We start from the raw sequence: 132,529 nt of genomic DNA, 5'->3' as shown, positions 1-132,529 counted from the left end.
CACAGTATTTCTGTGTGTTCATTTTCTATGACCTTTGCAGGTTTATGATCCCACCAGTTCTTTACTGCTGGCAGGTGGTACTTGTGACGTAAGTTCCAATGAATCATTTGGGCCACAGAGTTGTGCCTCTTGTTTGTATTATTATTATTATTATTATTTGAAACACAACAAGATTAGTATACAGAAAGATCACTATGTTGTCTTGTATTTGATCACACACCGGACTCTTCCCAAGTATCTAGGACTGTGTGATGTATTGGTGAATAATGCATGCAGATCCGGGTACGGTGGTCTTTTGCAGTTGACAGATGGGAATTTTGCCAGCGCCAATTGTGTTTAAGTGCAAGCCAAGGTCTTTAGGCACTGCACCCAGTTTGCCGATCACCACTGGGACCACCTTTACTGGCTTGTGCAAGAGTCTTTGCCGATTGATCTTTAAATCCTTGTATCGTGTCAGCTTTTCAAGTTGTTTCTCTTCAATCCTGCTGTCACCTGGGATTGCAACATCGTTCTCCCGGGCTTTCTGGGGTGGGTATGGACAGGCCTCCCAGAAACATCTGCGTTAAAAAAAGTGGGTGCTTCTGGGACAAGCGCCTGTCTGGATCCGGCCCTAGAAGCCAAAATGACTAAACTAAGGCGGTTGTACTTTGGCCATACCATGATGCACCCTAAGATTGTTGTACTTGGGACATATAAGAAGACATGGCTTGCTAGAAAAAAAAAAACATTTGACAAGGTAAAAGGAAGTAAGAAAAGAGGAAGACCACATTCCAGACTCAGTATTTATTTATTTATTTACAGCATTTATATGCCGCCCTTCTCACCCCGAAGGGGACTCAGAGCTGCTTAAAATATATTTTTTCATACAATATATTTTATTATTAGCATAGTACGATATCAGTATTACATATTACTATATTGCACTATACCATTATATTGTTAATATTATTAGTATAGGAAGCCAGACCTGTGCAGGGCTGTTGAGAACAGAGTGACTACAGTGGTCCCTCATTCATGGAGTCACAACAAGTTGAAGTCAACTTTAAGGCAGTTTAAAACAATATAAAATCCAGATTATCTTCTTTGAACTGGATTATATTGCAGTGTAGATTTATATAATCCAGTTCAAAGCAGATAATTTGGATTATATGGCAGCATAGAAGGGGCCTGATAGACAACTGTGTATCGTGTACTAAATATTACATATATTATGCATAAAATTATCTTCAGGCTATGTGTGTAAAAGGTATATATGAAACATAAATGAATTTCATCTTAAGATTTGGGTCTCATCCCCATTATGCATCTGCAAATACACCATAATCCAAAATATGGAACATTTCTGGTCAAGTATTTTGGATAAGGGACACTCAACTTGGATATGCTAAAACACTAGGAGAATAAGAGTTTGGGAATCACTGAGTGAACTTGATGAAAGTTACTTCTGTGTAAAGATGCACAAATACAGCGCATCCATATATGATTTAGCTGTAAACATGATAAAATTGTGTGTTTGTGTGTGTCTCTTTAAGAAGAGACAGAATGTTTATTTTCTTCTTAATTAAAATAGAAGAACAAATGACGCCATATAGAATAGATATTGTATACTCCCTCCTGGTCTGAAGTCTAGTCAATCATCTTAGAGATCCTATAATTGCATAGATACTGTAAACTGAGCATGAAGTCATCAAAATATTAACACCCCAGAGGTGTTAGGGGGGACTGTATATCATGTTTCCACACCAATCCAGATTATAATTATTGTGATGCAATTTTGCTTCTCCTTAGAGTGTTAAGGAAATATTATGAATACCCTGTCTCCACCAATTCAATCTAATTAGGGGGGAGGATACCAAAAATATGATAGCAGAATGTCTGTTTTGTGCCAGTAGCAGATGGGGACATATATCTGGCTTGGTGTCATGACAAGCAGTGGCATAAAGGTTGCCAACTCAAATAAGGAACAAGGTTCCTGTCCTTTTCAACAGTTGTGTAGGAGAGATTTCAGCACCAATTGCTCATTACACCTGCTGAAATCCCCTCTTGTACAAAACTATTTAATCTTGCAACCCTAAAAGAATCCTATGCACTTGTCCTCCACATTAATTACACTAGAAGATTTTACAGTTCTTGTTTCCATCCTCACAAGCTCCTTCTACACAGCCGTATAAAATCCAAAGTATTTGCTTTGAACTGTATTCTATGGCAGTGTGGACTCAGATAATCCAGTTCAAAGCAGATAATGTAGATTATCTACCTTGATATTCTGGGTTATATGGCAGTATAGAAGGGCCCACAGTTAAGAAAAAGTAATCAAATGTGTAACTTTCTCATAAATATAATTTTAAATACAAGACTGATTTTGCTTTCCATTCTGACACAGCAAGGCAAGAATTGCATCTATACCGGAAAAGCAATCCAGTTTGACACTGCTTTAACCACCATGGCTCAATGCTATGGAATCCTGGGAGCTGCAATTTTACAAGATCTTTAACCTTCTCTGCCAAAGAGTGCTGGTGCCTCACCAAACTACAACTCCCAGGATGCCATAGCATTGAGCACTGGCACTTAAAGTGATATTAAACTGTCTTAATCCCGCTTAATTCAATGAGAGATAGTGTGTGGTGAGATACCAACAGATAATCATTCCGTCATTTCCAGGCTCATATAGGGCCCTTCCACACAGCTGTATAAAATCCACATGAACTTGACTATATGGCAGTGTAGAGTCAGATAATTCAGAGTCCTTCCATACAGCCATATAACCAAGAATATCAAGGCAGAAATCCCTCAATATCTGTTTTGAACTGGGTTATCTGAGTCCACACTGCCATATATTCCAATTCAAAGCAGAAAATGTAGGATTTTATTCAGCTGTGTGGAAGGGGCCTCGTTCAAAGCAGATATTGTGGATTATCTGCCTTGATATTCTGGATTATATGGCTGTGTGGAAGGACCCTATGTGCTGTTGTGTGTGAGCCTGTGTGGTTTAATTATGTTAAAGATAAGACCAGCTTGTATTAACCAATCTTGAGTATATGTTCAAGAAACCTACCGTGGCGGAATGACAAAATATAAATAAATAACAAAATCACCTTAAGGAGAAATTGATGTTTTTCCTGTCTAGCTTTCTAAAGGACTTCAGATTTTTATTCAACGGTAAAATTGGGGGGGAGGGGGGTGTCAAAGTAGCAAGGCTTACAAAAAATAACCTATCTACTTTTCTCATATTTTAGTTTAGTTTGACAAATGTCAATTTGCTCTCAGTGCCCACTCTTTTCAATGCCTACTCTGTTTCATTAACTGAAAGCAGACAGAGGAATATTCAAGAACATCAGCAGTTAAGGTGATCTTGGGATGGAATACTGATTGTCTACCTGACCCATTTTACAAATACAGACTAAATTCCGCAGTGGATCAAATATGGGTTTGTACAGTTTACTGGATAAACTTCAACATACTTTACACACAGTTTCAATTTGCTACATCACATCAGTGCACAAAAACAACAGGAGGCCCAGATGCTATATCTTAATTATAGAAATGTTCACTTGAATTACTGTGGATTCAGCCCCATGCTCATGCCCAAGGCTTTGTTCACAATATTGTAACAGTCGTCAAACCAGATTCTGAAGTGGTTCCTCTACAGTAGTGTTTTCTGACTTTTGGTCATCCAGGTGTTTTGAACTTCAGCTCACAGATTCCTGACCATTGGACAAGCTGGCCGGGGCTTCTGGAAGTTGAAGTCCAAAAACCTAGAGGACCAAAGGTAGGAAACTACTGTGCTAGGATAAAGATGGGCAACCAAAGCCATACAACTCCCCCAACTTCTCATCATTGGCCACAGTCCAGTGGTTCTCAACCTGTGGGTTCCCAGGTGTTTTGGCCTACAATTTCTAGAAATCCCAGCCAATTTGCCAGCTGTTGGAATTTCTGGGAATTGAAGGTCAAAACATCTGGGGATCCACAGGTTGAGAACCACTGGGCTACACTACCTTGAGCTGATAGGAATTGTGGGCAAAGTATTTCTGTGTGTAGCCACAGTACCCCAAGCCTTCCTCTCTACTTAATTAGGCAGTGTTGAATTCTAATCAGATATCCCCCTAGTTAAGTGATTGCAGAGAAAGTTTTGTTTTCATCAGCTGACATTTGCTAACAGAATTTGTTAGAATTCGGCAATTCTGAAGTGTCATTTCACATTCATACTGGCAAGGTTTATTGTGTTGCAAATTTGTATGTTAAAATGTCAGTATGGTGGAATACCTCTTCTACCCCTGGGATACCAAATATTTCAAATTGCTTTTAAAAGTCAGAATTAGTGTAATGTCAGCATTATCCAGAAGGCTGCAGTGTTTTAAAATATGCACTTTAAAAATAGGCCAAAGATGCCTGTAAAAGTTTATTTATTAATTTTTACTTTGGTTATTTAAATGGACATAACAGGGTTACAATATCTGACTAGTACAGCAGTTCCAAGCCTTGGTTGGTAAATAAATAAATAAATAAATAAATAATAACATTAGTATTACTCAAAATATATTGTTTTTATGATTCTGAAAGCTGCAGAATGAAGAAATCTGATAGGAAAAAAAATTCTTCCTTCGAAATGTGGTGATGAAGAGTTCTACAGATACCATAGGCTGCTCCAAAAACAAATAAATAAGTGCTAGACCAACTTAAGCCTGAACTCTTCCTAAAAGCCAAGGTGACTAAATTGAAACGGTCATACTTTGGACATATCATGAGAAAAAATACTGGTAGTTCCTAGAAAAGACGATAATGCTTAATAAGGTAGATATAGGGCTGCTCTTCCACACAGCCCTATATCCCAGAATATCAAGGCAGAAAATCCCACAATATCTGCTTTGAACTGGGATATCTGAGTCCACACTGCCATATATTCCAGTTCAAAGCAGATATTGTGGGATTTTCTGCCTTGATATTCTGGATTATATGGCTGTGTGGAAGGGCCCTTAGAGTATTTGTGAAGGTGGTAGAACTTAGAAAACAGCCTCACCTGTGGAACTTAGGATCCAGGAATGCTCATAGTGATGTGGTCTGTCAGATATCCTCTAATCCTGTCACTATCCGGCAGTTTTAATATAAACATAAGATTGCAGTTGTGCAGATAATTAAGGAAACTGACTAACTATTCTGGAAAACAAATTTGAAATAGCCACATGAACATGGACACACATCTTTAACTCAGAAAATGTGTTTGACTGAATCGTTTTGCTTCTATCTGAAAAACATCTCCATACGCAAAATCAAAGCACCATCAGCATGGTGAAGATGAACAGCTGAGTCAGCTCAGCTGGGATTTTAGCATGTGGGTCAAGTGAGTTTAGGAATTTCAAGCATGAAGCTTACAGTTAAACATGAAAAAATATCACTGTGTTCAGAGGCAGATTGGAAACACTAACCGAAAGGATCCACCGACAATAAGGGAATCATTCTTGGAATAAGAATCTGAACGTAGTTAGATGTATTATGGAATATTTTTAAAGGAGGTGGTAATCATGAATTTATATTATTATATAACACAATGAGTATGAAATGCATTATGCTTTATAAAACTAATCAGGGATATAGGGTTTAAATTTACTATTTGGAACATCTCACAATCTGCATTTTTACAGAAGTATCAGAAAATGAGAAATGTGGTTTTTCTTATCAGAGATAAGAATCAGACTGTATAGGAAGAGCAGTTCTAAGGGAACAGTTTCTAATGTAACAAAAAAATCAGACAGTGCATGTTAGAAACGAAAATATTTTTAAAAAATTATATAAATCATATACACAAATAACAAAGCAATCCTATCCATGTCAAAGTAACCACAGAGAGTGTGGACTCTGAAAAGAAGAACTCTGAAAAGTTTCTGTTGCTAGATTGTTACAGGAGGAATAGACCTACTGTCATCCAGGAAGCAAGAATTTTAAAAAACCTACAACAATCTAAGGATTTAAAAACTTTGGCCCCTTCCGCACAGCTGAATAAAACGCCCCATTTTCTGCTTTGAACTAGAATATATGGCAGTGTGGACTCAGCCCATTTCAAAGCAGATATTGTGGGATTTTTTGCCTCAATATTCTGGGTTATATGGCTGTGTGGAAGACCCCTTTATTGCATGAAGTCAGGGGTTTTTTTTTTAATTATTATATTATCTGTTGAGACGACAAAGTTTTGAACTGAAACAGCCTAGAGAACTTTCTGGATGACAGGAATGCCCTGAGACTGATTCTTTGATTATGGGGATAAGAAGACATTGCAAGACCTCAACCAATTCCTGCACTGGCACCTTGTCACTGCGTTTAACTCAGAAGACCTATATAAACAGTATTATCCAAGTTGAGAAGATTATCACTGCATTTACAATATTCATTTTAAATCTAGTACCTAAGGGCTAACTATTCAACACATTTATATTGAGGTCAGTAGGACTTACTCCCAGGAAAGGAAAAACCTAAGTTTCAGACATACATACCGGTTTCAATTTGAACATAAAAACAAATAATCATAGTTGGAAGAGACCACATAAGGCATCCAGTCCAACCCCTTTCCATGCAGGAAAGGCACAATCAAAGTACCCCTGACAGATGCCCATTCAACCTCTGTTTAAAAGCCTCCAAAGAAAGAGATGCCACCACACTCTGAGGCAGTGAGTTCCACTGCGGAGCAGCTCTTACAATCAGGAAGTTCTTCCTAATGTTCAGGTGGAATCTCCTTTCCTGCAATTTGAATTCATTGTTTCAATTCCTTGTCTCCAGGGGCCCTTCCAGACAGGCCCTATATCCCAGGATGTGATCCCAGGTTTTCTACTTTAAATTGGATTATATGAGTCTGCACTGCCAGATAATCTAGGATAAACAGAAAACCTGGGATCAGATCCTGGGATACAGGGCCTGTCTGGAAGGGCCCCAGGGCAGCAGAAAACAAGTTTGCTCCTTCCTCCTTAATGACATTCTTTCATATTAATACTTGACTAGGCTGAAACCTTCTTATTCAGACAGACTTTAAAAGAAGAAGGTTTTAACGAACAAGTCAGGTGGTGCTGTGGTTTTTAGCTTTGAATATTTTTGTAATGGATGTTAACTGTGAATTTTTAATACTGGTCAATGCCTTATAAAGCCTACTGTAGTAGATTTCAGCATTCCTAAGCTTCCTGCTTTTCGTGTTCTGTCTTTTGCAATGTAATTTATTTCCATGATACCTTTTTATATATATTGAAAGACTGGTCCAAATACTTACGCCAATGGGGTACTATGAAATCGGAAGCAAAGGTTTCCATTTCACTTGGCTTGTTGGGTATTTAAGGTGGAGACATAATCTTATTTTAGGATTTATGAATGTTTATCTTGGATTAGACATTTATCAGCTAAGGATTTTGACCTGATTCTGTTGAACCAGACAGCATTATCCTATAACAGCAGATTAGAATGGTTTTCACTATATTGACATTTTCCCACAAACATCACATAGAACCCTTGTTCAATCCTTATAAATAGCTTCCACACATATACATCAAATAATTGCTTATTTTGTACCAAGTACAATCTGTCTTCAAGCATTCAGTGAAAGGACTAAATAGTATTTGATTAGGTAAAGCTTTAACTCTGGCTTCACAGCCTCAGAAAAGCTTTGAATGGTTTGGAATTATTCTGATCTCAGTAAAAAAAAACATCCTACTAAAAATAAAGGTTTTTTTGTTAGATGAATTAATACAGTTTTCTGTTTTCTATTGACCACGGATTTATACATCCTGTTTTAAAAGATACTAAAGGAGTTTTTTTCTTTAAAAAACTGAATTCATTAATTGATGGCCATTATGTCTAGAGTACCATAAGGACATTTATGATATCACCTATTTATAGACTTGCTTTTCATTTGGAAGATTGTATTATCTTGCATAAATGGAACAATTGCTGCTTGTATCTGAAATAAATGGATGTAAAATTACACAAAATAAAGTAAGTGGTATATTGTTTAATTTTTGTTTACTGTCACAACAGCCTGTTTTTTTTAAAGACTACAAGTTATCAGTACCTGCTAAGTAGGCCAACTGCAGCAATGGAATTAAATGTCTTTACTTACTAGTCAACAACTGATTTAGAATTATACTGTAGTTGAGAGGAACAATTAGACTTAAGACTAATCCTGAAAACATGCCTATCATATACATCTAACATTGCTACACATGTCTACTTAGACCAGTGGTTCTCAGCCAGTGGGTCCCCAGATATTTTGGCCTTCAACTCCCAGAAATCTTAACAGCTGGTAAACTGGCTGGGATTTCTGGGAGTTGTTGGCCAAAACACCTGGCGACCCACAGGTTGAGAACGACTGACTTAGGAGAATGTGCCATTGGGTTCAGTTGAAGTTCATGGTAACTGCATAAATGAAAGTTGTTGATAATGAAGAAACACTGAATATCAATTACAGAAATTTAAATAATGCATTAATTTGAATCCCCATCTGCAATAATTTGGGGGGGGGGGGGGGCTGCACTGGCTTTTTTACCATCTTTCCCCACTTCCATCCATATAGCATGATAGCTCCCCATACACTTGCATGAAACAGCCTCCCAGAAATACCAGGAATACTCATATTGAAATGAATTAAAGTCCTGAATGTTTACAGATGGATGCTGTCAACCCTTTCATTTAAGAATGACAACATAACTTATCAGTCTGCCACCCCCTATCTCATTCTTTTTGAACACATCTTTTAAAATATACAGAATATCATTTTCTCTTTTTAACCGGAGTACGACCACAGTTATTTTTAGACTGCATTGTCTATCTGCAATAAAAATTGTACCATGTCTAAATGACATAATGATTCCCAGTATAAATTCATGAAACTATAATTTTCTATTGTACTCTAATAGTGCTGTGAAATTTCAAACTAACTGTTTGAGTTTAAAAAAAAGTGATGCACTGTCAGAAGACAGTAGCAGCAAAATTCTGCATTTTGTATTAGGTTTGCTGTTACAAGTAAGATAATTTGTCTACTAACTTTAACCTGGATTCTTCATATTCATATCGATTTCCTTCAAAGGTTCCAATGTTGTTATTGTTGGATCAGCGGGACTAGACAAAGAAGCCCAGTGGTCTGTAGGGAGGAGTAACTCAAATTACATGATCAGGTGGAACAACAATATATAGACAAAGAAAAACAGGTGTCTTTTCAGTTCATACATATCCTCAAAATCTTTGCAATTGCTTACGAACATCATAGCCTTGATTTGAGTACCACGCATACAAGAGCTTTCCCTGTGAACAAATACTGTAAGTTTTTATTCTACTCCTAACTTTAAATTACCATTTTGTTTCTGGGGCAAAATATACAGGATTAAATTGTTTTATTAACTGAATTTTGAACTTTTCATTATATAGCAACATTATTTTAATACAAACTGCAACTACATTTGACTACTTGATGACTTTATATTATTTGAATAATAATGTGTTTTTTTAAAATCTGCAAGGAGGAATAGTAATAGGAACAGTGGCTGTTCCAGTGTGCCTTCCCAGAATAAGGAAAATTCCCAGCAATATGTCTTCAGAATGCACTTTACTACAGGTTTAGGATTGACTGCATTCCCTCATCTCTCTTTTTAAGTCCCTTCCACTGTGCTTTTCAATGTTTTTATGAGTGATGGTCACTTATTGGCCTGATAGATGTATTGTGTCCAAATTTGGTGTCAATTCGTCTAGTGGTTTTTGAGTTATATTAATCCCACAAACAAACATCACATTTTATTTATATAGATTGCTAGATTTCAGCAAGCAATCATTCCTCTATCTAGTTCCAGAGTATACTTTCAGCGTAATTTGTTTTAAATTGAAAATGTGGTAAACCTTGAGTAAAATTCTAATATTACAACCATAATATGGAGAGCTCTTATGGCGTAGGGTAGTAAGGAGATTAAGCTATGATTCTGGAGACCCTCACTTGGCCATGGAACCCACTGACTGGCTTTGGCAGGTCACCTTTTGCAAAGGCAAATCCCCCTAAACAAATAATGCCAAGGAAATCCCATGATAAGGTCGTCTTAAAGATGCTATGTGCCAGAAATGATTTGAAGGCATACAACAACATTCAATGGAGTAAAAACGCAGATTTTAAAAACAGGGGAATGTGCATGATAACTTTATACAGTATTTTAATCTCTATTATTAAAACTGTTATATTACAGCAAAATTCTGCACTTTGCTTCAGGATTTCTGTTATGAGTGCATTGAAATAGTTTGAAATAATATTTTCTCATTACTTGTTGGCTTTTCATTTTGAGGGAGAAACTGGAGACATATTTTAAGATGCTCAAAACACCTTGGGATGTCTCTCTGATTACTTCTGTGGGTTTCATGGGGTACTTCCCAGCTTCCTTTTCATTCTCAGGGCAAAACTAAGCTATTCCAGATATTATTTTTTTCAGATTACATATTGATGATGTTTAAGTTTGGGCTCCCCATCCTCCACGTTCCACCTTGTTTTCTATATGTTGTCACTTGTTTTTATCTTTCATTATTGCTTTTTAAACTTGTTCCATGGGGATTGTTCATATATCTGGGTGCCTCTTGAAAGCAAATTGTGAAATTTGATAATTTTTTTTTGGGGGGGGGGGATAATTTTAGGAGCCCCGGTGGTGCAGCGGGTTAAATCGCTGACTGAAAGGTTGGTGGTTTGAATCCAGGGAGCAGGGTGAGCTCCCACTATTAGCCTCAGCTTCTGCCAGCCCAGCCATTCAAAAACATGTGAATGTGAGTAGATCAACAGGTACCACTCTGGTGGGAAGGTAATGGCATTACATGCAGTGATGCTGGCCACATGACCTAGGAGCTGTCTACAGACAACGCTGGGACTTCAGCTTAGAAATGGAGATGAGCACCACCCCCCAGAGTTAGACGCGACTAGACATAACTTCAAGGGAAACTTTTACCTTTCTTTTCTTTTCTTTTCTTTACATTTTGAGAAAATGTGTACTAATGTAAGTTTTCATTCTACTATGAGAAAACTTAATTATTAGGGTGGGGGAGGGAAGTATACGTTATAAATGACTTGACATCTTTGTTTATGGTGTAAACTTCCACAATGCCTGTTTGTATTACTTTTAAGCTATCTGAACTGTATCTTGCACATTCTTATAAATTGTGCAGTTCATAATAGTAATTATGCATTTAGTATAATTACATATCTATAGTAATAAAATGCAAGCAAAATACCTCATGAATTAAAATGCTTTTCTGCTTTGCATCTTATAAGTAGTATTCATCAAGATTTTTTAAAAATGTTCTAAGTTTTTAAAACAAATTATACGAGGACTAAACAGATTTTGCCAAAGAGATTGACTGTCCATATGCTAATTTTAAGAACAGATGGGTTTAAATCCCATGCCCAGAATGAATGTAATTTAATGCTTATCTGATTGGAGCTATGCTTTTGTCCAAATACAGAATGTAGGGAATAACAATATGTAAGTGTTAAAGTAAATGAAAAGAGCCAAGTGTCACAATCTTATCCCATACAGTTGGATCTCAGGCCCCTTCTACGCTGCCACATGAAATCCTGATTATCTGCTTTGAACTGGATTATATGGCAGTACAGATTCATATAATCCCGTTCAAAGCAGATCATGTGGATTATCTGCTTTGATAATCTGGATTACATAGCAGTGTAGAAGGGGCTGTAGTTTAAATACAGAATGTTAGATGGAATTCCCCTTTGTCATAGAAATATAATTAAAATAAATGTAAGAGACATATAAAGTAAAAGCCTAATATTGCAAAATAAATAGTAAATTTGTATTTTATGTGTTGTTGGTATTCATTTTAATGGGATTTCTATCACAAAGTGAAATGATTTAAAATAAGTGATTAAACAAGTTATTATTTATTAGCCATCAAGCTACAAATAATTACACTTCTGAATCTAGAAAGCAGGATATAAATAAAAATAATCCCAGGGCCCTTCCACACACCAATATAATCCAGAATTATCAAGGCGGAATATCTGCTTTGAACTGTGTTATTTGAGTCCACACTGACATATATTCTAGTTCAAGGCAGATATAACCCTGATATTCTGGGTTATATGGCTGTGTGGAAGGGCCCCGAGATTAGCTTAAAAACTAACCTTCTTTTCAAAATTGCTAGAAAGGATATTCTAAGCTTTTGAAAGTTTGAGTGGCACGGATAAACTTGTTTAGGTGCCTGATTTGGGGCATCTCATAACTACCCCAAAGTTTAGTTTGTGCATCGCCTTAACTGAGTCCAGTTCAAAGCAGATATTGTGAGATTTCCTGCCTTGATATTCTGGGTTATATAGCTGTGTGGAAGGGTCCTGAGATTAGTTTAAAATCTAACCTTCTTTTCAAAATTGCTAGAAAGGATATCCTAAGGTTTGGCACGTTTGAGTGGCATAGATAAACTATTTAGGTGCCTGATTTGGGGCATCTCATAACTACCTCAAAGATTAGGTTCTTGTGGGTTTTTTCGGGCTATAGAGCCATGTTCTAGAGGCATTTCTCCTGACGTTTCGCATGCATCTATGGCAAGCATCCTCAGAGGTTGTGAGGTCTGTGGAAGTAGGAAAAATGGGTTTATATATCTGTGGAATGGCTGGAGTGGGGCAAGGAGCTCTTCCCTGCTGCAGTTAGGTGTGAATGTTTAGCTGATCACCTTCATTAGCATTTGAAGGCCTGCCTGAGCCTGGGAAAATCTGTTGCTGGGAGGTGTTCATCTGTGCCTGGTTTTTTCCTCTCTGTTGTTTAGCTGTTATAATTTTACCTCAAAGATTAGTTTGTGCATCGCCTTTGAAAGTCAAGGGATATCATGTCGACAAGCAGAAAATATTCCAGTTCAAAGCAGAAAATGACCTCAGGCAAAAGTTCATATTCCTTTAAGGTTTTAACACTGGAAAGAGACCCATGTCAGAAGGTTACTCCTAACAAAACTGGAATATGTGGCAGATATATTCAAAGCAGATATTGTGGGCTTTTCTGCCTTGATATTCTAGGATACAGGGCTGTGTGGAAGGGCCCTGGGTTATTTGAGTCCACACTGCCATATATTCCAGTTCAAAGCAGAAAATATGGGGTTTTATCCAGCTGTGTGGAAGGGGCCCTTGATCCTCCTATCTTCAGACATAAATGCTGGGTTTAGAGAGCGGCCGCTCCAGCATATGCATTGATTCAAACGGCTGTTTCCTCCAACCTGGCTGCAATAAAAATGCAAAGCACGTGTGACAGTTCTTCCATGGAAGAAAAGACCTGCATATTTAAAAAGAGAAGCACATTTTAAATTTTTTTTTCAGAAACCAGATTTTTTTCCACCGCTCCAAATTCACCCCTTGCATCATGCCCGCGCTTATGTTCAGAACACACCGAGGGACAGCACGAGCTCCCACCGCGTGAAGAGGAACATTGAAGGCTCCCACCAATGACGATTCTCGTTTTAATCTTTGTCCTCCCCGGCGGGGAAAGTTCTAAGGGTTCCTATTGGACGAGCCGGGCGTATTTAGAACGTTGAAGTTTGCCCGGCTGTCCGCCAAGCCTTCGGAAGGACGCGCGCCTCCGTCGCTCTGGCAGGAGCCGTTGCTGCTGCTGCTGCGGCGGCGTCCGCGTCGTGTGGCTTCTCTCTCCGGCGGGACTGAGCGGGACTGAGCAATGCGCTTCAAAGGCAAGCTCTCGCCCGCCCCTCCGCGCCGCCAGCCGGGCCGCTTCTGCCGGGACCAGACCGCAGCCAGGACCCCTCCCGCGCAGGTATTTGGCGGGTCGCAGGCCCAACTGGAAGCAGCGCCAGAGAGCCACCTGCGCCTGCCTTGCCAGGGGGAGAAACCTCCTGCCCCCCCAAAAGGACATAGAAAGAGATGTTTTGGACACAGGACCCAAACCTACACATGGATTTCATTTATGTTTCATATACACCTGTAGCCTGAAGTTCATTTTATACACACTATTTGAAATAATTTGCCCACAAACCAAAGTTTCGTCTATATTGAATCACTGGAAAGCAACAGTGTCAACATCTGGGGGCCCTTCCACACAGCCCCATAGCCCAGAATATCAAGGCAGGAAATCCCACATTATCAGAGTGTAGACTCAGATAACCCAATTCAAAGCAGATATGGTGGGATTTTCTGTCTTTTTTTTAATATATCTTTATTGAGATTTTCTTATTACATGTTATTTTCTGTCTTGATATTCTGAGATATAGGGCTGTGTGGAAGGGCCCTGGGTTATTTGAGTCCACACTGCCTTATATTCCAGTTCAAAGCAGATATTGTGGGATTTTCTACCTTGATATTCTTTGATATACCACTAAAGTGGAAGGCCCTTGGGTTATTTAAGTCCACACTGCCGTATATCCCAGTTCAAAGGAGATATTGTGGAGGTTTTCTGCCTTGATATTCAGGGATATAGGGCTGTGTGGAAGGGTCCCCTGACTTCCAGCATGTGTGCCTGTGTTGGAATCAAACACTAGCAGATATGGAGGGACCACTGTATAAATACCAATGTAAAGTATTTTGAGTTTGTGAATTGTCCTCACCAGAAGCTACAATAACTACCATGGGCCTTTCCACACAGTCCTATATCCCAGAATATCAAGGTAGAAAATCCCACAATATCTGCTTTGAACTGGGATATTGGAGTCCACACTCAGGGCCCTTCCACACAGCCCTATATTTAAATCCACACTCAGATAATGTGAGATTTCCTGCTTTGATATTCTGGGATATAGGGCTGTGTGGAAGGGCTCCAAGTCACAAAGTAGTTTATTCAGGATTGGGCATCAAATAATGTAGGGCCCTTCCACACAGCCCAATATTCCAGAATATCAAGGCAGAAAATCCCACATTAGTGTCCATGAGTGTGGACTTAGGGCCCATCCAGACAGGGCCTTTATTGTGGGAACCCCCGCAGTAAAGGAGGGGCTGTCCAGACAACATTATAGACCAATGCCTACAACTCCCAGAAATCCCAGCCTGTTTACCATCTGTTAGGATTTTTGGGAGATGAAGGCCAAAACATCTGGGGACCCACAGGTTGAGAACCACTGTTCTAGACAGGAAAACCCTGGTTTGTAGCTAATGAATTTGATAGTGGATTTATTCTGCGCCTTCTTGCAAGGTGCGAGTTAAATATACTATTTCCGGGTCTGGACTGCAGAATACTGTAGTCCAGACAGTATTCCCACAGTTTAGCAGGCTAAATAAGGCCCCAGACCCCTTAGAAAAGTAATAAAAACTTACTTGGCCTCCATTAGAAGCCTCAGAAATGATGCACCAGAAGAGCGGGGGGGGGGGGGGGGAGGGAGGAAAATCACTCCCCCCATTCTACTGGCACACAATTTCTATACGCCAGGAGAGCCAGTCGAGGCTTCTAATGAAGGCCACATAAGTTTTTATTACTTTCCTAAGGGGGGGGGGGGGGTTCCACACATTTTCTCGGGCTAGTCCCAAGAGAATATCTGGACACCAACCCCAGAAAGCGCACAGTTTCTGGGGTGGGTGTGGACAGGCCCCCAGAAACATCCACTTTTTTTAATGTTCTGTCTGGATCCGGCCTTGTATAACCCAGTTCAAAACAGATATTGTGGGGTTTCCTGACTTGATATTCTGGGAAGGGCCCTAAGGCCCATTCCACACAGCTGTATAAAATCCCACATCTAATTTGAACTGGATTATGTGGACCTTCCACACAGCCACTTAACCCAGAATATGAAGGCAGAAAATCGTACATTATCTGAGTGTGGACTGATATTCTGGGATATAGGGCTGTGCGGAAGGGCCCTGGGAGAATGGAGTTGGTTGCACCTGCCTTTTGTAGACTTAGGGCCCTTCCACACAGTCATATAACTGAAAATATCAAGGCAGAAAATCCAACAATATCTGCTTTCAACTTGGTTATCTGAGTCCACACTGCCATATATTCCAGTTTAAATCAGAAACGTGGTATTTTATACAGCTGTGTGGAAGGAACCTCAGGGCCCTTCCACACAGCCCTATATCCTAGAATATCATGGCAGTTGTTGTTCAGTTCTTGTGGGTTTTTTCGGGCTATATGGCCATGTTCTAGAGGCATTTCTCCTGACGTTTCGCCTGCATCTATGGCAAGCATCCTCAGAAGTGAGGTCTGCTGGAACTGGGAAAAAAGGGGTTTATATATCTGTGGAATGACCAGGGTGAGACAAAAGGCTTTTGAAAGTTGGGCTGGGTGTGAGTCTTTCAACTGACCACCTTGATTAGCATACAATGGGCTGACTGTGCCTGGAGCAAACTCTTCTTGAAGGGTGATTAAATGTCCCTGCCTGTTTTTCTCTCTGCTGTTTTTGCTGTTGCAATTTTAGACTTTTTTAATACTGGTAGCCAGATTTTGTTCATTTTCATGGTTTCTTCCTTTCTGTTGAAATTGTCCACATGTTTGTGGATTTCAATGGCTTCTCTGTGTAGTCTGACATGGTGGTTGTGAGAGTGGTCCAGCATTTTTGTGTTCTCAAATAAAATGCTGTGTCCAGGTTGGTTCATCAGGTGCTCTGCTATGGCTGATTTCTCTGGTTGGAGTAGTCTGCAGTGCCTTTCATGTTCCTGGATTCGTGTTTGGGCGCTGCGTTTGGTGGTCCCTATGTAGACTTGTCCACAGCTGCATGGTATACGGTAGACTCCTGCAGAAGTGAGAGGATCCCTCTTGTCCTTTGCTGAACGTAGCATTTGTTGGATTTTCTTGGTGGGTTTGTAGATTGTTTGTATGTTGTGTTTCCTCATCAGCTTCCCTTTGCGGTCAGTGGTTCCCTTGATGTATGGCAGGAACACTTTTCCTCTGGGTGGATCTCCATCTTGACTCTCGTGGCTTGTTCTTGGTCTTGAAGCTCTTCTGATGTCTGAGGTGGAGTATCCATTGGCCTGGAGAGCCCAGTTGAGATGGTTCAGTTCATCTTGGAGGAGGTGGGGTTCACAGATTTTTTTTGCAGTTGTTGTTCATTCGTTCAGTCGTCTCCGGCTCTTCGTGACCTCATGGACCAGCCCATGCCAGAGCTCCCTGTCGGCCGTCACCACCCCCAGCTCCTTCAAGGTCAGTCCAGTCACTTCAAGGATGCCATCCATCCATCTTGCCCTTGGTCGGCCCTTTTACCTTCCACTTTCCCCAGCATAATTTTCTTCTCTAGGCTTTGCTGTCTCCTCATGATGTGGCCAAAGTACTTCAACTTTGCCTCTATTATCCTTCCCTCCAATGAGCAGCCGGGCTTTATTTCCTGGGGGATGGACTGGTTGGATCTTCTCGCAATCCAAGGCACTCTCAGAACTTTCCTCCAACACCACAGCTCAAAAGCATCTATCTTCCTTCGCTCAGCCTTCCCTAAGGTCCAGCTCTCACATCCGTAGGTGACTATGGGGAATACCATGGCTTTGACTAGGCGGATCTTTGTTGCCAGTGTGATGTCTCTACTCTTTACTATTTTATCGAGATTGGACATTGCTCTCCTCCCAAGAAGTAAGCGTCTTCTGATTTCCTGGCCACAGTCTGCATCTGCAGTCATCTTTGCACCTAGAAATACAAAGTCTGTCACGGCCTCCACATTTTCTCCCTCTGTTTTCCAATTGTCAATCATTCTTGTTGCCATAATCTTGGGTTTTTTTGATGTTTAGCTGCAACCCGGCTTTTGCGCTTTCTTCTTTCACCTTGATTAGAAGGCTCCTCAGCTCCTCCTCGCCTTCGGCCATCAGAGTGGTGTCATCTGCATATCTGAGGTTGTTAATGTTTCTTCCAGCAATTTTCACCCCAGCTTTGCATTCATCAAGCCCCGCACATCGCATGATGTGTTCTGCATACAAGTTAAAAAGGTTGGGTGAGAGGATGCAGCCTTGCCGTACGCCTTTCCCAATCTTGAAGCAGTCTGTTGTTCCGTGGTCAGTTCTTACTGTTGCTACTTGGTCCTTGTACAGATTCCTCAGGAGAGAGACAATGTGGCTTGGGATGCCCATCCCACCAAGAACTTGCCACAATTTATTATGATCCACACAGTCAAAGGCTTTAGAATAGTCAATGAAGCAGAAATAGATGTTTTTCTGAAACTCCCTGCCTTTCTCCATTATCCAGCGGATCTTGGCAATCTGGTCTCTCGTTCCTCTGCCTTTTCTAAACCCAGCTTGAACATCTGGCAGCTCTCTCTCCATATATTGCTGGAGTCTTCCTTGCAGGATCTTGAGCATTACCTTACTGACATGAGAAATAAGGGCCACTGTATGGAAGTTTGAGCAGTCTTTCGCAATTCCCTTTTTTGGTATGGGGATATAAGTTGGTATGGGGATATAAGCAGAGAATCCCACAATATCTGCTCTGAACTGGGATATAGGGCAGTGTGGACTCAGACATTCCAGTTCAAAGCAGATATTGTGGGTTATCTGCCTTGATATTCTGGATTATAGGGCTGTGTGGAAGGGCCCTGAGTCTACACTGTCATATAATCCAGTTCAAAACAGATAATCTGGATTTTTTTTTTGGCAGTGTAGAAGGCGCCAGAGAAGGGCAGAGGCCCCTTCCAAAAAGTTGAATAAAATCCCACATTATCTGCTTTGAACTGGAATCTATGTCAGTGTGGACTCATATAACCCAGTTCAAAGCAGATATTGTGGGATTTTCTGCTTTGATATCCTGGGTTACATTGCTATGTGGAAGGGCCCTGAGAATCTGAAATCCTGAGAAGTTGCAGCAGGGTGTGCCTACACATCAACGCCGTGCTTGCCAAAATTTGCCATCTGAATTATCCCCCCCCCCAAATATTTTCTAGCCATGGTTAGTTGAATCTGTGGAAGTAGAACCTGTCAATACAGATTGTATCATCAGGTTTATTCTCGGCTTATTGGGATAGAATTGTGGCATTAAGAATGAAGAATAAATTGCAGAGACTTAGGAGATGATCTATTCACATTTGCATGTTTTCGAACTACTAGGTTGCCAGAAACTGGGATTAACAGGGGGAGCTCACCCCGCTCCCCGGATTCGAACCGCTGACCTTTCGGTCAGCAAGTTCAACAGCTTAGCAGTTTAATCCATGTAGGTACAAAGGAAATACGTTGGATCCTTCCCCAACGGCTCTCTTACATTCTGTAGGGTATAAATTCATACAGAATAAATGTTTATTGAATACTTGCCATTTATTCTAAAATTTGACACCAGTATCCCAAGAGATTACAGAAGCTGTGTTGCTGAAATACCCTTTTGTGTGTAGAGAAGTGGTCATTTATAATAACTCCTCAATTATAACCTCTGAAACAAGTTTGTGTAAGAATGGAATCCCTGCGAACAACAATTGTCAACTTTAGTGCCCTTGCTATTCATAGACAAGTTTGTAGTCTTCTCCATTGTTTACACCACAGAAAACTATGTGATATTTTTAAAAGTTTTTTTTAAAGGAGAAGCAAAGCAGAAGCAGAATTGCACATTGCTAGTTGTGTCATCTTTACTAGCATCTTCCTGAAGACTCTAGAAACTGCATCTGTAAAGCACGGCTAATTTTGTTAAAATCTTAATAATATCAGTAAGGCATAACAGAAGGTTGTATTCTTAATCAGGAATACTTAATGAATTTGAAAAGAAAGCTTTTTAAGAAATACAATGAAAAAACATGTTGATCATGCAAATTTAATCATGAATATAGCCTTTTTATTTCGAGACTACGTTTTCAATGTGTTCATTTTTTCAAGAAGTATACCCTGAAACTTCAAGGCTCTATATATGACAGAGTTCTTTCTGTTCTTTGAACTTATTTGCAAGTTTGAGTCATTCTTCTATTTAACACTTTCTTTCTTGTGTGCATTCATTCTTCCTTTTTGATTTTAACTCTGGTTTGCAAACAATGGTTTGCAGCAACTAAATTATAGGCAGAGTGGTAGGTGGAGTAAATGGTAGGTCTGAACACCCAGGAATGCTCTCTGGACCATAAAACAATATGAAAGCAATTCTCTGAACTCACATTTTTCTGACAAAACAGCAACGTCTGGTCCCCAAACTGCAATGCATCAAGTCCAATATCAAGAGTGTAAAACAAAGAAGCAACATGAAAGCACAGTCTTTGGTCTAGCAGTTTCCTTTTCCAACCATAATCTGTATTTGGGTGAATGTATACTTCATTTGGAAGGAAAAGCCAACCTGAGGTTAGTAAGTTTAACAAAACCCTTTGTGCAAAACTAAGGGTAGGGTAACAGCAGGGATAATTTAATTAGAAAAAGAATATAATAAAATATAGCAAAATATTAACGGAAATTACTCTATGTATATGCACGCTGTTGACTTTTGGTAACCCCATGGACTTCATAGGACTTTATTTTTTGATTGGTTGTCTCCTATCCATGTACTAACCAAGACTGACCCTGCTTAGCTTCTAAGATCAGAGGGGAAATGGTACCTTTACGGTGTCTGGGCCATTATTCTCTGGAGCATGAATTAAAAAAGTAAAAACTGGAGGAGATTGTGAAAGTTGAGCACTCATAGGTTACTTTTCCCTTACAGTTTCACACAAGTCTTGAAAAAAAAACATAACAAAGGGTAGTAAAATAATAATTGAAAGAAGAAGAAGAAAACGTGTTTAGCATCTTGGTACTTTTCCAAAACATTCAAGGATTATTCCCAGGACCCTAATGGGGACATTAAGTGAATAACAAGATATAGGCTTCTGAGACATTTCCCACAATTTAAATTTCTGATAAAAAAGGGGGTAATTTTTTTAAAAGAAATGAAAGTTTTAACAATTTTGGAAGGAGAATGGGATTTGAGAACAGACCCTATGACACAAACATACACAATTAGTAATAAAATTAAGCAAAGCAATTTGAGAAAAAAACTACTCTGTTCACTTCCTTTGAAATAATAGGCATGGGCCAGATAAATTCAGGAAGACTTAATTCATTTCTCAGTATTGCAACTATAAATGAAAATTTGGAAAATATGTAGGAAAGCTTTTAAAAACCCAATTGTCAAAGTACTGTAGTTGAAAAGAAACATTTGATTGTGGGGCGGGTGGAGGGTAGGGTCAGAATTTCCACTGTCTGGGGAAATGGAAGTTGGTCAATTGGATATTTTGGTTAGGTCACCCTTGTGTAATTGTTTTTTTCAGTTGCTAGAAGATAATCTTCATTAGTTGGCAATTATAGTTGTTGTTTTAGATACAATGACATAAATTCAAGAGGCCATACCACCAGTAAATCTAACTCTGAGTGATTAAGAGCACACACTGCTTATAGTGCAAAGCATTTGTCTAATTGGAAGTATTTTATAAAATATCTACTGGAATACTTTCTGTATAGAACGTATAAAACCTGCTTCCTCAAATATGCATATGGTATACAATACTATGTCATTAGACCATAGTTGTAAAGTGAATAATAGAGAGGAGATGGAGGTCATGTCTCGGCACCAACCAGAGCCATGGTAGATCCGAAAACCTTTCAAATGGAGTTTATTTATGTTGAATTTCAAAAGTAGAGTTGCAAAGGGGGATTGCTTGCATCTGCAAATATTCAGAGTCTGTCTCCTTGCTGCAGTCAATTATGATATGTTTTGGGTCAAATCCAAATACAATGAGCAAATGCTCAAAGAGGAACTACATAAAACAGTCAAAACATATCCAGGAGGGAAGTGTGGGAAAAAATCTCTGTCTGCTACACAAACCAATATGTTTTGCTATTAAAAGACTGAACAATGACAAAACAGTTCTTTTGTCCATGAAGATACCATTTAACTCAGGGGTCCTCAAACTTTTTAAACAGGGGGCCAGTTCACTGTCCCTCAGACTGCTGGAGGGCCGGACTATAGATTTTTTAAAAAAACAATCAATTAAAAAAATCCCATGCACACTGTACATATCTTATTTTGCTGTGTGGAAGGGCCCTTAGAAAGGGTTCTTTCTAGCCGTCTTTAGGCAGTAATTCCAGGAGCAGAGAATGGGATATCTTCCTATTTCTAGTCTGCTTTAGGCAGTAATTCCAGGAGCAGGGAATGGGAAATCCTGCAGTCTTATCACTAATATCATCTGCTGTAGGTGTGTAGTGAGGGGGTAGCTTCCGCGTCCCCTTCCTCGACCATTCCCTCTTCCTCGACCCCCCATATCCTTCTGGACTGGTCCCTCTACCTCCTGTCCCCTGCATTCTCCCTTCCAGTGCCCATATTTCTTACATTTGGCACACTGGTTCCAATCCAACCGTACTCTGCCTCTCCCACGCCCCCGTCCCCTGGGCGCCTCAGGCTTCTCCATCATATTAACCAAAACCTTGTACCCTTCTTTCCTGTCCTTCTTTCTTTTCTCCTCCTCGACTTGATCTCTGGCCATATAGACTTGGTCCGCTATGGCCAGGAGTTCTGTCATAGATTTACCTATGAACCCTGGCTGTTTCTGTATCTTCCTTCTAATGTCATCCGCTGCCTGAGTAATGAATGACTGTTGTATCGCGCGTTTCCCATTATCATCGTCCAGATTGTATGGACTGTATTTTCTATATGCTTCTTCTAACCTTTCAAGAAATGCTGTGGGCGATTCAGACTTCTCCTGGCGTATCCCCTGGATTTTTAAAATGTTGGACGGTCTCGGGGGCCCTCGCCTTACGGCCTTCACCAAAATCCCCTGGAAAACACTCAACCTCTGGCGATGGGCTACCTCCTGGTAGTTCCACTGCGGGTCTACCTCTTGGGGAAACTGCTGACGTCCCCATTCGGCCACGTCAGTAGCGGCCGGCCTCCCATCTACCTCTTGGGCAATTAGGCTTGCCTGATTTAAAATCTGCCTCCTTTCTTCGTTAGTGAAGAGGACCTGCAAAAGTTGTTTGCAGTCCTTCCAAGTGGGATTATGGGTGGACATTATTGTCTCTAGGAGATTTGCCATTGCCATCGGCTGTTCTGAGTAAGGAGGTGTGGAATTCTTCCAATTCAGGAGATCACTGCTAGTAAATGGGACCACCTGAAAGAGGGATTGGACTGCGTCATTTTGTCCTAAGGCGTAGACTTCCCTTATCGGGAATTCTCCCAATAAGTCCCCAGTAGGCATATCTGCGCCTATTCCTTTTTTCAAAGCCTCCCTTGCTCGTGTAAGAGCCGGGCTTGCATCACTGGGCAGTCTCCGATTCACATATTTCTGCAATTCTTTAGAGAGATCCCCATGAGGCCCAGATGGAGTAGGCCTCAAGGGAGTACTATCATAAGGTGGCAAAGGCGGCGGACCCATATTTGGCGGAGCAAGGGGGTCAAATTCTGCAACTACTGACTGTCCTGGGGACAGGTTGTGGGCCGCCGGAGGGGCCGTAGGTGGAGGTGGAGGACCTGGAAGTCCCGCCTGGGGCCATTCTTCTTCTGTATCTGCCTCCAAGATCTTGGCTGGTTTTCGGCCTCCCTTTTTGCGTATAGCCATACACCTAAGCTTCTTACACTGCTGCACCCAGTCCGGATTCTGAGTCACTACAGTATCCCACGCATCTATGTAGATGAGCTGATCCGGATGATGTTCAGCACAATAGGCCTCAACCTGCCTAATCTTCTTTATGTCCCAAGTTCCTTCTTCTGGCCACCCAAATGGAAAAGTCGGCCACTCATTATTGCATAAATTCCTCAACCTATAGTCCTTAAAATCCTCTGAATCGGCTTGACTTGAAGCCGCCACAAATTTGTCAAAATTCCTCAACATGCATCCTAATGGGGTGTCCTTTTTTGAACCTCCCCCACCCATGGTTCCTACGCGGACCTTCCACCCTGGCCTAGGCACCCGGACACTCAACGGTGTGCTTCAGGAACCGCAAGGTTTTCAGTCCTTCCTCCCTTTTCCCTCCCTCAGGGAAACTTAGTGATCACCCTTCCTTTCCCCTGGTACCAGCCCTATGTGTGTGTTCCCTAGTGTCTAACTTGACCACTATACTTGCCAGATTTCTGAAGACGTCGGAACAACCTCCGCCCCTGGACTTTCCACCTGGATCCTCCCCGGACTGGTTTCTTGCGAACTTCTCGACTGCGATTGTCCTGGTTCGGGCCCGGCCCAAAGAGGGAAGCACCGCAACCGGTTATGCGGCGATCGGGGGCCCCCTTCTTCTCGGCTCACGGTGGTTGCCTCCAGTCCCGGTCCCGGACCAGCAATCGACCTGCCAACAGGACCTGTCTGTTGTTATCGGCCCTTCAAAGTAATCATGTCGGGGTCACCAAAAATGAAGTGGATAATCCCTTTCCTAGGCTGCAAAATCGGCGGGCGCAGGAACAACAAGACAGGCAGTCAGTTTCTTTCAAGAAAGCAGCTTACTCAGAAGTCAAGCAGCTGCTTGGGTCGCCTCCTACGCAACATGGCGCCTCGTGGAAACGACACAGGCCTCAAGCCATGTGGCCTTTTTATACAGTCAAAGGGGTTCGGTTTAGGACCGCCCCGGAACAAAAATCATTGGTTCAAAGTTGTGGTGCAGTTTAATAAACATCCAATCATCCCCTGCCACCCAAACATCCAATCACCACCCGCCACCCTTGCCAAACCCCTCCCTAACCCCATACTGCCCCCTATCCCATGAGTACTGGTAACTTCCCCAAGTTCCATTTTGTAGTTCCGCCTTAATACTGTCTGTGTAGAAATGCCCCCAGGTTATTCAATAAATGTTCTCACACAGCTAAATAGCCCAAAATTTCCTCTTGAAAAAGCAAAATATAATTTTAGATTGATATTATAATTCTCTGATCTTTTGGTGAAGCAGTCCAAATAGTGCCACATAGTAATTAACAAGGTTTGGGGGTCAGGTGAAATGAGTGTTTTGCTCTTCAAAAAGTCCCACTCCGTAATAGAACAATACATTTCTTCAGACTGCTTATTTGATGGCCTACAGCATTTAAAAAAATAAATTGTTGTTTTGTTTTAAAAAGTACGACAGAAATTGAAAAAAGGAAGGATAGTAAAATAAAAAGTATAAATCAAAGAGAATCGGAAAAAGTGATGTCTGAAAACCAAAAGTTACGAGATCATTCCCTCCCCCCATCCCCCCCCCCAAAAAAATAACTGAAGACCTAGATATTTTGAGAAAGGATGCTTTCCAAACCATTTGCAAAACTACCACAGGTATCTATGAATAGACTTAGTGTAAACATTTTCTCTACAAAAAAGTTACATGTCTACAAAGGAGAAAAATTGAACTTGAAGCATATAGTTTTCATGTTACATGCATGGGTATTTTAAAACAGGATTACATTCAGTGAAGTGGGGCTGGAATTCAATTTTCTGCAATATGTGCTATCTGGTCAAAGATTCCCCTCCTATGTAAGCATCATATGACTACTAGAACACAATTTCCCCAGAAGTTATCCTCCACTAGTTATTTGGAGAATGTCAAGTGTTGTCTTAATATGGGGATCATTGTGTTTGACAATGTCAACAAGCTTGTAGAAGAAGCAAAATTCCCGAACAGCAAACCTATAAATTGCATAAAAGGTGCAGGGCAACAGCCACTCATGGTGCGCAACATCGCTTTTGTGATAATACCTGCTAGATAATCATTTCCACAAAAACTTTTAAAATGAAGCAATTTGCGTCTCTTGCCTAATTGGAGGAGAAATTTGCCAATTGGGTCAACAGGGATAGCCTGAGTTGAAATTTAGTTTGAGCCAATAACTAATTATACTGAATGTTCTGGTACAGCCGCACCAGGAGCTTCAGCTTATCTTGCTATTTGTTGATTACTGCATGTATTTTAAAGTTTTATGCCTTTGCAGTTAGATGGCTTTCCTTACTTTGTAGTTATTGGGTCAATTGCTTGTCAATTATCATTAGGTTCCCTGGTCCCGCCCCCCCTTTTGGGCTTTGGAGGGAAGGGAGCCATTTTTCAGTTAGTCTCAGCTAGGAAATCAATGTACAGGATGTGTACAGACTTTCTCCTGTACAAAGGCTTCAACCCTTAAGACCTCCCAGGGGAGAACAGTCTTAAGAGCGTCTAAAGATTCCCAAAGGTTCCGGGGAAACAGCCTTACAGCCCTAAGGAATTTCGGAGGGAATGATGGCTTTAAACATCAAGATCTCCAGCTAAGTGACTACAGGCCTACTGGTACGTCCATTCGGTTTTGAGACGCAGTTCAGCCCGGCAGTGGATTCACATCAGTCAGGTCTAGGTTCACAGTTAGCCTGGGAGGAGCTAGAAAGGGATTTTCCTTGGAAGTAAAGCAAAGAAACAGTTAAAAGCCACCAGTTGCTTGAAGCCTGGAAGCATTTGTTTAATCTTTGAAGACAAAAGAAGTTTCTGTTTAATTGTTCATCAATAAAAGACTTTGTTGTATTTAAGCTCAAGCCTTCTAAAGACCGTTTAATGGGGGGAAATTCTTCTCTTTGGGCCCCCTGGCTTCCCGTTGGGCTAAAGTTGCACGTCCTGTTTTAAAAGCACTTCGTTTCAAGCCCAGCGGTGACAGAACACTGAACCATCTTGGCTTCCATGCTGAGTAAGACATTGGCAATACAGTTTGCCTCACCAAAAGTATTTCTCAGGATTTAAGATTGCATCACTTGCAGGAGGCAAGTGCTTTGGTGATGAACAACTGTGAACCTTATATTTGAGGTAGCACCATATCTTGCAAAACTTATGTTACAGATGGTAAATGTGAATATCCTTGGGGGTAAAAAGGGTCTGATAAAAACAGTTAGGCAAGCTAAATACATGTAAATACTTGAGGAACACTACTTTTCTCCCATAACTTCTCCAGTCTCAGCAATGATGGCCAAGAAAAACTAATGCAAACCTTTTCAAGTCCATTTTTCCAAGTAGCAATCATTATACAGTCCGAATATTACCACATGCACATACAAGAGAAGTTATCAAGCTTGTGGAAAGTACTGTGGTTTATAGAAGTATGATTACCCTAGCCAACAAGCTAATTCTCATAATGTGCCCTTCTTTACGCCAGGTGGAAATCTTTCAGTGGGTTAATAAATTTTAGGATTGTATCGTTGAGGAAATAATTCATAGCTCATTTACACTCTGCAGTCATTAGGGTTATTGTTTAGTATATTTAGTTGTTTTATGTGATGTGTGAGGCTAGCTTAAATGAAATGTGTTATACCAGATTCAAAACAGAATTAGTTTGCATTTCATTGGGAACTAAAAAATAAATGGAGGAGTTATTCAAGGCCCCATCTACACTGCCATTATAGTGCAGGTTGAACTGAATTATATGCCAGTGTAGACTCATATAATCCAGTTCAATCCAGTTCAGTGCATTATATTAGTCTACACTGACTGTATAATGCAGTTCAATATAACAGTGTAGATGGGGCCCAAATTGATTTTTTTCTGCAATTTTGGAATCATTTTTAAAGGCCACTGGTTTGAAATTTTCCTTTGTTTCATTCAACTCTGAAACTTGATAAAATGTTACAAATCTACTTCAAAAATTATAATATATCACAGCAGTTCTAACATCTACTCAGGAGGAATTGCTATGATACCTGGTGGGTTTTCTTCCCATGAAGGTATATACAGAATTTCTTTGTCAGGAATAGTTTTATTTTACCAATATTGGCACTGTTATAAATGAGAAGGATATCCTTGAAAGATAAAATGGCTTTTTAACCTGATGCAGTGTCTGGTCTACTGACATTGTGTTTGTTTTGAAACAATGCTAAAAATAAAGCACTTGTAGTTTATTAGATGAGTTTAAAGGTCCCTTATTGTTCAGTGTCAGAAGAACAATTAAGTTTTATCTGAACACAGCATGATGTCTCTAGACACAGGTAACAAAGCATGCAGTGATACTATTAGGAGAGGGAGATTCTGGCTGCATTGATGAATCCTTATAAAACATGAGGAAAATTGGCCAAGAAAATCATAAATCTATTTCAACAATGGAAGCGTTCAAATATAATTTAGTGACATGTAGTCTAGATTTCTGTTCAGCTACTTAAAAATAGCTGCTAGTTCTTCTCCAGTTTAATATGTTGGTATAAATTTAAATACAAATTATGAAAATCAGATTGAGCAAGTCTTAAATTTTAAATTACTTTGGAGTAGAATAGAAAGAATGAAAGAAGAGTTGTGAAATGCTTTGCAATACCCCTTCGTTTCCCCACTTTTTGGTTATCATATGTAATTTTTATAATGACATGTTTCTTTTAAGTGTCCTTGATATTGTTTTAATTGTCACTTTTAATTACAGTTTTCATCTCAAGAGTGAAAGATACTTTGAATAAATTGTATTTTTCAAGAAATATTTATTTTAATAAGAAAAAAAATGACAAATCGAGTATTGTCTTCTGATAACATGGCATTTTTACATGGAACAAACATAAAGGCTGAGCCTTGTCAAGGATACATCAGTTGTCATATTTCCTATTAAATAATGTGAGTTCTGTTGATTATACAAGATGTGAAATGGCATTTTGGACATTCATAATGAGAGATACAACCCCCTGTTTTCAATATAACTTATTCCAGTATGAATTTGAATAGAACTGCATAATAGTAAAATTCTTTGCATTAATAATGTCTGACAAGAATCAGTCTTTGCATTCCTGTAAGAGAGTATGTTGTAGAGTTGGAACATTTAAAGTTAATGCGACTGTGATGATTCTGCCCATGTGACGAATCTAGTCTTATTGTCCCTTTATAATGCAACTGGAGAAAAAAGAGAAAAAAAGTCCAGGTCTATTGAAAATGAAAGCTTTGACATATAATAACTATTACAAATGGATTGCCATAAGTAATAATAAGCACAATAAATCTTTATTTTCCACTTTTCTCCCTCACAGGACCCAAAGTGGCTTATAACATATTAATGTCAACAAACAACAATCCAGATGCATAAATCCACACCAATAAAACAATAAATAAATCTTAAAATTAGCAATTTAAAAATAAGGACAATATACATTCGCATTCATGTGACATCATGTCAAGTTATATTGCACTCTGCTTCAGTCAATAACATTATGGCATTTTCTGGCACTTCAAATTAATTTTCTTTGTGAAACGCTTATCTAAACAGGAAAGCTTTTAATTGGTTCTTAAAAGAAGAAAGAGAGGGAGCTATTTTGATTTCTTTGGAAAGGGTATTCCCAAAGAAATGGCGGTCACCAAGAAGGCCCTTTCCCTCATCGTAATTAACCGCTTTGTGACGGTGGTGGAAACAAGACCAGGTCTTCCCCTGAAGATCTTAAGGAGCAGGCAGGTTGGCATGATGAGTTGCAGTCAGGTAGGTCAGTTGGACCTGAACCGTTTAGGGCTTTAAAAGTCAAAACCAGACTGGGAAACAAATTGGCAGCCAGTGAAGGTGCTGTAACAGAGGAGTTGTACACTCCCTGGGTCCAGCACCTGTAAGTAGCCTGGTTGCAGCTTTTTGGATGCTTCAGGGACAGCCCCATGTAGAGCCCATTACAGTAGTCTAAATGTGATGTAACCAAAGCATGGACCACCATAGCCATAGGTTTTTCAAGGTATGGGCGCAGCTGGCACACAAGTTTTAGTTGTACAAAGGCCATAAACAGAGCAAATTGTTTGCTTTGTGGTATAGCGCACTGCTTCTTAAACTATGGATCCAAACCACTTAGCTCAGTGAAAAGTTTGGCAACCGGAAAATTTACACAAATCTGTTTTTAATAATGTACAGCGTTTACAGTGAACTGTGCCCCCGGTGGCGCAGGTGGTTAAAGCACTGTGCCAGCAGGACTGAAGACCGACAGGTCACAGGTTCGAATCCGGGGAGAGGCGGATGAGCTCCCTCTATTAGCTCCAGCTCCTCATGCGGGGACATGAGAGAAGTCTCCCACAAGGATGATAAAACATCAAATATCATTCAGCCATCCCCTGGGCAACGTCCTTGCAGACGGCCAATTCTCTCACAACAGGAGCGGTTGCTCCTGACACGACAAAAAAAAAGTGAATTGTGCAAAAAATGCTTCAGCTGTACCTTTTGAAAATGCTAATGTATTATCAGTAAATGTTTGATTTTTATACCTATTTTATATACCCATAGGTGCATCATAATTTCTCAGGTAGAAAGGGGTCGCAAGTGGAAAAAAGTTTAAGAAGCCTTGATATAGAGATCACTTAAAATGAGAAGGAAGGGGGAATTGGAGTTTTCTATCACCTTTAAGACATTTCTGATTTGCTTCATCATAAGCTTTTCTGAATTACAGTCTGTTTCCTCAGAAGCTGGTTTCCTCAGATCATTTAATCATGAAATCACATGTTAAAATAAACCAGTGCCAGAAGACTCCTTCCCTCCCATACTTTCAACAGTGAAATAGATTTGCACTGTTATTGCTTTGAACATTTCTAAAATGTGTATCTCCCAGAACACCATCAGAGAGTACTGTTCTGTAATTGTGCTTTTTCCATATGTACGAAAAATTCATTTGTACCTAACTTTGAAAAGCTATCTAAAGTAAATCTTTAGAAAGGCATAGAACAGGAGAGAGAATGTGTTAAACAGATTAAAATTTCTCTGTTGGCTTGCAATAAATAGGATTTATTTGTGTGCCTCAATGCAATGCACTACTTGCAGTATTCCTTTGTTACATACTCATATAGTCTATGTGTGCTGTGTTTCCTATGGAAAAGTGAGTCTCTGTTTGGGGATTATTAGGGAAACAATAAATTTTTTGGCTTTATGCAGTGTATACTGTTATATCCAAGAGAGAAAAAACTTCAAGACGAAAGTGCAGATACTTCTGTTATTTGTCAAAAAATACATATATTTCCTGCATACCTGAATACGGGATAAATAATCTCACAATAATGTAGGTTACATATAGAAACATAAATGGTTAGGATTAGTATTTGTATTTCAGATGGGAAATAAAGAAAATATCTGTACTAGCCAAGTAAGAATGTGCTTTGCAAGCCAAACAACATTGTATTTTGGCCATTTAATAGATAGATCTTCCCATTATATTTGGATTTCAAAAAGTTTTTGAATGTAAATGTAAAGAATGGAAACAGATTAAGGGATAAACCTCACGTATCATTTTGTGACCTGTTCTTGTAGAGCAGTAAGCAGAAATAAATGAACCGTTTTTATAATGGAGCAAAAGTATGCAGTTGGCTTCATAACATATTAATAAGCTAATTTGCAGGTGGCACATAGTGATTCAAGAGAACAGCTATGAACATAATCATGTGATCCAAATGGACACCTCTACAAATATTTGTCATCTACTAGGCATAGAGCTTTCTCGATCATGGCCCCTTGTTTATGGAATGCCTTGCCGGTTGAAAACTCGAACCATCCGAGACCTACTTGCTTTTTGGAAAGCCTGTAAAACTTTTCTTTTCCGGCAAGCTTATGATGGGTGAACAACCTGGACTATGCCTGTTCTTGCTGCCTATTGTTTTGTTATTGTAATTTTTAAAGCTAATTGTATTGTTTTAATCTGCTTCTGTAAACCACTCTGAGCCAAATTGGGAGTAGCGGTATACAAGTTAATAAATAAATAAATAAAATATCATGGATAGGGAAGTTGGAAGTGGCAGTCCTTTTTGCCCAGCTTTGGCATTCACTGTGATTTGTGCAAGTTGTAAAGAAATTAATCATAAAAAGCCCAAAATCTGTTTACCAGTATGTTTTTTTGTAATAGGGGTAGGAGAATGTAGGAACTACTCCTTTTATTAATTCCATTTTAGATGGTTTCAGGAGTATCAGGTTTTTTTTTCAACTGTTTTCAATTGAAGGGAGAGTGGGGCCCACTACACCTGTAGAGTGGCCCTAAGGCTGCATGAGACCCGAGAGATGTGTAGTTCTCCTTCCCATCTTAAGCAAACTGACAAGACAATGAACCACACTTCAGAATACAGTAATGGAGATAGGGGCAGAAAAATCACATATGGACTGGATGGGGTAGTTTCAGCCACTAACCACACAAAAACTCCTTGGAGACATGGCTGGCACTGCAATAATAATCATAACATCTGTACCAAATTACACATTTGTCTAGTAAATGTCAATTTCATAAGATTCTGGACATATGTCTCTAACAGCATTACAGAGTTTTTAAAAAATCCTGATTCAGCATTAAAGCCAATCCAAAACACCACAGTAAAAGATAGAATATCTGATGATGGAAGTACTAAAAAGAATTTTATCCCAAAGAGTTTAAAATCTGGGCATGATGATAAGGGGGGTACAATATTTGAAATAGCCTGTTCCCAGGGTTTATGTGGTTTTATAAGTCACAACCTGTGCCCAGAAAGACTGGTAGACATTGAAGCAATCTTAAGAAGATGCTCACTTATTCTCTATAAGTGCCCTAGGTTAAAGTTTAGCTGCAGCATTCTGGCCAAACTAAAGTTTCTCAAGAATGTAATTAATTCATTTAAAAGCCTTTACATTCCACACTTCTGCCTGAGTGGCTTACAAAACAACCAATGTAATTGTCCCTGTCCTCAGGCTAAGGTGACAATCTTAATCAAACATCACACTTAGGAGAAAAGGTCTCAGGAGTAAGACACTGATAAGCATAGTCGAATTTATCAGCAAGTAACATTTCCTTCGATTATGCCCTCAGCTGTTGCCATAAAGAAGGCAATTGTCAAAGGGCATTAGTTTCTTGCTACAAGATGTGATGACAACCAAAGTGTTACGTGACTTTCAAATCGTTTTGGAAAGATGTATAAAGGACCAGTAATTTGTGGATTTTCAGTGGTTAAAGGTGGTACATAATTGACTGAAGGTCATAAGAACATTGACCTCAGTGGCTTCCTTGAGCATTCCGGGGATATGTCGTTTGCCACTATTGGAGATGAAAAATGGACTAGAGCCAGTGGTTCTCAACTGTGGGTCCCCAGATGTTTTGATCTTCAAACTCCCAGAAATCCTAACAGCTGGTAAACTGGCTGGGATTTCTGGGTATTGTAGGCCAAAACACCTGGGGACCCACAGGTTGAGAACCACTGGACTAGACAGTCTTTTTACTGTTTCAATTGATTATTTTAAGTTTTGTAATCTCGCTCCAAGCTATGACACACACACACACACACACACACACCTCCTTTTGAACCTAGTATACTACTTTAGATAAAGAATGTGTGGTGTATGTGGTGCACATTTATTTCACTTTTAGCTTCAGAGCACTGTGTTTCACATACTGGTATTAACTGATGTGATAGTGTGGGATGTTTGAATTATCTTAATTGGTCAGGGGAAATCACTACTCACAGTCTCTGCTGTGAGAGAAGAGAACATTTCGGCTTTAGTTACCTATTAAATTTTATGTAGTTGTGTGGACAGTGACAACATTGCTATTTGTGTGATAGTCTTTCAGTTCTCTTGGGAGAAGATTTGCATCTCCATTTTCCATAATTTTATGGGAGTCATAATGTCAGGGGACTACCTTTACCTTTAACATGAGTTTTATACTTTTCAAAAATCCCACCAGATAAATTTCAGCTGTTTAGTATGTTGCATGTACTCATGAATATATTTGCTCTCTTAAAGAGTAGGTATTTTCCAACTGGTCATTTGCTCACAGCTACTTAAGACTGAAATGCAAAGATTACAAAAGATTACAAAGATTATAAATGAGTGGATAGAAATTCTTTTATATTTCATTCTTAAATGCAGAAAAATTTAGCTGTTGACCTCATCTGTCAATTTAAATGTGAGAACTGGCAGGAAGCATTAAAAAACTTGGATATTCAAGTTTTGTGTAATCATTTTTTTCATCTCATTCATCCCAACATTAATTGTTACTGCTTGGGTTATATAGGGTTATTGTAGAACTATGCGGAGCCCCCGGTGGCAGGTTCGAATCCGGGGAGAGGCGGATGAGCTCCCTCTATCAGCTCCAGCTCCTCATGCGGGGACATGAGAGAAGCCTCCCACAAGGATGATAAAAACATCAAATCATCCAGGCGTCCCCTGGGCAACGTCCTTGCAGACGGCCAATTCTCTCATACCAGGAGCGACTTGCAGTCACTCCTGACACGACAAAAAAAAAAAATAGAACTATGCTGTTATGAAAAAGAGCAGAAGTCATATTCCAGTTTTACTAAATATTCAAAAATATAATTTTGGTATTGCCAGTTTATTGCATCTTGTTTCCTGTGAAGTGGGGGGCAGATGCATAAATGCACATTTTAATATTGATCTAGCAGCCTCTCTTTATTTTTGTTCCGACAAGACAGGAGTTAAAAATGCAAGCTACACCTTTGTCTCTTACGCCACTTTGGATTTTATGTGTATCAGGAATCACAGTGACAATCTATTCCACGGCGACCTCAAGATGTTCATTTCGAACCATTCCACGCTGCCCACCTGGCGGTTAGAGAGCGAACTGTGACTTTAAAGAATAGTTTAAGTAACAACCATGTTTGGGGCAGCAGGCTATTCTATCAAGGAGAGAGCAGTCCATGTTACAGGAGTGAGTCTACTGCGTACGCTAAGAGAGAAAATGCAGCTCACTGACTAGATGTTCTAATGTGTTAACTCCAGGGAGAAAACATTGTGGTGTGCAGGAAAATTGGCATCCCTTGTGCAGATAGAGGACTGGACTTGCAAAGGATTCTTTCTGTTCCTCTGAAACCAAAATCTGTGGCAAGATGTTTGAAATCACCAGGACGCTTAGTGCTGCTTTGTTAAATAATGAGGTAATACTTTGTCACATCTTCTGGGCAGTATTCGGGTTTTTTGTCTTCTTTTCTTCTTCCATATGCTTAGAAAAGATTCCATCAACGTGAGAGCTTTAAACAAAAAGGAGAAAATAGGAATCCTTCTTTGCTTTATTTTAACCCCCCCTTCCCTCAATCATTTTGGATAACAGGATTGTCTTTTATTTGTGGTTTTAATCAGCTGCTGTTGCTTAGGACATTATGCCACGTAAGGCTTCTTAACTGCACAGAGTAGGGTAGTTATTAACGCTGAATTGGCTTCAAGTATAGTCCATCTGGGCTCTGTATGAGAAAGCTTGCTGGCGGTTCCTGATGCTAAGATACCCGCAACCTTTGGGATGTATGCATGGTGGAGAGGGACACAGTGCTATGAGATCACTGCTTTTAAGGGAAGCTGTCATTAATGAGTCAAGAAACTGCTCATTTATGGTAAGGAAGGAGAGGGAGGGGGAAATCAGTCCTGTGGATGCATTTTGAGACTGGATTAGCTGTATTTTTGAGTCAAGTTTTGCAGGGGAGGGGTTGCATGGAAATAACACCTTTACTTGGAGGCTTCCAGGTTAAAAATTGAGAGACTTTATAGAAAATGGTGATGGTTTAGAAATTGTGGCACTGCTGGAGATGCCGTGGTCAGCGCCCAGCTTGATTAATGGTCCTACTGGAAATGTGATAATAAGTCCGATTCCCCCCATCTCTTTTGTAACAATAGGTTTCTGCCTTTGTCTTTGGAGAGAGGCCTCCGTATATTTGCCTTGTGGATTTCCTGTGCTTTATTTATTTATTTACGTATGCAATTTGTAAATGTTTCCCTTTGGATATTTTTCCACCCTGTGCAAAATGCATGAATGTTAAATTGGAAAAGTACCTAGTTTATAGTAGTATCTACAGTTGTTGTTTTTTTTAAGACAAAGAGCTGGAATTTTGTTGATGTTCAGAATAATTAAAACAGAACCCAGTGAAGTGTGCTCAGACAGGGAAAAGGATGGATAAAAGATTCCGTCCTACCGTATTTAATTTTTTAACCCTCAGTGAGACATTGAATCAGAATTAGCATTACAAATGAAACTTTTTCTGTGAGGATATTGTGCTGTAGTCGGGATGCGTCGTCACTTGGCATCCTTTTGCATTTACTTTTGTTTCATGCTTGCTGATGTTTTCTGCTTTGAAATAATATAGTTCAGTCCGTTAGCTTGTACTGAAGAACAGTCGAAACTGGATGCAAAAAGAGAGCTTCATTTTGCACTTCACAAGTTTGCATTACATTTTACAATTTTCAGTGGGTTTATATGATTTCTTTTAAAATTATGCTACACAATTTTCTTTGCGTGTTTTGCTTGTCCATTGTATGATAATATGACAGCTCCAGTGGGAGATACGTGTATATTCTGGCCCATCCAAATGTTTTACACTGTGTTAGAAGACAATGTAAATGTATAAATTTGTCAGTTCTTCCCAAATGTGTTAAATTTTAGATGGGATTAAAATAAATATTTAATAGCGAGAATAATTTTGTGTAAAATTCTTACATCCAGTCAGTATGAGAAGATAATAGTTTATTGGGTTGGTGACTTGCTTGAAACAAATTTGTCTATAATAAGTACTTTTATCGGGGAGACCTTTTATGACAAATAAAAATAATACAAATGAGTGAGAGTGAAAAGTTTAAAATTCAGTTTTAATTGGAGTTTTGTGATCTCATCAGGTAGAAGTAACAAAGCATTTTCCAATTTTAGCCAATTAGCCATTTTCCAATTTTATTCTCATGTATATTATACTAAGTCAGTATTTTTCTTTGTCTTAAAAGAACAGACCAATAGTATAATTCACTAAAAATAATATTTGTTGTATTCATAATTTTTGCTAAGTAGTTAGTTTGAAAAATGTGGGATGATGCTCAATCAAAATCCAGCTGAAAAATAGGAGTGCAGCCACAATTTTTATTTGTCCGCATTCTTTGTTAGGGACAATGGTCTGAGAATTGTGTAAAGATTAAAAGCTATGCTGTTTTTGAATAAATATAGTTAAAATGCACATTAAATTGTTTTTGCCATATCTTTTAAGCCTAGAGGCAGATCATTAAATATGCATTTCTCTGGAAAGCAACTGTCGAGAAAGATAAGGTGGCTAAAATACTCTAGACTTCAGAGCCCTACATGGATGAGTTGAGAGGATACAGTTGGTGAAGCATGAATGAGGTGTAATAGTTGTATGTCTGTGTTGGAAACTCTAGGTGTGGCCTTAAATGGCTGTGTGTGCGTGTATGTGTGAGTGTGAGTTAAGAGAGATGGGGAGGAAGGTGTGGATAAAATCCATGCATGTGTGATGTTCTTAAACTGGCCCTTAATTACTAGACATAAGCAGCAGTTCAGAAATCTGGTCCCTGTTGTTGTAGAGGTCACCAAATCATTAACATTGTCAATCTGGCAGGAGCTAATTTCAATAGCACCTGATGTTGCAACGCCTCCTTTAGTTTCCCTAGCCAATCGGATCTTGCTTTCAGCTGACAGATGGTCCCATAAATGGATGTAAAAAGGAGAAGCTGCTAGCCCATTTCATCAAGGCTCTATTCAGTTGTTATCTGCATTTTAAAATCAGGGGGCTTCAACACAGTGCTTGGGTTTTCTTTTCTTTTGTTTTTCTCTTCCTTTTGCTGCAGCAGACATCTGCACTGTGTATTTTGTGGATTTTTGAAAAAAAGATATATATAATAAAACACTTCCTTCCCTGAAAACCCTGTCAAACCTTAGAGGAATTGAAGCCTTGCAGGACCCATTATTTTCCATTAATAATGGTTATGGTAGGTATTAGTAGTTTTTAAAATCTGTTTCTTGCAGCAGTCTTTCATAGCCTTTGTATAGAACATACAGCTTTCCCCAAGTCTGCATTTTGATCAATCTGTGTTGTCACATGAGTTTAGTTTGCTCCTGCTGGCTCGCTTGTTAAATGTCATTCTTTCTTCTTTTCTTTTTCTTCCGTCTTTCTCTCTCCCCTCATCCCTCCTTTATATACTTGCCTATCTTTAATAAAAAGCTGCAGGCGTTTTCCTTGCCATTTTCAGGTCATGATCATTTCTCTTTCGGAATAAAAAGAAGGGTGACTTTTTATTGCAAGGCTGCATGTGGCCAACAGAGATGCTGAAAGGTGGGGTGGGATGCTTAAATTTCCCACCTTCACATGCAGGCAACACATATGCAAAATGGAATCGGGGGGGGGGGGGGAGGGAGGATAAAATAAGAAGGCAATGCCTTGGGACTGAGACTTTATGGTTTGGTGTATTGCGCAGTAGGCATGGTATTTTTTTAAGAGAGTGATTTATAGGAGCTTCAGTAAATGCTGCATATTGTATTTCAAAGAGTTTCCTGTCATGACCTCATAAAAAGAGGAGGCGGCTTGTATGTGTACCAGCGCCTAGTATATGCCGATTTGTTGCATCGTTGGGCAGCAGTTCTGTAAGAAGGAATGTCAGCTTTTACATAACGTTCTTTTTGCTTTTGACACTGTGAGGGGCTGTAAGGGTCCATCTTTGTGATCACAGATGGAGTGGAATGGCTTGAAAATGGTAAGTGAATGCTGGCAACAAACTGCTTATGAGCTTCATAGAGCTTGCATGTCTTGTGAATTATGCTTGTTTAGGATGGCAGATCGTGAGCTATAAATAAAATTCTAGGTCATTTTGCTTTTTTAAGGAGGGCACCTGTGTATGTGATGTGTATGTTCAACTATTATATAAATATAGAGAAGTGTCATGGCACTGAGCACTTCATCCAGCGGGCATGCATTTAGATGATCTCCGCTGACAGTCGTGGTGCCTTTGTACTGTGTGCTCTGTACATGATGCCTTTTAATCTTCATTTGTGTTTCACGGATGCCAAGTTGAATAGGAATCTAATGACTGCATATGCTGTTTCCTCCGAATCTTAATGCTAATCACAAAACAAGGCTGCTTTCTTTTTATGCAGAATGAAGTTGAATCAGTTGACGTGAAAGTAGTACTTCTATTTTTAGTGTCTTCTTCTGGCAGAAAAATCAGAAACTACACGACTTCTTCCCTCCCCCCACCCCCCTTTCTTGCTTTTTCCTTGCTTCCCATAAATATATAGATATATAGCTATAGATTGTGCAAAATGGCTAAATGAAATATGGACTTCTGAATCTCCAAGAAGGGAGCCTGTCATGGGGGTGGAGGGCAGCAGGAGGGGGGAAAAGAGACATTAACATTCACATCCTTCTTCCTACTTTTGTTTCAATTAAACATTTAGCGGGCACTCCCTCCTCTCCCTTTTTCTCCTCTCCCTTTCTCTCTGGATATTTATTATAAACTGGGAGACAAAGCAATGGTATTTTCCCTATTCTTATAGGATTTTCTTTGTCTAGCTGCTTGTTTTGATGGGTGTAAAACAAATAAGATTAGACTGAGCAGCCGAACTGAAAGCGATAGCTGGGAGGAAAAGCCAATGAAAGGTTGCCGGGGAAACGAGCATAGGGGAAGCGGAGTGGGGGAGCAGGTGGCAGTCATGTGGGAATACTGCAAACAGTGGAAAAATATATATATTCTGGGGCTACCTCAATTATCTTGGCCCCTCTTTGTGTCACAACTCTAATTATTCCATATAAATAAGTGTTAATTACATTTCTGGCTGAAGCTGGCTGTGATTTCAGGAATCTTTTCTGCCTCTTTCTTTCTTTCTTTCTTTTTTGCATCTGTTCCTTTTCTGTATAGGTTGGGTGGGGGTTCTTTAACTATTCTATTTCTGATGCAAAACTATAGTGCAAGAAAGTAGGAGGAATACATACAGTATAAAAGATTCCTGGCTTTGAACTGAGTGAGCCAATTTGCAGATTCCCTTATTTATCCAATTTAAGCATGGGAACTCTTTATAAACTTAACCAAAGTAAAGATTTTTCATGTGTTAATGCTATTAGTCATATATTTCATGAAATGCCAAGATTACCTATCAGAATCATCCAGTTTCAGCAAATACGCTTTATGTGCAGCATAGCATTTCCCCCAAAAGATTGTGGACATTGCTACCCAACTTAAATACTACAGAATCACCATTCTATACTGCAATACATTATTTCTATTTTGAGAAGCATTATGCTTTAAGATACAAGCTGTGTGCTAAGTACCAATTGAAGCGCTTATCACTAATTTTCATTGCATTGTATGTTCTTGGTCATGAAATAGTAGTATGCATCCAAAGATGGTGATGGGGTGTGTAAAGTGTTAGAAGGCACTAGTTGACAAGTGATGGAAAATATATTAATATAAAAAGGCCGAAGAAGCTCATTTTGTGTGTATAGCAAGAATACTAGAAGCATATTAGAGAAATAGCCTGCTAGAATTCACATTCCATTGATTTGACATTTGATTAATTTGCATGTTTGATTTAAAAAGAAGTGCATTTAGAAACACAAGAAAAGTGTGATTATAATTAGTTTAATTGATATTTCTTTGGGGAAGAATTACCCTATGTGTAGGAACAGAAAGTTGTGGAGGTTCATATGTATGTGATGTCTTTTTCAAGGAGAAGTACAGAAACATGGTATGTGTCCTTAATCATCATTCTGCGTTAAAACTACTAATACTTTCCTATATTCTCCCATGCTTTGAATAGTGTCATCTCTATTGTTTTCTCGTGTGTTTTTTTCCTTCAATTTACTTATTCTACATAATATTAGTTACTTAAAGAATACGTTGATCAGTTTCTCTTTGTATTTATAGATATCCTGATACTGACCTTGTCCATTTTTATTTTTCAGAAAGAGTTGCAAAACCTATAGCTTGTATGTGTGAATCCATATTTACTATAAGCTTGCTTACACGTGCAAGGTTTTATTGAGAGCATAATAGTTTATGAACCAGAATCTTAATGTGTAGAAGAGGAATTGTGTAAAACTGAGGAATTACATAAGATTACCACTACACTGGGTTATTTATTGGAGAGGTAAAGGAAGTGAGGAGTTGCTTTGATGTGTGTGTGTGTTAAATATTGACATCATTCTTAAATATAATTGTCCCAAATTCTTTGTGCTTAACTAATCATTTGACTAGTTGTATGGAGTGATGCCCTTCCAGCTGTGTGGACATCCTTTCTTTCATTTCTGTTTGTTCTTTTTCTTATTGTTTCTTTTTGAAAGAACTGGAACAAAAGATGTCCAGAAATTTACACCTTCACTGGATTGATGTCGTTATATACTATACTTAATAGTCATAGAATGGTTTTGAGCAACTAGCTTGAGTTTAAATGAAATATATTCGCTGTTCATGAACATTCGTATTGGATGGGTTTGGGCTTTAATTCTTAGCTTCCATTTTCTTGGCTACATTGAGTTAAATTTTCATACTATTTAATACTTAAATGCTCCTGAGAATACTTCTTTTCACATATGTAATCTTAAGTCGTATCTATACATATTCTTGCAGATTGATCATAGTTCTACTGTGCATGATTGTCCCATAAAGAAATGTGGGATGTTTTGATTATTCTTGATGTCTTAGGTATAACCCAGGAGTTAAGCAATATAATGGGAAGTTATGTTGAATACACTTCCAGTTGTGAACAACACACATGCATGGTACAGCACGTGCCCCTTTGCTTATTGTCTGATGTTTACTATATATAATGATACGCCTTTGAATTTCTTCTGTTTGACTTTGGGGTATCTGACAGAATACCCTCTGATACACTGGCAAATACTGCAATGCAGTATTTTTTTCAATGTCATTGAAATTTGGGGGAGAAAAGAGTTGTAAGAAATTTTATGCAGGGCTAAATCACTAAAGAGATCATAATTTTGTGGAATTGGCCAATGCCATTTGGAGACCCAATTATCCATCTCCTGCCACTTGTCTTCTTTTTTCCAGACATAGATGGAGAATGAGTACGGTGTATGTGTGAGCACGGGCACACTAATGTTTGTATCATTAGGTATCGTAAAGCCAGACATACTGGTTCTTTTGTGAAAACATACAAGGTTATATGTGTTCTGCATAATAATTTGCTCAAAAATATGAAATCATGTACAATCAATATGTTATTCACACTTTTTTTAAAAAAAGAGTGATGATATAATGTAACTGAATTAAAAGATGGTGATTGTAACCTAGTAGTGTATTTTTGGGTTGTCACAATCGACTAAAATTAATTAATGATGAAAACGTATGTGCTACATACTAGATGGCTATCAGTAGTGGTGGTTTATATGTTTGGCTTATATTTTTACAGTTTCATCTACATGCAAGAGACTTTAGAGGTTCTCTGGTACAAATTTTATATAGGTCACTAGCTATAGTGTAAATGTAAAGAAAATAGGGAAGGGAAAATGTAGAAACCATGGCACAAATTCAGTAAAATAGCCAACGAAGGGGTGAAAATGAGGGACTGTACCAATTTAGTTTCAGCAATATAGAGGTTGAATTTTGACTTGATATAGAAATATAAGGCCTTAGATTTTATAATAGAGGTACCAGATTGACTTAAATTGTCTTTTCCCTCCTTAAATTATTGCCATTTCCCTCCTACCTTTATGTTATAGTTTGAGACAGGCAAAAAAGAAAAGAAACATTAGGGATTTTAACAGTTTGGTCTAAAAAAAATCAGTGTTTTTTTTCAAAAGCAATATTGCTATATACTGCAAATATATTTAATGTTTATAATATTATATTATATTATATTATATTATATAAGGATCATGGGTAAATTCATTATGAATTACCTTCTTGGCTAGTGTTTTTTTTAAAAAAACCTTTCTAATCACTATTTCCCTTTACTTTAGCCATCACGTAGCTTTTATGTCTATGGGATCTTTTGGAAGTAAAGAGGAAATTCTGAGTAATTCTCATACTTTTTTTTTTTTTGCTTAACTGTACCATTTTAATAAGAAGTAGTAACCTAGAATAGCTGGGAAATAGTGAGAAGCAGCAAGAAACTCTTAATTACATTGGATAAAAAGAGAGTGAGAACATTGAAAAAATAAGGTCAGATAAAGGCTGAACATGCTTTTCAAAAATGCTCTATGCAAGACTTTGGCTATATTTGGGATTGGGAACATATATTAAAGGTTGAAGTGCTTTGTTGTTAAGAGAGTGAACACAATTGAGTTCAATATTCTACTCTGATGGACTAATGCAATGTCCTTGGCCTAGTCCCTTAAGAAGTACTTTGATTTGGAATGATACTGTATCACTGAAACCATCAGCAAGGATGCCAAGAGCAAATGTGATTATCCACCCATGCCGGGAACACTGGATTTAGTATTATTAACGTATTGCATTGGGTGGGCATTTCAGTGGTCCCAAATTGTGGTTATAAAGAGAAATTCTATTTTTCTTGTTTTGCTTTGAAGCTGATGGAAATGAATGTGGAAGTTGTATGGTGATTTGTAACACTTCAAGGAAAATCCATGCAAAGTGCTTCTGTGTGCACTTAAGTGTTTCTGAGTGTTGGCATTGGACTGTGATACCACTGGATCCTTTCCAGTGCTCCCAGAGTCTTTAAATTCCAATCATTTTTGCAGTGCCTTAGGCATATTTGTTTTATGATTGACATGATATGTAAAGCAATTTCTTATGTTTTACTCTCATTAGATCAGCATATAGACCCAAAGTACTCGAGTGTGGGTACCTACACATTTTACCCACAAAACTAGCAGATCAGTTGCCTTTCACACTGACTGAAGATGTAGTAGTATATTGTCCTATTTGATATTCACTCTGAAGATTCTTAGTCTGTTTATTTTCTAGTTTGCACCAGAGAAATAGCAGACTGGCTCCATCTGTACAAAGTGCCCTGTGTTCGCAGACTAAGCACTGGGAAGGAGCTGTGAAAAATCTACTATAGCAGTCAATCATCTTTAAAAGCTCCTCAAGCTGACTTACATTAGGAACACATGCATTTGGAATTATAAGTAATAAATACAACTGTCTTTCTTACCCAACCAAGATAGGCGAGTTGTGAAAGGGTAACCTTCTCCTCAATTTGTTCTAGATTTGGTTTCCTGTCACTAAGATACCAAGTGTACTTTCTTACAGGAGTTTCATAGGATGTACAGAATCTTAACAAAAGTCTTGCTTTTCTAACAGTTTCAAAATTGTGTTGTTTCTCTTAAGATAAACTGTTCTTAAAGCAGCATTTCCAGAAAGAAAATTACACCTGTGTTCCAGTATTCACAGAACAAAGGGGTATTCTTATTTTGTTCTGTTTGATATCATCACCAGGCACCACTGATAATTAAGATTAGATAGCTTTTTGTATAAGCACTGTGTTAAAATGCACTTGGCCTTGAAAGCTTCCTATCAATGAATATAAAAGTGGTAATCAGTTTGATATATAGCAGGTTCTTAGAAGACAGGCTGCAGATGTGTATAGAAGCTGCTTAAATCTCATTGACCTTGATGAAATTTAAGAAGCGTAACTACAGGATTCCATCCAAGGTTGAACCTAAAGACAATTTAATAACACTATTCTGCTCGCATACCAAAATAGAACCTGGAATGTAATTCCCTCTGAATGTATTGCTGGGGAGATAGTATTGCTCAGTATTAAATTAATTCTTGAACAAAATGTAATCATTGGTTCTCGTTTTGGTATTACCCTCACCTAGTTGTCACAGAAGCATTTGTTCAAAAACTTGTTTCTGTTTCTCAAATAACAGACCATCATTTGGGTTTCAGAGCACTTTGATTAGTTGTCTCTGAAAAGCTTATTCTTGGTTTCAACCAGTGCTCAACATGACATTTGCATAATCAACATGGCAATTGGTTCCTGTCTCTTTTTTTGATATATATCCCTGTGTGTTCTTGAGGAAGAAATAAATATACAGTCGTGCTTGACTTTTGATTATATAAATATGCAGAACTTACTAATATGCCAGCTGTGTAGCAAAATACTGCTTTTACAGCACAGTCCCTTACACATGCACTCAGAAATAAGTCCCATTGAGTACAAAGTAGGTGGGGGGGGGGGGTTACTCCTAGGTACATGAATGTAGCATTGTAGCATTATGTTTTCTTCCTGCAATAGCAGCTGTTCCAGGGAAATAACTAGCTAAAGACAGGAGCAGTTTCAGAACTAACACAGAATAGTAATTGAAGCATCTTTGAATGTGACCATTGAAGGAACTGATTCAGTAGTCCTACACAGTAGCATATGTTTCTGAAACACAAAAAAATGTCACTGCAAGTTTCTGCTCAGAATGAAAATCATAAATGTGGCTAATGAATTGACATGTTTTATCAGAAAGCATGCTATATATTTAATAATAGAATAGTTAGTCCTGGAAAGTGGGTGTATTTTTAGCATTTTATTCGTTCTTAGTACTATACTGATATGTGTACGTTATTAATGTGGTAAAGTAGAAAATAAAAGGAAAATGAACACTTTCTTTTGTGGAACTATTTTAAAGAGTTATTATGGAAATGAAAGGTATGAGATAGGAACAAACGGAATGCATTTTTGTGAACAAGTAGGAATTTTTTTTCATCACAGTTTACATAATTTCAGTATGGATTCTAGCACATTAAGACTCGTACACATATGCAGCAGAATGGGGAAGTGTCATCCTTGATGCAAGTACTACATCAAGGAGGAAAACCAAGTCAAGCCCCTTTTTGTGCTACAAATTTTCTGTGCTCAAGGAGTCACTATATTTTTGTCACCCATCTGCAGTCCAAAATGATACAGGTCACTGTGCCAGTTTAATCCCAGTCTCTGCCACCTCATTGGCATCCCTTTTTGCTGCATGGGCATACAAGGTTTGTTATCCCTGTTGAAATGGAGATGATAAATGCCATGGTAATGCTCCTATGTTGCCATCATTTCATTCAGATATTTTACATGGGTATAATGTATTGATAGATTGGTCACAATGTGTGACTTTTTAAGGTACTTCTGGGTATAGGTGCGTCCTCCATTTGCCAGTTCAGTCTGAGATTTCTGTGTTGGATTAGTTACACAACGTGGACAACTGAACCATACAGTTACATTAGATATGCTTGTAGTTGACTATATTAGTACATGAATCTTATCTGTTCAGATGTTACAGTGATGTTTGGAAATTGTATGCCAGCTTTAATAATTGTGGATACCATTCTCAGTGTGGTGTTTTTAAAAATGGCGTTTAGTATACAGATTTTTGACCTCTACGTGTAACATAAAATTGCATAGTGATGTGGTTTGTTCACCATTGTGAAACCTTGCATAACAAATATATGTTTTCCTCTGCCAAAAAAATTACTAAAAGACTTCATTGCTAATTTAAACATTTGTCTGACTGTGACTGAATGGTCATTTGAGCTTCCTGAAGTCTGTGACAGCAATGTGCTCTCCCTTGTTTGTTGTTGTTGTTGTTGTCTCTAGTAGTTCTCTCTATAATTAAAAATGCTTGTGTTTTACAGTAATTACATTTTTTACCTATGTGTAAACTTCTGAAACTTGTATTGGCAAAACCTGCTTAACAAGACACTTTTTCATTTTTATTTCAGAAACTTTAATAGCAAAATAACAGTGACATTTTTTATTATCTTTGGATCTTTTGCGTTCTTTATCCTTGGATTTGGACTTTTTGTATTTAAAGTTATACTGAAGTCATCGTTTAGACCATATTTGTCCCATGTTATAAGCCAATTTTGTTCCAGCTATAGAGATACGTTCTTCTTGCTGTGCTTTTGTAAAAACGCCGCTTTGTCCAGCAATGTAAAGTGACTGTTTGTTGCTGAGGACATCTCTCTCTCTCTCATTTTGTATCATATTCATTGATTTCTTGTCCATTTCCAGTCATAGTTCAAAATGCCCTTCCTTGTCTTTAGAGTCCCTGTTGCTTTGAGGCCATGTTACCTAAGCAATACAAACCATCCTGTCTGGTTACAAAAATATACTCTTTGGGTCCTGGAAGTGCTGAATTATATTGGGTTGGGACATGGAAGAGGAATTTCTGTACTTAGACCTAAATTGTGGAATTACTTACTTCAGGAGAGCCATATGGCTCCTTTTCCTTGGCCTTCCATCACCAGCAGAGAACACGTTTCTTCGTAAAGCATTTGCTCTTTTTGACTGATGAAACACTGAGCCATATTTTAAGTTACTTTCACTTTTTGATAATCTGTATTGAATTTGTCATACTTTTAGATTTATATGTGTGATTGCGTTTTAAAGTATGAACAGAAGAGACACAACATAACTTCATATAATATATACAGCTGCTGGTATTTAATACTTTACGCATATGACCTTGATTCAAGGTTAAAATGAGATGGGCAAGCTTGGAGATACGAGCCTGTTATTTGAAAGTCTAAAATCTTAAGCAAATTATTAAAGTCTTCAGTAGTCTCTGTACTAAACAGAGTAATTAGGCAAAGGATCAGAGAAAATCCCAGAGATTGGTATGTTCAAGTTCTTAAAACTAACAAAGATCATGCCACTCAGTGTTACTGTTCTTGTTTTGTTTTTAAAAACTCAAACACATTGTATATCAGCATAAGTATCATGTGATAGGTTTGTTAATTGATGAATTGAAAAACGTATTTCCAGAACTGACTGTGTGACATTAGAATATCTCATGTTTAAGAGATTTTTTTTGGGGGGGGGGGTTAAAAAAAAGGATTAAAACCTTAATTTGTTCTATGTATTTATTCAATACATGTGGGAATGGATCCCTCTACCCTACCTCGTCCGTTTTTGCATTGCTCAAGTAAGAGAGATCAATTGGGACTCTGGCTTGTGTGGATTGCCCACATGGATAGACAGATCTCTTCTATTCTAATTGTTGCTATTCACATGGGCACAGGAACAACAACAACAAAAAAGTGGAGCTTGAGTGTTTACCTTCTCATGTAATGAGAAAAGCACACAAATGCCTGATACTCTATATCAGAGATTTTTGAACTTGTTATGTTGGTGACACACTTGTTAGGCATGCATCCTTTTGTGACTTGGTAATTCAGTTTTACTAGCAGTTTTTCTCCCTCCCCCCCCCCTCTCTATATATATATCAAATGTGTATGTGCTGTTGTCAGACCCATAGCCGCAGGGGGGGGGGCTTGAGGAGCTTCAGCCCTCCCCCCCCCCCTGAAATTCTCAAGTTGGTCTGCGAGAAGACTTTACTGGTACATTATTTAAACTGTTATGTTTATTCATATCATGATCTGATCACCATGCTCAATATATCCCATATGCATGGGGGTATTGGGGTAATGATACAAAAGGTTTGCTAGGGTAGATCCTGAGCACCTTCCCTCAAATCAAACCCGCCCCCCCCCCCCCAAAATCAAAATCCTGGCAACGGGCCTGCCTCTGGCAATCAGTATTTTTTAGTGTTGTGCCTTTTTATTAAAAACAAAGATAAATCAATATCTATTTCTCAGAAGAAAGTAAACTGGTTAACTTTTACTTTAAACAAGGAGACATGGTCACCATGTATAAATATGTGAAAGGGTGTCTTAAGGAATAGGAAGCTTGTGCATGTTTCATATAATATTCACTTTTTTAATTAGGTTTGGAATTTTTCCCTTTACACTTCTTATGTCCTACAATGGATCCTTTTGTTGTTTTCCCTATAGCCACTCCATGTGGTTCATCACAGACATCAACATATTTTCTTTTCTTAATTAGAAATGTATCCATGTTAGTGGTAATTAATGCAAGTCAATCAACAAATAGTGCAAATTGTAAGCATTATAAGAGTACCTACACTTCAATAGCATCAGCACTCCACTTCTGTAGTAACTAAACCTCTCTGTAGGTTTTTTTTAACATAGGCTGGATAGCCAACCAGGGGTGCTTTGACTGTGTCTTCCTGCCTGACAGAATGGGGTTAGACTAGATGGCTCTTGAGGGTCTCTTCCAATGGAGTCTCCATCTCTAGAGGTTTTTCAATTGAGGCTGGATGGCTGTCTGTTGGGAGGGTTTTGACTGTCTTCTTGAAGATTGTTAAATTAAATGATCTTGGGGGGGGGTCCCTTTTTCTTCCCCTCTCTCTCTACAACACTGGCTTTGTTTCGGGGGGCAGTATGGGGAAGCATTTTTCAGGCAACACACTAGGGCGCCCTGATACATAGTTTGGAAAGCTCTGTGCTTCGAAAATCATACCATTTGTAAAACACCTTATTGACTTGTTATTCTTATTGGAATGTTTTATCTTTAATTTGTTGGTAAATGGTGAGTGGGGGGAAGCCTAAATCTAATTTATTCATACATTTACATCTAAAAATCAGCCCAAAAAACCTAAGTCGACTTACCCATCCATCAATATAAAGAATATCCTGTAACTTACTTTAAAAAGGAACCATCCTCTTTTCTGGCTAGAGTGACAAAGGGCAAGAGATTAGTTCATTCTGGGAGAATCTAAAAGAAGCACTAAACTCCTCTACTCTCTCCGTCAAGGTATCACATTTGTCCTTTATGAATAACTGGCTGGGGAAATGGTGGTGGCATTATCAAAATCAACCCCCCCCCCAAAAAAAAACATGCCCTCAACTTATACATGAGGTCAGTTTGTATATATGATATCTTAGATCTTAAAATGTATGTATATGTCTGTCTGTGTGTGTGTATGTGTATATATATATATATGTATATTCTTGTGCTATTGTTTCCATTCCATATGGTTTTAATCTATACCCCTTACGATGTACTGCAATAATTGCCCAGGTTTCTTTCCTCAAAGGATGATGATAGTTGCCAGGCCAGGTGGTCAGTATTTCTTTCCAATCTTTTAATATAATTTTTTTAAAAAGTGAATTAGCAAAAAGAAAAATTTCGAGAGTGACTGTGAGTACGTCTACTATTTAAATAAATTGATTGTTGTTAGATGAGGCATGGCCATGTTGTGGGCTGGTCCAGGAGAAAGTATGGGCTTGGCCAGAAGGGGGTGGTGCCAGGAAGGCTGGGCTTGGGAGAAGGTGGGTTGAGAGGAGGAAACACACATCACTGATGAGAGTGTTCTTGCCAGTGCCAGGTTTCTCCCTGGTTCTCCTCTGAGTCTGGGGAAGTTGGATCACCTTTCCAAGGCTCAGAGGACAAGAAACATGCTGCTGATGAGAGGGGACTCGCCAGTGGTGTGTATCTCTTCCCGGTTCTCCTCTGAGTGTAAGGAAAGCTGGTCACCTTCCCGTGGCTCGGAGGAGGAGGAGACACATGCCGCTGGCAAGTGGGCTCTTGACAGTGACATGTTTCTCCCCCTGAGTCTGCCACTTCCAAGCTTGGTTAGAAGACACACTGCTGGCCACTACTTCAGAAAGCACTCACAAGCGGCGTGTCTCTACTTTGGTGCTCCTCTCAGCCTGGGGACACAGCAGGCTGCTGGGTTGGCATGCTGAGTGGAGTGCCAAGGCAGATGGTGACCAAAGCGAAGAGGCCAGCCCATGGGCCTGGGTTTGCCCATGCCTATGTTAGATCATTAATTCATTCTCACTATTAAAGATGGGTGTGCCATCTTGTGATTTAAGCTGCTTTTCCTATACCCAGAATATGCATGCATAATATTTCCTGATATCACTTAATCCTCCTGGATATTTCAATTTTATTTATTGTGCTAATATACACATAATTGTTCTCTGCGTATAGCAGACCCAAGCTAATGAGTCATTTGTAAGTCGATTGTTTGTTACTTGGGGCCTGCCTGTACATAGGTTAGGACTTGTGATTAATTTTCCTTTATGATTTGGGACAACTATGGAATAATACAGTCCTAATTCATAATTAGTTCTAAACTATAATCAAAAGGAGATTCAAAATAGTTTGAAGGCTCGTGTGTCAGCTGAACTGTTTTATTGCCAGCATACCTGACTTTAGTTGACTAATCTTAGATATCAGTTGGCATGGTTATCTACTGCCACAACTGCTCTATCAGTTGGGATGGGTCAGCAAAAGTGTCAAAAGGGAGGAATAGGAGAGAGGAGCTATGTTATGCCACTGCTAAACCTGCCTAACTTTCAGCCAACTTTAAATTAAGCCTAGCTGGGTTTGGATTCAGTATCGATCCAGTTTGTATGCTGGCATCTTAGCCTTGGCCATGTTGGCTACTTTTGATTGCATGTTAAACCTGCAATGAATTAATAATATTAAACTTGACTTCTTCTAGATCAGTGGTTCTCAACCTGTGGGTCCCCAGGAGTTTTTGGCCTACAACTCCCAGAAATCCCAGCCAGTTTACCAGCTGTTAGGATTTCCGGGAGAAGGCCAAAACATCTGGGGAGCCACAGGTTGAGAACTACTATGTCATTGGAACGTTGGATAATTTCTAAGTCATTTGTATCATTTATTCAGTATGACTGAAATGTGAGTTAAATAAATTAAAATTTGTTTTAAAACCCATTGATAAATATTTTAGCCATAGGGTTGATATAACTCATATTTATTTCATAATAATTGCCAGATGTTATGAGTAAAATCATGCAGCATTTTTGACCACTGACAATAGAACCAATGGGAGCTTTAGTCACAAGTGAGAGCCTTTCCAGCCTATCAAAAGACTTTTAGTGTCTATATATATATATATATATATATATATATTTCCTGATTATTTTTAATTTTAGTATAATGGATAATTGATAATGCTTATTTTACCTTACGTTTTGTAACAGCACTCTTTTAAATAAAACATAACATGGGATTCTCCATCTATTTCTCAACTGTCCTGCTAATGTTTTTTGGAAGTATGCTTACATAAGCCATTTTTTAAAATGTTTCATTAGTAGCATTCACAGTATTTCAGCCAAGTTGCTGTATTGTCCCCTTTTGATCATAATCATACTTCTCTATATGATACTCCATTTAGGAACTGTGAAAATTCAATAGAAAATAGAGGGAAGCTCCCAAATGTCTGTAAATGTTTCCCCTGTGAATGCTTGTTTGTTTACTTGTTGAATTTATGCCCCTCCTTAATTCTTGTTTGGGAGCAAGGCAGGATTCAAACCAAGAGAACAAAATCTGAATTGATCAGTGTTCTTGATAATTTTATCTTAATGTTTCATGGAAGAATTTAATACTATTTAAAGAGAATTTTATGAGGGACAGTGGTATATTTTTCATTTCAGACTTTTGTATAACCTAATTAAGTTCCTACTTTGGGAGTGAGTCAGTTACAGCTAGAGGGGCTAGAGGAGAAAGAACATCTGTCTGTACTGTTTCTTGCGTATTTTTTCTAGCTACAATTTTCTTCCTAAAATGTGGTGCTAGTTTCTTTCTGTGTTATTTCTTCAAGGAAAATGCCATTGCTCCTGTAGAATGAACTCCCATTAATCATTCTTCTTTCAGTGGCATAGAATGAAAATCCGCTTCAGAATTGGCTGTAGTGCAGTGAAATAATAAGGGGAAAAACATTGCCTGTTTTACTGTGATTAGATGAAACTCAATTTTGAGTGTACTATCCAAGCATATTTGACTATGGTGATAGGAATCATATAAACGAGAATTCTAGATTAAAATATTGGTCAGTTGTATTGAGTGTTCTGTTTCTGATGTAATGTCAGTCAAGACAGAAGCTCAAAGCAAAGCACAGTGGTTATCCTCTTGTTTGTCCTCAGCACCTAATAATACAAACGAATCTTGCACATATCTTTGCCTATTACCCTATAATAGAAATGTTTCAAGCACTTGGAAATAATAATAATAATAATAATAATAATAATAATACAACTTTATTTTTAACCTGTCTTCTCTCCCCAAGGGGACTCAGGGTGGCTTCCAAAATAATATAGCAAACATTCAGTGCCGGTACAAACATAATAAACAAATTCACAAACAGTAAAAGTAAAAACAGTAACAAAATATCAAATAAAACATTACTGTTTGTATTTACTATTTTATACTATATAACATATCATATATGACAGAATTATGCAGATTGAAATAATATAAAATATCAAACTCCATAATTTAAATTATCTTTTATTAACATCGTCACAAGGTAGAGTCGATGGAAATCTACTTTCACCCCTCTCCATAGGCTAATTTAGACAGGTGAGTTTTTGAAAGAGGCGTGATGGGGCTGTTCTAATTTCTTTAAGGTGACACGTGAGTTTTTAAAAGAGAGGCGTGATGGGGCTGTTCTAATTTCTTTAGGGTGGGAGTTCTGGAGGGATGAGGCGACCACGGATAAGGCCCTCTCTCTCGTTCCCACCAGCTGTGCTTGAGACGGGGTTGGGACCGAGAGCAGGATCCCCTTAGTTGATCACAGCTTCCAGACAGGTTTATACATGGGGATACGGTTTGTCAAATAATCTGGGCCCAAACCGTTTTGGGCTTTATAGGTAATGAACAGCACTTAGTATTTAGCCTGGAAGCAGACTGGGAGCCAGTAGCATAGGAATTGTTCACTCCCTGTACCAGCACTCCAGTTAATAATATGGCTGCCAATCTCTGTACTAGTTGAAGCTCTGTACTAGTTGAACCCAAAGGCAGCCCTGCGTAGAGAGTGTTGCAGTAGTCCAAATGGATGTAACTAAAGCGTGGACGACCATGGCCAGATTTGGTGTCTCAAAGTGTGGGCATAGCTGCCGCACAAGTTTTAATTGTGCAAAGGTGTTCCTGGCCACCATTGACACCTGAGGTTCCAGGGTCAGTGACGAGTCCAGAGAAAATGCACTATTATTTCATAATAATTTTAAATGTAGTAAAATATGTCATTATTTTGTTCAAAGGAGTAGGTTTACATCAAATGCAAGGTAGATCCAAATGGAATAGCATATGATTAGCAAAGAGAGTTCACACAGAAATAACACTGCCATCCAAAATAATATTTCTTGGTCTCTTGGTTTTTAGGCCTGTTCATGGGGTGATTTGGGGCACTGATTCTGAAAATTGCATTGGATAGACCACAGATTTTTTTTTAGATATGGTTATTGTGATTTTAGTGGGCGAGGAGATGGCAACTAATAGATTGCATATATTCTGTATCTCAAAACCTAGAACTGATAGAGGGAAACTGGTGTCGTTTTTGGATTCAGCAGATCAAATATACCCCAAACAGGACTAAAATATAAGGTACTAAAATGTGTGCTGGCCAGTGTAATCTGTGGAAGAAGGCAAAGCAATCACATGGAGAAAATTGTGACAACAGAATTGTTGCAGCAATTCATGTTTGTAAATTTACTTCCCATTCCTATGCTGATACATCTGTATAGTTTTGCTGGGAAGCAGAGTTCTGCTCTACCCCTCTAGTTCTTTGTTATTCTGTGGGTCTTTCATGTCAGTGGTCCTCTAAGCGATGACCCATAGACTACCCCTGATCCCTGAGGCTGATATTTCCTTGCAAGTTTTAGAGCGAAACAGTTGTGACCAATGGACACAAATATAGAGCTTGTCCCTGGCATATTGGTAAAACATGGCCAGTCCCCTACATCAAAAGCTTGAGAGAGACTATTCTAGACCCATGCTAAAGTAGTATTGCTGATGGTAGGAAACAAACCTATGTGAGGAGACTGTATCCTTAACATCTGTGGGAACTTGCTTCAGGGGTTTCACTATTTAAAAGCTCTAGGCATTGGCTAATGCAGCAATAATTACAAAAATCAGGTTCTAACCTCTACTGAAGTTCATCAGGTGACTTCAGCCTGAGTAGCCTTACACATTGTTATGAGGATAAAACAGGGAAGAAGGGAATCTTGTATGTTGTCCTGAAGTGACTGGAAAATATTTGGGATCGAAACATAACAAGTAAATTCCTTACTTGTCAAGGCTAACAGGGTTGTACTAGGACATACTATTTTTTTTCTTTATGGCATTTTCTCATACTATACAACTCTCACCCAAAGTATTATTGGAAAGGAAAAAGCTGATGCAGGGCTGGAAATGTAGTTGGTCTACATTGTGAGTGCTTGTTCCTAGCATTGCTTCTGGATGTTTGATGCACTGTTATGTCTTGATGTGCCTTTCCACAAGTGCAGCTGTTTGCCAAGTTGCATCCTTTCCTGGAGACCTCTCCTGGTATATTCTGCACATCATCATCTCACTTTCCCCCCATTGCTGGGACTTAAAATTAGCTACTTAAATGTTAACAGCTTTGTCCTATGCCTGTCTGGTTAAAAATAAATTTCAGTGTGTACACTGGGACATAGAATTTTGCAGCTGTAATATTTTTCCTCACTTATATTGCAGTTATATGCTTGAATCAGCAGTTATGTTTGTGTAAAATTGACTGCAATATAGAAGGGCCCATTTTTAATTTCTTTATGTTATGGACTTAGTTTTAGGTTTTCATCACTCTTAAATCCAAATACGGACAAGTCTTTTAACGAATAGGTTATTTTGACAATTAAAGAACTGTAATCCAGAGCTTAGTTATTTGGGAAAATGCAGGAGACATCTTTGTACAAACAGTCATTTCTTTTTGCAGGTTGTTATGTCAAAATGCAGAGGGTTAAAGATTTATTTCGGGAATATTGGATTTGCCTGGAGGCAGAGTTGCTCTGAAACTTAGTTTTCTCATTTTATTTTGTGTTCATGATGTATTTATTAAATAAATAATAGCATTTCTGGTTGTTCAGTGCAGAAGCTTTAATAAAAAATAGTAATTGACACTGAAGCCTGGCAGTTATGTTATACTGAGAAGAAAATGTGCTTTCAGAAACCCCACAAAGAAGCTGTTTCCAACCCTTCTGGGTTATATTTTTCAAATGTCATCCTAATTCAGGAACAGGGTGTTTTTAGTTTATTCATTCAGTCACGTTTATACCCCACTGTACGACAGTCTGCTAGCAAATTAGGAGTGGTTTACACGAAAATATTTAGAATGATTAGGGTGAGAGACTATGAACACCTAACAGTGCAATTCTGTGCAAACCTACTCAGAAACAAGATACCTTGGGTTCAGTGGGCCTTGCGCTTCATATGTTATTATGGGATTGTGGATTCATTCTTTCAAATTGTTAGGATGCAGAAGTATGTAAATATGATTAACTCATGAACTAAACTCTTCTGTGGTGACAAGGGTTCTCTGCTGGTCAGATGTAGAGTGAGTGTCGGGCATGATTTGATTTCTGCTCTGCCATATTTGATTCTGCAATACTTCTTTGACTCTTTAGATTAGTGACTTTTTTGTGATATCCCAAGATTAAAGCTTTTAAGATTCTGGTTTGAAATCCTTCTTTCCGCAGGACTAACATTTTAAAATTAGTAAGAAAGGGGGAAAAAGAGAAATTGTTTAACTAATATCAAGCTGGGGTATCTGAATCCATTACTGATGAATTGCCATGTAGCTGGCAAATATTACATGACTGTTTAAAATTATACTAATAGTCAGACCTGGTGTTGTAGAAACACAAAGAGGGGGGAAATCAGGGCTCATGAACTCTAGGGAACTACTAATCATCAATTACATGTTCATTTAACTCATGGATGAAACATGGACTGAACAGAGAATATTGCCATATATACTCATGTATAAGTTGATCTCATGTATAAGTCAAGGGCAGGTTTGGGGACCAACAATATGGATTTTGATAAAATCTGTGAATAAATAGAGGGTCATTCTGCAGCGAGGTGGATGTACCAAATGTTGCCTCCAGGAGCCAGCCACCTTGGTTGCCACCACCTTTTCCTTACCAGGTGTTCAAAAAAGCCAGAAATAATGCCATATGGAGAGTAGAAGTAATGAATGCTTCTTTCAGGTTTTCCCAGGATGGGTTTTCCATGTGCTACATCCTGTTTGATCCCATTGTTTCTGTCTGTCCATCTTGAGAATGGTTTTACTACCAAAGTTTCACTTCTGTTTGCTTGCTTGTTTAGAATTTGCATGTCTGTAAATGGTGCTCAGACTTGCAATAATAATTGAAGTAGTTCCTTTATTTCCGTATATTTTGTCCATCAGAAATATATATCTGCGCATGCATATTCATATAAAATGAGAAATGTATTGATTTTTATTCTCTGTTCATTAACATTTGTATAATACAAGCTTAGGTTTTCTACCATTCAATACTCATATCTGAAAATAGACAGTACCATTTCCATTTTACATAACCTATGTGTATGAAGATTTTAAGTAATTTGCTTTCCCCCACAATATTAGATGAAACTGATATATTTATTATGGGAACAACAAAAGCATCTCATTAATGCTAATTTGATTTATTTAACCGCTGCTATTTTGATGCTTGCATACCTTACACTTTATTCTAAAAATGAATATTTTAGGGGGGGGGGGAAGCATTCATTATTTACAACTAGTTAAAACATTTAAGATAAGATGTTATTCTTTTTAAAACAAATAGAATGGTATCATGTCCTTTTCCTAAGGTTTCTGTGTGCCAATTTGTCCAATATGTGTTTTTTTGGGTGGGTAGAAAATATGGAATGTACCACCATTTATTTACTTGCCTTTTTTCAAAATTCTGACTCAATGTAAGCTTTTCTAGGATACCACTGAACATTTTTATCTCGTAAACATGGCAACATTAAGGGGGGATGACTGATTTGTTCTTCTACCCATACACTATGTGTGAAGGAAAGTATCTCGTATTCTCTGGATCTCTTTCTCCTCCATTATCAGCTGCTGTTAGTCTTGCATATAGAACAGTGTGCCAGCTATTACCAGAGAAGTATTAAGAATTTGATTTCAGTCCAAGATTTAATGAGCTTATCTCAGTCCACATTTCCAGTACTGTCTGCAAGCCAGATGTAGTTTGCCCGAAATCTCACCCTAATGGATGATATTGGAAGTATCTGGGAAAAGTGCAAATTTTTTTTAATAAAAAAAAAAGAGTACAGATCGGGTTTACTCTGTCTTCCACACTATCACATCACCAATCAATCTTCTCCAGATTAAATACAACAATTCCCTGAACCACTAGGTTCCTATTTATTGAATTTATAGTCTGCCTTTCTCCCAAATGTGGTATCGTTCTATGATTTTATTTCTTGACTTTTTACCATCTTGGCCCCCTCTCCTGGGCACATTTCAGCTTTCTGATATCTTCCTTAAACTTTTCTGTGCTGAAGTGGCAGCATTTGAATTGATACTGTATCTGGAACAGTCCTTTATGACAACGTAAGCAGAAACCACTGAAGAGCCAGATGGATGTAAATGGAGGTTGGTCTTTAATTGGGTTCCTAAAAGTCAGAGCTTAGACCACTTGGACACCATTCTCCTTTTTTAAAAATGGAAGTAATTCTTCTGTTTTATTTCAATAGTAGACACATTGTTGTATTAAGAGTTTTTTTTAAAAAAAACAAAAAACAAAAAACAAACTTCTGCTACCTGATCACATGTTCCACACTTCTTCTTATTCATAGACTGAAGCAGAAATAAAAAAAAGTTCTCTAAACCCATAGATATAGAACCTGTGGATATGGAGGGCCAAAATTGCACTACTTCTTTTGGAATATACATTTGTGTACCAATATGCATGTGTTTGTATGTGTGAATTAAAGGAGATTTTTTTTCCCAGAAGCTTCATTATGTTAACTGCAGAAGTACTGACAGGCCTCTGTGTTAGGCAAATAATTGAAAAACAAATAATATTACGATTCTGATTTTGCATGAAATATACTTTGTCTAACAAGAGTGTTGATTATCAAATTACAAAGAATTGAATACGTTATTATTTCTTTTGGGAGATAGTGTTTGCTCTAAGATCACATGTTCATTCAAGACATTTTCCACATGCAAGACATTTGTAGGAAATGATATTATCACCATAGTGATTCTACTGTTTAATCAACATGTTTTTCAAATTATGTTGAAAGAAATGTCTTGTAATTGAGAATTTTGAAGGTCATGATAAGAGTGGGTGGAATGAAGACAGAAGAAAATTTATTTAAGATAAAAACATATTCCACATGTATGTAAAGGGCTAAGGTTGAATGTCTGACCCTAGTTTAAGTTGGTTTTGCTGTTTCTAGGAGAGTGTCTAAAGATATTTTGAAAATCGATGCATATTTATGTTGCTACAGTTTTCATTTTGTGTGCTTTGTTTTCTTAGAGGCTACTAAGGTACATGAGTACATAGATGCATTTATTGAAATGTGTAGAAAAATGTTCTTGCATTTGTAGTCTTTCAGACAGACAACACAAAGACTCAATCTGCCTATGCTGCACTGTGGAACACATTTTAAGGAAAGAGGTAGCTCACAATTGGACTGCAGCTCCTAACTAATCCTGACTAATGGCCATGATGGCAGGGATTCATGGAAGTTACTAGTACTGCAATCCAATAAAATCTAGAAAGCCAACATTTAGCCATTTGCCAGCCACTCTCCCTCGATTGCTTAGCCACTGCCACTGACTTCTGCACTTCATAGTGTGGCCCAAATGTCAGAGCAAGGCTTCTGTTTTTCCCCTCAGGAGACCACGAAGTCACCTCCCCCTCCACGGTGGGCTTGCTGCTCTGGGGTATTGGGGCAGTGGGAGGCGGACACAGCAATAGGCAGCATGGCTAAAACTGGAAGGTGCTGGGAGGCCAGGTAGGGTGGATACTAGGTTTCATTGGGAGTGGGATTCATGTTGTAGTCTTGCATGCTTGCTCGCGGAGGGGCCAGGGAGGGCTTTGTTTATGGAACCATTGTACAAACAATAATGAAAGAGGAACCCACATGTCAAATACTGGTATGTGGCATATGGCTATAATTTAGAATGATCGAAAGAGCAGTTATTTATACAGTTGTGGGAATGGGATAGAATGTAATATGCTCCAAAAAGATGCCAATCATTTCCCTTGTCCTACATTCTCAAAGGTCTGGATGAAATGCAGCAGTTAAAAAAGCCAGTGGAGTTTTGGGCTGCATCGAAAGTATAGTGTACAGATCAAGGGAAATCATGGTGTCTTTGTATTCTGCTTTGGTTAGACCTCACCTGGAATACAGTGTCCAATTCTGGGCACCACCGTTCAAAAGAGATACTGACAAGCTGGAAGGTATCCAGAGGAGGGCGAATAAATTGATCAAAGGTCTAGAAATCATGCCCTATGCGGAGCATCTTAAAGAACTGGGTATGTTTACCTTGCAGAAGAGAAGGTTGAGAGGAAACTTGAGAGCCATATATAAATATGTGAAAGGATTATCTAAGGAAGAGGGAGCAGACTTGTTTTCTGCTGCCCATGAAAGTAGGACTCAGAGCTGGATGGCCATCTGTCTGGGGCTGGACTAGATAGCCCATGTGTTCTCTTCCAACTCTATCCTATGATTCTATGAAATTATACAGGTCTTTTGTTGCATTAGTGTTGTTATGTCCATTAGTGTTGATATGGAAGTTTCCTTTATTTCAAAATTATTTTGGAGAAGAAAAGTTATATAACTTGTGTATAAGTTAAAGACAGGTTTTGGAGCCAAAATTACAGATTTTGATATGGTTTGATCTAAGTTTTTCGGACTGTATGGCCATGTTCCAGAAGCATTCTCTCCTGACATTTCACCTGTATAGATTTTGATATGACCTGTGGATAAGTTACGGGTCATTCCATAAAGAGGGAATGATCACTTCATTGTCTCAAGCATTCAGCCACCCAGGGCCTATTCAGCCACTATGACCTTTTTTCTGCCCAGGCATTCACAAAGCCCTTTTGTCACTCTACTCAGCAAAGGAGATGGTTTCTTAAAAAAAATAAAAAATAAGGCACAATCAAAGGCTTAAATTTAATTACTAGTTTGAATTAGAGTAGACCCACTGAATCAGTAGAACTTCCATAAGTGTTGATGTACCACATTCACATTGATTCAATGGGTCTAGCAGTTAGATTTAAGCCGGAAATTCTATTACCTATTTTATATAAAGCTAAACTGTTAAACTTTTAGCAGAAATTTGGCTATTTACATGTGCAATGTTGGCTCATATAGAAGTATTTGCAGTTTCAGAGCTTTACTTAGTAAAAAAAAAAATCAAAAGAGGCCCTTAATGACAAATGTAACTGAAGAATACAGGTCTTTCAGTGATGCAAGTAAGTGCGTTTGCTGAGACTGAGAAGTTATTGCTTCAAGCGGATGACAGTCACAGCTTTCTATAGCATGACTGGCCTAGATAAGCCTGTCACAGTGCTGGGTGTTGCAGTAATTAAGTAGCTAATGTATTTTTACCTTTTAAAAAATGCTACCTCTATATGAGTTTTTTCCTCTTAAATTATAATTTTAATCTTAGTTATTATACTTTTGATCATAATTAAATTTGTGTGATGTAAATATACATTTATGAAAAATGATTGCATCATGGAAAAAAGAAATTATCTTTGCATTAACATTAAAAAGAAAAAAGGAGGTTTTATTTGCCTCTGCATTTTAGTATGTGCTCTCTGTCAAAGACTAGCATGACCTACTTTACAACAATAGGAAAAGAATGAAGCTGGTTAGGGTGGTTTTGGGTTTTTTTTGTTAACTGTCTTAAATTGGCCATGAATGCTACCTACGCATTCATTTGTAAGTGTCTTTAAAAATAGCAACTGTATCTGAGTTTTAAGATGGTGTATTTTTCCTTTCCCTCTCTGTTTAGATAATTAGCACCATGGAGCCTCAGGTGTCCAATGGCCCAACATCCAATACAACAAATGGACCTGCCAGCAACAGTCGGAACTGTCCTTCCCCTATGCAGACAGGAGCTGCTACAGACGACAGCAAAACCAACCTCATAGTCAACTACTTACCCCAGAACATGACGCAAGAAGAGTTCAGGAGCCTTTTTGGCAGCATTGGTGAAATAGAATCCTGCAAGCTTGTGAGAGACAAAATTACAGGTAAATGGCTTCATTGAAGTTTCCCCCCCTTCCCTTATTTCTTGAGATTGGGATTTGTGTGCTTTGAGCCTCCATTTCCATGTTCCCTTTACAACATTGATATAATTTGTCAAAAATTTAATACATCTGTTTATACAACAGTTTACAGTCGCAATTAATATAGAAATATGATAGCCACCTTTCTTGTTCATTCAAACACCAGTGATGTGAACTATATATTTATTTACTTACTATATTTGTATACTGCCCCTCTCAGCCCGAATGCGACTCGAGGCGGTTTACAGTCGACAATCATTTATCTTGAAAAAGAGCAAATAATGCATGTTTGTGTGGGATGATAGAGTGAGCTAAATGCATTTTCTTGGCTCAGTATGTGAACTATGGACTTGGCTGAACGTATATCATCCAGATGAGCTTGTAGGCAGTAACCATGCATGCAATGAGGTGTCATATACTTAAAGGTTAAGGAGACTACCATGTGGGTTGAATAACATTTTTTATCCCACAAAATTAAAATAGGGACTACAGTTAATTTGATACTTTGGGACTTTGATGATGAGCATAGTGGCAAAAAGCAAATGGCATGCCCAAGATCACAATTAGATATGTGATTTCACCTTACTTTCAAAATTAGCAGAATGTTGTCTTTAATAGGATGTATATTTCCTTCTAAGTCACTTGATATTCTGCCTGTTTCTCATGCTTTTGACCTCATAAAATCCTATAAATACAGAGCTAAATATAGTGATAATTCAGTTTTATTCATAACAATATCTTATTGTCCCTTCTTTGCCTTCTTAGTATCAAAAAAAGGTGCCTTGTTTGATGTCACCAGTAGTGCATTTGGTAATTCCAGTTGAATCAGGAAAGGGTTTGAAAAAAAATGGGTCATTGAGATAATGAAAGCAAAATCGATGTGGCTTGATAAAAATAGGGAAGGGACAGCTATTTTCAGCGTGAAAAAATTAATAAGACAGTGATGAAACTGAAAGGCAATACTGGGGACTGGTTTGAGCATTAAGAAGGCAAGGGCAAGACAATGGACTTGAAAATGGCAGACTTTTTACAAAGAAGGACAAATATTTGAAATATTAATGAAATATGATGGACTTAACAGAAAAAATGTTTTAAATTGGCTGATAAGACACAGGCGGGAGAGAGATGATATACTAGAGGAAAATTTGGTTCTCTAAAAGAGCAATGGCCACAGTATGCGTACCTGGTTATCACTGAATGTAGACTGGGAGCAAGAATTGTGTATGTGTGTGCAGAGTATCCCTAAACATAGTGAGCTTTCAACGTCTTTCTCTAACTACTTCACTGACCCTTGCATCAGCCCAGCATGTATTTCATAGCATCAAGAATACTACAAACATAGAAAAGAAAGGAAAATGTAGATTATAAACTTGTTGGAGTCCGTTGTTCCCTCTAATAAAAGGAAATACATTGTTTTAGATCAAGAGACAAATGAGGAAGGACAGGGGACCTCATTAGCTTTATCTTAATGGGCCACACTCCCCTAATACACCCACTTCTTTTTTTCAAAAAGTTAACATTTTGTCACCCCCACATTTTCTCCTTTGGCAAAATAGGCATTTTCACCATGCCTACCTGGGACCATGCTGGATCATTTAAGTAATGTAAGCAGAAGTCAATACTATTAGTTACTTTTTTGTTTTGTTATGGAGTTATTATTACTGAGGTGTTGTTATTATTATTATTATTAATAATAATAATAATAATAATAATAATAATAAACTTTATTTATACCCTGCTACCATCTCCCCGAAGGGACTTGGGGTGGCTCACAAAAGCACTCCAGAGTGTCGTACAAAAAATAAACAATACATAAGTATAAAAACAATAACATAAAATTGCAACATAGACACAATAAATGCACATAACATCACATAATAAAAATTTAAAATTTATAAAATTCATTAGTGCCTGCAGATAAAATTGTCTGTCTTCAATTAATGAGTGAAAGTGCCGGAGTGAACAATCAGTACTCACATGCAACCATTGAAGTCTACTCAAGGTAAAGGCCTATTTAAAAAGCCATGTTTTTAGGCTAGACCGAAAGATTTGGAAAGAGGAGACTAACCTCTTGGGAGGGCATTCCAGAGCCGGGGAGCCACCACTGAGAAGGCCCTCTCTCTCGTCCCTATCAACTGTACTTGGAACGGTGGTGGGACCAAGAGAAGGACCTCCCCATCAGATCTCAGAGCCTGTGCCGGTTCATAGAAGGAGATGTGGTTTCGAAGATAGGTTGAACCCAAAGCATATTTTAGTAAGTGTGCTATCTGAATAATGTCTTATACTGCAGAGAATTTTAAGGTGTTAACACAGCTGGCTTCCTCTCCAGCATCTATAAGGTAAAAACTGTGTGCATTATTCATTTATAGATTTAAGAAACACCTGTAGTTGCAACATTGTCATCCTTCTTGAGGACATAGAATAGATTCATTTGTCTCTGACCCTATGGAGGTATGTCTGAAAGTTTTAAACTTGTGTCACAGTATCATAGGAAGAGAGCTATTTTACACAAAACAAAACTGTGGATTCATCTATTTCAGTACACTGACTTGTAGCAGCTTTCAAGGAGTTGGAGCAGCTGTCTTTCCCAATTTAAACTACAAATGTCAGGCATTGAATCTGGAACCTTTTCATGCAATGCATGTGTTCTCCTCTCCTTAGCTATGTTCCTATTTTAATGCAGCTACTAACAAAATGAATAAGGGAGATGGCAGTTAAACTCTAGTTAGAATATATTAAATTATGGGGGGAGGGGGAGTATAATGCCTATCACATGAGTTTTTAGAAAGCAGACTCACGCACTGATAAGGCTGCAACACAGCAGAGGTTATGCTTATTGTTTGTCAGGCATCATGAAAAATACCAGCAAGAGCATCATGGAGAAGGAGTCTCAGACCACTAAACATTATTCAGGTATATGAAAAAGACATCAGCTTTTAAAAGATATTACACTATTGGCAGCATGGGACCCAACATAAAGAATTTGGATGTTGTTTTTCTTTGGCCCATGCATAACCATTGTGAGCTGAGATGAGGATTTGTGGTAAACCAATGAAAGTATGAATGGATCTGAGGGTAAGATAAGGTGGAACAATCAGGATTTTGGAGAACTAAGAAGAATTGCTTGGTTGTTCCACTGGACATTTAAATCTGTGTAGGCCACAAGCTCTATGAAATCCTCTTGCCTGAAAACCCATTTTCCCTTGCTGAAATCAGTGACCTTGCTGCCATTGAAAATTGTAGCAACACACACACACACACACACAAAACAATCTTTGTAGTTTCCATTCCCTTTTCTTATAGGGAGAGGAGAAACATGATGCCTTACTCCGGTTCCCTCTTGCAATTATACGGAACCATTGCAGATTTCATCAGTTGCTGCTAATACTGCAGACTGACAGAAGGGCAAGCAAAATGGTCAACTGTTTGGAAAATAAGCATTACAGGTAACAGCTTAGGGAACTGGGTATGTTTAGCTTGAAGGAAAGAAGGCAGAGGGGGGGGGGCATGATATCCATGTTTAAATGTTTGAATGGTGTCACAATGAGGATGGGGCAAGTTTGTTTTCTTCTGCCCTGGAGACATGGACATGGAGCAATTAATTCAATTTGCAGGAAAAAATGTTCCACCTAAACTTTGGTAAGAACTTTCTGACAGTAAGAGCTGTTCAGCAGTGGAATATGCAACCTCAAAGTGTAGTGGAGTCTCCTTTCTTGGGACTTTGAAGCAGAGACTGGATGACCATGTGTTGGGGTGATTTGATTGTGTGTTCCTTTCTGGCAGAATGAGGTTGGACTAGATGATCCTTGTGTTCTCTTCCAACCTTATTATTTTATGTTGAACCCATGGTGATGTGGCAGCCTGTCAGTTCCATTCTCTTAAGAAGTTACCCATCTTTTGTCTAAATAGGAGGACTGTTACCACTATGGGTTTTGGTATTATAGTCTTTGTTTGATTGCCGGGTATTATTTATAGAGTTAGGGCTGAAGGTGATGAGTCTTCAAAAGGCTCATGACCCAGGGACCAAACGTCTACTTGCTATCACTCCCACATGAAACTCGCATTTTAAAATGTGACTAAATGTAAAATGTAAAGCTTCACCAAGAGATGTATATGATGTTACATGTAATTTGTTTATGTGGACTTTAGTGTTATTGTGTTACTTTGTTTATGTGCCTTGTCGTATTTATATGTTTGCACTATTGAGTGCTTGTGTGAGCCACCCTGAGTCCCTTCGGGGAGAAGGTGGCAGAATATATAGTATTATTATTATTATTAATTATTATTATTATTATTATTAGGAGGAGGGGGAGGAGGAAAGGACAATTTTATGCATTAGTAAGAACCCCTCAAGCTGAAGAATATTGATTAATGCCCTCCCCCGCCCCCAAAAAAACCCTACAGAAATTCACCCTCCTTCAAGAGGCGTGAAGGTCCTACAAATGTGATGTGGGATAGTTAGATCTGGCATTGCCTGCTAAATAGCAAGCAAGCTTTTAGAGATATTAATCTCTTCTCCTTATCTGTGTCCCATCAGGAATTTAATCAGTTGGGTATTATAAACTAATTGTGTTGTTAACTAAATGCAGGTGTAACCCTTTTCTTTTTTCTGCCAGAGAGTAAGGTGGCCTGGCCTTTTATGAAGCATGGGTTTATAAGGAAAGATCTCTCCTCTGACCTTATTGATAGAGTAAATAATTTCTTCGTGTTTGGCCAGACCCTAAGATGATTTCAGGTTTCTTGAGGGGAAAAAAAAGCCTGCTGACCTACATTGGTAGAAAGTATCTGCCTCAGAATTATTGTTTGCAGTGTTTGGAGATTTGGACAATACAGTGCTGCATGTAATGACCCAGATACCTTGAAACTTTCTGCCTTACCAATGAATTGTGGTAGACTTGAATTCGTCTTATTATACAGTTTAACTTTTTGGTAGTGTATTGATAAGTTTCAGCAGTCACTTCTTTTTGACAGCATGCCCATATGTGTTCATGTTGAAGAATAAATATTGCAGTTGACAAAGTAGCATGATCTCAGATTGCTACGTTAACAGATTGACATAATGAAAACCTCAGTAAATTTCTCATACTGAGAAGTACCTAGATTTTAGTAAAATGCCACTCAAACTCAAAAATGGAAAATTTTGAGATAAATTCTGTTTGAGTTGTAAAATCTACAATTTTGATATTTCAAATATGCATAGCTGAATATTCAAAGCTGAATAAATCCCAGATAACTCTTTCTGAGCACCTAAAATTGATTTATTGTCTTTATAGTGATTTTTAGATGGTAGATTGCTTACAGGTTAATTAAAAAACCTGGATATTTCATTTTGGCAAGACAGCTTTATTAAATATGCATATTTTTGAGGGAGGTGCTAATTTCTTAGTATGTCAAACCAAGTTGACTGGAAGTGACAGTTTCTGAGACAGCCTTTAATTCAAAAACAAAATTTAAAAATCAATTTTCCAAAAAGGCTTCCTAGAAGAAGTAGAAAGTCCATTGATTTACTTGTGATCTCCATTTGTGAAAATTTAATTGTGTTCAAAAGTTTGTAGTCAGAAAAACTGGATAATTCAAGCATTTTTATAGAAAAAATACAAAGGAGAAAATCAAAGACAAGACAGGCCAGTGATATTTAGCTTCATTTGGCAGGGATGTTTAATAAAAGCAGAACTTCTAGTTGTAAAGTGTGCTTATTAAATTCTTCCTTTCCACTACCTAATTAATTCTAGCATTTTAAATTAACAATGAAACTGGTCCCTGCTGTATCATTTCATAGCTACAGCATATTTTGTCCAATAACCCAGTTGTGAGTTTTAATCAGCTGCTCTCCCAAAACAGAAACAAACAAACAAAAATCCTTCGCTAAAGAACTGTATTGGACAGAGAAATACTGGAAAACAAGTTATTCAGAATGAGAGCCCGAAATCAATGGCTTAAAAGTATAAGTCAGTGTTTAATAGAATAGTATATCTAGATTTATTCATTTTGTCTCTATCTTGTGGTCAGTAGTAGCACCAACCAAGCTGGATTTGAGTAGTTCTGTTTTAGAATTATAAGTACAATATCACTTGTCAATTATATCGATATCTGAGATTATGTTTTAAGTAAACGCAAGTTTTTTCTGTACATTTCCTAGTCATGTGTCACATGTGGAAGTCCACAGTATGTAATGCTGCTAGTAGCTCATGTTAATCATTTCTTTAATATATCTAGCAATTACATTTATCTAAAATGCAACAGGAGTTTTAAAATGATGCTTGTTTTATGTAATTGTCATGGACTTAAGACTTTAACAAATTTATTTTATTTCATTAGTACTTTTGTTAAGAGCATTTCATTAGTACTTTTGTTAAGAGCAGTTTGGGAGTTAGCACTGTTTTTGCTAAAATTTAGTTACTCTAAAACGATGAATATTTCATGTCTGACCTCATTGTTCCTGGACACGAATTCCAGATGCTTTTGAAAAAATCAGGTCTTTATCCACCTCCAAAGTTGGTATAGAGAGCGGGGTGCTCCTTGTCTACTCCTACAGAACACTCTACCAGAGTTTCACCACTAATACAGGTGGATGACTCTGAAGAATATTGTGGACAGATGATGATGGTCGGCTTTTTGCTTTGCATTTCTCAGCCTTCACCAGCAGGATTGGTTTCTCTCAAAGTATCCCCTTGGCCTGTTTTGTGTTATCTTAAGCCCTTGTGAACTAATTAATACAAGTGCCATAGTTTGTATTGTTTCTCTTCTATTCTGGGGGAGATACATATTATCCTGATATATCGAAGAAGCTTCATGTAGCAGTGGATGGAGAGAAAAAATTGTTTTCGTTTCTGGGCAGCATGTTCAGTCTTACTGTGAAGTGTTGTGCAAGTACACTCCATGCCTTTAATTTCCCATTATCTGATGCTAGAATTCCATGAAAATTGTTATAAAGGATTAATACATGAATATTGTTAAATAATTGCTTAGCAGAGAACAAATCCTGAAAAAAAACTTACAGATTTTGGATGGAGGGGTTGGGCTTAGAAAATTCAAGAATTTCCTTCTTTGACTACTTCAACTAAAAATAAAGTTGTTTTTTACCCTCCATTTGAAACCAATCATACATAAAGGGTAGAGTCAGGACTTATTTCTTATTCCCTAACCACTAGATTTACTCTGGAGCCTTTAAATTGAGATACTTCTGACAATGCCTTGTAGGTCCCAGTAGGTATTGTATAGTTAATTATCCAGAAAGTTTTCTAAAAGACGGAAAGCTTTCAAAAACATAACAGCCATTAGATAAGAGATAGAAGGAATAAAGGAATAGTTTTTTTCAAGTGGAGAGCAATATGCAATTGAGTGCCGTAAATACACACACATATACAAACATACTATGTGTTAAATGCTGCATATTAGGCATATTGAACAAAACAATCCCAGCATGACATAAACATGGGTAGAATATGAATGGCTGTGACACTCCAAAAAGAAATCTTACAGACACAGTATCAATTAAGGTGTCAATTCACTGTTCACTTGTGGCGGCCAAGACAAATTTCATGTTAGAAATTGTTATGAAGTAGTTTGAAAATAAGATTTGGAGATGTGAGCGCTGGAGGGAAAAATCCCATTTTCCCCCTATCCTGAAAAAAATAAAAGAAGCTGATTATAGAATAGTTTGTCTTAAAACGATGAATAAAGTATCTCCTTATTTAATGCCCCCCAAATAATTTTTAAACTTTAAAAGGCCAAAGAAAATGTTCTAAAACTGCCATCCAATATAGTTTCCAAATCTGCTTAAGGAATGGAGAGTAGGGAGGAAACATTGACTAGTTTACTTTGTATTCTGTGTATCCCACTGGAAATGAAAATCTTTTCCCTCTCCAGACATGAAATTTTTCCTTTTGAGGTTAAGGGAGAAGAACATTTTTAGAAATAGGAAGGGATTAGAAAATTGTGTGGAAGCTGACGACAACAACAACAACAACAACAAAAATCATTATTGGGTCAAGGTTTTCCTGCAAGGAAAACTAATATGACTGGGTATATACCGCCTCGAGTCGCCTCCGGGCTGAGCGGGGCGGTATACAAATATAGTAAATAAGCAATAAATAATAATAATAGTAAATAATGAGATAGCATGTGATTCCATAGCTATTTTGTCTGACATGGTAGGAGAAATCACTCAACAAGAGTTAGTTCTGAGTAAACATGTACAGGATTGCATGATCAAGGACTAATATGATGGCTGCATGTAAAAAGAATGAGTGACACAGAGATTCCTTTTTTCCTGTCTCATAATAACTTGTGGTTGCCCAATGAACACTATACAGTATGGGCTTGCAAAGTAGGGAAATCCTGTAGAACAGATACAGGGAACATGTGCAGCATCCCCAGTATTGTTGAACTGTCCTGCCACCACCCTCAAAACTTTTTGTCATAGCTGTTTCTGTTGAGGCATGCCGTCCAGCAATATCTGTAGAGTTACAAGGTCCCATTCCTTACTTCAGACCAAGGGGTGTAAGTTGTTTTCTAAAGGGATTGGTGCAAAGATTAAAAAAAAAAAAACAAGTATCCATGGGAGACAATCTTGTATTCATAGCGTTGTGCCACTCCTCTCCCAAGGACAAGACAAAAGATGTCAGAATTATCTTTCTCAGAGAAAGGAGCCTTATATCAATCTCTGGTTTCATAAAATCTCCCCAAATTTTCAGGAAGCATTTGGTGGTACACTGCTGTCTTCCTTTTCCTGCTATTCCCCCAGTAAGCTGAACTGGCTCTGACAGGTTACGTGAACAGAGTATGGGCAGGGTGGTGAGCAAAACAATGTCATCACTTCACAAATGGCCCAACCCTATTCTGGATAGCAAAACATACGATTTAGCAATGAATGTGGCCCAGAAAAATATTTACCATAAATGCTTTTATATAAATCAACTCATTTATAAGTCAAGGGTAGGTTTCAGAGGCCACAGTTATGGATATAACCTGTAGATAGATCAAAGGTCATTCTGCAGAGAAGGATAAGCACCAGCACCAGTTCAAGGGAGAACCCAACTCGGTCCAGACATAAAAAGGGGTCAGAGGAGAGTCGAGAAGGATAGACCAAGTGCTTGCCTTTCACATTTCAGAGAAGGGGGTGATGCCTTTTTTTAAATGGAAATTTAGATAGCATAACTGACCCATAGGTAAGTCTATCAAGGCTTTTGGGTCACATTTTAACTAAATTTTCTAGACATATATAAGAGTATATATAACATTTGAACTCCATTTTAATAGCTGTAGAGTATCTGCTCCTACTTAACTGTTATTTTGAATTAAGTGGATTCTAAACAATTCTGCATATGTGAGCCACGTGTAATTTTCATTTAAATTATCTTTCCATGCCTTTACAAACAAATGGTATAGTTTGTGTGTGTGTGTGAAATATTCAGTATAAATCCTTTTAGTGACAGTCACCCAAAGAAAGTTAATTGTAATCTGAAAAAACACCCAGCTTAGCTACTATAACAATATTTGTACTGCTTATTTTTTAAAAAACATATTGAATACAGTACTGTACTGCTAATTTAATTTATGAAACATAGTGTTTTAAAACAACATGGTTCTAGAAAATTGTAATTTTTCTTCCACAACATTGTCCCAAGGCTAGGAACATTAGTGGGCAAGCAAAATGTTCCATTCTCACAGTGAAACCAGGGACAACCATACTGATGTGAGAGATTTGAGCCATGAAGAGAGATATAAATGAGTTTTCCATGGGAAGTGTGGTACTTTTAAACTGATTTTAATAATGTATTTTAATTTTAATCATAATCTGATTGTGTCTTAATATTATAAATTATTGCCATCTTTGTTCTACCTGTTTCAGTCAGATTGAAGGAGCCCAGCTACTAGCACTGGGAGAAAGATGAGATATAAATATGAATCTGATGACCCACTCTGCCTGTTCCCCTCCCCACTCCCTGCCTCCTGACTATTAGTAAGGAAGAGGGTTTCAAAACCTGCAGGCATTTGATTCCTGAAAATGGCAAGAAAGAGAAAGCTCTTTCATAGAGTTTCCGATGTCATCTTGAATAGTGTATCTCCTCTCCATGTTCAAGCAATCTAGAAGAGCACTCTAGGATCTCCAGTGCCATGGAGCACCATCTAGAAATGCCAGTTGTAGAACAGCAGGTAGTAGATAAGCTGTTATTAGAGTGCTTTTCTGAATTGGGTTCTATCTTGGATCTGAAGAAGATCAGGAAGGTCATGGTTAAGAAGATGTTTAAGATGAATACCTTATGTCCCATTCTAAACAGCTTGAACAAGGATTTTCTTTTTGCAGGCCAATCTACATAGGGCTGCACCATTCTGCAATTATTATTTCTTATTTCTTTTATTATTTACATTAATATCTTAATGCATGAAGCTTATGGGGTTGGAATAGAAATTCAGTAGCTTTCCAACTTGGTGTTGAATTTGGAGTTTCTGACCCATCAAAAAAACCTAAGTCAGAAGGAAAATGGCACAACACAATTATAATTATTTAAAGTTAATGTATCTGTATTTTTTATTTATTGTACAGAGTTGATTATTCTTATTGTTGATTACTGCTTTCATTTAAATTTTTACTCCTTTATATAGACATTAAATGTTTGCCTGTTATTATGTTGGAAGCTGCTCTGAGTCCCCTTGGAGAGATAGAATGGGTTACAAATAAAGTATTATTATTATTATTATTATTATTATTATTTCCAACACATCATAAAATTGTGGAGTTTTGAGAACAGAGCAAGAAACTGCAGCTTTGCTTTATTAATCTACACCCACTTTTTCCCCTATCCACACGAAATGGCACAGCTTCCAAAGAAAACATGTCCTCAGCTGTTTATATTGGTTTTTAAATATAAAATGTAAAAAAATGTAACATATTTCACACTGTACCTTGATACAAACAAAATGAAGCAATCAGAGTAATGGGTGCAGTTTTTGTCTGTTTGAAAAGTTGTGCAACTCTCAAACTATATGTAGCGGCAAAAGAAACTTGAGCAGGCTGCAGCCATATGTGGGTTTGTTGTGTAATGTTGGATCTTGCACTTTTTTGGAGTGCAGCATTTATGTTTTTATGTAAGACTTGTGGCTTGGAGTTTTACCATTCCTAACGTGCGAATAGAATCAGTGTTATTAAACCCTGTTTGCTCCAGTTGTCAGGGTCCTCACGAAAATATTGATGTTTTGATATTCTTTGCTTTATGTGTGTGCCCTGACCAAGGTGCTCTACCTTACGTTTTTCAGACAGGGAATTCTGTTTTGGAGAAAGGGAGTGTTTAATTTGTATAAAGACCATAGTGGAAGAAGGAAGAATAAGGAACCCTATGTGGCCTTCTTTTGCTTTAAAAAAAAAAAAAAACCATTCCTAACTACTCATTTCAGTTGTTAGTCAGAATTTTTATCTGTTTGTTTTAGGGCATTTATGTTTCTTTCACTGTTACTTTGCTTCCTTATTCTGGAGATTGGTGGGAGAGGTAATTCATACCTTACAGGAAGAGACTTATAGAAGTTAGGTATATGAGTGAAATTGAGAACAGGAATGGTCATGCTACCCATGGCTGTCAATGGTAGATTCCTTGTGTAGCTTTTATAGGCATGCCAAATTGTTTCAGATTATGGTGACCGTCAGGAGAATTTATGAGGGGAGTTTTGACAAGATTTTTCAGAGAGGGTTTGTCTTTGCCTTGCTCTGACCTTGGGAGATTGTGACATGATGCTCAAGGCCACCAGTGGATTCCATAGTTGATTTGAATCCTGGTCTCCCAGGCCCGTTCTACACTGCCATATAAAATCCAGATTATCTGCTTTGAACTGGATTATATGGCAGTGTAGACGTATGTAATCCAGTACAAAGCTGATAATATAGATTATCTGCTTTGATAATCAGGATTATATGGCAGTGTAGAAGGGGCCCCAGAGTCCTAGTCTAAGATTCAAACTAAAGCACCACCTTGGCTCTCCTAAGCCCTTATATCAGGCTGCACAAAGTCCTATCTCACAAAGTGTAGTAATTTCTAATGAAATTTAAGAGTCCTTGCCCCTGTGAAGCAAACACATGGTCATAGCCAAGCCAGCACAAGAATCTGACATGGTAGAAGGAGCTCTGTTAGCTCCTGTTTTCTTCTGCCCTGGAGACTACAACCCGGAACAATGGTTTCAAACTACAAGAAAGGAGATTCCACCTTGACATTAGGAAGAACTTCCTGACTGTGAGAGCTGTTCAGCAGTGGAACTCTCTGTCCCAGAGTGTGGTAGAGGCTTCTTCTTTTGAGGCTTTTAAACAGAGGCTGGATAGCCATCTGTTGGGGGGTGCTTTGAACGCAGTTTTCCTGCTTCTTGGCAGGGGGTTGGACTGGATGGCCCACAAGGTCTCTTCCAACTATATGATTCTATGATTTTATGTTCCCTATTGCAGCCCTCTATAAATAATACCAGGAGGACTTCCTTCCTGTGTTCAGATTAATTGGATGCATCGCCCTCACCCAAATAGGTGATCAAGGCAAAAGCAAGGAAGTTTTAAGGTTTCATTTAATGTTAGGAAGTTAGGGATAAGCAACAATATTTGTATCAGCCTATTCCCTGGTCAACTCATGCCAAAACTTTTGAGCAGAAAGGACAGGATACTAGTCTGTATACACATTCCCCACATTTTTATGACTCGTTTTTTGATGACCTGCTATTTCAACCATTCTAAATTATAACCTGAATCATACTTTCAGTCCATGGTCTGCTCTCAGTCAACTTGATATGCTATTTTTACTCTCTCTTAGTTGACTTGATGTCATCTTTTTCATTCAGTCTGTGTTCATGATGCATTGTAGAAATTGTGTGCAGTCCCTCTTGGATACAGTACTGTAAATATGTGTACAGTATTCATGTAGTAAATTTAAGTCAATAAAATAGTAAATATAAAACTGGAATCAGATTTTCAACCATTTCCACTTTTTTATAGAACTGTGGTCCCTAACACGTTCAAGAATTGGAGGATGCCTTTGAGAATTGTTGCCATATGGCAGTGCTGCATTACTGCTGAAGAAGGCAGGTTTTTATCTTAGGGAATATACCTTTTTCTTCCCCTCTGCTTCTTAGAAATGCATTGCAGGGCTTTTAATTTGTCAATTGATTGTCCTCCTGCTCTCCTTGACCTCTGCTTCTGCTAGCATGGACCAGATTAACTTCTATTCTCATCTGCTTGCACACAACATCAATCCACTTGCTTGTTTGCTTGTTTGCTCTTGAGCCTTCTCACTTCACGTAAGTTAAAGTACTGATGCTACCAAAGATGTACCAGGGAAGGGAAACTTTGTGTTGACAGAGCTCATTGTGGAATGCTAACAGCAAGCTATATTTAATGTTGTTGGTGTTGTTTGTGCTCTAAACCGATTGAACCCATGGGGGGGGGGGGGGGGGCTTCAGAAACTTTGGGTACATACATCCTTTTCCTTGGCCCTAGCATATTTGATACTCCTGTTAGACTCCTGGTTAATCTTGTACTGTTATCCCTGGGCTCTGAGAAAGAAGAGATCTCTGGATGCATTCTGTTGTTATGAAGCTGCTTAAGCTGGTCAGCTTTTTAAAGGCATGATGGTTAAGCCCTTGAACTGTTTTATAGTCCATTTTTTGTGACAGATCTCTTCTCCAGGCTTTTTTCTTTTTCTTTTTACAGTTCCAAACCCATGGCTTCTATCACCAACCTTGACCCCTTCCTTTCAAAATCCCTCCCTGAGATCTTGGGCCTCAAGGTCATCCCTATATGGATCAACTGAAATATTGTTTTGTCGGTTTTCTGTGGCAATGGAAATTTGAGTTAGATCATACATGATCCCTTGAACTGTTTAATCATTTGCAGCTTCCAAAGACCCTATACAGTTCTTCCCCAACTGACTATCCTATCTCTATTACAGCTTTCCCATATCTTTATGCGTCCCCACCCCTATTTACCTTCTCAGTTTCAGTTTTGTTTTTGTTTTTTTCTCTCTTTAGGCCTTGCTTCACAGCATTCCCTGAGCTCTGACTGCCATGCTTACCCAACTCCTTCTTTCATTATATATTTCATATGAATGAGCAGAAATTGGTTGTTTTATAGTAAATAATAAATACAGTCAGCTCTTTCTCCTGGTTCTTTGTCAGGAGGGCTTTGATTATGTTTTCTTGCCCTGGTGAAGGGAATTGGACTAGATAGCCTTAAGTATTTTCTATTGGTCATGGGGGTTCAGTGTGGGAAATTTCCCCAATTCTGTGATTTGTGGGGTTCAGAATGCTTTTTGATTGCAGATGAACTATAAATCCCAGTAACTACAACTCCCAAATGTCAAGGTCCAGGCCCGTAGCCAGGATTTCGTTTTTTGGGGGGGGGGCTGAATTTTTTTCAGGGGGGAGTTTCGGGGGGGGGCTGAGTCTGTGTAAAAGAGGGTCTAGCCTAGCAAACCTTTTGTATCATTACCCCAATACCCCCATGCATATGGGATATATTGAGTATGGTGATCAGATCATGATATGAATAAACATAACAGTCTAAATAATGCACCAGTAAGGCCTTCTCGCGAACCACGATGAGAATTTCGGGGGGGGGGGGGCTGAAGCCCCCCCCCCCCGGCTAAATGCCTATCAAGGTCTATTTCCCCCCAAACTCCATCTGTGTTCATATTTGGGCATATGGAATATTTGTGCCAAGTTTAGCCCAGATCCTTGAGTCCACAGTACTCTCTGGATGTAGGTGAGCTACAACTCCAAAACTCAATGTCAATGCCCACCAAAACCTTCTAGTGTTTTCTGTTGGTCATGGGAGTCCTGTGTGCCATGTTTGGTTCAATTCCATCATTGGTGGAGTTCAGAATGCTCTTTGATTGTGGGTGAACTATAAATTCCAGCAATTACAACTCCCAAATGACAAAATCATTTTTTGAGTGATGGTCACTTGGGTTAGTAGGTGTTTTGTGGCCAGATTTGATGGCAATTCATCAAGTGGTTTTTTAGTTATGTTAATTCCACTAATTAACATTACATTTTTATTTATATAGATAAATACAGTCAGCTCTCCACAGTTGCTGGGATTAGTAACACAGGACCTCAGTGAAATTGAAAAACTGCAAATAAAATATGTTGCGGGGGGTTTTTTTACATGAAAGAACCCCTTTCTAACAATCTCTAGGTCTTCTAGTAAGACTCTACTGGAAATTGACCATAAAATTGCACTGGAGGACATACTGATTCATAGAGAAGTGTTTTCTCTGGGGATCTCTATGTTCTCCAGCACAACTGTAGTCAGCTTCTTAAGTTTTGTAAATAAAGATTTCTATAGATACCTAGGAGCTTTTCTTTGTTTCCCTTCAATACATACTTACTGAAACATTTAAACATTCACCTTTGCAGGGTGCTAATTAGAAATAGTGCTAGTACATTCATAAGAATAGGTATGTTATTAAAAGAGTGTATATAGATATAAAAAACTTTTTCTCTCTCTTGCATTTGCATTAGCACCAGCCTTAATGTACTGTGACTGACATTTATCCAGTTCAAAAAATGATGAAGTGATGCTAAATAATAGAGGACTATTTAAAGCCTCTGTTTTCTAAAATAGTAACAAACAAGTATTATTACAGTAATTCAGAAACTTCTGTCTTCTGAAGGACCACAGTCTCTCCTTCTCTGAGCTTTATGTCAGATAATAGAGAAAATAGGTGGGAGGAAAAGCTGACTGAATGATTGTAGCAAATCAACAAGGATTTGGGGCTCATCATTGTTTGACAGGAGCAACAATGAAATGGGCTCCACTCTAAAGGCCAAACTAAATAATATATTTAGGAGAGTGTTCTCTCAAGTGGAGAAAGACGTCTGACCGTCACAGCACATGTTTGTTCCCATCTTGGTGTGTTTAATGTAGCTTCCTTTGCTGTATGATGGGAAAGTCATTGAAAGGTACATATGAGCTTAATTTGCAAACCTTTATTGTTGAAGCACATACCTCTTGAGGACACCTTGCTAGCAAGAGGAAAAACATGGTAATCACAAAGAGTGCACATTACTATTAGCATCAAAGTATGATCTTAAGAAAATGGAAGGGATTGGTAATAAACTAGAATTTTCTATGGAAGAATTTTTCTGAGACTGGTATTTGGTTTATAGCTCTATGATTTTTTTTCATAAACATCTATAAATATAAAGTCTTGCTATTCCTTTTGCAGATTTCTGGATATGTGTAGAGTGTCTATTGCAAATACTGTCACCTGATATTCTCTACAGGAGCTCCCCTATCTAAAGTAGCAGTTGCTTTATAGAGTTGCAGTGGCCTTACAGATGCCGCCTTACAGCTTAGAAAATTACTTAACATAAAATACATTTAATAACATGCTGTAATGATATGATACTCTGGAACCCAAAGTAGAATCCTACCACTGCTGAATTACAGATGGCTCCAGTATGTTATTACCTTCATTCTTAAAAGTAACTTTCCGAGTTGTGCATGAAAAGTGTAATGAGATAGAAGTCATTCGATTCAGGAGCATATATTGAAGTTCTGCATTCAGCATACTGATCAAGCTGTTCACAGCTCACACATCAAAGCTGTTCACAGCTCACACATCAAAACACTCAGTATAAGGGTGCAAGCTACTTCCACGGGTTTCTCATTGAGGGACAGAGCTTCATGGAACTGTATATTTAAAACTGGATCTGATTTTGTATCTTTCCATTCTAATAAAGAGCCAATATAGTAATATCTTGACTAGGTCAAGAAACTCCAGCCATTTGACAAGTTTAACTTGTGCAAGTTATTATTGCTTTCCTGTAATTGGTGTTTCCTTGCTTCATTCTGTATACCTATTTAAGTTTAAAGCAAACCAGGGGGCTTCAAATCATGAACACAGTTTATGGAAGGGATGACCTCTTCTCTTATGGTCCCATCCGTCTTCCCTACCCACAACTGATGTCCTGATTGGGATGCTGTATCCTTGGTAATATTTTTTATTGAAGGCAGCATACTGCCCTATAGTTTGAGTTACTTATAATTTAAAGGATAAACTAGGAATGCGACTTAAATTATTTGAGTAGACACAAATTTTGTATTCAGTGCAAGTTTGTGCCACATGATAAAGAATAACACATACAACATTACTTATTAACAAAAAGAAGGCTACAACTTTATTGGTTACAACTGTAAATGGGGTTGGCCCAAGTACATGGGTCCTGGATCCTGGCTTTGACCAACCCACTTGTTTATCAGTGACCCAGGTATATTTGCTATTAAAGACAACATGATGTCCAAGAGCAGACATAAGTACTTAAAATTATGTCTTTTGTCACTTTCCCCAAATTTAGCACCATCTAGATTTGTTTTTCATGTTGAGCTAGGCATGATAAGCATTTTGATATGACACATCTGGAGATTATTAATTTAAAGAAACCTGCATAGAAGGAAAATTTAAAGAACAATTTAAATTGAATACTAGACATTTGAGCATGGTCAAAAGTAAAGACTGGTCAGTAAACTTGACACCTCAAGCCCACAGTTTTTATTCAACCTTTTGAACTTGGACTTGGCTTTAAAATGACATTATAAGCATATACACACAAGCTATTTATTTAGCAGAGTCATTCATAGACTTCCTCATGTACCATTGTGGAATCAAGAAAATACGTATTTGAAAATTTAAGTGTTCCAGTGATTTTAAGGGCAGAGTCTCCAACTGAAAATGAAGTAATTACTTCACTGTGTTTACATGTGTGTCTATTTCCTTATTTGTGTTAAGACAAAATGTTTGTTTACATACATGGGGAAGGGAGAGTTAAGAAGCTGACAATGCACTAATTGGTTTAATTGCATGGATAACTGGCAAGAATAAATCTAATGTATTGCCTTTCTCAACAACTTATTAGTGGAATTTTAGTTTTTTGAAATGGGACATTTCTGCAGCAACCTCAGAGCAGAATGTCTAACAATGAATATAATACGCGTCTTCCTTTTTGATTTTATGTTATACTAGCTTGGGTACCCAGCATTGCCCGTCTTTTTTTTAAGTCAATATTTTTTAAAATTTTACAAAATGCATAAGGTTGTGGGTGAACTACAACTCTCATCATGCTAGATTAACCTCCTGTGTTTAAAGCTTGTCATGTTGGGCAAGTTTGATCTCTAGATGCATCATTGGTGGGTTCCATGGGGTCTCTGGCTGCAGGATGGATTACAGCTTCCACCATGGTGGGTCAGTCCCCCCAAACCCCTCCAGTAGTTTCAGTTGGTCATGGGGGTTCTGTGTGCCAAGTTTGGTCCAGATCCGTCATCGGTGGTGGTCATAATGTCCCTGGATATAAGTGAATTACAACTCCCAGAAAGAAAGGTCAGCCCCCCCCCCCCCCCCCCAAACAGCTTCAGTATGTTCAGTTGGTCATGGCAGTTTTGTGTGTCAAGTTCGATCCAGGTCCATTGTCGGTGGGGTTCACAGTTTCTCTGGTTGTAGGTGAACTACAACTCCCAAAAATCAAGGTCAATCTCTCCCAAACCCCTCTAGTATTCAAATTTGGGTGTACTGGGTATGTGTGCCAAGTGTGGTCCAGATCCATCGTCATTTGGGTTTACATTGCTCTCGAGATGTAAGTGGACTACAATTCCCCCAAGGTGAATTCCCCCAAAAGCCCCACGGTATTTTTTGTTAGTCATGAGGGTTCTGTGTGTGAAGTTAGGTCCAATTCCATTGTTGGTGGGATTCAGAGTGCTCATTGATTGTAGGTGAACTATCAGTTCCAGTTCCTACAACTCCCAAATGACAAGGCCAATTCCTCCCAAAGCCTACCAGTATTCAAATTTGGGCATATCAGATGTGCGTGCTAAATTTGATCCAGATCCATCATTGTTTGGTTTCACAATGCTCTCTGGATGTGGGTGAACTACAAATCCTGTAAACCAAGGTCAGTTCTCTCCAAAGGCCTCCAGTATTCTTGTTGGTCATGTGGGTTCTGTGTTCCAAATGTGGTCCAGGTCCATTGTTGGTGGGGGTGACAGTGCTCTGTCTTGATGCATGGTGAACTGCAACTTCCATCATGTTGGGTCAGGCCCCCAACCCCCTCCAGTATGTTCAGTTGTTGATCATGTCTGCTCTGTTTGTTGTTCTCCGCAGAAAATAGTAGGAAAGGGTTATGGGAGAGGCAGTGAGTGAGGTCATGCAAATTCCACACCAATGGAGACAGAAACACTGAGAGGTTTGTGGTGGAGGAAACACATAAATCTAGGATGATATTGTCCTCATATGAAAGCCTTCACTTGGATGGTGGGCTGTATTGTGTTTGTGGAGTACTCTGAGAGGCATTGTACATGTTCAAGGCACTATAACCTACAATGTCATTTGGTGGCTTCTCATGGGTAGGGATCATAACTGTTTGTGGAATTGGGGAAACCTGTCTGTGGAAGTGGGCACTGCAGCCACACGCACATGCATATTTAACTTTTATTATGGATATAGATATTGTGGTTTCTTTTGTTCTTTTTCTGTGAAACTACTTGTGTACATTAAGCCTATCATGAGAGGCAATCTTTCGTTGGCTTAGTAGAGATCTGCTCCGTTAAAAGCTTTGGCAGCACATGGACAAAAGCATCTTCCGCACGCTCAGTTTTTTTTATCTTGAAGACAGAAAGGTGCCTTCATTTACGTATTTTCAAATGAGTTTGATCACAAAGGAAATCTACTGAATTTTGTAAGCCAGTACATATTCCTTAAATTATGGAATGTGATCCTTTGGGCTCAGCATCACAGGTTCGATTGAGGGAAGGTGGGCTGTATTGTGTTTGTGGAGGACACTAAGACCAGGGTGCCTGGAGCAGAATATGTTTTTGCCCAAAGGAGCTGCCATAGGGATTTCTGAGGACTGAAGCTTTTTTGTCAACCATTTCTGGATGGTGGAAGATTTGAAAGAGAGGAAAGGGATCATGGGGATAATGAGTGTATAAAAAAAAAGCCAACTAAAGAAAACAACAGAGGGAGAAACTCCACTCAAATGCCCTTCTCCAGAACTAACCCAGCAGAAATTTTGAGGCTGGAGAGTTGTCCTATGCTTCAGTCATCAAATGATGCAGAATTAAGTTAGAATGCAACCCAGATCAGTCATAGGTTATCCAACAAGATGAAAGGCAAAACAAGAAAGCGGTTGTCAGCTGGTCTAAGAATTGTTACAGTACATTTGTCCTGATGCAATAAGGAGCAAATAAGCTGCTGCGAGATTTATGGGCAGCTGTCTTCAAAGCACCAGGTGCTCAATTAATCAGCGATCTCTTATTTAACAGCTACTGATACTGTCGTAATCTCTATACCAGTGGTTCTCAACCTTTGGGTCCCCAGGTGTTTTGGTCTACGGCTCCTAGAAATCCCAGCCAGTATACCAGCTGTTAGAATTTCTGAGAGCTGAAGGCCGAAACATCTGGTGACCCACAGGTTGAGAACCACTGCTCCATACTGTTCAGAAAGGGTGGTGTCATGTCTTTACAATTCTCATGGTCTTCTATAATCTGTCTTGAAGCAGGGACCCCCACTGCCTCAATCTCCAGCTCCCCAGATTTGGAGAGACACCACTATCATCAGAAGGGATACATTTTTGGACATCTGACTCCTCTTTGTTGGAATCATCTGATTGCAGAGAGCGAGTTACAGTAAGAGAGAGAGGCTGAGAGGCTTTACAATTAAATTCCAATCCTAGAGCTCTGCTACACTATTACAGCATTTTAATGCCACTTTCACAGACAAAAGTCTATTCTGGAATTTGCAGGTGTGTGAGGTATTACTGAACTGTGACTGCCAGAGAGTGCTGCTAATGCCTCATAAAACTACAAATCCCAGGAGTCTATACAATGGATCCATGGCAGTTAAAGTGGAATACAAGTATTATAGTTCTGAAGTTTGAAAGGTCGCCAAGGCTATGTGATGGCAGTTACATCTGAGTGGATATAACATAATTCAACCTTGCTAATTTGGTGATGATAGGCGTTTTGGTTCAGCACATTCTTAGAATACCAGGTCTGGGGTTGCTTCCCTAATCTCTCAGTAATATCAGTAAACTGAATTTATTAGACTCCATTTTCCCCAGACTTATTTTTAAATTGTGTTAATCTGAATGGTTCCTTTTATTTCATCCCATTTTTCCACTTCCTGGTATGAAATACTTTTATTAATCATTAAGCATTTGTATTCAATGCCATAGTGGTGATTTGGTGGATATTTATTTTTAAAAGCTCACAATTGGTTGTATTTATCATGTTCTAGTCCACTCAGTATCAGCAGATCCTTGGTTGGGATAGAATTAGTAAAACATTTTTAAAAACAACAATTTAAAATATAAAAATCTACTTTGCCAAATTAACACCAAGGCACAGATATTTCACATCACGTCCATCAGTATGGCAAATGTATTTTCCAGACCTTGAGAATACGTGGCACAACAGGAGCATTTTGCCAGAGAGCATCAAATCTTAAAACCTTGCTTGGTAGGTTATGGGCCAGTGGTTCCCAACCCCTTGATTGTGACCCCAAATGGGGTTGCGAAGAGTTTTCTGTGAGATTGCTGCTCAGTGGCGAGCTATGAAATTTTTTTAAAGGGAAAAAAGAAAATCACATCATTGCATCCTGCACAGATATTTGTTTGTGTAAATGTGTAATGATCTTTTGTTTGTCGGGTTACCTTGTTGTGAGGTTCAGGTTCATGTGCAGTTAACATTATTTAGAATTGTATTACACTGAAAAATCCGTTTTTGATGTGTTTACACTTACCTATTTAAAAGCCTATTTTTAATGTATTGGTGTTGCAGGTCACTTTGCCTCTATAAAATGGGGTCATGATTCAAAAACTGTTGGGAGTTGTAAATTTCCATTAGCATGTGTCACATGCTGCCCATAGATTGTCTTAGGGTGCTTCCACACAGCCCTTTATCCCAGGAGCATCCATGTTTAAAAAACGCAGATGTTCCTGGGCCCCTATTCACACCCACCTTAGAAAGTGCGTGTTTTCTGGGGTGGGTGTCCAGATGTTCCGCTGGGACCGGCCCGGGAGAGCATCAGGAGACCCTTCCCCCTCCCCCAAAGCTCGCAAACCCCTTTTAAAATTAAGGAAACTTACTTCCATTACATTGTTGCTAGAGCTCTCCCTGCACGTAGAAATTGCACGCCAGGAGAGGGGAGGAAAATCACTCCTCCCCCTCCCCCCCGCGCTTTCCTGGCGTATCATTTGTATGAGCTCCGGCAACACTGTAATGGAGACCGGATACGTTTTCCTTACTTTTAAAAGGGCTTTGGGGGCTTTGGGCAAGGAGGGTGGGATTCCCTCATTTTTCTGGACTAATTTAGTCCAGAAAACTGTGGGAATGGTGTCTGGACTGCAGTCCAGACACCAGAAGTAACGGGTTTATCCCGCGCCTTCCAAGAAGGCACAGAATAAATCCACTATCTAATTAATTTGTCGTAAACCATGGTTTTCCTGGTTTGTGGTGAATTAATTGCGGCTTGGCCAGAATGTCATCTGGATAGCCCCCTTTTTATTGCGGAAGCTTCCACAATAAAGGGGCTGTCTGAATGCACCCCCATTCAGCAGATTAGCTGAAGGTTTCTGTACCAGCCATAAGGTTTAGAATATTCCTAAAAGTGTCTTCACACAGAGCATTTTTCAGCCTTGATATCATCAGTATCTGGATTACTATGGCCAAATCATCCCAGACCAAAACCATTTTTGAAATTGTTGGGAATTATGCATAAATTGAGTGTTGTCAACAAGCAGTAAATATAGGTTAAATTTCACTGAGGTTGACTCGAACTTTTGTTTTCTTTTCCTATTTGCTAAGTGTCCCAGTTAAGTCAGCAGGATCTACTTATCACGTAAATCAGGCATGCCCAGTGCATTTCTTTCACTGATGTTCTCAAAGTGTGGGAGGGACAACAGAAAACTGCCAACCAAGACAAGAGTGAGGTAATTTTGAGGGCTATTGGAGTCAGTTTCATTGACAGATGAAGAGAAACAAACAAACAAGAAGACTTCTGAACAGGAATGGTCATATCTATTCATTTACTAATTTCTTCCCAGCTAATAATTTGAATTTGTGTGTTGTATTAATCTGTATATGCTCAGAACACTGTAATTATTGTTTCCCTTTCAGAAATTAAGAAAACTCCTCTTTTGTTATAAGACCCAAGTAAAGGTGATTTAATGGTGACCCAATCTTTCCCAAGCCAGGAAATTGGAAGGCTTTTAAAAATATGCCCATTTCAGGTGAAAGTAAGCCCATTTTTTACTATCACATTCCGTTTTCATCCATTTTGGCATCTTTTCATTTGAAACAAAAACTTCCTCCCTTATGTACGAGATGGGGAAGTCATCTGTTCTTTTATCACACGTTTGGATTTTGTGAATGTTGAGAAAATTCAGATAAAATGAACTGAAATTAATTTCTCACTAATAACTCACCCTATGCTCATATTACCACATATTCTGTTTGCTGATGGAGGGTGCTCGGAGAGAGTTCCTTCTTAGAGTTTAGCCCATCCTTGTGAATTAAAAAAATATAGGCTTCTCCAAAGGTGAATGGTTTATAAAGAAGTAATAGAACCAAGAAAGGGCGAGGTATGTTTTCTTCTCCCTGGCTGGATGTCAGTCAGAGGCTAAAGAAAAGTGCAGGTGGACAGACTGTATGTTGTAAGCAAGCCGCGTTTGTGACATTAATTAACATAATGCTTGATAACAGTGCATGTCTGTTATCATCCTTGACATCTTGCATTTGTGGTCTTGAAATAATGAGATTATTTTAACTCTGTTCTTCAACCAGTTGGCATCTTTTTATCTGAGTATTCATATGATTCTAGTTATAATAGAGATAGGTGAAATTTCTTGCCGGTGGATTCTTTTGATGTATGCTGGGCACAGATATTAATATCTGTATACAAATATTGTGTTGTGTTTGCGTTTGCATACAAGGAGGCTGCCCTGAATTTTGTTGAAGAATAAAATTGTAAGTTCAGCTGATTGCTAGGGATTCTGTTAGATTCTAGCACTGAATGAGTGCTAGCACTGAATGGATTTAAGAGAACCATGGCCAGGATTCAGTAAGTAGCAGCCTGTTTGCAAGTGATTGCAATTTTTGTGGGTTTGCACAAGGAGAAAACAGCAGAGAGGAAAGAAGGAACTCACCTATTCATTAAATGGCTTCTGGGAGAAGCAAGGGGTATCATTATCATGAGGCAGTATGGGACAGGAACTTGTCCAATATAGCCCTCCCATGTTGCCCTGGTTCCAGGAACACCCTTCCCCTCTTTGGGAAGACTGACATTTGACAAAAAGGCAGTTTGACGGAGGCGGGGTTCACTCACCTTTCATGTTGTGTGTCTTGCTGCCACTGTGACTGCCTTTGCTTCCCACCATTAACATAACTACTCCAGCGGAGCCTGTAGGATCCCAAACCAAAGTGCTTGCCTCGTGTTTACTTTTGCATTGGCACTCCTTATTCTGTCTTGTAAAATATCCTGCTCATCTAGCATAACATTTCCCAGGAATTCCACTGTTTAAGGTTGTTCAGTTTTGTCACTTCTCAGTGACAACTGTACAATTCTTTTTCATTTATGTTTGTATGATGAACTACTTTTGTGCAAATTACTGTTGAACTATCTATAAATGCTGTGTTGCTTTTTCTCCCATACATCTTCTGTTTGAAGGCTATTTCCATTGTAATTAAACAAGAAGTTAGTTGAAACTAATAAATCTTTGTAGTGATTCAAATGTAGGTTTCTACATAGCCAGTGCAGGATGGGATGGGAAAAGAAAACTCTTACCTTCAAATACTTTTTCTGAAAGCTTACTATGCCTTACATCTGATAGCTGTTTGTTCCATCGGATGATACCTAAATCTGGTTGAGATGCCTTTGAAATTTAAGGATAATGACAGAAGCAACTCAAAAGAGAGCTGTCACTGAAATCCCAACCTCAATCTATGTGACCCTTAATTACATCCAGATATAGCAAGAAGAATGATTTCAGATAGATGTAGATAGTTCGGGTATATATATATGTTTCTATATCTTTTAGTATGATCACATGCTGCATAGATTTGGGAAAGTTCTATTTTCAGTTACTCCATGTTCTTGAATAATCTGTTCCTCATGCCCAGAATTCTATCATAAGATTGTGGCTGAGCATGTAACCACAGCACAGCTTATTACGATTTCCTTTTTCTTTCTATGTTGAATAGGTTGCACCTTATTCCCTTCTTTTTATGGTGTTCATAATGAAGAAAGGAATAGTTGAGACTTGGCAAGATCCTAGGGTTAAACTATCTTACTGTCCAGACCTTGTGGTTATCATCAAAGGCTTCCCAGGCCTCTTCTATCACTCTGTAGTACAGCCATATTTCAACTGTAGTATCATACTAGTTTTTCAAGGTGAATTGGTGATTTTTCTGAATTATTAGATATTAAGATATTCAGAGCATGTTTACTCAGCAGGAAGACTGATTTAGTGGGACTTAGTCTTTACGGTATTGCAGTCTTGGCTTGTTAGCATCAAGAAGAATAGCCTAGGAATAGCTATACAACTGGCAGTACTATGTCTGTTCACTTTAATATAGCTGTGTGCAAACAGGTAAACATTATTTTCCTGGTTGGTTACATGAGGCAAAAGAGTGCATTTTAGACTGTTTGAGGTTATAACAATTGTCACAAGTCATATGAAAATTTAAGAGACTGATTCTTTTATTCCATTGCATGTTCAAATTGTTTATTTTGCCAGTTGAAAGCATGGCTGAATACCAGTCCTACCAAGCTATTTCCAGGCAAAGCTGTGATTGGCTTCCCGAAGCCAGACACATTTTCAACTCTTGGCTTAGTTTCCTAATGGCAGTCTTTGCCCTTGCAAACAGCAGCCCCCCTTCTTTTGTTTGAGTGAAAAGCCTTCTTATGATAGCCCTACTCTCTTTAGTAGCACTATCAATGGGACTTTAAAAAAAAAACAGAATAAGGGTGTGACTGGTCATCTGCCAGAAGACATGTTTAGAAGAGGGGCCCATGACCATTATCTGAAAAACATGAAAAATGTGAGTTATTCCCCCCCCCCCCCGAATTGTTTAATAAGCATTCTCATCTCTCCCCCCACCCCCACCCCCAAAAAAGGAGTTATTTTTCTGCAGTAGAAAAAATACTTTGGAATTTTGCATCTTCTTCCATGTCTGTGTCTGAATGCTTATTTAACCCAAGATCATAAATTTAACTAAAATTGTCACTTAATTGTTGTCAAAATGGACTTAATCTCTGCAGCATGTCAGCCTGTCTTGCCTCAAGTTTTTTTGCCTGACCTACTTTGTGTTGTCATGTGTATCAAATATGGTGCTGCAGTCAACAAAATGATCAAGATGAGGTGGCAGCAACAGCATCATAAAGCTGGTAATGTTATACTAAAAGTGCATTAACTATTTTACCATTTTAATGAAAAATACTGAAGGAAGCAACTCAGTTCATTCCCTGTCTGGTACAATAGCTAATTCTTACTAATGTTAGAGATGGATATCAGAGTGAGTGTGGGTTTATGTCAAGTACAGTATCCTGTCCCCAAAATCTGATGCATTAAAGTTTTATTTATTTACTTTATTTATTTACTTTGCTTATATACCGCTGTTCTCAGCCCGGGGGCGACTCACAGTGGTGTACAACATAGAAGAACAAGGTTCAAAATTCAAGACACAATCTAAAATATCAATCTAGAAATAACCAAAAACATCACAGAGAAAGTGGAAGGAGAGTGGCATGAAGGCAAGGATTAAATGAACCAAAGACAGATTTATTTAACTACCTCGCTTTTTTAATATTGTGATTTTTTTAAATGTAATTACCTATACAGTATTTTATATTTGAATTTTTAAAATATCCCTTCCTTCCCTTTGTGTGTGGATGTGTGCATATTGTCTGTGTATTAGATTATATGCCTTTGTCAGAACTCAGTTTTTTTTAATTGTTTTACTTGTAAAAACCATATATATTGCTGGTATGATATTTAAAAAGTATGCTAATCATGATAATAGCAACAATAATTCAGTCAGATCTTGCAACTTAGAAACATCAATTCAGGTTTTGACAATGTATGTGATGATGAAAATCTGAGGTCATTTTCAGATTTAGAATGCCAAATTCCTATAAAACTAGTGTGTGTGTGTACACGTGTGTAATGTTTTTGTGGCTCTTGGTTTTGCAGGCCTGTAAACAGTAGTTAGGGTGACTTTAAAGGAACCACTTTTTGGGTGTATTTTCTGGTTTTTGTGGTAGTATTAATCTCTTCCTCCAGATACTTTTTGATGAATTATATTTTAGCCATGTTTTGCTATAATTTGTTCTAAGAGTTTAGGGGAATGGGACTGTCCATTCAAGGACAAATTGTTTTTGGTTGCAGTTGTACATTATCACCTCCCATTTAACCATCATTTTGGACACAACCATGCTTTCAATGTTTTTAGCATACAGGATATTGTAGTAATTCAATTAGGGAATATGGCACCATGGACAGATAAATGTGTTTCAGTAGTAGCAACAGTCTCCAAAGGCACGTCTTAAATGCCAGTTGCATCGGAAAGGTTTTTCTTTTGTGTATTCCAGAATGCATGCAGACCTTATAACATGGTGACTGTGTTAGAAATGCGGCTAAGAAGGAAATGTCAAAATAGCTAGACAGGAGTAAAATAGGGCATGTGAGAACCTTATTCAAACAGGTGGGATGGAGTTTTCCTCCCACAGCCAAGCTTGGTAACAAAAGTAGAAAAGAGAAAATTGTTTCAGAGGGAATAAAAGTAGAATTCTGGCTTCATTCATGGCACTGCAATATGTTTTCAGTCTCTGAGCTATAAGATGTAGTTATATATATAACACGATGCTTTGTTCTTAAAGCCTTGTGATCTTGGCACCAAAAACTGTGATAAAAAAATGACAGCAAGCAGAAAGTGTTTCATCTGGCACAGAAAGGCCCAATTCCCATCTCCATCTCATACAATTCTGAAACCCACATTTGAGGTCCATAGTAAATGCAAGTGGAAGGGGACTCAGAAATGGACCAAGTTAGGAAGCAGGAGTTCCATGGCTGGATTGCTTCCAGTTTCTTTAATTGCTCATCTGCTGTGTGCAGTGGAGCAGTAGAGCTATGAAGCGGGGCTTATCCTTTTCCCCATGGTATTTTCTTACTTGATCTGGGCAGGAACCTGTGGGTTTCAGTGGGTATCCCACTGGCAGAAAAGGCGGGGCAACTTAGATTGGTGAATTCCTGGCGAGGGGAAAGGGTTAGGTTTAGAACCAATCCAAGAATCCCTGCTTATGATCATTTATCAAAGAAGAGATTCATAACTTCCATAAGATTGTCAATGTGACCTGTGAGCCCCCTATAAAAGGAACCACTTCTAGAGCTAACCCAAACAATGTTTTCTAACATTCAATGTATGATATCGTTGCTTTGTATCTAATACAGTTATTTGTGGAGCAAACATGGTTACCCAATCTCTTAGCAATACTAAGGTAATTAATCCTGTGAGAATTTGAGACTAAGGCACCATTGTAAATTATCCTTCAGAGGTTACAAGCCTGAAAAAATAGTAGTTGCCTACATTTTATTGATAAGAACAGATAGAAGGGCTACTCTGCGCCTCTTCAGGTGCCCTCTTCTTATACGTAGAAAGGTAGTGAGGTAAACATTTGCAATCTAGAAACAAGCTCTCTCCCCATATACAAGCCCAGAAACTCAGCAGGCTGGTAGCAACAGCACCAATCACCTCTGTTCCTTCTCTAGGAGCTATCCTTCACATTGTTATGCCAGCCTGGCCCAATCCTGCATATCTGGCATAAATCATGTAGACTAATAGCAGACACATTTTGTCCCAACCTGCTGCTGATAACCCTCTCCATTTGTGCACTGGAAATGCAGAAGACTAAGCTCTTTCCTTTGCATTCAGCATAAAAACCAAGCAAGCTTGGCAGCGGAAGTACTGAGTGCTCAATACCGTCACCTCCAGCCAACCATATTTCTTTGCTAGACGTGCAAGGGTTTTGTCTGCTACGTGTCTAGCATAACATACTTGGATATCCTAGGAGAGGAGGAGCACTCCTTCTCTCTGCTGGCAGTCTTACTTCCTTTGATGAATGTGGAGTGACCTTTTAAGGATGAAGTGTCCATGTGTCCTTCAGCAGCCCGCTCAGTCTCTGTGCTGTATGAGAGAATCTGTCAGCGATGCTCTACCCATCTTCTAACAGACAGCAGAAACCCGGCATGTAGTTGAAAGTGATGGTGTATTAAGGATCAATTCACACTCCATACAGTATTATGGATGGGTGAGAGTCTCTGTTGTTGGTTTTTATTTGCAAAATCTGCAAAGTGAGAAAGACAGATGCTGGCATAATTCACAGTAAAGTTTCTCGCTAAAAGTTACCCTCTGCTATACTATTTTTTGTGTGGGAAAGGGATGTAGAGTTCCTGTATCTTTTTTTCTGCAGTGAATATACAGGTAGAAAAGGATTATTCTTCAAAAATAAGGAGAGAAGATACAGATATTTTCTGTTGCTCCATCATATAACCTGTTCAGGCTGTTCTGCCTTATTTAAAAAAAGGTGTGAGAAAGAAAGGCCTTAATCAATCTTATTTTATTGTCTAAATCAGGGGTGTCAAACTCATTTTCACTGAGGGCCCATCAGCTTTATGCTTGCCTTCAAAAGTCAATTTATAATTGTAAGACTATAAATGTAACAATGTTGCACTGGCATTGACAGCCTCACGTACCACATAAAACGACGTGGCAGACCAGATTTGCCCATGGGTCCTGCATTTAACACATGTGACCTAAATTGTTTCTATTCCAGGATGTAGAGATATTATAAATGATAAACTCTTTCTTTTCATTTCTGTTTCTTCCTTCTAGAAATTCATGTAGCAGTATAGATGGAAATGTTGCATAGTCCTATCTTAGATTAGTGAAACCAGGCCTTGTGGGTACTTTACAAAGTCATGTCACTTCTCCTTTTACTTGAGAATGGAAAACAAGTAGTAAAGTATGCTTTGCCATTGTGTCCAAAGAATTGTACTATTATGTTCTTGCATGATTTATTGTAGATGAATTACATGTTTTTATTATGTTTCCAGGCCTGTAGCGAGGGGGTGGTTTTAGGGGTTCAACCCCCCCCCCTGAAATGTTTCAGACTTTTTTTAAAAAAATGGTTTACTCATGAATTTTAACTGGTTAACCAAATCCCCATGCTAAGTCTATGAGATGCAAAAAATTAAGAGTCCCTCCAGAACTGTAAGCACTATCTCAAGCAAATATTGACAATTTATTCACACTGTCATTACTTGCAGCAATAGCCGATGTAGTGAAGCAACCAAGTTGTGTGTGTGTGTGTTGAATGCTCTCATTAAGGAGGCCAGACTTGGTGGAGGTGGTTGACAGGGGCAGAGCTGCAGGCTATTGAAGGTTGCTCTGGCCCCTGCTGTGCTCTTTGCTTCAGCGTGAGCTAGGAGGCAGGTTTCAACCACCCCCCCTGAAATTTTCAAAACCCCCCCTGAAATTTTCAACCCCCCCCCCCCCCCCGCCGAAATTGTCAACCCTCCCCGAAATTTTTTTCTGGCTACGGCCCTGTATGTTTCATTGGTATTGTATCTTACTTTGGTGTGTTTGTGTTAGTAATAGAAAACATATATGTATTCTAATAGACTTTTAAAGCAGCATATACATTATTATCATCCTGGGACTTGGGTCAAAAAAATGCTCAGGGTCTGGTGGTTCTGGACTAAAACCTTGTTTCTGTTTACTGACATCAACATCTAAACAAAGGATGTATGTGATACAACATACTAAATTATAAAATAATGTAAATACCTTATAAACATTTATACTCTGCTGCATAATATTGCTTTGGGTAAAAATTTCATCCAAATGCCTCTCCTAAGGTACAGTCGTTCTAATAGAGGCAAGGGGCAAATTCTTCACTTTGGGCAACTTTTTGGTTACATTTTTAGTTAAAACTATCGATATATTAGAAACAGCACCTACATTGAATCCCTAGTTAGCAGCTGAAAAATCCCAAAGCTGATTCTGAAGTAGCAATAAGAGGAGTTCGTTGGATTTTTAAATTCTGCCTGGTATGCTGACTATGGTGTTGAGCCTTAATTGCTTCTTCTATGCAGTTGTGTTTTATGTACTTTGCACAATGATTGCAGTTCTTGTCAGAACAGAAGAAAATGTGATGTGTGAATGTATTCCCTGAATAGAGCAAGTACCTAATGAGGGATAGTAAATTATTGAATGATGGTTCTGAGAATGTATATGGCACTTTCAGCATGAACTTCAAACTAGTTTGTAGTGTTTCAAAGGTACACTACATCCCTCCCCCGCAACAGTCAGCATGTCTTTACTTACTTTGTCCACTTGGCAAATACAAGGAACAAGATTCAAACTGGTCTCCTTTTTCAGAAACTCAGTATTTTTAGCAGCTGGAATGTGTTGCTTCACTTGTGGTATATTATTCTGTCTGTTTGAACTTGACAATTTCACCCTTTTATTTTGTCTGGGTGAATATGGACGATTGCCTTGTCCATATTAACATTGTACAGGTTGAATGTCCTTTATTTGGAATTCTTAAATCGGAAATACTCAAAAATTGTTAACATAGATGGTTGGTGGTATACACTGAAACATCGGAAAACCTTTGTTTTCTAATGGTTCCATGTACATCAACTTTGCTTTATGAACAAAAATATTTTAAAAGTTGTATGTAAAATTGACCTCAGCCTATGTGAATAAGATGTATGAATCAATTTCATGTTTAGACTTGGGTCCTACCATCATGATATTTTACGATGTACATTTATGTAACTACATGTATGAAAAAAAGTCCAAAACACTTCGGCTCCCAAGCATTTTGGATAAGGTATACTCAACTTGTATTACCAGACTAAATTGTTTGCTCGGGATAAAAATGCACTATAACACACGAAAATTGACACTACCAAATAAACCAAAAGCTGTGGAAATGGATTTGGCTGCTAAAATGGATGCTTGGCATCCGAATACAGAAGCAGTTTTACTGATTTGTGCTTCCCAATGTCACCCCATAAACATGGTGCAGAAAGTACAGACTAATAATCTCCCCTGGCATGAAATATTACTTCATTTCTGGTCATGTCATTAAGACAAAAGAATAATAAGTTTATGTGTTGGCTTTTTAAAAGTTGGTTTTTAAGGTACTTTGTTATTTTTTCTTGCTTCCTTTTACTGTTGTTTTCAAGTGCTACTTATGTGAACCACTTTCTTGCTGAAAGGCGGTAAATGATTGTAAAGATTTTTTTTAGATGGAAGATAAATACAGCCCATCTTCAGGCTTGGTTTTGGTTAGCTACTCAAGACTATTCTTTTGGCTTAGGGGTTATATTTATTTCACTATAAATTAAACATGTATTCCTTGAACAGCTAATTCTTAAGGTCTGTCTGTTTATTAGACTATAAACCTTGTGCATTTAATACTGCTGGTACATGTCTCTTGCTCTCTTACTATGATTCTTGTAGAAGTTTAGCAAGTGTGACCAGCCTAGTTAATGTTTAATATACTCAAGTTAGTCTTCACATTTTTAAGGACAATGTCAAATCTAAAATAATCGGTGTCCTTTAAATTAAGAGGCTCTCATGATAAATATTCTATTGCTGAGCAGTCCTGTCTGCAGGTTCACTTTTGAATTGGGATGAAAGTGTTAGGTGAAAAAAGTTGTCACAGAAAAAGATTTCAACCACCCATTTGGAAATCTTAAACATGTGCTGCAAAGAATACTGAGTCCTTTTTTTTGTTTCTTATGTTTCAACAGGGCAGAGTTTAGGGTATGGATTTGTTAACTATATTGATCCAAAGGATGCAGAGAAAGCCATTAACACTTTAAATGGACTCAGACTCCAGACCAAAACCATAAAGGTAAGAAAATACAGAGTGTTTTGCTAAACTGAGGAGAAGGAGTGCAGTTAAGTCAGTGTCTGGCTATCTCATCTATGTTGCATTCTTGACAACCCAAAGGGTGCAGCTGGTTCTTATTTTAGACCAAAGGAAAGCTGTAGAGAGAGAGTCTTTCTTTTCTTTTGGACCTCCAATGGTTTGCTCATATAATAATAACAGACAATCTTTTAAAGACTGTTTCACAATTTCAGGTTAAGATGTCAGAAATCAACATTATTAGTCATTCATAAAAATTATAGCAACAAAGTAAAAGTAAAAATACTGTTTACAAAATGGCTACTAGTGCAGTTTTATTGCACATCTCAACTACCTTTATATTGCTATGATATTGCTAGGCATTCAATAGCCACTCTCTAGAGTTACAGTATATTCATTAGTACATATTTAGTGGTCTTACAAAAACGAGTGATGGATAACCAAGTATCAGTTTCTAGTAGCACATTAATGTTGTTCATTGAAGGAGGTGTTTTTAGAAAAACATCCTGAAGAAAACTCAATAAATAAATGAATATGAATTATATTCTGGTATTTTATTTTGCCTTTTAAACTTATTTTTCATCTTATTAACAGAGTTTCAACTTTATTATATTTTATGCATAAAATTGCTTCCTGAATGACTACCTTCAGTTAGTACATATTTTGCTTGTATTTGTTAATACAGGCCTCCTTTGCTTCTCCAGAACGCTAAGGATCAGGGATCATTGTCAAAATGTAGACTCTATAGTGCTCTGGTCCCTAACTGTCAAGTAAGCAGACAGCATGTTATTTGGCTGCACCCTGAACTGCTCAGTAAAGATTAGAAGCTGTTTTGCAGGAGCAAACAAAGGATCCCAGCTCACTTTGATAAGGAATGCGCAGAAGGGGAGAAAAAAAGGAAGATTAGTGGGGCAAGAGATAAAGTGAGGCACGGAGTAGACACTGTATCCAAATACATTTGTTCTCCTTGGCTCTGGAAAGCAGAGATTTAGTTAGAAAGAAAATTGATTGCAGGACTGGGTACCTGCTCACCACTGCTGTTGTGTTCTACGCCTGATGTTGTTGCTACTCTCACATTTCTCCTCCATCTTCCCCATGCCAAGCTGCAAGTTACGTGACTGGGATCAGGCACGTTTTGCTCTAAATGATGCATTGTGTTTGCAAAGAAAAGGGCCACCTGGCTTGGAAGGTTTTGTTTCTTCTGAAGGATGGAAGCAGTGGAGAAGCACCTTGAGAGTTCTGCACGCAAGGCAATAGTTCCTATCTCTTCTTCAGTCTGCATTCTACACCTATAGCAAAGAGCTTTTGCCAAGTTCCAAGAAGGCTTCTTTTCTTGGCTTCTCTGCCTTCTGGAGGTAGAGAATAGTGTTGGAGAGGTGAAGGGCACCCATGCCTGTAATACAGCAGGAAAGCCCACTGTGCCATCTACCTTGTGACTTGGCACAAGGATCTAGAGAAGTGGAATACAAGTTGCAACAACAACCGCAGACAAAAGAATGGAAAAGGCGCTGAGAAACTGCCCCATCCCATAATCAGAGCTTTCATCTTACCTCAATCATCCTCTGCTTTTCCACAAGGAACAATTTGGTTCTTGTACGGTGCTTACTTCACTCCCCACTTTCTTTCATGCCATACCTTTCTTCTTTTTCCTTCCCTTCTGTGACCTCTTTAGTGAAGTAAGCCACAATATTCAACTTGCTCTTTTAAAGCTGCTTCCAAGCTTTTCCAAGTGTAGTCAGATATCTCTCTGAATTGTCCTTCCAGAGATCAGTGGAAGAGGAGAACAAGGAGAAGACCACAAGATTCATTGTACTGTATAATATACAGATTCATTAAAAGATGGCATCAAGTTAAAAAAAAATTGCATGAGGTGCCATCATGTCCTTCAGTCTCAATACAGTACTGTAGTAGTAGCAGCTCCTGGATTGCTCTTATGACCCATTTAAATTATACATAACCAGAATCCATTAATTCAGTGTGTGGTCGAAAGAGCAGGCCATGTTTCAAATATGCAGCATTGGGTAGCAATTTAGAACATTTGAAAGTGTGAGTTATTGAAAAGTGAGGTATCAAAAATGGGATATCTGCCTGAAAAAAACAGAAACCTGAACAAATACTGAGCAGTGAAGGGGAATATAAAGTTAACATGATGTTCACTTCCAAATTGGGTAGAAATTGCTGTTTTCAAATAGTTTGAAAGCCCACTAACAAGAGAATGAAAAAGCCACTTTCCAATAATAAAGCAAGCCTTAAGTAACCCATCTTTCTTTAAGATGATGGCCATGTACTCATTTTAGCACTGCATAATTGTTATACTTGAAATGTGATAATTCATTTTGTTTCTGAATTGCTTTCTTGTTTTACTATCACATGTAGTCAAAAGAGTTTGGGCAAAGAGAGAACTATAGTAGACTTAATCCTAGATTTCTAGAATGTGTTGGCTAAGATGTAGTTTGATTGCAACAGCCTCTTCAAAACATATAGAAATACATTGGTATATGAGTTTTTACTACCATGCTTGGTTTGTTACTAGGTCAAAGAAGTAGAAATTGTGATATTTCAAAACAATTTTGTGTTTATCACTCTTTAAAGTGAAATCTATTTTGGAGGAAGAACAGCTGCTTCCTGGTCTAAAAGCCCTCATATTATTAAATGTTTGTTATTGTAAGTAAGGTTATTAATATTTCCCGTTGAGATGGCGTGCTGTTGATTATGGTCCAGCTATCAAAAGGTTCTTAGCAAAAAAAATTTAGCATATTGAAGATTAATGTAGTTCAGGGCATGAAGTAAATCTTGAAATAAGTATTTCAGAGAAGCAGAATGAATCACCATCTTTGTCACTTCCCTGTGACAGGTCTGTGGTCTGTTGAGTAAGAAGTTGGTGTTCAATTATTTCAACTCATTTGTTCATGTAGATCACCTCTGCCTTCATATCCTCCTCCCATTGTGATCTGTATAAACACATTCATACCTTTGTTACACACGCACACATTTTTTGGGGAAAATAAATTATATAAATATGTCTGCACATTTTTTTGCTATTTTTCACAACCCCCCCCCCCCAAAATCCATAATGAACTCCCTGCAGTAGCAATGTGCAAACTTTTCCGTTACTTCATTCCTGTAAACAAGAATGAACAGTTTTGTTCCCACGGCAGGAGAAAAGGGTGTACTTTTCAAATGCAATGCAGTTCCAGACTTCTCTGAATTAGTATACAGTACCTGAAAAGTCCACATTCTTTTTTTCCCACAGGAAATTCAACTTTCTAAACAAGAAGTTTGGTTTTTCTGTTTTGTACAGAGCAAGGAACTGCCTATGTAGAAACATTGGGGTTTTTTTTTCTCAAGAAAATTGGGTTTTATGTAGATTTGTAGAATGTTGTTTAGGAACAATATATTTTAAATACAAAAAGCATGTGATTAATCATGGACAAATTCAATAGAAAATGGAATCCTAAAAACCAAAGAATCCATTTTTTTCTCATAATGAGAAAATGGCAAATATTCTTTATATCTCCACTCTGCACATAGAAGACATATTAAAAAGAAGTACAAGTTAGGCTAGAACTCCGTAATTTGCTAGTATTTTTGTTGGCATGGTATCTTTTACGTGAGAGTATGTGGGTTCTGTGTGGTGATGTGTAGTTTAATCACAATAGGTATTTGAGTGTCTTTTCCGAGTACCTCTTCTGAGCCCAATAATATGTCTTGAAAAATAAAAGTTACCTCAGATGATCTTATTAATCCTCCCGAGAAAACATCCACTCCTGGAATTCCAGTCTCTCTTCATTTAGAAAACTAATTTTGGTGTTGTTGTTATCGTTATTGGGTATGGGGTCATTTTTTACTTAAAGCAAGCCTAATGTGCACTGGCAAAAATTATCCTTGCTTTCTCCTGAAGCTGAGAGAGTGTAATTTATCAAAGGTCACATAGAGGATTTATATGGCTGAATGGGGATTTCAACCGTGGTCTCCTAACACTCAAACTACCATACCACGCTGATTCTTACAATATTAATAGGCTGCCCTGGAAAAAAGGTTTCTAAATAACAGTGTTTCACCATGTAATAGCTGTTACTGTGTAATAGTTTCACCCCTTATTTGGCCCCCCATGATGGTATTCCAGCTACAGAGCTTCACTTGGCTGGCAGATGAGTAAAGCCTGTAGCTGGAAAAGGGGTATGAAGGCAATTACAACTTCACTAAAGGAAAGGAAAGGGAGCGGCTGCATGGGTAAATGAAGCTTCACTGGCCCATGTGCCTTTCCCCTTGGAGCTTCAGGGTTTCACATAGGTGCCAGCTGAGCGGAGCCCCATAGCTGGAAAAGGGGCAGGTATGTGGGCAAACAAGCCTTCACTTGGCCGCCCACTGTTTTCCAGATATGGGGCTTCATTCAGATGCCACCCAAGGGAAGCCCCATAGTTGGATTTTTTCACCGCATAATAGTCATCCCCAAAAATGGTATAAAAAGTGGTCAAATACAATATTACATGGTGAAATATGACAATCTTGGCAGCAAAAGAAAAGAAAAAAGGGTTTACTGGGAGACTGAACAGAGGAATTTATAAAATTGGTAACCTCCCCTTTCCAGGAGGTGGATTCCTAATGGCAAAATGGAAGTTTCCTTTCAATCTTATTCTGGAAAACATAAAGGGAACCCTCACTATGCAAGCAGTCATCTTTGAAATGACATCCCACCCACTGGCCCTCAGTGTAGGTCTTTGATTTTCTATCATTTAAAAGCTATGCTCTTATTTTGTTTATCACATATTTTAATCTTAATTTGCCATAATTTTGGTATCTTGGATATGTGTGTACTAGATCCAGTTTTGGGAAACAGTGACTTATCCAGTTGGGATCTCCTCATAGGATCTTAAGGGTAGGCACAACAATGGTCATTCCCATCAGAGGGGACACTGAATTTTATATTACTCCAGGCGGCAGGACATCTTCTATCCCAGATATAACCAAGTGGAATAGGTTAAGCAATCTCCATCACAAAATCCAAATTGGCTGTGCCACATCAGTTGTAATGTGTGACCTGTTTCCAAATCCAGTGAAAAGATATTTATTTTATTTGGTCACGCTAAACCCACCATTTTCTATGCTGGACCTGCAGGCTATTTATACTATGTAATTGATGTACACTGACACTTCACAAAGTATAATGGGACAGGTTCCTGCCTTAACCCAGGGAAGACAGTAGAAGAGAAAGTGAAGGATTGACCGGGTAAGAATTTGTGTTGAATGCTGAAACTTTTATTATGCCACCTCCCTGCTTCAATCACTGAGTTTTAAAGGGGCTTCTAACTTTATATAACATTCCTTTTTCCCATTGCTTTTTCATTTTTTTTTCTTCCTGCACAAAGTCTGTTGAGAAAAAGGAAGAATTGCTTTCTAATTGCTAATGTGGAAGGGAAATATTTAGATTTACCATATTTACTTGAGTCTAATGCATACCTCTTAAAAGTATACAATGTTTCCCAAATCAGGGTGTGCATTAGACTCAATGGTGCATTAGGATTGTGTCCAAATCCCCACCTGTTGACAGCTCTGCCCCCCCCCCCGGGCTTGCCAGGCAGGCATGTAGCCGGGGGGGGGGGGGCTTGAGGGGTTTCAGCCCACCCCCGAAATGCTCATGGTGGTTCGCGAAAAAGCTTTACTGGTGCATTATTTAAACTGTTATGTTTATTCATATCATGATCTTATCACCGTACTCAATATATCCCATATGCATGGGTGTATTGTGGTAATGATACAAAAGGTTTGCTAGGCTAGACCCTCTTTCACTCAGACTCAGCCCCCCCTGAAACCCCCCCTGAAAAATATTCAGCCCCCCCCCCCCCCGAATCGAAATCCTGGCTACGGGCCTGTTGCCAGGGAGAACACAGCCTTGCTCTCCTACTCCCCCTCCTTCTTCTCCCTCTTGGTAGGGCTCTTCCCCGAAAAAAGGCAAAGGCAAACGGAGTGGGGAAATGGAGAGGAACAAGAAGAAGGCTGCATCATCTGGGCGGGCAACAGAGGTGGCTTGGGACAACAGGAAGCCCCAAGGTTGGGTGGATGGGGGCTGCTGCCATTGAGTCCTGCCAGCTGACTGGCCAGGGAAACGGGAGCTGTGAGGCATCCAACAGGCAAATCGTTTTTTTCCCTGCCAGGCTTTTGAAAATTGAGGTGCGCATTAAAATTGATGGCACACTAGACTAAAGTAAATGTAGGTAATTGCAGTAGCATGTAGAGCTATAGCTACACTAAATGCTTCATGGAAAAGGTGGGTGTTAAAACAAAATTGGGAGGAAATAAATGAAATGCCGTCATTCAGTTATTTCTATGGAGCAGTTGTAGGCTTAAGGATCAGCAAGGGAGGAAAGACAGCAGTATGTGAGTGAGCAGAATATGTATAAATGATTGCGTTTGGTGGAGCTTGAGAAGCAAAGATCACAGAAATATATGGAAACATGGGAGTGATGAAACCATGGGTGAACTTTAATATGAAATAATGAAGCAACTGTTTTCAAACAAGAGAAAAAGTGCTGCAGCATGAAACATATCAGATACTTGGGAGAGAAGAGTGATTTCCCAAAGAACTCTGGTTTTTCAATCTTTTGCAAGGAAAAGCAATAGGGAAGACATATCACAACAGAACCTCTTTCTCAATCAGTTGCTATTGTAAAGGAGACAGCTTGGTGTATTATTTTACTAGTGCTTTGATCAGTTGCACATAGGGATGTAGAAGAAAAAAAGAATTTTGTAGACATAGGGTGTTTTTCTTATTTCATTGAAGTCAATGGTCAGATCTAATATGGTTATCAATCATAACTATAATAATTCTTTAAAAGCAAACCTCCATTCTTGCGGCCTAATCCACTAGTAGTGTATATATGTTTAGGAATTACTTATTAGGAAGAATATTGTCCCATACTGACATTTATTAGCAATATAACTATGATTGGTTACATAAATGTTCCCGACATTTTTAGCATTAGTTTAGATCAGTGGTATTCCAGCGGCTTTGCTGTCTCATAAATAAATAAATAAATAAATAAATAGCTGTATGCCAGTGACCTAAGCAAATAATTGTGTTCCTTCCACTTGAACAAAGAGTAAAGTAATTGCACTGAAGACAAGTAGTTAAATTTTGTCACTTAAATGGTTGTCATTAAAAGCAAATTGTACTGTAATTTAGTTTTAAAACTCTTTCTGGTATCTCATTTTGACAGTGTCAGAGATCACTGAAGATGGTCAGAGCATTTCAGTGCAACACTCATGTCACAGATCCAAACTTTTCAGAAAAAGATGCTAGCAAATAAACACAATTTTATTAGACTGGCTGCCTGCTAATATAACATTCTTATCTCTGGACAGCATAAATTTAAATATCATTTTTGAAGATTGGATTTTAATTTTTCTTATGTCCCTAGTTGTATCTCTGATATTATTTTTGCCTTCTCTTTTCACTACCCTGGGGCTGTAGTAGATGATACAGCTGAAGTAAGAGGTCATCTTGACCCCCTCCCTCCTTTCCTTTTTCCTCTGAACTCTTTCCAACCAGTGGTCAGTGGTTGATAGTCCTAGTATGCCTCCAAGAAATTTTGCAGAATCTGTGTCCCTAAGGTCTTACTACCTTCATATGTTTGCTCCTGTTTACCAAAAATATTATTTATTTCTGATTCATGTGTATCATTCTGTAATATTTTCTAAGTGCTTATTTTTTCCTGTTGAGGATTATTAATTCTAAACAGGTTGATCAGGTATGTCTCTTAGTAATGTCCTTGATATTTTGGACAGTGATGATTGGTCATTATTTTTGGATATTTGCCTTTAAATGCCTGGATATTCTATTTTATTATGAATTATTTAGTAATCAAAATTAGTCCTCCAAATTCTACACTGACCAAGTGCAAAGGAAACATTTCTCCTTTTGAATGAATTAATTGTGTGGCCAAGAAATAAGAAGAAATGCTGGCAAAACAGTATGGGGTGCTTCATTTTAAGTATCAAACAAGACATTTTTACCAGAAGGGTGTTTTTTTTAAAATTCCAGGAAACATTGTATAATATGAACAAGTCATTTCAGATTTCTCCTATAAAGCTCTTCCCATGCATTAACTTGTTTAAGCTGCATAATGCTTTGCCTTCTTGCCTTCCTTCTCTGTTCATCCAGTCTGTTACTATTCCAACTTACAGTGTTTTATTTACTTACTGACTTCATTCTTCGCTCGCCTTTCTCCTGATATAGGGACTCCAGGCAGCTAATAATAAATAAAAACAATTAAAACTAAAACCATGTAAATGCGTGCGTGCATATGTGTGTGTGTGTGTATAAAACCATTGTGTCATTAAAACCTTTAACCACTGAAATATTGCAATGCATTAAAATTCCCCCTCCACCCCAAAATCCCAAGCACATTGTCCCCAAAAGCTCACCTCTCAGTCCATAATGCTGCATGGCGGAGGAATGACAACAAAAGACAAGCAGGGATAGGGCCACCATGGTTGCTCGGGGAAAGAAGTTCCCACCAAACAAACTTGAGAATGTGGTGGGAGACAGAGAAGGCCTCTGCAGATTATAATAGCATTTTGATAAATTCATTATAAAGAGCTCTAATCCTTCAAATAACCTGATCCCAGGCCATATAGGGCTTTGTAGGTAAAAACCAGCACTTTGAATTGTGCCAGGAAACTGGTTGGCAGCCAATAGAGCTGTTACAGCAGGGGAGTTGTACGCTCGCAATAGCCAGTCTCAGTTAATAGCCTGACTGCCTCTCTTCAGAGCAACTGAAGGTTCTGAGCAGTATTCAAAAGCAGCCCCACGCAGAGTGCATTATAGTAATCCAAACAGGGTGTAACCAAGGCATGTACCACCATGGACAGATCCAACTACTCCAGGTACAAGTGCAATTTTCACCTCTTGTATACTATAAAATACTTACGATACCACTACCTCCAAATAAATATTTTGTAATAGTGTAGTGATCTGTTCTACTTCCAAGACTGGAGGTGACTTATAGACATCTCGACTAGTAGCCCTGGAGAGCTGCAACCATGAATTTATCCAAGCTCTGCTTAAAGTTAGTCAACTTAGTACCCCTCACTATATCTTGTTCCACCACTGTACTAAGTACTGTGTTAAGACATAGCTACGGCAACATGTGTCCTACAGATCTACCGACAAAAATCAGTTCAGTGCCGAACAGTGTAACTATCCCATGTTTTCCACTACAGCTTCCATATTTTTTCTTTAAAATATTTTAAAGAGGCAGTTGTTAATTTGCTACCATTTAAATAATGTTCACCTTTTTATTTTCTCATTGAGTTGCAACTTCTTTTTTCGTATTTAATATTTTTCTACTCTGGAAAGCTTCCAGACAAATAATAATTCTTGAAATACCATGACTGATATTCACACAGCACCATCCATTTGCAGTTCTCCAGTGTTCTCACATTGTTGCTTCTCACTTCTTTCTGGGAAACAGCCTGACGAAAGAGTAATGGAGTCTCCACAGGTGTCAATGCTCTTAGCATTACTTGTTGTCTATCCTTTTTAAAGACTGTGATCTTGACATTGGCAGAAACACGTAAGGCATCATACATTCATTATAAGCCTTGTAATTTTATCACCTGTTACTGATTTTCAGCAAATCTTTAAATGCCAGCACATATCTGTCTAGGTGTTTTTAAAATATTAAAATAATAGCACCCTCCTGCTGAAATAAATGAATGTTAAAGCACGTGATTAAATAAATGACAAAAGGGGCACTTTCTAGTCACTGCCATTAAAATGAGGTTGTTAACAGCAGTAATTGAAAAAAACTTTACTTTTAAAGGATTTTTAATATTACCCCTATAGTTTTATAGCATTCCTATAATTATAAGTTTTTAATTATAATAATAAGTTAGTGTTATTAACCAACCTTGCCCAAGGAATATGCCTCATTTTCATTGAAGTTTTGATAAACATATGTAGAATTCTACTGTTAGATGCTATATGTTGTATATAGTATAATCCCTAATAATTTACTTCAGATAGAGAAAATGGTTTCTTTATAAAACACATCTAAAATACCAGAAATAGAATTTCCTTTTTTATCTCTGTTTTGTGACTATTAAGAAGCATGAATTGATTTCAAGAACTATTCTACTATCAGCCTGTCATTAACAGGAATACTTTGTAAGTGGACCTCAGTTGTGATTTTTCTTTCTTTTAAAAATGTAGCTTAATTCCAATAAAAACAAACTGGAAGATTCCTAATGGATAAAAAGTTATTTTTACAATGCACATGAGAAAATATGTGGTTTTTGCAAACAAATCTTGTTGCCTCTGATGAGATAGACTAGTCAATGGGAACGTGCGCTAAAATTCCTTTTCTCGGTCTCAGGAATGGTTTATATTTTTGTGCTCAGGCTAACATGGCTTTATCGTTGAATGCTTGGAACAAATCACATTTGTCATGCTGTATGATAAGGTTAAGTTCCCTGCATGGGAGTGCTTCATCCATACAAGAAAATGAAGGGTTGGTTTATCTTGTACCATCGCAGGACTCAGCATGGTAGACGTTTAACAAAGGAAGGGATGATTCATTGTCAACTTTTCCCCCTTTGTGTTCATTTAACTTATGTAGAAGCCCTGAGATATTGTGCTTGAGAGTGCTTTCTAATACTCTGTTCTCTATGGATCAAGACATATTCACATTAATAGAGAGTTTTGGTTAATTTGTATTTAGTAGAGTTCCTGTTTTCTAAACTTTGAATGTTAGTCATGAGCTATAAGAATTCTATAAGAATTTAATGGAGAGCAGATGTCATTGGGCACCCATATATGTTTGGACAAACAAAGGCTGTAAATGTCTGTGAGCAGTTTTACCATATACATGTACATGTAAATATATAGTCACAAAGAAATAATGGGTGGAATCATAGCTCTTTAATACGTAATATTATTTAGATGAACATTTTAAAGAGCACCTATGTTAATATGCGAATGTCAAAACAATGACAAACCACTTGTGAGATGGACAAAATCATATTTTGAGATTAATAGTACACATTACTTTAAGAATATAGCATTTGGCTCCAAATTTATTTTAAATCATTGTAGACATGTGTCCTCATGCGTCTGGTGGCCATTATAAAGGAGAAGATATGACTTCATTTTCACAGCATGGTCCAAGCACAAGCACTGTTGTGTTAGTTAAAGAAAGAGTCAATTCATGGCAACATTAGAAATATTTTAGGATATTTCTGACATCTTCATAAAGTTACACATGAAGGGAAAGACTAACAGCTTGTCCTGAAACCCTTTCTCCCCAAATTCTCTTGGGATACCGCTTTGAGTCCCCTCAGGAGTGAGAAAAGCAGTATATATACTGTAAATAAATACAGCACCAGTAATTATATAACCAACCCCACAAGCCTAGTGTGGATCAGCTTGAGTCCACAACTTGGGGTGCATTCTCTATTAGGATCTTGACTAGTAGAAAAAAGGTAATATACCACCTACCTCAGTATCTGATCCCCTTTTACCATTTTGTGCTCCTGGCCATGGTTAGTGGGCCTAAAATTTGAAAATAACTTGAAATAGTGTATAACGAGTATCTGTCATTGTCATCTATCCCTTCTTACAGTGGTTTTAATTGTGTTTTTGTTTTAAAAATTGCTGTGATTTTTAGAAAAATACTGTATTAGTGTATGATGTTTGAATATCAAAATATGTTTTAAAATTCTCAATTTTCCTTTATCAGTTTATAAGATGAGTACCTTAAAATCAATTTGTAAAATGCATATCTTAAATTAAAGGCTGTGTGCAGACAAAAATAGTCCTTTTTATGTGCTGACTCAGTGTATATTTTAGGAGAGGGAACGTATACATATATATCCATCAATTATGTTTTGGAGACAAGGGTTTTGCTTCTCACAGTCATGACTTCCACACATACTATTGCATAAAATACAGCAATTCATGAATTAAATTTGTCTTGAGTAAAATATGGCAAAATACAAAAACCTTATTGGCTATCGGAAATGCACAAAATACATCATACAAGCTTTGGAAATTCCACTGGTTTCTTCACCAAACACAAATTGTTAAAAATCATAGAGGAGAAAAAAGGTGAAGAAGGTAGAATCAGATGTTGTTTCTATTGTAGTTCACTTATAATTCAAGCAAAGGCCATTCTTCATCTTTGGCCATTCAGGGACCAAAGCCTTGAGGTCTTTTTATTGGATTAAATGGGAGAGATTCAGAAATTTGTTTCATTTGTTTATCACTAAATATAATGTTTTATATTCTGTGGAATTGTTAGCAGTGCAAGAAGTAGTTTGGTGGGGAAGCTGTTGGGAGTGTTAGATTTTTTAGTTGGTTGGTTAAGGTTTTAACATAAACATAGCATTTTCAAATGAAGCTGCATTCATATTAAGCAATTGTAATTATTTAGAGAGTGAAGTAAATTGAAATATTTCAGTAAACTACAGCTAAAGTGACTATTGCTGTATGTCTGGATCTGTAGCTTTCTGACGAAGAAATTACCTCACAAACAAATTCAAAAGCATGCATTAGGAAACACAACAAAGTTCCAACTGACAGTTTATTTCCCTCTCACCTAACTCTGGCCCCTCCCCTTCATTGCTCTCATTTCCATAGCAACCCTCTCTCAGATTTCAAATTTACACATGAGAGGTCTAAGGCATGGCCTTATTTCCTGGCTTCACACAAAACCAGGAAATAATGTCATGTCACTGTACTTTACTAGAAAGGACTATATTGATAGACATCTGCTGAATATAAACATTACTTTTATATACTTAAAAAATCAACCCAAAAACATGGGTCACCTAATCCACAAGTCAATATGAATACTGTATTGTAGTGTACTTCGGTGAGTTGAATCATGAAAGGTAAGACCATAGTCTGTCCTGGGAGCACCTAAAAGAAGCATTGACACATACACTCCCATTCTTGATTTGTCCATGGGTCATACTCAAATCTATAATTTTGTCCCCCTGATCTGCCTTCGACTTATACTTGAAGTCAACTAATACATGAATATATATATAGTAGGTCAGAGGAGAGCAACCATTTTTATGTTGGTAGTTGCATTTCCTCATGGACAATCTGTTAATAGCTGCATGCTGAGAATGGATGGGTCTAAAGCCAGGGCTGAGTGAGATCAGAATCACAAGAAGGCAAGCCTACCCTTCTTTCCCATTGCCTTCCTCCTCATCAGTCAATCTTGAAGTATTACCAGATTATAACATAACCAATCTAACATTACACATCTGACATTAAAACAAAACACAAATCTAACCATATTTAAAATACAATTAAAATTTTGAAGCAACCAACAGAGCCAGGGTTTGATGCCATTTCCGATTGATGATAACCATGCATAGTTTTCTAATCCTCCTCCTCCTCTCTATACTCAGGAGAACATAAATGCATTTTAGCTGTTTTTTAAAAGAGAGTAAGGAGAGGGCCATATTTATTTCTTTAGGGAGAGAGTTCCATCGATTGGGGGAGGGGGAGGTCAATCACAGAGAAAGCCTCCTCTCTCATTCCCACCACCACGCTTGAGACAGGGGTGGGGTCAAGAGCAGGGCCCTCTCTGCTGACCATAGTGCCCGAGCAGGTCTGTATATGAAGATGTGGTTTGCCAAATAGTCTGGACCCAAACAGTTTAGGGCTTTACAGTTAAGAACCAACACTTTGTATTTAGCCCAGAAGCAGACTGGCAGCCAGTGGAGCTGCTGCAATATGGGAGTGGTTCTCTCCCTTGTGGGCGCTCCAGTTAGTAATCTGGCTGCTGATCTCTAGACCAATTTAAGCTTCCAAATTATCTTCAAAGACAGCCCCACGTAGTGAGTGTTGCAGTAGTCCAAATGGGATGTAACTAAGGTGTAAACTACCATGGCCAAATCTGTCATTTCAAGGTATGGGCACAGCTGACACACAAGTTTTAATTGTGCGAAGGTGCACCTGGCCACCGCCAATGCCTGAGGTTCCAGGGTCAGCGATGGATCACCACAAGCTGTGAATCTATGTCAAAGCAGATCTTACCCGTTTATTTTGAATATAGAAAAAGGGAAAATGTCTCTCTGCAAATAATCTGTTTTGGTTTTCAGCTGTTAAAACAAAATAACCCTGAACTGGCATATAAGTGTATTCAGGTTGTACTAGGTGTAAGAAATCATTTTTTACACACGCACACCCACCACCCTTGTGGGCGTAAATGTACAAAGCTGGTATGTGGGAGATGGGACACGAATCTGCCTATCTGCAGTCATTCTTTTTATTCTTTATTTAGAGACCTTTAGCCTTACATCTGTTTTTAAATTGTATCCAGCTTTCCTTTTGTTTTCAAGGAGGAATTGATGCCAGCAGGTACTATAGTAAGAGCAGGTAAAATCAAGTGAGAAGGTTATTTTAAACAAGCTGCCATGGCTCAAAGTAAACTGTTAAGTATGCATGTGATGTAAATGTATTTGTCTAAAACATAATCATCTGTTGTTTAACTCCCAGGTTTCCTATGCCCGTCCAAGTTCTGCATCAATCAGAGATGCTAACCTGTATGTCAGCGGCCTTCCAAAAACGATGACCCAGAAAGAGCTAGAACAGCTTTTCTCGCAATATGGGCGCATCATCACCTCACGAATTCTGGTTGATCAAGTCACAGGTTGAAAAAGATTTCTTTAATTTTTATAATTCTGTACTTGGATGTCTGTATGTGCTCATTTCAGTCTGTTTTCTGAAATGAACGAATACGCTGATGTTGAACCAAGTATTTTTTTAGTACTTCTATATTCTGTGTATGTGTTTGTATAAATGTGTATATACGTCATGTACTAGCTGCAAATCCTAAAGTGGGATTTAGGGATTGATTAACTGAAAATGTTTCATCAGATTACTTATTCATGTATTTATTTATCCTTTGCTTTCTGTCCTGGAGTGCTTTTAAAAATATTATGAGAATGTTTGCTGTTGAGTAAAGATTCACATAATTACTATGCCATAACTATTTTTTAAACTTAAACTTAAATCTCAACTGTACATCTTGCATTCCACTCCCTGAGCACTGGTCATACATAATCTCTGGAGGATTTCCCAGCTGTCTTTTTCCCCCCTGTGGAATTTGGTCTGGAATATGAAGTACAAGTGTGAAACACCAAAAATTGACACTTCCCAATGCTGTAACAAAAGTAGTGGATTCAGGGGACAGGGAAGATTAGTGAGCACATCTATGCTGGCCTTATAATCCAGTTTCAAGTTAGTGTCAAACTGTGGTGGCTGCAAAACTGTAGTAGCCGCAGATTACGTTTTTTAAGCACGTCAAGCAAGGGGGGGGGGGGCTAGAATCTGAGATAAGCCCCTTAATATGTTTTAGCAATCCATAAATATAAATCACATGACATAACACAAATGACTATGCAGAATGTGAAATGCGTTGTTGACACCTGCCTGCAATGGAGCACTTTGTAAATTTGGAACAAGCTGGGGCTGCCAAAAACCAGACTCAAGGCTAGTTTACGTGAATAAGTATCAGCTTCCTCACCTCAAACCTGTTCCAGACCAACCTAATTGGCCAGTGTAGACGTGCCCCTTATGTTTGTTCTATGCCTTTCTGATTTTATATAAAACAATCTTTATTTTGTTAGAGTTATTAAAATTGTGATGCATTTTATTGAGACCCAAGATACATGTTTAGGATTTTATTTGTATTTTGTAAGTTCTTATGTTTTTTTTAATTGTCCTTGGTTTGATTATACCCCATATTCGTTTTCCAAGGTGTCTCTCGTGGTGTGGGATTTATCCGTTTTGATAAGAGAATAGAGGCAGAAGAAGCCATAAAGGGACTTAATGGCCAGAAACCTAGTGGTGCTACAGAACCAATTACTGTGAAGTTTGCTAATAACCCCAGTCAAAAAACAAGCCAAGCCCTCCTTTCCCAGCTGTATCAGTCTCCCAACAGACGCTATCCTGGACCTCTTCACCACCAGGCTCAGAGATTCAGGTAACTGTCTATAAATAATTGGTGTTAAGATAATTGTCTTAATCTGGAACATGAGTTTTGCTCAAAACTATAGATTGCTTTTTTTATATGTGAGGGTGTCTGATCTTGGAAGTTGAGCATGGTCAAGCCTGATTAGTAGTTGTCTGTTAATACCAGGCACTGTAGACTATATTTCAAAGGAAGGACCTATCAAAAACATATCTATTCCTTGTCTAAGAAAACCCTATGAAATTCATGGGTCTCCACAAGTCAGCAGGTAGTCAACAGGTGACTCAAAGCCACATACGCATCAGTCATTCACCAAACCTTTGTGAGTGGAATTATGATGAGATGACTTAAAAGAACTTACTATTCCAACTTAAAAGCAAAAGATTGTCTTCCTACATAACATAACAGAATTGATTGTTGTTGAAGATGATAGAACCAATCACCTGGTAAATGTTTCTTACACGTGCAAACACACTTCTTGGATTTTTGGTATTATTGTTGCAAATATTTTTCATTTTCATACCAGCTTTTTGTATATCCATGGGAAAACTTATTTTCGCTCTTGGTATGTCTTCTTTTCATTACAGTATATTTTTTGGTATCTGTTGGCATCAATTCCTCCTTTAAATATTGTATTATTTTTAAAGGGGAAGAAACAATGATAGTATGTATTTTATGTATCAGCACATACTTAGCAGTTTTTATGCATCTGTACTTCTAAATAAAAATTTCAGAATATTACATATATTTAAAATATTTGCAGAACAATTCCTGCTGATTTCATGAAGCTCTGATAAATATGTTTTGGACTTCGACATTTTTATTTCTTTTGACAACTTATTTTGTTCTGCTTATTGCATTGAAAGCTAGCTGTCAGGAAAGAAAGATTACCTATTTAATTAGTTAATATGAAAATGCCTGTGTGTTGTAAAAGTTGGAAAGGCATTTATTTATTAATGACTGACCATCAAGCTAAACAGTCTCAATTTTATTTAATATTTAATAATAAATAAATATAGTCATAAACAATCTTGATTTGAAGGAAATGGTGGTTCAAATAAAGTTTTAATAATCTGCAAAATGTTTGCAAAATATCCTGAAGCAATGTGGATAAATGCAAAATCCTAAACGAATGAAACTAGCATATTTTATATAATTGTGTATAACAGTTTTATGATGCAATTCTGTTCATAGGTTAAATGGTGATGAAATGGTGTATAGCTGCCTATATAGTAGTGGTTACAATCACACACTCATTTTATATAGCAACACAATGACAAGTTAATATGTATTGCGTCATATTTTGAGATGGTGGTATGCTACCTTTCCTCATTAACAGGTCATCTAAAAATGACTTTCATACACTGTCAAAGTGGAAGTAGCTTTATAGCTGGTGAATGATTAGGCCTGCCGGATGTATGGGAGATAATGTTGAGAATTTCTTCTGTGAAAATGGAGCATTATTAATAAAAGTTCCATTGAGCAATCTTGCCATCTGTGAGACATTAACCCAGAGACCCTCCTTCTCTTTTCAGGCTGGACAATTTGCTTAATATGGCCTATGGCGTAAAGAGGTAATTAGAATTCCACAGATTGCCAGATGTCCATGTTGGCACAGATTGGTGCTGTAATTTTTTTTAATTCACTAACTTTATTTTGTTTTTAATTCCTTCTTTTTTCCCACCAGCATGCCAAATGTTTTCTGTCTTTTCGTTTGGACTTCAGTTGATTTTCTTTAACACCATGAACAAACACAGGCACGCACAAGTGTATATATATTGCTTTTGTTTCACTTTTTCTTTTCTTTTTTTCCAGGTGTTCTCAGATGGTTTAGGTGCAACAGCTACAAGCCTTGTGATCCCCTAAAGTGTTCTCGATAATTATTTTTTAAAGATTCACTTAATCAAAATTTACTAACAAAAATGCTATATCAGTGAAAATTAGCACTGAAAGTATTTACTAAAAAAATATTAGGGAATCCATAGTATTTGCTCTTCTTTCCTTCCTCAACCACTGTAACTGTATGCACCTTAATCAAGTATAAGTTTTCTTTGTTACAGGTTTAAACATTATTCCCAGTAATTTGGAGTTTGTTATTTGTCATCTTTTCATTTAAGCTTTATTCTGATTTTGATTTTATCGTTTTTAGTGATAGAAATCTGAAAATATTATCATAATGTCATGCAAAATGTACACTGGTATGGCTTGTTTGTGCTGGAGATGGAAGACAATACAATTAATATCTTCTTCTACACATTTACAATTTTGAATTGTTATTTGTCTAGTACCTTTGGTCTGAATCTAGTAGCTAGTGTCAACTAAAATAGACCCATTGAATCAGTAGAGTTTTGACATGTCATTCATCCATTAGTTCAGCGGGTACCATCTTCATTAATGGTATCAATTAGTATATTTCAACTGGAACCAAAGTGGCACATGATCTGTGTCCTACTGTATGTACATGTGATCCACTCCTCTGCTCCATGTATATTAGGCACAGGCAAACTTTGGCCCTCCAAGTGTTTTGGACTTCAGCTCCCACAATTCTTAATATCTGGTAAGCTGGGTGATATTTTCAGGAGTTGAAGTTCAAAACTCCTCTAGGGCCAAAGTTTGCCCATGCCTGATCTATATTGAATAATTATTTTACATATAATACGAATTTAAAGTGTCACAACCAAGCTGTGGCTACTGTGTCCCATTTTTAAGTTATAGAGACTGTAGGATTAGTACCAAACATCCATTATTCCTGGATTATATCACTCAAACCTGTATTTGATCTGTCCTCTGAAATGATACTGAGTGAGGTACCTGTATTTCCTGGTAGTTAGAAAACATGTATAAAATAAGTGCATATCCCTAACTTTTCTTAATAAGAGCAGTTATAGCAACATTTGGGTTTAGGAGTAATTACATTTTGTGCATTTTGTGGGTTCTAGATTAAAATTGTGGAACAATATGGGACATGATTGTTCTAGACCTGTTTCTGCATGGTTCAGAATCCACTAGTGCTGCAGTGGAGGCAAGGCGACGTTTAAGATGGCCATAACCTGTCCAAAAATGGGTGTTCTCTTCCTCTCTAGTTATTATACTGCAGTCATTCACAACTCAAATTAACCATAATTTTATGTTCTTTGACTTTAATGAGAACACCTGTTCAGAAGCTTAGTACAAAATTGGAGGTAATACACATGTTACTTTGCTTTGTTGTAAATGGCTGTTCATTCATTGCCTCAGTCAAATTTCAAATAGAAACCAATACAGGTTGAGTTATCCTTTAATGTAAATGCTTGTGACTAGAAGTGTTTTGGATTTTGGGGTGGGATTTTTTGTTTGGTTGCTTTGGGGGGATTTTGGAATATCTACATATTGAGATATTTTGGAGATGGGACTCTCAATTGTAAACACAACATTCATTTATTCTTCATATACACCTCATATACATAACCCAAAGGTTAATATTTTTGTATATGAAATTATATGTGTGTATACTGATCCCATTAGAAAGCAAAGATATTACAATCTCTGTTCCCCCATGTGAACAATTTTAGGTTTTGGAATTCTAGATAAGGAATGCTCAACCTGTATAGTTGAACATAAATTTACTATTAATGCTTGTGATGAGTGCTCTTTATGTTTTTTAAGTCAGTAATTAGTATATATTTGAAAGATTATCGTTTAGTATACAGAGATGTAAGTAAAAATTTTGAGACATGTAGCCTTGATACTACATGATAAAATATTGGTAGATACATACAGTAATAGAAGAATAAGTTCCTCATTGATCTTATATAGTGAAATATAATCTAAAAACCAAGAGTGTTTGGATAGCTTTCATTGTCATCTGATGTTTGTATTTCCCCCATTATCTGATTGTCATATGACAGGAGATAATATTTCCCCACACCATGTATATGGGGTGTGCCTATAGTATGTCAAGTTAAATAGTAAGTTGTGTTTATTTCCGGCCTTTTTCTCACTCATAGCAGTTTTCTGGAACAGAGTACAAAGCAGTTTCATAGAGATGGAAATAAACAGCTTGAAAACAAGCTATAGCAATATAGCTGCATTCCAGGGTCAATAAAAGTTTGTGAAATATGTCTCTAATTGTTGGAAAACGTTTCAGCAAAGGAAATGGCTGGCAGAGTCTTCACGTGAATTTATTTCACTTTATTTTATTTTATAAATCTATATATTAATAATTTTACTATCAGCTATATTGAGCTGGTTTAGTTAACTTGTTTTATTTTTGTTGCCTCTGAGTCCAAAAGAGATCCCCAACTAATGAACAATTAAAAATTTAACATGCTTTTAAATTATTTTAATTTTTTTAAATATTGTGAAATAATATATTAAGAACAAATGTTTGCTGATTTAAAATAACTCAGAACTGTTTAGAAGAAAGGAGTTCTAAAACTGAGCAAAGAAGGAACCAGTTTTTTAAGGAATAATGTTCCATAGTCAGGGTGCCACCAAACAGAAGTCCTTTTCTTTTTATTCCTTTCTAGTCCCTCCCTTTTATTCCTTTCCAACCTTTCTCTTTGTATGGGCTGGTGATACATGGAGAAGGTCATTTGAGCAAATCTTAAGCTGTAGCAGGGTCATTTGGATGTAGTATTTCAGGTATTGTGACTGCAAACCATTTTCAATGTTGTAATTTAGGACTAGGACATTGGATTGTTCCCAGCAACAAATTGGCAGCAAATGCCCTTGATGCAAGCCCAAACATTATGGTCAACAAAGAAGATGTTAGAAGCAATCTGACAGCTGAGTCTTGCATGAATTACAATTTATTGAGGCTTTGCAGCAGTACTGTGTCATCAGAAATTGCAGCCTCTGTGTATTGTAGCACTTATGCATCACTATTTGCTAGTTCACTCATATGAATTATTAGAAGGTCACCTTCATATATAAAGATTACATGTGGAACTGCACCAGATGGTATCTAATATCACTAGAATCCCCATTTTCTGAGGTGATTGCTGTCTTTGATCTGTTGGGCTCTGTTTCCACTGGTAATTGCAGTTACACTGGATTTTTTTCTGTGCATAATTGATGTAAAAAATGAACAGGATTTGTCAGTGGCAAAGGTCCGTTGGAAAACAAATTATTGTTGTTGTGTATAGTGCAGGTTTTGTGCTTTCTTATCTTACAGAATAATAATAGCTCCCACATTACCAGTATGTCTTAGATACCTATTTTATTCTGGTGCTGTTTGCTTGTGTAGGAAACAGAAAACTATAAAACTGAAAGGCAGGGAGGAATTCAAGAGGCATCTAGTCCAATTCACTGTCAGTGTAGAAGTACTCCATGCAAAAGGAACTTCTATCCATGGAGGCTTTCCTCATGAACTATAACCTTGGAAAAGTCAGGAAAATTCAGAAATCCTTCATGTATACAGGAAGGAGAGAACTTGAGACTTTCATAGGGAAAAAAGAGATTATGTGGTGAAGTTAACATGCTGCTTTCCTTAAGTTCCCTACAAAGAATCTGTACATGTCCTTGCAGATCTGACATGTGCTTCAATCAATAGTATGCATCTTGATTAATCTGAAAATCTGCAAAGTTGGGCAAGTTACACTCTCTCATCCTCAGAGGAAGACAAAGGCAAGCCCTTTCTGAACAAATCTTCATGTCATTTCTGACATGAAGGCACACACCAAGAAATATTTCTTTGCTCTGTCTTGGAATTCCTCCACAGAAACTAAAGTCTTTTCTTTCAAGAGATAAGATTTGGACTTATTTTTGTAGCCAAGAATGCATTTCATGGGTAAAGAAAAATTTTGAAACTGTGTTTTTTCTCTCCCTTATTCTCTCTCTCCCTCTCCCCCTCCCTGAGTGGATCTACACTGACCAATACTCCGGGCCGCAGGTATGAGTCACACAGGGAGTCCCCCAGCCGCTGTGAAGGTGGAAGGGAGTGCCCCGTGCCCAGTGGTGCTGAACATAGTTTGGCGCTCTGGACGGCCACAGTTCCTGCCTCCTCACACCCTGCCTGTCAGCTATCACCTACAGTGACGTTGAATGGGGCAATGGAGCACCAAGAGAGAGGGAGGAGTAGAGGAGGAATCCTCCTCTCCCCCCCTCCATTCCCATCACCCTGTTCAAAATCACTTCCGACAATGGCTGACAGGTAATCTGCCACAACACGCAGGGCAAGGGGGGCAGTGTCCACGGATTGCCCAAGCTTGGGAAACACGAGATGGCAGTGGGGACAGTTGTGACTGGTTCCATTCCGGAAACAGCCCAACAGTTCAACCAAGTCCAAAGTCAGGGGATAGTCCTAATTCTGTGTCAGAATTCAGACCTTCCCCCAACTTTGGCTAATGTGGGGCAAGGCCACGTTTGGCCACCATGGAGATGACCCAGCTCTACATTGATTTCAGTAATTAGTGTAGACGTGTCCTCCACATGGGTTTTTTTTCCCTTTTTGTTTTGGAGTGGGTACCTCCATCCTAATAGCTGTTCAAAAGTATAGCTTAATTGTGAGTTTTAGTTATGAGGGAGGTAACTGATAGTTTCCTAGACGTGGTTGTGACCATTTTGAATGTCTCCCTACTACCCCTATGCAGTATTTGTGCTTGTAGTGCAGATTCTGAACAATGGGTGGGGGAACATATCAGCTACCCAGAGCACTTTGTGAGCAAGGACAAGATAATGAAAATAAAAATCCGACGGGGAGGGGGCGGATGGCACAATATTGCACCTCAAATTTTCTACAGAAAATATGTAATGCCTTAGTTCTTTGCATTTCAGAAGAATACATCTTTGCTGCAGAAGTAGATTGGGATGACAGAGAGTTCCCTGAGTTTTCCTAGTATTTGAAAATTTGCAAATTAGCAGTTCCTTTGAATAGCCTGACTACGTGGTTCCATTCTATAATTATAATTACAACCTCTTTGCTTTGCTTTATTTCAAAATGTCTAAGGAAGGGCTTAACTGCATGAATGGAAACATTTAGATATATAGATACCTAAAGGGTTCATTTTTAAGCTACTACCATATATTTCCTGGATGCTGGAGTCCACCTAAAGTTATTTCTTCAGGTATAATGCATGAAACATCCTTTGGGCATCTCAATCTATGAAGTCTGAAAAGTTATTTTCTGTCATGTTGATGGTTTGACAAGTGATGATATATTGCAGAATCTGCCCTTTATGGATAAGCAAATCTATACCTTCTTTAATTGCATATGCTTAACAAGAGAACACAGGCCTGTCTGATACACATTCAAATATCTAACCACATGCTTGATGGAATAGCAGTTCGAATCACTAATGTTTTTCTTATGTTTTCAACCATTTCAGATAAATGTATTGGGCATTTTTTAACATATAGATGCACTCACACACTTCAGTATGCTATTCTTCACAAGTAGAAGAGTATACTGTTGTTTACAGTATAAGGTTTTTTAAAAAAAATGGCAGTGAAGAAGAAATACTGTGAGCTCTTCTGTTGAGCATCAAGATTTTACCATGTGTAAGCTTTCATGAGACAAAAATCTTATTATCAAGAACTAAATCGGTTAAATTAAAACATAAACTATATTACAGTGTAAAGGAGAATTTTGTCTAGGGCAGGATGCAGCATTGTTTCACTGTATTCTCCAATGGGAGTTCTGTCGAACAGCCAGTTCTGCTTGGTTACGCCTAGTGAATCTGCTGCTCTTTTGGGGGTATTTAATAGCTCAATGTTATAATAACTGAATGTTATAATTTTACATATATTCTTCACAACAGTATATGCAGGGAGGGATTTGGTTTCATATCATTTCAAAATTGATCTCCAGATGAGCTCTTCTCTTTTTTTTTGTCTTCTTTCCATATTAATCTGGTAGGTTTTCTCCGATCACAATTGATGGGATGACAAGCCTTGTGGGAATGAATATTCCTGGACATACAGGGACTGGATGGTGCATCTTTGTCTACAACCTATCCCCTGATTCGGATGAAAGTGTGCTGTGGCAGCTCTTCGGCCCCTTTGGAGCAGTCAACAATGTCAAAGTGATCCGCGACTTCAATACCAACAAGTGCAAGGGATTTGGTTTTGTTACGATGACCAATTACGATGAAGCTGCCATGGCAATTGCCAGCCTTAATGGATATCGCTTAGGAGACAGAGTATTGCAAGTTTCCTTTAAAACCAACAAAACCCATAAATCCTGAATTTCATATCCTTAATAATAATAATTATAAATATAAATATATATATATATATAAATATATATACGAACAAAAAAAACTCTTCAAGGCTTATACTCAACCATGGACTTTATAAGCCAGTGTTGCCTAAGTATTAAAACATTGGATATCCTGTGAACAGGAAGGATTTTATAATGCTTAGAAAACAAAAATCTTTGATGCATTGAATGTTCTTTCATAGCTGTCGTTGTTGAATATACTATACATAGATAACAATGTGCAGGGATTTTTACCCGGCCAGCTAGTTTTACTACCTTCCTTGAAGGTGGGTCTTTTTAAGATGACCATTCACTCATTTGAAAAACAAATAAAAAAACTAAAACCATTTTTACAAACGAATGGGATTAGCAGATTTTGCTCTTTTTTCCAAAACATTTGATTCAATCAGATTGGTAAACCCCCAACGTAAATTAAAGAGGAACAATAAAAATTGCAAAACAGAAAATATAATTTTGCAACCTTTTTTATTTTTCCTTTTTTCTTTTATATCATGTGAACTAAACAGTCTTCTGTTAGGGATAGCGTTAAAGGGGGGATACCTGATGACATAACAGTTTAAATAACATTAACAATGTTGCCAAAGAGGTGGTCTCTTTGCTGAAAATGGGTTTCAAGAAAAATCTATTTTTATAAAATATAAAGAATTTTTACAAGAGAATCTGGATTTGAGAAAAAAATATTTTGACTGGCTAATTTAGGGGAAATTGACAACTTTGTCATGTTCATACTGCACTGGTAACTTTTTAGAGATCAAGATGTGTGTTTTGAACTGGATTAAGTAGATTGTTTTTTGAAGGATGGGTTACAAACAGATGGTCTTCGTATCTTTTCATAGCATGTAATAAAATATTAAGTACAGAAAAGGAGAGTGTTCTTCCCAGGCACACAGTTACCCACAGTCAAAACCCAAAAGCAAGGAGATGATTTGCAGGATGGTTTTTCTTTAAGTCATCAGTATGAGGATGTCAGCAGAACAAAGGTTTTGGGGAAAAAATTAATTTTAATCAAAAACTTCCTTCGTTTGAGCAGTAGGTGCTACAAAATTATTTACATATCTTAGTATCATAGTTAAATGTAATGTGTTTAGAGGAAAAAAGTACATTTGCTTTAAATTTGTTAAGAATTTTCAGATTCACTTTTTAGCCCATACTGATATAAACTGGGCTGTGTTGGCACATTTAAAACACTCTTTATGTTGCTTGAAACACTTATTTATTTAATTGCTGATGTGACGCATATGCCAAAATCAAATATTGCTAGTTTGGCTAGTCTACTTATTTGTTTACTTAAACTATGGGAAGAAGCATATTATTGTGTCATTTTGTTGTGTGTGTATGTGTATATATAATATAAATATAAATATATATATATATAAAGTTATTTTTCCTTTGGTTAACTTATTCTCAGTTGTAACACTTTGCTAGTTTTGTTTGTATATGTCTTAAAATGTTTTCTTATGATACTCAAGTGGCAAAAGGTATCAAGGTAACCTGTGTAGAAATATTGTTTGATATATTGTCATGTTTGTTGTGATTTTTTTTCTTAACTGCACAGTAGAAAAAAACGACAACTGGGTCTTTATTTTAATGTAATTCAGATTGGGGGAAACAGCTAAGGGAACAAAATGACTGAAGGGGTGCTCTCCCACGTCCAGTGCACTGATATTTTTCGTATGTTTGTGCTTTGTATGGTTATATATTTAAAACAAAAAAGGTCATGCTCTTCCCTGAGTACTAGAAACAGTTACTCGCTATGCATAATCTAGTCGATAGTTAAATTTGCTATTGCTTTTCTTGTCTTGTTATATAAAATCTTTTCAATACCAGTTTAGTCTTAATGGTAATAAAACGTTATGGTTCTTTATAATCTGTGCTTATTTTGTGTATTCTTTTCTCATGCTTATACCCACTAACTGCATGTAAACCCACATACTCTTCCATTTTGGGGGTTTTTTCCACACTGAGGAAGCAGACATTTTGTAGTAGGCCAATAATTTCACAGCAGAGGCTGTAATCCTAAATTTCATCAGTTCATTTACATTTTGAAATAATTTTAATTTTTTTAAAAAAAGTAAAAGAAATCCCCTCAAATGTTTGGGGAAAACCTTTCTACATCACCTGCTGAGTGCAGTTTTCTGGGAAAGTTTTGATGCATTTTCTAAGCATTAGTGGGAAAGGCAAGTCAGAATCTTTTCTCTTACAATGTGTTTTACTATCTGAAATTTAAAAATAAAATCTTTCTTAGGACCAGGCAGTTGTATATTTTAGTTACAATGTATGACTTCATGTTTAACTTGCTAGTTTAGATCATTTCTGAGGAAAAATATTGTAAATGGGTTTTTTTCATAACCTTGTTGTGTTTGAATTATTTGTATTTAAATTGTCCAGACAATAAATGAAAGTGTGTAGAATGGCTATGGACTTGCCATATTTTTAAATGTGTTCAGATGTTTTCATGACAGCACCTTTCTTTATCAGTCAAATCCCTGTAGTTCTCATGCTTTTACTTCTGGTATTATGACTGCACTATGCATGCATTTAATGGTACAGATATATATATATATATTTATGTCACAGCTAAGCCCATTTGCTTGCCCTAACTTTGATACTATGAAGCGATACCCAATTTGTAAAAGCTGTGCCAATGCCACTACAAATCTTCATTGTCTGGGTGGGGATTTCCTGTTTTACATCTGTTCAGTAGTCTCTCAAGTTGGGAGGTTGTTTAGGAAAAAAACCTGTTAGTGCAAAAAAGATTTCCTGCTCAGGGGCCATAGACTGACCTGGCAGGAATAATTTGACAGAATCACTGTTGCATGTTCCAGTGATGAGAAACAAATACAAAGTATAGCTGTTGGGCAGATTGGCAGGTTTCACTCTTGCTCCTTTGACAGTACAAAGGACAAAAAGTGGAGACGAGACAACCATGAGAACAGTCTTGCAGAGAATGCCGCTGTCAAATTCTCTGGTTACCCAGATAAATTAACCTCAGAACATTTCAATATACATAATCCAGCCTGGCTTGTTATTAGCAAGAGCCTTCCTTCCTCATTTGACTGAATTTCATGGAAGCCATGCTTTCAATAGTGTATCTGTTTCAACCATTGCTCTGTAGTATCTCTCGCTCTTTCAAATATGCTGGATTCATAGTTTTCTTTGGGCTCATCTGACTACAGAGATACTAACACCAGTACACTCATTTTAGCCGGGAAATGATACATTTGCAGGTTTGAATGCATGTGAAGAACTTGCTTTCCTGATCATTTGGCCTAGAACAGAATACTTTAAACCACTTCAGCCCATAGGTTTAAAAGACTTTTCTTTCTATTCCTTTTTTCTTAAAGCTTTTAAAAAGAATTGAGTTTCTTGCCACCTCCAGCAATTCTTTCCTAGGGTCCCCAACTTAGTGTTTTCCAAGTGTGTTAGACTATATTTCCTATAATATCACTAGCACCAAGTTGGAGAGAGCTGGAATTGGTAGCAATTGTTGTAGCAGTTCAGAGATGATACCCAAATTATGGTGTTAATGAGATTCTTGGAAGATCTTGAAGTGCTGTATGATGGGATATTCTCTAAAACCAAGGGTCACAAGCATGACTGCACTCCATTAAGCATACCTGCAGCATCGATTTCAAAAATATTTCTTTATTTGCTCCTAGTCAGCAGAATATATTAAGCACTTATTTAATGGTCTTTCCAAACCTTGTAGAAATGCACATGGGTTGCACAGTAGTAATGCATACTGAATTGCATTATGGTGACCTACAATTGAAATTCAAGTAGGTGTTCATTTTGCTAGATTTGCAACATATACAGTCTAAAAAGTAGCACAGATTTTGAAATCCATTTTATGTTCAATGGAATTTATGCCTTGTCTTATACAAGGGCAACCTTTCCTTTTGAAGATTTACCATGGATCCATTAAATGCAATATTTGCGCTATATTTGCATTCCTCAGATTCCCTTGCTAATTGAAAATATGTATCTCACAAAACATTGTACTTCATAATCAAGAATTGGAAAAAGTATACTGTGAATTACACAATCACATGCAGTTATTTGGGACTAGCTAGTAATGAATTTCCTTTTTTCAAGAGATTAAATTCCCAGAATGGGAATAATTCATGCTGGATTTCACCCCAGTTCAAAGCCTCTAATAAATAAGAAGATTTGTTGTTATGTTGTAAGATGGACAAAAGAAAATACCCTATCCCTTGTTTACCATGTCCTGTAAGGCTCTACAGATGTCACCAAAACTTGATTATAACCCTTCTACACATCTCAACCCTTACAGACAAGTATCTGAGATTTGCAACCACCCAGAGCTATGGACACACACATCCAGTTTAACCTAGGATTGCTACCTCTCACTTTTTTTCTGAAAAGCCCTTCTTAACTTTAGTCTTGAGGCATCATCAAGGGCAGTTTCCATTTTCAGGTCCTCTTTTGTAATTTAAACTAATTCAAAAATGTTTAAAAGTTACTTCCAGTAAGGGGGGAAAGGGTTTGAGTAATATTACTCCCACAGCCTATATATATATTCAGCACAAAGATTTTTCAAATTTCTCCTCCCTAAAATGGGAAAGGGCCTGGGGGATGGGTGCGCTGGAACTCTGGATACTGTGTTCTCTTTGCTCAGCCCTGTGTTAAATTGAATATGCAATATATTACTGGTCCTCTTAATTTCTTTTCCCAAAAGAATCACACAGTCTCAAAATAAAACACACATTTTTTTCTGATGAGAGGAGCTCCTTTTGATCCAAAGGTTTGCTGAAAATTTCAGCAGGCACTTAATCTGAGCAATAGGAATTGTCCTTGTTTCCACACCTGTTGTCGCCTTCACATATTCTGCAAGGTTAGTAAAGCAAGACTTCACTTTGCGTTCTGATTTTTTTTCTTAGCAAGACTGATTTTATATGTTGAATAATTATAGCCTTCAGCGGCGCTTTACAGAAGTCATACTGATGTGTCTGTAATTAGCTAGATCCTAAAAAAGATTAGTTACATTACGTACCAACCAGCCTTGGGTTCAGAGAGCTCCGGGGCATTGAATATATTCACAGAACTATAGCAATGAGGATTTTGGCTCATTTCTACTTACCCTGGTTGTCTGTAAATGCTCAACATTACCCTAAAACTGACAGACAAGAGGTAACCTCTGCTGTTCATTCTTACATCCAGCCTTTTCTTCTATTCAGCTTGACTACTTTCACTTCTGCTTGATGTTCCCACCTTCTAATTTACATTCTACATAAACAGATCTTGCTGGTAATCACAAACAGATCTGACAGTATACTGTTTAACCCCTGAACTGTTACCAACTCAGCTTGACCGACTGCCTGGGTGCAACCAACCTACCCTGGATTTCACTTGTACTGGATCACCATCGGGACATGCCCTTACCTGCAGCTGACACCTTTTTTTGGGTAAGATGGCTAATTTTTGTGGTGTTCCTTGTTTATTTGTTTTACTTTTGAGTAAATGAATGCTACCTATTTACTTCGTCAGATGTTCCTTCTTTAACTTTCTCCAATTTATATTTATCTTGATAAGTCCTAGGTGTGTGTGTGTGTGATGTGGACATGCTTGCAAATATTTCTCCAACAAAGACTGAATTCTTCCCATCAAACACTTTATCCTACAATGGCTTCTTCTTTCTCATCTTCATTCATTGTCCCATATCTTGTTCATTTTTTTCTAATGCAGGTGAAATATAAGTTGCTGTTGTTTGTAAATATGGGTTGTCAGAATTTATTAAAGTTGGGTTATATAGAATGTATGAGGCTCTGCCACTGGATATTCCATTCCAAATGTTAAATTTACCCAAGCAATGCTCTATCTATCTATCTATCTATCTATCAGCATATACCACTGGGTAAGTTGACTTTAGGCATATTCTGGATTTGAGGTTGTATGAGTATTTCTAACAGTTGTCAAGTCAAGAGGACAAGGAAATGAGAAAGTTCATCCTTATACAATAGTTATCATGTGCTTTTCTCTGTGTTCTCTCACATATTTAAGGTATTGGAGACAAGATGTGCCTAACTGTTGGCCTGACAATATGGGCAGTATTGTAGCCACACGTTTAATATTGATTGTCTCTAGGTCGTTTTTTTAAAACACATTTATGTTCGCTGTCAAGAGCAAAAGTTCACATTTCCCATTATTCCTGTTCACATTTGATTTCTTTTAAAGATCTCTGTAGGATATGGAAGCTTGAAGAAAACAAGAGCTTTGAGGTCCCCATTGTACTGTGTATAATTGAGCACTGATTAATTTCCTTAGCAACCTTCTTCATAGCAACATCTGGAAAAACTAATGCTCAAGCAGAATGTATGATACTTATTTACAAGTTAGTTTCAATCTTAATGATTAGACTTATTTTACTCAATAAAGGAAATGCAGATTTTGTGTTTAAAACCACAAGAGTTAGTAAGAAGTAATACAATGCTGATTCTAAATCTCTGTATGAAGCAATTAATTAATTTTGTAGTATAAGGAATCTGTCGCAAATATACAGCACCTCACCCACTCATCACCATCTGCTATGGAGAATTAAATGTACAACTCAAAAATGAAATCCTACAGAGCTGGTGCAAAAAGGTCTTTGCTTGAATTTAAACAAGGCTGTGGAAACCAGCAAACATATTGCAAAAGATCATGAAAACAACAACAAATGTGTCCCTTTCTGCGTCATTCTAACAGTAGTGTTTCATATATTGGTTCTGTTGCAGTAACACCATTGACTTGATGCTGGTTTTTAAACTGCAAAATATTTGTTTCAGCGTTTCATTGTGGTAGCATGTAATTCCAAAAATTTGAAACAGTGTTTTTGAATTAAACCTATGATTGGCACAAGAATATAAACAGGAATTTATGTAGATAAGACTGACCAATACATATTTTAATGCCTCACATGGTAGACTTGTTTCTGGGTATATTTCACCTGCTGTTTCCAAAAATGGCACCAGATTTCTCCTATCAGCAATAATAATAATAATAATAATAATAATAATAATAACAACAACAACAACAACAACAACAACAACAACAACAACAACAACAGGAAATGCTTGCATGAATCTAGGATTTAAAGACTGAACTGCACAGGTCAGTCAAGGTGGTCCCAGTGGTGATTGACACACTGGATGCAGTGCCTAAAGACTGGCCTGCACTTAAAAACAATCAGTGCTGACAAAATTGCCATCTACTCTGATTGGTTCACATTATTCGGCGAGACATCACACATTCCTAGACACTTGGGAAGTGGTTGACGTGTGATTGAATACAAAAGCCAGCATAGTGATCTTGTTTGCTGTGTGCTAATCTTGTTGTGTATCAAATAATAATAATAATAATTATTATTATTATTATTATTATTATTATTTCTTACCCACCTCTCCTCAAGGTGAGTTACAACATAGCTAAAACATAATCATAAACGTTATATAAAATACACATTTCAAAACTTATTTCTATAAATACATATATTAAAATACACAGAACAATTATTAAAATATAGTGAATGCAAGATGTGAGTTTAAAATTTATGATTAAAAGTGACTGGGTAGGCCTGCCAGAAGAGATAGGTTTTCAGATGGGCTTTAAATTCCGACAGCTCATTTAGCTGTTGAATCTCTTCTGGCAGGTTGTTCCACAGTTGTGGAGTAGCCGATAAAAAGGTCTTCTGGGTGACGGTTGCCAGTTGGGTTCTGGCTGGTTGGAGTAGCTGCCCCGCAGAAGACCTAAGTGTGCAGGGCAGATTGTATGGGAGAAAGTGATCCTGTAGGTAACCTGGACCCAAACAATGTAGGGCTTTAAAGGCCAAAAATAATTCTAGCTTTTGAGATACAGAATATATACTATATACCAGTCTTCATCTCCTTGCCCATAAAAAATCATGATAACCATGTCTAAGAAACTATCCAATGCAGTTTCCTGAATCAGTACCCCAAATAACACGAAGATCAGGCATAAAAACCTAGACATTTTTGGTTGGGCTATGTAATCAAGTGGTTGTGATTTTCACCATGAAAATATTAATACAATCATGAAAGCATTAAAACAACTTAATTATTTTCAGTATTACTGGTATTTGCTTCCATTGTAATAGACATGTTACCACATGTAAATTATAGACCACCCAAGAGCTGGAATAATTAAGAATGTTATAATTAGAAAATTATGCCAGATATTCATCAGTTCTTAAAATGTAGATTGCTTTAACAATTCTTTTTTTTTTTGCTGGAGATACTAAGTGTACTTTCATAATAACATAAATAATCACTCTTTTACGTATTTATGGAAAAGTGGAAATGTTTATATTAATCTCAGAACTGAATGGAATACATGTTAAAATAGCCCATGCAAGTTAATCAGTTGTAAATTATGGCAGTTTTGAGACTTACTGTTTCTCTAAATTTAACATTGTAGTTGGTCCAGCGAAAACTGGAGTAAAATAAAATATATTGGACACCACTATATGTGTTTTTATGAAAAAGAAGCCTGATATGGCTAATTATTAGTAGTATAATGAGGACATGGTTATGTAAGAATCATATTATGTTGAATGATCCATTTGTTGCTATTTTATGTGTGGATACTTTGTTAGGGGAAAATTATGTTTATAGATTCTTGTATACTTTTAATTTATGTTCTTGTGACCTGTTGGTTGCTGATTCCTCTTGTGATAACAAAGAAATTGAAACTCCACGAGTGACAACGCTAACGCGAAAGGCCCGTCATTCAGTGACCTGGGGATATTATTTGTGTTATCGACACTTAAATGTTTATCTTACAGGCATTCATTTGGATTATCTACCTACCTATACCTTAGCCATGATTGTATCCTGTGTTTTCATTCCTATGTACAACAAATAAAATCAATAAAAATGATAATAAAATATTTCGCTGTTTAAAAATTTTAAAGATATGAAAAGTATAACATTTTTTTCAAAGTTGATAAAAAATATGCTTACCTACATATAAACCATGTCCCAGAATAAAGTATGGCCTATTGGCGAAGCAGATAATGCTTACTATATCTGTCAACATTATAGCATGAAATTTACCACAGTGAAAAATGTACAAGTAGTTGGAAACAATGTAATGTACAATAAAAGCAGTCCATTCAGTTTGTCGGTGCATTTTCCACTCCCATTCAATTAGCCATACACCCAACCTTAGTAGTAGTAATTCCTAGCTAGCATTTTCAAATGTGGTTTTTCCTGAATCTGGAAATAAGCTGTCTAGAACAGGTACCAAGCTGTGATTAATCACCAATCTCCCAGATTGGGAAAATGCAAGATGATGCTATCAATATCTCCTTGAAAACAAAGTAATACCTCTGATGTGCATATCTGGATGGTTAAAGAGGATTAATAAGAGCTTGAAACACCCCAAAATGCTTTAACAGCATAATCAAGGCATGCCCTTTTGAAATCTTTTAAATTAGATGCTTGTTCTAAAATTGGAAGGAATGCCTCCTCATTGCTAGGTTCCAGCTGAGCTTGCAGTTTTATTGCTGGAGCTGTCCTTTCTATTTTCTTCCTCTTTGTCTGATGCACAGCACCTGGAAACTACTGTAGTTTGCAGTTTATAGCATTTAGTCTCTCTATAACTACACAGGAGTGGTAACTCCACCGATCCTGCTAGCTTGTTTGAATTAGCACCAACCAGTGCTAGGATTTGCATCCTGAATATGTTCAGATCATTCTGTGTTCTGCAATAAACAACAACACATACAAGATATCATATCTGGAATTATTTTTAGAAAATAAAAAGAATCACTTCTCTTTCTCTTTGCTACATGATAATTCATTCTTTAAGAGTATATCAAACATCTCATTTCCAGTTACCATCCATTATTCACCAGCAGCACCTTATAGATATCAACATACCACACAACAGTGGTCCCTCAAAGTCCACACTATGAAATGGGAATAAGTTGAGATTCTGGCTGAATACTTCCACTGCTGCTGGCAGCAAAGTCTGGATGCATTTCAAGATGTTGTAAATATTAATAATGCTGCGTGGGTGAACTAAACAGGAACTTTCATTCCACTGAAATTAATAAGAAAATATCTTCTGATCATTCCACATTGAATGCCGGGTTACATTGGGATGTAATTATGTTGTTGTTCATTTGTTCAGTCGTTTCCGACTCTTTGTGACATGTACCAGCCCACGCCAGAGCTCCCTGTCGGCAGTCACCACCCCCAGCTCCTTCAAGGTCAATCCAGTCACTTCAAGGATCCCATCCATCCATCTTGCCCTTGGTCGGCCCCTATTCCTTTTTCCTTCCATTTTCCCCAGCATAATTGTCTTCTCTAAGCTTTCCTTTTTTCTCATGATGTGGCCAAAGTACTTCATTTTTGCCTCTACTATCCTTCCCTTCAATGAGAAGTTGGGCATTAGTTCCTGAAGTATGGACTGGTTGGATCTTCTGGCGGTCCAAGGCACTCTCAGAACTTTCCTCCAACACCACAGTTCAAAAGCATCTATCTTCCTTCGCTCAGCTTTCCCTAAGGTCCAGCTCTCACATCCGTAGGTGACTATGGGAAATACCATTGCTTCAGCTATGCGGATCTTCATTGCCAGTGTAATGTCTCTACTCTTCACTATTTTATCGAGATTGGACACTGCTCGCATCCCAAGAAGTAAGCGTCTCTTGATTCCTTGGCTACAGTAATCGTTCCACCTAGAAATACAAAGTCTGTCACTGCCTCCACGTTTTCTCCCTCTATTTCCCAGTTGTCAATAATTCTTGTTGCCATAATCTTGTTTTGTTGTTGTTTTTGATGTTTAGCTGCAACCCAGCTTTTGCGCTTTCTTCTTTCACCTTGATTAGAAGGCTCCTCAGCTCCTCCTTGCTTTTCGTGTGTTGATCTTTAGAGCATTGGATTTGTCGTTCACCTTCAGCACCATCGGCCGCTAGCCTTCCTTTTAGCATTGAGCTAGCTGCGTCATCATATCTGGGGCTAGTTGAACTTATCCTCTGCTCCTCCTCAGTAGCATTTTGGCCATCTTCCAACCTGGGAGTCCCATCTTCCAATGGCATTCTGACATCTCTGGTTGTACTGGTCCATTTAGTTTTCTTGGCAAGAATACTGGAATGGTTTGCCATTACCTTCTCCAGGAATCGCGATTGGTCTGACCTCTCTGCCACAACCGTCCCGTCTTGGGTGGTCCTTCACGATTTCGCTCGTGACATCATTGAGGTGCTCAAGCTCCAGCGCCATGATAAGGCGGCGATCCATTGCTGGAGGTAATGATAATAGGCAGTAATCTGTAAGAATTCACTGAATCTCATTGAACACATTGATTTTTCTATAATGGTTGAGAATACACCCATTAGACTGTCTTTCAAGTGTTCACAAAATAAGAAAGGTTAGGAATGTGAAATAAATAGATTATAAAACACAGGCATATTAGTGTGGATCAATATGGACCAGTATGAAAAAGGAATTTTGTAGCACCTTTGAGTCTCGCCTCCATGCTGCTGTTGCATTTGATAAAGTAGACAAGTCTATAAAACCTTACGCTGCCATAAGCTTTTCGTTGGTCTCAAATGTGCTGCAAGATCCCTTTGCACAGAAAAGGTTATGGTTTTCCTATTTTTCCAAAAGAGGATTACTGCAGGGTGTGTGCCATGTCTTAAATGCACACATGAAAACAACTCAAAATTATATCTTCCCCTTTTCAAATGCATCTTCACGATCTTGTGAAAATATTAGAGAAATACAGATTTTGGCATTTTTCATATAGCAAAAATGGCTATGTTTAGTTTTGCACTTAAAACTTGCCATTGTCGTTTGAGTTGAGTTGTACAATTCTGCTCCCCCCAAATTGTTGTCAGACCTTTTGAAAGAAGAAAAATTAGAAATGTATTTTGTTGTTTCTGTGAGCCAATCTAATCCCTGTTGTACTTCTTTCTCTGAAGCAGGAGTCATTGTAGAACACCTTCTGAGCTCCATCTGCAAAGGACCTTTGGATGGCTATTAGGTAGCAATGGAGTTAGGTGCCACCTCTATGCAGATGACACACAGCTCTACTACTCCTTTCCACCTAATTCCAAGGAGGCCTCTCGGGTGCTGGACGAGTGCCTGGCCGCTGTGTCTATCTGGATGAGGAGGAACAAGCTGAAGATCAATCCCGACAAGACAGAGGTCCTTCTGGTCGATCACAAACCTGACCGGGGTATAGGGTGGCAACCTGTGCTGGACGGGGTTACACTCCCCCTGAAGTCACAGGTCCGCAGTTTGGGAGTCCTCTTGGCTTCAACGCTCACGCTTGAGGCTCAGGCGTCGGCGGTGTCTGGGAGGGCTTTCGCACAACTGAGACTCGTGCGCCAACTGCGACCGTACCTCGCGAAGGTGGATCTGGCCGGAGTGGCCCATGCCTTGGTCACCTCCAGATTGGACTACTGCAATGCGCTCTATGTGGGGCTGTCCTTGAAGACGGCTCGGAAGTTCCAACTGGTCCAACGATCAGCAGCCAGGATGCTAACGGGGGCCCCTTACAGAGAGAGGTCAACCCTCCTGTTTAAGGAACTCCACTGGCTGCCGTTTATATTCCGAGCCCAATTTAAGGTGCAGGTGCTTACCTACAAAGCCCTGAATGGTTTGGGACCAGCCTACCTGCGTGACCGCATCTCCATCTACGAACCCACGTGCTCACTTCGGTCATCTGGAGAGGCCCTGCTCGTGATCCCACCGGCGTCACAAGCGCGCTTGGTGGGGACGTGGGACAGGGCCTTTTCCATGGTGGCCCCCCAACTCTGGAACACCCTCCCCAAAGACCTTAGACAGGCCCCCTCATTGGCTGTCTTCAGAAAGAACTTGAAAACCTGGCTTTTCCGATGCGCCTTCCCAGATTAGGAAATCTCCACTACCAAGTCCCATAAGCACTTTACCAGGACCAATGATTGTTGCACTCTGCACATCGCACTTGCCCTAGAAGCCCTTTATACACTTCCTGTCACATCAGCACTTTTAATCTTTGTACCCATTCTTTGGCCCGGCCCAATTTTATTGTGTTTTAGTGTATTGTGCCTGTTTTACTTTGCCTTATTTTGTTTTTAATTATTTGAATTGCTTAGATTGTATTGTTATGTTTTGTTGTTGAGGCCTCGGCCTGTGTAAGCCGCATCAAATCCTGCGGGAGATGCTAGCGGGGTACAAATAAAGTTTAATAATAATAATAATAATAATAATAATAATAATAAAGTCACCAACTTCTTCTCCAGGCCTATTCAGCAGTTCTATATCAATGTTTAATGGAACATATGAGAAAATAAAGCATTATTAAACATGTCAGCTGCACCCACTCTATTCTTATTCTCATTACTTTACATGTGTTGAGGACACTTATGCAGCAACAAGTCTTTATCTTTTTTTACAACATAGAATGTGAAAAAGCAGGGTGCCAGTTGGAGACATTATATCTAAACATCAATCCAGAGAAAGCAAGATAGATGGCTAAAACTAGTAGGCTTATTATTGTCCAAACATTTGTTTATTAAAATTTGAAGCAGAATGCCTAAACAGAGTTTCTGTTTGGTGTAAATCCACCAATTGTTGCCCCTTATTGCTACCAGCATTCTGTTAACCATTGTAAGCACCAGGGTTACATTTGCCTTCTTATTATTATTAATTATTATTAACTTTATTTGTACCCCGCGAGCATCTCCCAAAGGACTCGATGCGGCTTACACAGGCCGAAGCCACAACACAATACAATAGAAACATAACAAAGCAAATTAAAAGCAAACAAATCAAATCAAAATTAGCAATACAACAGTAACTATACATCGGGACAATATAAAAAACTGGTTCGGCCGGTGAGAGGTACAAGGTTAAAAGTGCTGAAATGGTAGGAGGGGCGTCGGGATTAAAGTACGGTGTGCAGCAATATTAACTGTGCTAAAGTGCTATTAGGACTTGGGATGGGGGTTCCTAATCCGGGAAGGCACAACGGAACAGCCAAGTTTTCAGGTTCCTTCTGAAAGCTGTTAGTGTAGGGGCCTGTCGGAGATCTTTTGGGAGGGCGTTCCAGAGTCGGGGGGCCGCCACGGAGAAGGCCCTGTCCCGC

General features: G+C 38.1%; 1 protein-coding gene across 6 annotated transcripts; it reads left to right on the top strand.

The window, feature by feature from the left end:
• The first annotated feature begins 34,206 nt into the window (after nt 1–34,206).
• On the top strand, nt 34,207–120,853 carry ELAVL4 (ELAV like RNA binding protein 4). Of its 6 annotated transcripts, none has more exons than XM_060773480.2 (8): nt 34,207–34,573; nt 61,010–61,250; nt 94,131–94,234; nt 108,762–108,915; nt 110,025–110,250; nt 111,774–111,812; nt 116,078–116,110; nt 118,076–120,853. In XM_060773480.2, exons 1-8 carry the CDS (start codon nt 34,526–34,528, stop codon nt 118,401–118,403), a joined length of 1,173 nt encoding a protein of 390 aa, XP_060629463.1. In that variant the 5' UTR covers nt 34,207–34,525; the 3' UTR covers nt 118,404–120,853. The 6 variants fall into 6 exon arrangements, with proteins under 6 accessions (XP_060629463.1, XP_060629461.1, XP_060629464.1 ...); XM_060773478.2 differs by lacking the exon at nt 34,207–34,573 and adding an exon at nt 34,888–35,023; XM_060773483.2 differs by lacking the exon at nt 34,207–34,573 and adding an exon at nt 37,108–37,391.
• Nucleotides 120,854–132,529: the final 11,676 nt, after the last annotated feature.

The sequence above is a fragment of the Anolis sagrei genome, chromosome 4 (genome assembly GCF_037176765.1).
Source record: "Anolis sagrei isolate rAnoSag1 chromosome 4, rAnoSag1.mat, whole genome shotgun sequence".
Classification (NCBI taxonomy): Eukaryota; Metazoa; Chordata; class Lepidosauria; order Squamata; family Dactyloidae; genus Anolis; species Anolis sagrei.
The sequence above is the reverse complement of the archived record's forward strand: the minus strand, read 5'-3'. Positions and strand labels throughout refer to the sequence as shown.

Bases quoted from the DNA above. Each gene is read 5' to 3' on its own strand.
- ELAVL4 (XM_060773478.2), top strand. From the start codon at position 34,907: ATGCTAAGATACCCGCAACCTTTGGGATGTATGCATGGTGGAGAGGGA. The intron at 108,916-110,024 runs GTTGAAAAAGAT...TCGTTTTCCAAG, and splicing joins TCTGGTTGATCAAGTCACAG to GTGTCTCTCGTGGTGTGGGA. The intron at 111,813-116,077 runs GTAATTAGAATT...CCCCTCCCTGAG, and splicing joins ATGGCCTATGGCGTAAAGAG to TGGATCTACACTGACCAATA.